At 40.2% G+C, this 121,896-nt stretch overlaps 1 protein-coding gene across 4 annotated transcripts; it reads left to right on the top strand.

Moving 5' to 3' along the window:
* Positions 1 to 40,972: 40,972 nt before the first annotated feature.
* On the top strand, positions 40,973 to 119,733 carry CPEB4 (cytoplasmic polyadenylation element binding protein 4). Of its 4 annotated transcripts, XM_033180325.1 has the most exons (10): positions 40,973 to 43,542; positions 63,196 to 63,277; positions 91,102 to 91,152; positions 101,881 to 101,904; positions 103,807 to 103,980; positions 108,567 to 108,656; positions 109,021 to 109,139; positions 111,201 to 111,315; positions 112,467 to 112,648; positions 115,310 to 119,733. In XM_033180325.1, exons 1-10 carry the CDS (start codon positions 42,418 to 42,420, stop codon positions 115,535 to 115,537), a joined length of 2,190 nt encoding a protein of 729 aa, XP_033036216.1. In that variant the 5' UTR covers positions 40,973 to 42,417; the 3' UTR covers positions 115,538 to 119,733. The 4 variants fall into 4 exon arrangements, with proteins under 4 accessions (XP_033036216.1, XP_033036217.1, XP_033036219.1 ...); XM_033180326.1 differs by lacking the exon at positions 101,881 to 101,904; XM_033180328.1 differs by lacking the exon at positions 91,102 to 91,152.
* The last annotated feature ends 2,163 nt before the right edge of the window (positions 119,734 to 121,896 follow it).

Here is a 121,896-nt window from a genome sequence, read left to right on the forward strand (position 1 = left end):
TCCTTGGCAATTTTATATTCTTCAGTCTCCGTATGTCCTCTGAGACTTGTAGTTGTAAAATGCCACCTGGGGACTAATTGTCCTCCAGCTTAAGTCACTACCAGAAGAAGGTGTGTATAAACTTTGCACCTATTTCTTTATCTTACTTTTCAACTCTGAAATGCTGGTCCCCTATGTTAGTTCATTTGCAATGCTATAAGGAAATACCTGAGGCTGGGTAATTTATAAAGAAAAGAGGTTTATTTGGCTCACAGTTCTGCAGTCTGAACAAGTAGCATGGTGCTGGCATCTGCTTCTGATGAGGCCTCAGGAAACTTACAATCCTGGTGGAAGATGAAGGGGGAGTAGGCATATCATGTGTCAAGAAAGGGGGCAAAAGAGGGAGAAAGAGGTGCTACACACTTTAAACCAACCAGTTCTCTCATGCCTGTAATCCCAACACTGTGGGAGACCAAGGTAGGAGGATCACTTGAACCCAGGAGTTTGAGACCAGCCAGGGCAACAAAGTGAGACCCCATCTCTACAAAAAAATAAAATTAGCCAGGCATGGCGCATGCCTGTGGTCCCAGATACTTGGGAGGCTGAGATGGGAGGCCTGAGCCTAGGAGGTCAAGGCTGCAGTAAGCTGAGATCGTGCCACTGCACTCCAGCATAGAGTGAGACCTTGCCTCGGAAAAACAAAAACGAAAACAAAAGACTATCAGCTCTCATGTGAACTGATTACCATGAGGAGGGCACCAGGCTGTTCATGAAGCATCTGACCATGACCCAAACACCTTCCCCTAGGCCCCACCTCCAATACTGGGGATTACATTTCAACATGAAATTAGGAGGGAATAAACATCCAGACCATATCATCCCCTCTTCCACTCTTTAAGTCCGTGTATAAATTCATCTGGACGGTATTGCCCCAGAAGCACGTCACTGCAAAGTAGAAGCAACAACAAGAAGAACAGTGCTGATAATACTATAGCTGAGAAGTGAAGTCATGCATGGGAAAAGCCCTATCCCAGCTCTGTGCCAGCTCTGAAGATCTAAACTCAGGGGACTCTCAGTCTGGCAGGGGAGCCATGAGAGAAACAGGTTATGACTGTGGAATCTGATCAGGGCAGGTCCGTAGTTAAACATAGGGTGTTTTTGGGTCTCGGAGGACTGGCACCTATCCTGAGATGGGGAAGTTTCTGGAGGAGGTGATGACTGAATCTTGAAATAAGAATCAACCAAACAAAGAAAAGAAGGGCAATCCAGGCAAAAGGAACAACGGGAGCAAAGACCTGGAAATAGGCAAGAACATGGTGTATGTGTGGACTGACATGTCCCTGGAACCAAAGAGGAAGGCTGTGGATGAGGCTGTGGGAGTAAGAAGCAAGTCAGTGAGGATGGTGGGCTTCATCCTGAAAGAATGGAGACACCGTGAAGGGCCTTAAGGAGAGATGTGACATGACCAGATGATTGGAGGGTGGATAGGAGCCCAGCGACTACTCTGTGCTATTGCCCACTAAGGAAAGAAGGAAACTCATATTTGCCCTCCTTCTCCAGGGTTTACGATCTCTGGAAATGACACTGCCATCTACCCAGTTGATCAAGTCAGGGACATCCTCCTTAACATCTGCCTCTCTCTTACCCTCAATATCACCAAGACTTACGGAGTCTGCATTCTCGGTATCTCTCCAACATGCTCATCCACCAACTTACCCGCCATCATAATCTCCAATGGCCTCCTAATGTTCCCCTGCCTCCAACTTCTTCCACTTCTAGCTATTCTCTGCATCACAGCCATGGTCTTCCTAAAGTGCAGACTTAATCTTGGCATTTCTTAGCAGAAAAAAAAATTTTTTAAAGCCCTTCAGTGTCTCCTGTGTCAGTCAGGATTCCTACTGCAATCAGAACTCTAACTATTTAAACAGAAAATAGATGTATAAAAAGGATATACAGCAGCACAGCAAATCATCAGAATTTTGTTTGTAAGCTCTAGTTTGGCAAATAATGTGCCTTATGTTTCAGTCATCTGTTGTGTCATCAACCATCTCAAAATTTAATGGCTTAAAACAACACCAATTGTATACCATGACTCAGGGCTGACTGGGCTCTGCTGGGCAGTTCTACTGGTCCTCACGGTTTTGGCAGGAGCTGTAGCCTCCTGGAGGCTCAACTCAGCTGAGACAGCTCATTCTCATGACTGGTGGTTGGTCCTAGCTGTCAGGTGGGAACTCAGCTGGGGCTGTCAACTGAGCTTTTCAGTTCTCCCTGTGGTCTTTCTATGTGGCATGTGCAGCTGGATTCTAAAAGGGAATATTCAAAGGGTGTGAAAATGAAAGCTGCAGATCTCCTATGGCCCTGCTTTGGGAGTTACATAGAAGCACTTCTGTTGCATTCTTTTAGTCAAAGCAAAGCAAGAGGGCCAGTTCAGATTCAAAATAGACTCAAGCAGCCATCTTTATATGAACCATCCCTTACTTGTATATCTTCCTAAATCACCTAGTAGGATTCATAATAGGTGCTCAATAAAAATTTGATGGGGATCAATTTATTCAATTATTTATTTATTTAGAGATGGTGGCTGGAGTGCAGTGATGCAATCTCAGCTCATTGCAACCTCCACCTCCCGGGTTCAAGCAATTCTCCTGTCTCAGCCTCCCTAGTAGCTAGAACTACAGGCACCTGCCACCATGCCCAGCTAATTTTTTTGTATTTTTAGTAGAGACAGGGTTTTGCCATGTTGGCCAGGTTGGTCTGGAACCCTGACCTCAAGTGATCCACCCACCTCAGCCTCCCAAAGTGCTGGGATAACAGGCATGAGCCACCGCGTCCAGCCTGATTTAATCATTTGTTTATTCATTTATTTGGGAATAATTGACCATGAAATAGACCAGTAGTCTTGGAAAACACTATAAGGCAGCTAAATGCGCTGAAAAGAGTCCCCCAGACCTATGGTCAGACTTTGTCTTGGGAAGTTGCTTAGTCTTTGGAACTCAGTTTCCTCATCAGTAAAATGGGGATAACTATGCCTACAGATGAGAGTGACAACACCCACCTCACAGAGTATTTCCAGATTTAATTGGTCATGTGTTCTAGCCCTACTTGTTCACTTTGAGGTGATATGACCCAGTAGAAGAAAAACTTACTCCCCAGAGAAACAAGTTTTATTTTGGTGGTGCCGGGGTGGGGGACCCTCTTGTGTTACTTTAGAGCATTTTCATTTGAAACAGTTACAACACTACAAACAAACAAGACGTAGACTCTTTGTTTTTTGAAGATAATTAATTGAAGAAAATGAGTAATAGAGATTGCCTCTGGGGAACCAGGAATCAGAGATGGAAGGGAAACGCCTGCTTTACTCTGTACTTGTTGGCACTCTGTGAAGATTTTTCTTAAATGTCTCTCTCTCCAAACAGAGATTTCTCTTACATGTCTCTCTCTCCAAAAAGAGAGAGAGACAGAATTTAAACATGAGGAATTCAAATACTGTTGAAACCATTTCTTCTGGATCATAGTAACTTCAGTGAGCACATAGCTGTTCATTAATGTAATTCACAGCCACAAAAAAAGATGTAAATCACGTTTTCCCTATAACAAGGAGCCTTGAAAAGAGCACCCGGAGGGGCACTCTGAGGCTTGTCTCTCCATCCGTGTGGCAGTTTCCTCTCGGATCCTTGGGGTGCTTCTGCATTTGTTCATTAAATGCCTGCTCAGACTGGAGATGGCTCAGGCAATGTCTTGTCATTGCTGGACATGACATGTTCCATATACTGTCACAGCCTCCTTGCCACATGCCCCCTCGGTGGCCTTCACTTCTGTTTGGCTCAATCATTTAATTTGCAGATTCCAGACAGCCTAATTCCTAATCTTTCTTTAGCAAGATCATGATATGGGATGCATTGGGAGTCAGTCAAGGACGGGAGGGGAAGTCTGGAAGAGGAATAGATGAAAGGAGGGCAGGGAGGGAGGAAAGAGGAAGGAAGAGGTGCTGATTCTTGCAATTTTCTAGAACCTCTCCAAAGTCTCTTTTCCTCCATGCCCCTTTCTCCCCTTGCCCTGGGATTCTCTTGTCCTCTCTACCCTTGCAGTCTCCTGCTCCTGTGTACTGTACAGGCTGGGGCAGACTGAGAAATGTTGCTCTGAAAGACAGAAAAGGAATTTTTTTTAAACATCTGCTTCATTCCCCAGCTCCCCACTGCCCAGCCACCAATACACACACACACACATTGAATGCCTCCACAGGTCCTCTCAGCTCTGGGAAAATGATGAACTATCCAATCATTCACTTCTCTAAGTCTCTACCACTCCATCCCTGTCACTCCAGATGAGAAATTCATATAAAGATGGCTTTGCACAGAAAACAATGTTGCCTGTGGCCATTAAGAAAAAAAGGTCTGCCCACCCTGAAATGTTTATCATAGCTCCTGAGTTTTCCTTTTCTTAAATCTTTTTCTTTTTTGACTTAGGGCAAGGAGGGTCTGATGGCCACTTGGAGACTGGTTTAGCTCCAAGTGACAGACAGACCCTCCTTGCCCCAAGTCAATACCGTTTTCATTGGTAGCTCTGTTGTGGGTAAAACTGTGTCACCCAACAAGATGTGTTGAAGCCCTGACCCCCATACCTTGGAGTGTGACTTTCTTTGACAGTAGGGCTGTTGAAGATGTCCTTAGTTAAGATGAGGTCATACTGGAGTAGGGTGGGCCCTTAATCGAATATGACTGGTGCCTTCCCAGAAGTGGAGAAGAGACACATCCATGCAGTCACATAAGGGAAGCACACCATATGACACCTGAGGAAGGGGCTGGAGTGATGCAGCTACAGGCCGGGGAACATCAAAGATCGCCAGCAAACCACCAGAAACGAGGAGAGGCAAGGAAGCATCTGCCCAGAGTTTCAGAGGAGCAGGGCCCTACTGGCACCATGATCTTCCAACCCTGGCCTCCAGAGCTGTGGGAGAATGCGTTGCCATTGTTTTCAGCCACCCAGTTTGTGGTACTTCGTTATGGCAGCCCTAACAGGTTGATATAGCTTTCCGCTGTTGCCTTTGAAGCTACAGCTGGACAACAGTCTTTCAAAAGGAACTAGGGGTTTGATTTCAATGGGATGAATTTGATTTGAGTTTTGGGAGTGAAACACATGTGCTCTCACTGAATTCTAAAAAAGCCTGATTTCCTCTAAGTGTCCTATCAAAACTATAAAGACATTTAAAGATAAAACACACCTTCCTTTTCCTTATCCAAGAAAACCCCAAGTTCTCAGGATAACAGACACGGGAGGGCAGAACTCAGGAGACGGTGGACTGGTGCAGAATGTGGAATCCTGGGCCCACCATGTGGCTATCAGCTGTGTGGTCTTGATGGAGTGTGTCAGTCAGGGTCCTGGAGGAAATGCCACTCACCGCAGATGGGTCAGGTGAAGAAAATTTAAGGAAGGGACCACATGCTGTGTGCTGTGGCTCCCACCTATCATCCCAGCTACTTGGGAGGCCAAGGTGGGAGGATCACATGAGCCCAGGAGTTCAAGGCTGCAGTGAGCTATGATCACACCACTGCACTCCAGCCCGGGTGACAGAGTGAAACCCTATCTCTACTCTAAAATAAAAATAAAAATAAAAATAAAAAAGAGGGAAGGGACCACACAGGTGCTGGGAGGATGAGGAAGCAAACCAGGAATGATGAAGCATTCAAAGAAGAGCAACAGGGAGGAGCTGTTACCTGCTCCACAGCAGAGGGGACAGAGGGAGGAAACAGTGGGATTGGCATCTATCAGGCATTGCACTCATGGAAGGACCCAATGACTGGCAGACAGGTGGCACCTAACTAGGTGGGGGAGGAAGAAAGACTTCAACTTCTCTCTCTCTTCTCCTGCTAGTGTCTTCTGGGCTTCCTGCTGGGTTCAGCGGGAAGCCCAGAGGACAAGGAGCCCAGCACAAAGAGAGGACAGAGAGAGCAGATTGAGAACTACTACAGCAAGCCATTCTCCATTCCGAACTAAGTATTTCCCTGACCAAATGGGAGTAAGAATACTGACTGCTAGGCTTGTGAGATGCCTATCGCTTGGTCATGAATTATAAGGGACCTAGCGCAATGCTGGGCAAAGAGGATTGTCCTGGAGAAACACCCAGTGAATAAACAATTAATGGGCTGAGTGGGTTTTCTTACAAGGCACACATATCATTCTTTTTTTCTAAAAAAAAAAAAAAAAAAAAAAAAAAAAAATTCTCCAGTGATAGATTTGGATAAATTATGCCTCAACTCCATGTCATAAAAGGTAGAGGGAATTGTACAGCATATTAGAGATAATTAACTCCAAGTTGAATCAGGGCTGCCAGAATTCAGGAAGGACTCTGCGAGTCAGTCTCACCCTAAAAAGACACTGAGGCACATGTACAGAAAGGAAAATAGAAACCAATTAATTCAAAACATTTGGTACCTTGTAGCCTCAAGAGGTTTAGATGGAAGCACTTAGCGAGTGTGACTGAAATAGCAAGTACGTCCGGCTGCATGTGATAGATTGGTGAAAGCTGATTCAGCCACCATGTAGAGTACTGCGAAGTTGTGTCCATTTCTAGGAACTGTTGACTCAAAGGCAAAATGCAAGATGGAGCTTCATTAGGGCAGGTGGGTTTTGAAGGAGAGTTGACACAAAGGTTATTTTTTTCTCGGGGGAGCTGTTTTCCAATCTCTCCCCACTTTCAAGGAAGGGAATGGATAGAGCATCTACTGTGTGTTGACTATGAGCTGGAAGGCTCCTGCACACCACTTCGGCAAATCCTCACAGCAACCAGGAGAGCGAGAAGAGGCAATAGGCTCAGGGAAGGCAGGAGCCTTGCCCAAAGTCCCAGCAAAGCTGGGGGGACCAAGAGGAATACAAACTTATGTTGTTTTCACACGATACCATGTGATTTTTTTCCTTTTCCTTTTCTTTTTTTCTTTTTGTAGACAGGGTTTCACTCCATCATCCAGACTAGAGGGTAGTGTACAATCATAGCTCACTGCTGCAGCCTCAACCTGCTGGGCTCAAACAATCCTCCTGCCTCAGCATCATGAGTAGCTGGGACTACAGGCACAAACCACCAAGCCAGGGTGACTTTTAATTGTTTTTGTACAGAGCAGGTCTCCTTATTTTGCCCAGGCTGATCTCAAATTCCTAGGCACAAGTGATCCTCCCACCTCTGCCTCCCAAAGTGCTGAGATCACCGGTGTGAACCACCGCAGCCAGCCCATGTGACTTTTTCCATCTCATCATGTGAGTCAAACCTCTTGGCTCCACTCTCAAGATATGGTCCTAACAAACTACAGAAACAATTTCACCATACTGGAAGAAAAACAAATATCAAACAACAATGGAATAACAGAAAGAGGGATCCTGCAGGGAAATTCCAGTTCTGCCTCTGCCCCGTAGTTTGCTACCACCAGATTTCAATGGTTCTACCACACACATTTTTTGTTTTCTTTTTCACATTTTAACATCTCAAAAATCAGAGTGTATTTTACAATTGACGGCATGTCAGAGTTTGATTGACAGTTGTTATTCTTTCTTGATGGCACATTACACAATGGTGAGCCTTATCAAGTATTGTTGGTACATTTATGAAATATATTATTATCAGCTTCATTTTTTACAGATGAGGAACGCAGCCTGTTCACAAGCAAATCAGTGCTTCCCTGCCCATCTCTCTGACCTCATCTCCTCCTAGGACACCTGATTCTTTATTTTCTTTCTTTCCTTCCTTTCTTCCTTCCTTCCTTCCTTCCTTCCTTCCTTCCTTCCTTCCTTCCTTCCATCCTTCCTTCTTCCTTTCTTTCTTTCTTTTTTCAGTCTCACTCTGTTGCCCAGGCTCTGGGCTCACTGCAGCCTCCATCTCCTGGATTCAAGCAATTCTCCTGCCTCAGTCTTCTGAGTAGCTGGGATTACACGCACCTGCCATCATGCCCAGCTAATTTTTGTATTTTTGCGGAGACAGGGTTTTGCCATGTTGGCCAAGCTGGTCTTGAACTCCTGACCTCAGGTGATGCCCCTGCCTCGGCCTCCCAAAGTGCTGGGATTACAGGCGTGAGCCAATGCATCTGGCCAACACCTGATTCTTTCTACATTTGCCCTCTCTTCCTCCCTCTAACCACCATCTTGTTCCTATTTGTACTGGGCCCTGTGGGCTGCCTTGTTAACACTCTTTCCTTTTTCCCTCCTGGCCAACAGGGCTCTGATTTGATAGAAGTGTCCACTGATCAAGATAGATTATCTTACCCCGTATCAATTAGATACCCAATGTAATCATGGAAAATACCATTTCTCTCACTTGTGTAGTTCGGGCTGGGCTTGTGAGTCACTTGCGGTCTAAGGAAAAGTGTGCTGGGGACTCCTGGGGAAAGCTTCTTCGCTTTTAGAAAAGATACAGAAGTTTTCTTTGTTCCGCTAGGCACTGTTATGTCTGGATGTGCCTGGCACTACAGGCACCATGAAGGGACCCAGTCTTGGGATGGGCAGAGACACAGAAGGAACCCAGGCCCTGATGACGTGGTGGAGCAGTGCTGTGTTCCCCATTTTCCACCCTTTTACTTGAGAACTCCCAGCTCAGTGAGATAAAAATGTGCTTATCGTAGAAGCCACCTTGAGTCCGCCTTTTCTGTGACTTTCAGCTGAAGGCCTCCCTCATTTACGGAAGGCCTCCTTATTTACGGGCAGCCTCAGGGCTTTCCACTCACTGTTTTTCTGCTCAACCCACTCCCCCTGGCTGGCTCCACCTCATTCTTTAAGTCCAACTCAGAGGTCACTCCTGTCACCTCCCTGTTGGATGTGCTCCCGCCAGTCACTCCATCTCATTCTGTTCTGTTTCCTGCAGAGTCCGTGGGACTCATTAAACTCATCCTGTTTAGGGACAGCACTTGACTCCCTCACACTAGAACATAGGCCCCAAGACAGCAGGGACACGTCTGTCTTATTCACTCCAGGACTCCAGGACTTAGCTTAGTGCCTGCCATGTAGTAGGCGCTCAGTAAATCATCTCTGAGTGATCAAGAAGTGGACAGCTGGCATTTTAAACCCAGACATTTTATATCTTGCTAGATACCACCTTTCAGAACTCTTTACCTCCCTGTTTTAGGATTCAGGCTCCTTGTTTCCCTAGCGAGGCCTTGCTCCTTAGCTCACAGATGCAACTTCCAGTGAATTCACCTCCCTGCCATTTCCCCATCAGCATCAGCATTCTCTCTTTGCAGGTGAACTCTTAAAAAAGAGACAACCACCACATAAGCAGCTGCCTGCCCTGCACTCCATTTCTCAGCTCAGGATTGATGGCTGTTTTCTCTAGACCAGAATCCTAGGCACAGAATTTGAATGGCCTTATCATCCCTCTACTCCACCTTCTCGCTTTCTCTGCCAGTAGCCCCCACCTAATCTGCTGTGGGATTGGGGGTGGGGGCAATAGTTATGATGTGATGGCACCATGGATCCCAAGAATTCCTCAGAAATTAGAAATTTAGGCTCAGACAGGGGAAGTGATCTGGTCATAGGCAGTAGTTGGAAGACATGGGAAGAGAACCCAACTTTCCTCTCTCTCCAGGATCCAGGATCTTTCCAGTAACCCGTTACTTCTTTTTAGATAGAGACACAGTAAACTGAAAGTTGTCATTACGTCCAAGGTGACCTACAGCATCTGCCCATGTTGCCCAGGCATGTCTTGAACTCCTGGGCTCAGTCCATCCTCCCACCTCTACTTCCCAAAGTGTTGGGATTACAGGCATGAGTCACCACGTCCAGCCCATGTGACTTCTCTCATCCCTTCATGTGAGTCAAACCTGTCAGCTGTTTCAATTCTGTAAGCCTCAACTTACTAATCTGCAGATTGAGGCACTCAGTCATTTTCCTCATGGGGTGTGTGTGTGTGTGTGTGTATGTTTCTTAGAAGATTGTGCAAGGGCTGATATAAAGGCCATAAAAACACTAAAGCAGGCTTTCCCCTAAGTCCAGGTTTGAGGGCCCATCTAAATCCAGCATTTTAAAATTTGACCCCTTATAAACACACAGCTTCATCCTTAACAAGATGCTTGGCCTGAGCATCTATCGTCTGCCGGCTTCCTCCTCCAGCCCATCTATCCCCATCCCCTGGACATCTGGTGCCTACAGCTGATCCATTAGCTGCCTTGCCTGCCCCAGAGCAGAGCGATCCAGGCCACCATGAAATATTTAAGCAGCGCTGACAGCAGATAACTTACTCTGACTGGATTCTGCTTTGGCTGTGGGTTGAGTTACAGATGAGAAGCCTGACCAGCTAAGGCAGAGAAGTTAAAGGCCTGGTGCAGGGCTGCCCTTAAAATGGAGAATGGATACTGGAAAATAAATTGCAGCTAAGGATGTCACTTTTTTTTTTTTTTTTTTTGAGATGGAGTCTCGCTCTGTCACCAGGCTGGAGGGCAGTGGCGCGATCTCGGTTCACTACAGCCTCCGCCTCCCTGGTTCAAGCGATTCTTCTACCTTAGCCTCCCAAGTAGCTGAGACTACAGTCACATGTCACCACGCCCAGCTAATTTTTGTATTTTTAGTAGAGATGGGGTTTCACCATGTTGGCCGGGACTAAGGATGCCACTTTTTAAACAAATACAAATTTTGCAAGCTCAAACTTGCTCCTGGCTTATAAAGAAGTAGCCAAGGCGTGAGAATCCATTCCTGACAGTAGAGAATTTCAGCCTTTAAAGGCATCAAGACATGAGTTCAAGTCAGCCTGGCTGCTTTCTAGCTATAGTCCTCTTGTGAGTAACTAAATTGTGCTGAGACTCAGTTTCTCTATCTGTAAGTTGAGGAAAACCGCCGTTCTCCTCCAGCTTGGCATGAGACTTAAATGCAATAAGGTGTTTGGAGGTAGCTGACAAGTGTTTACATTATGTGAGTTCTCTCCTTCCACTCAATCGGGAGTTTCTTATCTGGGTCAGCCTTAGGAATGAGAGATAACTAGGTATCTGGATGGATATAGGATGACAGTTTAAGGGTCACCTGCACTGGAACCAAATTCACTTCATCTGGGCTGTTAGAACACATTCCAGACTCCTAGAATTTCTTTAACAGTGACTTCATTCCAAAACAGGATCTGAGGCTCCAGAGTGCACTTATACATATCACTGTTAATAAAACAGGAGTCGGAGTAATAGCAGCTAATATTTATAGGGCTTACTCTATAGCAGGTACTGTGGAAAGTGCCCCACCTCACATTATTTTTCTTAAATACAGCACCCTGGCAAGCAGGCAGAAGGCTATCTGCTAAGCATTGATGCCCCTTTCTGGCTTTAATGCCAGAGGAACCCTGACTTCTAGGTCACGGTAGTAAAATAAATTGTTGCGACGGGACCGAAAAAAGGGGAAGTTTGTACTAGAGAATTCTATAGTCCCAATAACAAAAATAATTTTTCCTGTAGGAGTCCCAACAGTAAAGGTGTTTTTATAGCTAGGAGTTCATAACCACAAAACCTAAAGTCACCAGCTCCTGCAGTGTAGGATCACGTGGCACCTTCCTTATCACCACCAGCTCTGACATTGGTGCAAAGCATCTTACGCATATTCTAATCCTTTTTATCATCTTTTCCAGCCAGTGTTATGATAAACTCTCACAAACAAAGCAAATGTTACCACGGCAAAGCCATTTGACCTATTGTCCTTGTGGCTCTCTCAGCAGGGGGACCCTGTAAGGCCAATTGTATCCCATAATAATCCATCAGGTTATCCAGTTGGCATGATGGGCACTCCCACTGCAGAAGAAAAGCTTGTGGTTGAGTGTCCAAGGTCTCTCTGAGCTCCTTGGCAGTCCCTTCCCAAAGGGAAATACAGTGAAATTTAGAGGGAGCCCTCCTTCCCCGAAAGGAGGAAGAAAACACTCTGGGTGCTGTTGCTTTGGCTTGCTTCCTTTGAAGTGAGGTGCTGTCTAACCAAGCTCTTGGCTGGATGTTTGCTTTTCAGCCTCTTTGGCTGTGACTTCTGTGGGGTGAACATAGGATCTGTCTGTCCCACTTAGCACAAGAAGCTGGTGGGATTTGGCAGACCCCCAAATGTGCCAGATTCCATCTATGAGGATGGATTCCACATTCTTCATCTCATGGAATCTTGACAGCTCTTCTGCGAGGCAGGCAGTACGATCCTCATTTGACAGATGAGGAATAAAGGAGGCTCAGAGAGATAGGTTGAGCTGCCCAAGCTCACACAGCAGGGAAGTGGCAGAGTCTGACTAGACCCAAGATCCCCTGACTCCAGCTGTAAGTTTCAGAGAGTAATGATGATGAAGTGCCTCACTGCACATAGGGAATGGGTGACAGAGCTGGGGAACCAAGTCCAGCACTCACCCCACTCCGCCCAGCACTCACCCCACTCCGCCCAGCACTCACCCCACTCCACCACACAACCTCCCCGCTTGCATTTGCCCGACGAATAAATATTTGCTGCCCACCTGCCAGACACCAGGGGCTATTGGATGTCCTGAGGATGTAGCTATGAGCAAGTCAGGCAGGATCTGTGTGTCCCCAAGGAGCTCACCTTCTAGTGCGAGAGACAGACGATAAATAAGAAAGCTGGTAGGGTGACAAGGTTATTCTTGTTGGGATTATCTCATGGTGGAAATATGCAAGGGCTGGAGCAGGGGAAAAGGGTGGGCTATGTGGTCACTGCTTTAGACAGGAGGATCAGGAAAAGCTTCTATGAGGAGGTGACATTATCTGAGAATGCAGGATGTGTAGGAGCCAGTCATGGTAGGGAGAACAAGAAGGGCAAGGGCCTAGAGGTGAGATGTAGCTCACCCAGGACAGGGAATAACACAGGGCAATGTGGCCAGAAGGTCACAAATGAAGACCAGAAGGGCTCAAGATGAAGTTGGACAGAGGCTGGCAACAGATCTTGAGGATCACATAAAGGAGTTGAATATATTTTCCTAAGGCAACAACAGAGGCATTGAAGGGTTTAGGTATGGAGGTGACATGACCGGATTTGCATTTTAGAAAGATTATTCACTCTCTCTCTCTCTCTGTCTGTGTGTGTGTGTGTGTGTGTGGTGTGTGTGTGTGTTGTATGTGTTTTAGAAAGAGGGGAGTGGGGAAGGGTTGCAGGATGGGGACCTGGGAAGCCAGTGGGGTGCTGTAGAAGCCCAGACACAGCTGAATGAGGGCAGTGGCAATGGGAATGGAAGAATGGGGCAAATTTGGGACATGTTTAAAAGTAAAATAATGCAGACTTGTCAACAGCTTAAAAGTGAGTAGCAAGGGAGGGGAGGTGTTCAGAATGACTTCCAGGCTCCTGACTTGAGCAAACGGGGTGAAGAATAGGGCTAGTCTAAGGTCTACTGGAACAGGACTGTGTGGGAGGGCCTGGGTGAAGATTAAGAACGCTGTCCCAGGCTTGAGTCTTGAGTCCCACCCTCCAGCAGAAGCCCTGCCACCAGCAGCAAGATCCCTTCCCCCACAGAGCAGGCAGGACCAGCACCAAGATAACAATCCCCTCTGCCCAGAGCCTTCCGGGAACGCCAGCCAGCCAGGCCCTGCTGCAGCCAGGGCACTGCATGCTCTAGATTGGGTTCCTGGAAAAACTGTTCAATTATTGATAAGGAACTCTCCTGACATCACTGAAAGACAACAACCGTCTCTCCTCGCTGCCCTGCAGATCTGGGTTCCCGGCTTGGCAGCTGGAATATGACGGGGGCAGGGGCCAAAGCAACCCTTGAAATGCAGCCACAAGAAAACACTCAGCACACAAAAATAATAACAACGCTGTAATAACTTACATTTTCTGAACCCTTGCTATGTGCCAGGCAGGGTTCCAAGAAAGCTTGGAACCCCGGAATCTTGGAACTCTTCTTAAGAACTCTAAGATGGAGGTCCTATAATTATTCCCATGTTACACGTGGAAAAATTGAGGCAAAGGGAGGTTAAATAAATTGCCTCCTTAGGTCACCCAGCTTGGAAATGGTGCAGCAGTCTGGCTCCAAAGTCTGCAGTGTCCTCCGCTTCTCTGAACTGCTTCCAGGTAATAACCCAGGTGCGGAGGGGGAGCTAGTAGCAGAGAGGCCTATTTTACCTTTCTGCATTTGAAATAAATAAGTTAGATATTAGAATGCTGTGGGCAACATTGAACTAAACCCCTATTCAGTGCAAATATTCACCACTTTACTAACCCTCTGTGCAGTGAGGAATCTGCTCATACCTATTTTATAGAGGAGAAAACTAAGGTTAAGAGAGATGAGAGGTTTCACCAAAGACTGGGCAGCTTGGAAATAACTAACCTGAAATTTGAACCTTGGTCATTTAACACCGAAGGCAGTGAGTTCTGACTTTACTCCACATATAGGTGTATGCATATACTGTGTATATAAATTACGCACATTCCCTGAAACGAACACTGATGTTCCCACAGAGAGCACACATGCTACACGGTCCAACCTCATGTTATGATGACTGTGTGAGTATTTCCATCCTCACAGAAAGCCCAGTGAAGGATCCACTCTGTAGCTAACACTCCAGCTGCTGCCACCTGGCTTGTTTTCTGACCTTGGGTGGGTGCCCTTCTTTCTGTGACCTTAGAAGAGAGGAAGTTACACCCTAAACCCATTTCTCTAATCTTCCACCAATTTACTGCTTTGAAATATTCAATTACTTCCTTTTATTTTCTTGTCTTTGAAATTTGTTCAGTAGTTTGCCTTCTTCTCTTCCTTGCTGTCTTCCTTTTTCAGACAACCAACTTTTGCTGAGCACCTACTTAGCAGTACTGTGTTGCAGAAAGACCATCACAGTGGAGCAAAATAGGCCTATGATCAGATATCAGCTCTGTGGCCTTGGGCAAGTTCTTTCACTCCTCCCAGCCTCAGCATCCTCATCTGTAAAATGGGCAGATCCTACAATCTACTCCTCACGAGTTGCCACAAATAGAAAACAAAGCCACAGTTGTGCAAGTATCTGACCTGAAGCTTGGCGCATAATTGGTGCTCAGTACATGTTTGATGAACATTGAGACTTCAGGTGGGAAGAAAGAGCAGAAGAGTCAGACACAGGCCCTGCCCTTGAATAGGTTCCTGCCTACAAAGGGAGAGAGGCAGAAATACGTGAGGCAACCTGTGACAAAGTCATACAAAGGGGCATATAAAGAGTCGTGAGGACTAACAGGAAAGAGAAATCCTTGTCATGAAAGTACCTTAGGTTCTACAGAACAACCTAGAAACACATTCCTGTGTCTCTCCCTCTCTCTGAGGGGTCAGGAGGATGTTTTTCTAGGCCAGATCTGAATATGCCCTGAATCCTCAGCAAAATAGGGCACAAGGTGATGAGAAAAAGTGGAGATGACACTATCTGTGATTGAGGCCAGTGGCTTAGAAGCAGTAGAAAGCAACCCTTGGCTAGTTCCATCCATGGGCAAGAGCCAGACATTCGGGTCTGCCTTGCGTCCTGGCTTTGCCACTTCCAAGCTATGTAACTTTTAGAAAAATGTCCCCCAACACCCCGAAGCCTCAGGCCCATCACCTGTAAAATACAACTAAGGCCCGGTGCGGTGGCTCAGGCCTGTAATCCCAGCACTTTGGGAGGCCGAAGCGGGTGGATCACCTAAGGTCGGAGTTCGAGACCAGCCTGGCCAACATGGTGAAACCCTATCTCTACTGAAATACAAAACTCAGCAGGGTGTGGTGGCGGGTGCCTGTAATCCCAGCTACATGGGAGGCTGAGGCATGAGAATCGCATGAACCCAGGAGGCAGAGGTTGCAGTGAGCTGAGATTGCACCACTGTACTCCAGCCTGGGTGACAGAGTGAGACTGTCTCAAAAACAAACAAACAAACAAACAAAAACTCACAATAGCTTCTATCTTCAGAGCCGTTATGAGGATTGATGGAAAGCACCGTATGCAAGCTCAGGGCATATGGAATCTATGTAATAAGGACCAACTTTTAGCTTTTGTTCTCTTTTTGCTAAGTGGGTTGTGTTTGGGGCTCTTCTATGGCAGGTGCATTTTATTGGCCAATTAGAATTTTGGCAGCTCCATTTTAGAACAACGAAAGAGTAGGCCCTTGACAATTTTATGTTTTTACTGTTCAACAGAGGAAACTGTTTGAAATATATGTATTGAATTAATAGAGACAAGCATGAGCCAGATCCCTGCATCCAATTTAGACGTGAGTTCAGCACAGCATCCATCTGACCCCATCCCATATTGAACAATGGGTTTAACGTAGACTTGAAGGGAGAATATCCATGAGTACTTGGCAGCAACCATCAAAGTGGGACGAGCCCTATGAGCAGGCCAGCACCATCAATTGATAGGTTCAGAGATTCACAAAGCATACACACACATACAGAGGCTCTGCTGGGCTCATTCATGCAGCCAGTTCATGCATATGGATAAAGTAACTGTTCAGCGGCCAATCAAGGGACAGCTCCTGAGCAGAAAAGGAAAGAGCATTATACCAGGGAAGCAGAACTCTATTTCAAATTCTCATCTGCCTCTTTCATCTCTCTGAGCCTCAGTTTCCTCATTTGTAAAAATGAGTAAAACATAACCAGGGTTGTCAGGAATATTAAATGAGCAAATTGATATGAAAATGGCCTGATATAGTACTTGGAATTTAGCGGGGGCTTAATAAATGCCGGCTAAATTGTAATCTGCTAAGGACTACAGAGACATAAAGATTTAACAAATATTTATTGGTATTCTACAATATGTCAGGCTTGTGTCAGGTTCCGGGCATGTGGAAATGAGTAAAACATACCATTGTCGGGAGTCTATATCTTAGATCTGCATTTTCATTTTATTTGTGTATGTGGAACAGGCATACAGAAACATCAGGGAAGACACTACAGAAGAAATGAAGCAGGATTTGAAGGACGTGAAGGAATTTGCAATCAGAGTCACTCCTGATCTTGGAAGGTTCCCTTCGGCTATCTGTGGCATTTAAGAGTATAGCCATAGAGAAAACCTAGGTTGAGTACTAACTTCATTCTGAATAGGTAAAGAGCCCACATCCCTGGTATAGAGGGTTAGAGGTCATGCCAGCCTTCCAGCTCAGCCAGCACAAACCTAGTCTTAGCCCTGCCACCCGTCTCCACAATCCCAGAAACAGGTCACTATCACTGGGATTCCAAACTTGACTTTTCCTCTAAATCTGCAGTCCTGGGGGACAACAGCCTCTCTACGGTTCCAGTTGAGAAACAGGGTTTCAGAAATCTTCCCTTTGCCTCTCTAGACCCACAGTCTAGCCTCTTGCAAACTGCTCTGTGATTCTGGGAGCTCATTTCAGTGACCAGAATCAATGGTGCCCGTTTGCTCTCTGGTTCTTGGTTGGGCTCAAACAACAGGGGGTGGGGCAGGAGATAGAAAGTGAGGTTGGAGTATTTATTCCCCTGCCTCCACTTGCTGGGCCACTGTTGGTTGGCTGAGTCCCTCCACCAAAAGCTACAGGTCCTGCACACCGGGCTCTCTATCTCAGGGTCCAGGCCAGCACTCTGTCTCTTGTCCCCTCAGGCCTAGGAGACTTGACAGCACTCAGCTATTACCAGCCCCAGGAAACTGCACCGTATCTTGTGGGTTGCCCATACCTTTGTAAATAGCTCCTTTATTAAACATTCCTCAAATCGCCTAATTTGAGCATGCCATCTGTTTCCTCCCAGCCCCTGACTGACACCTCCAGGTTCTCAGCCTGGCGACTGCTTTGCACTGTGCATATATTTTTCTGGACCAGTGGAAAATAAGGCTGCAAATTTGGCTGTGACAAGGTTGTCCTTCCAAATCTTTGCACATCCTGTTTGCTCTTCAATTTGGGCTTGTTATAAGAGTCACTTTTCCTCCCAGTCCTTAGGAAAAGTGATTTTTCTGGAGTAATCTGAAATCAGGAAGCTCAGAGATATGTGTGGACAAAATTCACATTAACTAAAGGAACCTATTCATCTACCACACACCATGATCTCAGGATTAATTTGAATTACACAATGCCAATCTTCCAGGAGAAAGTCTGGCACAGAGTAGGTCCTTTTAACTTCATTAGATCGTATCATTGGCTTGACTTTACTCCCCAGTGATTCCCATGGATATTATCCCAAACATCCACTCTGCTCTGTAGCCTTCTTATTCATACACCTGCAATGTATAGAAATGTAATTCACATTTTTGGAACTCCTAATAGGTGCCAGGCACTTCAGGCAGTAAGGTAGAGGGTGGCAATTGGTACAGTGAATAGGCAGGCTTACCCTACCCACTTCTTCCTTTATTTACTTACTAGCTTGTAGCCTGAACCCTTTACTTAGCACCCTTGTTAATGTCTTAGTTTCCCTATGTGCAAAATACACATAATAATATTACCTACATCTTAGAGTCGCTGGGAGGATTAAGTGAATAAGGTGTGTAAAGTGCTTATATACATGTATTATGATTATACCCATTATTTCATTTAATTCTCATAAGCCTAGAGGTACGTGTGATTGTCACAAATGTGCAGATCTGTCTGACTACAAAGCCTGGTTTCAGCCCACTGTCATTATGGCCAGAAGCAGCTGCCGTTACCAAAGCCGATCACAGTGCCCATGAAACAGGAAGCAGGCAAGGACCCTGTCTGTCCGGGCCCTCCACAATCCCAGCTAGTGGGAGATTATGTTGGGGAGCAGAATTCAAGGAGGGCTGTAACAAGTATATTAACAATGGCTGCTGTGTGTTGGGTGGGTACTCTGTGCCAGGAATCATGGGAAGCATTTTGTGTATATTATCCCTATTTCAACTCACAATGATGCAGAGAGGAAACCATTATCAACTTCATTTTACGTGAGAAACTGGGACACCAAGGTTTAAGTTACATGCCTAGGGTCACACATACAGAAAGTGGCCCTGGCAGGATTGAATCTTGGTCTCTCCACTCAGAATTTCATACTCTTAACCACCAAGAAAAGAGAGAGTAGCCTGCTGCTCAACTGACAAAACAAGGATCCCACAGAAACCCGTCTAGGGATTCTGCACCGTGAACTCCATCCTAACATAAACCTGGTTTGCATCCTTGCTGCAGCAGTGAGGAGTGTAGCACAGTGCTGAGGCTGGCAAATGCAGCATCTGATGTAATCTATTGCATTACTGAATGTGCAGTAGTTCATGTTTTAAAAAGAGAAGAAAAAAGGAATGAAAAAAAGAAAAAAAAAACCTCTGTAGAAATGGTTGGAAGGCGGGGAGGCCCAGAACCTGGCCAATTGAAAAGCAGCAGCTGGCATTACCAACGGCGATGGCAGTGCCCATCAAACAGGAAGCAGGCGAGGACCCTGGCTGCCCAGGTCCTCGCCAATCCCAGCCAGCCGGACAAGGAAGGCTGAGGGCACTCTGACAAGGCCCTTTCAGCCAGCTCCCTCAGCCAGGCCCAGCTGTACAAAGCAGGGCCACTGCCTCAGAGGAGACCATCTGGGGGACAACAGTTCCGGGATAGTCTGTCCTCTCTCTGTGTGCTCTGTCACCCCCAGGCTCCGCCTCAGCTGCTGCCCACACCAAGCCAGTGGGAGACTTCCCCATTTCCTCCTTTAAAAGGCTCACTCAGGAAGGAAAGAAGAGCAAAAAGCAATGGGTAAAATAAGGTTTAGCTTCAGGCAACACAAAAGGGAGTGAAAGAAAAGACAATTGTGTGTCACACCCAGTATGAAAGATACTGGGGCAAGGCTAATGAGTGGTGGCTCACACGAGAGAGAATGTCAATAGGATCTAGCAGCCGGTCGCCACCACTGTTCAACGGCTTTTGCTAGGACCAACTGGACTGTGCCTGCAGTCTTCTGACAGTTTCAGGGACAAGCAGCCCAGGAAGCCAATCCCAGCTCAGTCCCAGGTACTGGCATGCAGCCACCTCTGCCATACCCTGTGGCCCCGGCCCTGGGCACGGATCATTGAGCTAGAAGAGGTCAGCTGACCAAGAAAGACCAATCAGAAACCCACTCTTCCAGTGGGAACACCCGCCTCTCAACACCTCGAGGGGAGGACTCTTTTGTTTTGGTGTTTGTTCCTCCCCGCCCTTTTTGTCTATTTTGTGCACTGCTATATCTTAAATGCCTAAAATAAAACCCAGAACCTAGTAGTTGCTCAGTATATATTTAACTGAATCATGCTCTACACTTCAAGTCAGGATTCAGCCAACTGGTCTCCCTCGAACTGGAACTGAAGTTCCCTTAACTGGGAAACTGGGGTAGTCCTGCTCTGCAAAATGGACTTCAGGGTGTGCAATGGGAAAAGAAGGAGGAGAATGAGCAAGAAGAATGGAGGCAGAGAGAGTGGTGACAGGCTTCCCGAATACATCCCAGTATCCTTATGATAATGTTCTTCTTCCTTAAGTTAGCTAGAGTGGGTCTTCATATTTAAAACCAAGTCATTCTAGCCCAAACAGCATGTCTCCCTGAAATCCTTTCCCAAAAGGATTGGTGAAAAGTCCCGTGAACTCCTGAAATATTTTTAGCTTAGTGCACTTGGAGGCATGAGGCCCAACTTTAGTCCTTCCTCAAATACTTTGTCTGATTTGCCAACTGAGACACCTCAGAGGGAAAGTGATAGGGTGGCCAGTTCTGGGGCCTCACTGCCTGACCTCAATGCTGGCTCCTGCCCATCCTCCCTGAAACCCAACTCAGGTTATCTAACCCTTCTGAATTTCTTCCTTTGCAAAATGAAATTAGAATAGCATCCATCTCCATGGCTTATTTTGAAAATATAAAGTGCTTTGTACAGTGTTTAGCACATGGTTAGTGCTAGATAAGTAATCATGTATCCAATACATTGAATAAGCAGGACTCATTAAAGCCACTTTATTTTTGTCTCCCATTTCACTTTAAAACTCTTCATTGTGTTCAGTCCATTCTTTGCCCTAGAATGAGAATATGGACAGATCCTTGAGTTTTCTAATCATTGTTAAGTAATAAAACATCCTGTGGTCACTTTAAATCAGGGACGTTGCTTCAATTCATTATTTACATTTTCTTCCCTCTTTCCCCTAAGGCCTGCTGCCAACAGAAACCTGTGGGTCTGGCTTTTCCGCTCCTCCACTAGCTTGCTAACCTATTTTCTGGTCCTTCCAAGAATCACATGGGGATAGAGAAGGGAGGCAAAGGGGATGGGGAAGTTCTTAACTGGATGGAACTATCAAGGACTGGCTTTGTCCTCTCTGAGTCTGATAGATGTTTTAAGTGGACAGTTCCCCTCCTGAATGCTCTATAGGTTATTTGGGGAGAGCCCTGCTGACCCACCAATGATTACAACTCCCTCGATGCAGGTGAGCTTTTTGTTTGCCCAGTAACTCGCCATTCCCCTTCTTGGCCTCTCCAGGTACTTCCTTCTGGACAGAATCCCTTTCACAATGACCCCAGCCTGACATTCCTACTAGGAATGTAACACCCCCTTCCCCTGCCCTCTGCCTCATCTACCGTTGCCCAACCATTGTAGGCCATGTCCCTACTTCCTCTCCTCTGCTGCCACCAACTACAGCTTCCTTAAGCCTGAGTCAGACCCCAGCCCACCACAATCCCCCAGTTACAAGGCACACAAAACAAGCTCTCTGGGAGTCACTAGGAACTAGGGCTAAGAGTGAAGGCACAAACTCCTTTTCCAAAGAAGTCTTCACAAAATCTTTCCAAAATTTCCACAACCCAACCCTTTTCTGTCTTCCAAAGAGGTGGCAAGCTTTGATAAATGTGCCACTGGTTTTTGCATTTTACTTCTGTAAATCCTGCACTCTTGGGCTGGCCTCAGCCCACCTGTGGCTTGCAGCAGCTGTCATACCTTGGTTCCCCAGCTAAAACTTCAATTTTAACTTCCCATTACATTAATAATAAATCAACATGTACACTTAACCTTTCAGAGCCCCAAATGTGGTCATATGCATTATCTTACCTATTCTGCACTGCAGCTCTATTGAGGTGGCAATTCTGCTCTCTCCATTTTTCAGATGAGGAAACTGAGGCATAGAGCGGTCAAGGAGCTTGTTCAAGATCACACATCTGGGAACTGAGAGTCAGATTTGCACCCATGTCTACCTGACTCCTTTTCACTGCCACAGGTAACCTCCCAAGGGGAAAGATATATAAGGGCCCTATGCCCTTGCTCTGTGAGGCCTGGCACTTGGGCCTTGAGACTTCCGTGGCCCCCAGGCCCTCCTGATTCAGGGGATGTTCCAGAAGACTCCCTGGAAAGGCAGCGGCCTCCTCAATACAGAGCTAAAATACAAACGTGAGACTTCCTTTAAGCGGATCGAGGCAGCCAGCCCTGTGACAGGCAGCTGAGTTCAGAGAACCAGCCAAAGAAAAGCCGTGTTTCCTTTGCACATAAAGCATCCATTCTCAGCCATGCACACTGGCACAGACACTCACAGACCAGAGCCTCAAAGGGCCGGACAAAGAAACAGACATAGGCAAGAGCAAAAGATTTTTTTTTTCTTTTCTAAATGCAAAGCCCAGATAATACTCAACACGCATATACAATTTTCATATGAGCTGAATTTTTTATAGAAAAGGCAGAGATTTCTTGTGCCAAAGTTTTGGGGGCAGATGGGTCGGGGGGGGTGTTTATAAAGACAGATTTATAGCCTGTGGCCACTTCTTCATGGGCTGAAAATACCCCAGCTCTGTTTCCCCCATATTTCTCATTTTCCACCCATCTTCTCCTTTTCCCCTTTTCGTTTTTGATACCTTGCGGTGGCCAGCCCTGGCCAGCTACCTTTCAGTAACCACAGAGATGAGCTATTCAAACCTGCCTCAGGGCCCTATGGTCAGGTAGGGGAGACAGACAAGAAAAGCCAACAACGAAAATACAGAAGAGGGCTGGGCATGATGGCTCACGCCTGTAATCCCAGCACTTTGGTAGGCTGAGGCAAGTGGATCACCTGAGTGATCAGGAGTTCGAGACCAGCCTGACCAACATGGTGAAATCCCGTCTCTACTAAAAATATAAAAATTAGCTGGACATGGTGGCAGACACTTGTAATCCCAGCTACTTGGGAGGCTGAAGTGGGAGAATCACTTGAACCCGGGAGGCGGAGGTTGCAGTGAGTGGAGATCACGTCATTGCACTTCAGCCTGGGCGACAGAGCAAGACTCTGTCTCAAAAAAAAAAAAAAAAAAAGAAAAGAAAAGAAAAAGAAAAAGACAAGACACGAATAGAGCAAAGGAAATATACATAGAGTGGGGAGGGGGCAGGTGGGATCACAGGGGATTTTCACAATATGTTACCACTGGTACTAACTGACCAGAGAGAACGATTGCCTGACCCATTGGAATGGACTCCAGCCTTTACATGGGATTTGGCGACTATCAGCTCATGGTAGAATAAGAGAAAGCTTCATGGAGGAGGTGAAGACTGAGCTGAGTTGCAAAGGACATGTCTGTGAGGCAGGCATATTTGAGATGTGGAAGTTTCAGGCCAAGGGAAGAGTAAAGGCAGAGAGGCAGGAGAGAAAGTCCATTAGGGGATCTATCAGGACCTCTCCATCTCTGATCCCTCGGAGGCCCAGAGTGGTCAGTAGATATCTGTTGAATTAATAAAAGAATAATGAGTGAATGAAGTGGAGAAAGTGTGGTTGGGAGGCATGGAGGGTGAGGCTGAAGGGCAGCAGGGAGGCAATAAGATAGCTACCATTTATTGCAGTCTGAGATGTGCCAGAACTTTACACAAATTATATTATTCCCTCCTTCCCATCGGGGCTAGCTAAATTGTTTATGTTGGATGAGTGAAGAACCTAGAGCAGTCCTAGGCACGGAGAGAGTGTTAGATAGGTATTAGTATTACTCCAGAGTTACAGATATGCGCGTTGAAACTCAGAGAAATAAGGTAACAGTTTGTACAGCCAGGTCTTTCTGACCCCAAATCTCATTCTCTTATCCCAAATCCTAGAGGAGAGTAGGGCCATTTAACTTATGTGAATTTCACTATACACACTTGGGGGGTTGGCTGGAAAGGAAATTTTAAGAACATGGGCCATTCTTCTCATCATGATTTATGCCATGGAGTAAATGTAGGGCAGAGTCTGAATCTAAAAAGGTTGCCTTCATTCCTTTCTGTTCCTTTGGGCTTCTCATGGCCAATGTGTGTAGGTGCCCACATGATTTCCATACAACAAGGTTCCTAAATGCAAGCCCACTACTTTACTGGGGCTCAGTGAAAGAAATAGTGATGTATCTTGGCCAACCATGGACATTAAACAATCACTCTTCCTATATCATGCACAGTGATAGACAAGTTAGGAAATTTTTGAAGGTGATTTTTACAATATCAATGCGGTCCATGTTGTCTTTGGAATGTACTGGCCCCAGTGCAATTATGCCCAGGGCAGCCTCCAGGTTAGGAATGGCCAGCTAGTCTGTGGGTTAAAGACACTTGCCTTGGCAGCCATCTTCGTGCTCTTTTGTGCTTGGAGTGCCAAGTGTCTTCTGATTCTCAACGGCCAAAGCATCCAGATTTTATCTGAAACCCAAGAGTGGTTTTCTCAGCTATGGGAACATGATGAAGACCAAATAGACCACACTCTGGTATTGTGGATGCCATCCCTTGGCTTTCCACCACCGTGGTCTTTCTGTAATTAATTTTTGGCTCCCAGAAATGAAGGCTCCATAACGGAGCTGGAAAGTTCTCTTCTGGGCAAGAAGGAGCTGCTGAGATGAGACCTTTCTCTTGACATCTGAACATCAGAACCTAATCAAGTATGAGGACCGCTGCTTGGACCCATATTTCTAAGGCGACTCAGCCTGACAAGGCGCTAAATAACATCCAAATATTATCCCACAGAGAGAGAAAGAAAGAAAAATAAAATCAGGCTACTTCATCATTTGTCTCTCATGAATGCATCTTATGAATATTTTCCTTTAAAAGACTAATCTGCTGAGGACTTGGAGGAACGTATTTGTGTGCATTCATTAAGTCTCCAACTTAGAGGCACATTCTGGGACTAATTATTTTTTAACTAACTAATCAGCATGTTTCATTCATAAATTGGGATTTATCAGTATAGCACATGAAAGGAGAGAACATATTATTATTTTAATTTGGTTAATATGCAAAAACGTGCTGTGTTTGTAATGACCTGCTTTCACTGAATAGACACAGCCTGGAAATAGTAGCAGCTTCCTCTAATGAGGGTTCTGGCTCCTGGCCCCAGCTGCTCGGCACTAGAAACTCAGTTTGCTCGCTGACCCGTCAGCGTTTGCGCTTCTCTGGTGAGGAGGCAGGAGTGATTTCCTCACAAGCAGAAAAACCAAAGGCCTTGTGTTTGTTCTGCTGATAGAACCAGTTACACCCGCTTTGTTAGTGGGAAGAAAAAGCATGGGGGTGGGGCGGAGAGTGGTGGTTGGAAGGGGTTATCACACACACACACCACACACACACACACACACACGCTCCCAGAGGCCCAACTCCATTAATGAGAGATTCCACCATAATCTAGTGATTCTTGTGTCTTCTTACTCTATTGCGCCCATCATCCATGTACAGCTTGTCTACCATGCAAATAAGTCCTCTGTTCTGAAGTCCCTTGATAAAGGGATTTATTTACCAGCCTAAACTGGTTATCCCATTTGCTCCTGCAAATGTGTGGTTCCTTCTTGCCTCTGAGCTGTCACACACACTGGTTTAGGGCCACCAAGCCAGGGCCTTAGGTTCACTCAGCCTGTAGGAAGCCTGTGTTATCTCTCAGACCCCTGCAAACATTCGGCCCAGCTTTGAACCTGAATCATCTTGCCCCCTGGCCGATGGCATTGCTCTGGCCTCACCTAGAAGGGCAATGTGGGGCAGAAGTCGCTGCTGGCCTTTCTGTGACACACTGGAGCAGGGTCCAGCTGTATGTTTTCTGTCCAGCCCTGGTGCCAGCCTGCTGAGGTCTCCACCCAGATACATCCTGATGTGGCACATTTTAGAGCCAGGCACTGCTTTTGTGTTTTAAAGGAGGACATTTCCTCTTCTGTTTTTGTTTTGTTTTGGTTTGGTTTGGTGTGGTTTTTTTCACTGTAGAAGCTCTTTTTACATTCTGAAAGAAATACACATGCTCATTGTAGAAGATTTAGAAAAAGCAGAAAGCTATCCATTAAAATTAAATCTACAATACCACTAGCAAGAGACTACCTGCATGCACACTGACATTTGGGGTGTTTGCTTCTGGCCCCTTGTGCCTGCAGCAGAACAGGTCTTCTCCAAGAGGGACAGTGACCTGGGATTCCTCTATTTGTGAATCTCTGGGTGTGACGCAATGCTAAAACTGAATGAAAACCATTGTGCTGTATTTTAAATGTGTATACTCTTGATATATTGTGCACAGATATACTCTTGCCATTTATCATGTGACTCTTACAACAGTATATCTGTGACTGTGTGAAACAGTGTTTAGAGTATTCCTGTGATTATTGTATAACTGCATTTACAGGTCACATCCAAAGTCTCAATTAGTGAACATGAGACCTGGTCAAATGGCTCTCCTGGATCCCTTCCCATAATCCCATGGGCATTTGTACTTACATCATATTGGAGATCATACTGCCTTCATATTTTTATATTCTCACTTAATATTATTTTGTTAACCTTTTTACAAGTTAATAAAAATTCTTCCACAACAAACTTTTAGTGGGTACTCAGCATTCTACTATATAAACTTATTACCTGAGCTTTCACCCATTATTGAACATTTCAAATGGCTCCATTTTTTCACCATTATAAATAATACTGCATTAAACATCTTTCTGTGAAAATCTTTGCAACCTCTGGGGTTATTTCCTTTGGATGGACTCCTAAAAGGACAACTAATGGACCACAGGGTAGGAACATCTAAGAGTATCTTGTTTCATGTTGCTCGATTTGTTTCCAAATAGGTGCTACTGATTTATCCTGAAAGTTAGAACATTTACACTGTTTTACTTAGTCTCTAATTGCACAAGCAATTCACAGGAATACACTCTCCTTGTACAAAATTTAAGAAAGTAAGGCCTAAGTCTCTTTTAACCACCCCCTCCAATCCCTGAGGTAGCCACGGTTTTCAGCTTCGCAAAAGTCCTCTAACAATGCATTTATTTAGTTATCTGTGTTCTTATATAAAATTGCATTATCTATAAAGTATTAAAAACTTGCATACTTCTATAACCATAGAAAACAGTATTTTGTTATGACACACATAAATGGTGTCATAATGTATAAGCATTATGTGATTTGTTTATTGCCTTCTGCTCTCTGTCTTGGAGCTCTTCCTTTGTACATATAAATCTACCTCATGCTGTCTAACTTTCCATACGTTTCCATGGACTACATATAGCCTATATATTTGGATCCTCCCAATTTTTTCATGTTTACAAACAGTGATGCAATATTTACACTTTTACACAAGCGATTTGAATACGATTTTTCTCTACTTGAAACCAAATGGTAGAATTTCTGGGTCATGGGATATGCACACTTTTAATTTTAATAGATGCCAAATTAGGCTGGGCATGGTGGCTCACACCTGTAATCCCAGCACTTTGGGAGGCTGAGGCGGGCAGATCACTTCAGGTCAGGAGTTCGAGACCTGCCTGGCCAACATGGCGAAACCCCACCTCTACTAAAAATGCAAAAATTAGCCAGGCATGGTGGTGCGCACCTGTAATCCCAGCTGCTCAGGAGGCTGAGGCAAGAGGATCGCTTGAACCCAGGAGAAGGAGATTGCAGTGAGCCGAGATCGCGCCACTGCAGCCTGGGCGACAGAGCAAAATTCCATCAAAAAAAAAAAAAAGAAAAAACCATAGAGGCCACGTCATAGAGGACATTTTAAATTACTTTTATTAGGAATATTCTAGAATGAGGTGGATTTGGACCTAATTATCAAGGGTGTAGTTCTAAAGTGTTCTATTATGTAGGACGTCACCCAAAGATCTTTTCATGTCTTCATTTATTCCCTCCATCTCCATCTGCTCCAGGCCCAGGGTGGCCACTTACCTGGAGTACACAGTCAATGAATGTGGGTTAGGCACTTTCCCCTTCACCCAGCCCCACCCTTTCAGAGCCCCAACCTGACATCTGATTCCCTTCAGCACCTGCCAAGACCCTGCTCATCTTTCTAGATAGAGCTCACATGTCCCATCTTCTTGGAAGCCCTCCCTAGAGTGTAGGCTGTGTAAAGCAACCTCTCTTCAGTGTCCCCATGGCACCCTTATTTATTGGCTTGTCATGCTTATTGCAATTTGGAATTTAGTCATCTCTATTCTGTTAAAATGGACAGTCTTGGGCTTTTAATGGTGCAGCATTCGGGTGTCAACCGATGAATGTGGACCACTGACTAAAAATGACAAATGTGCTCGAATGGCAGTCTGTCGGTTTCCAAAGGGAAGGGACCGAGCACATGCAGCTTTTTTCGTAGAGAGCTTAACAGAAAAAAAGTCTGCAAAAACATTAGATGGCTAATAATGGACACTTCATGGTGACCATGATCTTAATAAAAATGATAAACAGTTTGTGAGTAAAGTAAATCACAAACTCTCACACGTACAAAAATTGAGAACCATATTCTCCTCTCTGGAAAGTGTTTATACCACTTCTTGCTTCAATATTTCTTCATGAAATCTAGAAGCTTTTTATGCAACTTATTTTTTAAAATGCATCACAGGGAATGATAAACAGCAGCAAGAAAGCCACTCAAATAGTTGGAATATGGTGATTGTATTGTCATAAATATCTGGGTAGTATCTCAATTATGAAAGCAAATGTTTGAAAAAAAGACTGGAAATAAATATAACAAAATATTAATAATGGTTGCTCCAGTGGGACTGGGTTGCTGTGCAAATTTCTTTTCTTCTTTTTATTTTTTTAAACTTTTGTGATTATTTTACCATGAACATAAATTCATTTTGTATTAATTTTCTATTTTTTGGAGACAAGGTGTCACTGTGTCACTCAGGCTGGAGTGCAGGGGTGTAATCATGGCTCACTGCAGACTCAACCTCCAGGGTGCAAATGATCCTCCCACTTCAGCCACCTGAGTAGCTGGAACTACAGGCACACCACCATGCCCAGCTAATTTTTGTATTTTTCGTAGAGACTGGGTTTTGTTGTGTTGCTCAAGCTGGTCTCGAACTCCTGGGCTCAAGCGATTCACCTGCCTCGGCCTCCCAAAGTGCTAGGATTTATAGGCTCAAGCTACCATGCCCAGCCATAAATAGAAATAGCCAAAAAATTTTTCAGCAATTAATCAAGCTTCTAAGGAGAAAAGTTTACATACTCTGATTTGCATACATATATGACAGGATAAAATAATTCTAAGAGAACTAGTCAAAAATATCAACTCTCAGATTAGATAGTCACTCATTTAGGATTTGCTGGGTACCCTGTGATGTGCCAGGGACTATACTGGGGGAAGGGGATATAGCGCTAAACAAGTCAAGTGCTCTTCTCACCCTCAGGAAGCTCATAATGTAGTAAAAGCCACAAACTCAAATATCAACAGATGCCAGGCAGCAAGGGGAAAGCAGTGAAATCCACCAACAGGCCCATTCTCAATATTTCCTAATATTTGCAGGTCCAGGGAAAGAATATAAATGGAAGCCCACTCAACATAGTCTAAATACTTACAAGTTCTAAATCAAGTTACCAATTTAATTTAATTTAATTTTTTTTTTTTTTTTTTTTGAGATGGAGTTTTGCTCTTGTTGCCCAGGCTGGAGTGCAATGGCGTGATTTCGGCTGACTGCAACCTCCGCCTCCCGGGTTCAAGTGATTCTCCTGCCTCAGCCTCCCAAGTAGCTGGGATTACAGGCATGCACCACCATGCCCAGCTAGTTTTATATTTTCAGTAGAGACAGGGTTTCTCCATGTGGGTCAGGCTGGTCTCGAACTCCCGACCTCAGGTGATCTGCCCACCTCGGCCTCTAAAAGTGCTGGGATTACAGGTTTGTGAGCCATTGTGCCTGGTCAAATTTAAGTAATCTCTTATCTTGACAAATATACCTTTATAACCACCCGGAAGGTCAAGTTCAAATTTAGAATTCTCCCTTGCCTGAAGATGATGACTTAGGAAAAACTGGTCCCCAGTCTAGGGTCCTCCCTCTTCAACACACCATCTGCTCTTCTTCTCTTCTCATGTTTGACTCCATTTCACACAGGAGGGGGCTTTGCGCAGTTGGGTGGACACTCTGGCCCGCACATCCAAGCATCATCCTCTTCCTCACCAAATAATAATAATAATAAAACAGCTTTTCATTGCCACCCCTTGGGTCCCAGAGTGTGCACCCTGGCAGTGCTGGGTGAATTAACCAAGAAAATAGTTCTCTGCAGGCTCCAGAAGCAGGCTCGGCTACTTTGAGCTGGGCATTCAGGGTCTCTTGGTACCTGCAGTATAGTGTAGAGAGGCAATGCAGGCCTCTATTGGCTCCGCAGACTTCTTGCAGCATGGAGAAGGTCCAGGGTGGACCCTCTAAAGCAGGCCAAGGGCAGGCGCCCCACTTCTCTGGGCCTTTGGTCAACACCAAAGACTGGATAGAGACTATGGAGAATTGGAGAGCAAACGCCGCATCTTACAACAGCAGCAGCTGCTCAACTCCAGACCCAAATTATCATATGTAGGAACATGTATCCAGATGGTCACATCTTATACTTTTTGAAGAAAAGACACAAATCTGGGTTTTCTTATGAAATTGCATAATTTTTATATGTTAGCAGGTAATAAGAATAAAAATGTAAATTACTCTGCAGGCCAAACTAAAAATATCTGTGAACCACCTGTCTGTGACTTCTATGGAAGGAAAGCAAATCAAAATTCTGTTTACATGTTGCTTGACCACCAGTTAGTTTTGAAAATGATATTCTCCAACTCATTAATGTCATTTGAGCCCATAAGTAAATGATGATGTCTCCATGGCTGTATATAGGTTTGAATTTCATGCATATCTTGTTTCCTAGCAGAAATCCAATTTACCTGGCACCTTCCAGTACTGATGTATGTCCCCATGAGCCATCAGAAAAGATCTGATGTATGGATCTACACATTTTTCTTCCCTGATGCTGACTTTGATCATGCTCTCCTCTCTAACCTTCCATGTTAACCTGCACACAAAGCTCTCACTGCACTGCACGTATCTCTTTACATGGCTGCTTTAAATACCATTATCTCCTTACATGGCTGTTACTTTGAAAATTATCTCCATGTCCCCAGGGCCTACCACAGAGCCTGTCATGTGGTAGACACCTAGTACATTTTGTTTGTTCTGGAACTGAATTCATTGGTGTTTTGTTCTCCACGATGACCCACATCTCCCCAATCACAAATGAATAATAATTATAACTGATAGTTCTTGGACATTTGTTGTAGGCTAGGTGCTATGCTAAGAGCTTTATACGTATTACCTCATATAATCCTTTCAACTAACTGCTCAAAAAATTTTATCCTCATTTTCCAGATGCTGAATCTGAGGTTCAGAAAGACAAAAAGACCTGCTCACAAGTCTCTCAGCTGGCAAATGGGAGAGGTGGGACTTGAGCCAACCCTGCCTGCTCTGAAAGGTCTGTGTTCTTAACCAGGAAGTCAATGCTTCCCTAAATGTCCTTGAGCTCTTTTGGATAGTACACAGAGGAACTGTCTCTTATTTTGATTTCTAGACATTTGTTCCACTCAATATGCATTTATTTCAGTGTATATTAGGAAAAACAAATAACAGTAACTTCTTATGGCATATATTGATTTTTCATTTACATTAGTAATACAGAATTTTCCTCTTAACATTTACTTAAGTTCTAAAATATTGAGTCCATTTATAAACAATGTTGAATGAATAATAAATATGATATGTAGTACAATAATACAATACAAATCATGTATCTAAGCATATACAAAGGACTAGGATTTGAAAAATACTGCCTCAGAAACCACCATATATGGGGTTAAAAGAAACACACATACAATGAAAATAATATTTAAACTCTCACCACTCTCACCTGGAACTTGCATTTCCAAGTTTGCAGAATGTTGCTTAAAAAAAATATTCCAGACCCTGCCTAATGAAGACTCCAAGCAGTCTCTAAATTTCTAACTTTGAAGCGTGTTTATTTCTTTTTCCTGTTTCTATTTCTGGAACTTAAATGGCTGAATGGATTTTTAAAAATTGCCTCTAAATAAAAAATGAGCCAGGGGCCTGGAGCTCTCTTCTGTCTCATTTGAACTCTGAGCAAATGGTGAATTACAACACCCCTGGTCATAGTGGTTTCTAACTACCAAGCTGCCAGCCTTTTAAATAACAGCAGCACAGAATTGTGGCCATAATGCTACCTATTTCCCTTGCTAAATTATTTATGCATTTATTATATTTTACATGGACTGCTGAACCTGAAGGTACTTCTTCGGGGGCCAGGTCATTTCAAGAAGCCCATTACTAAGAATCAACTCAACAACATTAGAAACTAGCACATCCAATTGTACGTGATATTGCTCATTAATATTCTATCATTACTGCCTCAGCAGTTGTTTTGGGTGGTGATAACTTTATGTGTGTGTATGTGCATGCACTATACAAAAGCTTCAAGGCAATCCACTTCATTAAGAAGCTGTTTAACATTGAGGGTACATCAATAAAAACTAGCTTAATGCAATCGTGGAACTGTACCTAAGATGACTCGGCCAAATGAAGCTATTACCCGTATAATGTGTTTTACACAAGATGGAAATGGTTTACTAAGTTTATAAAATCACTCTCCAGGATTTACAGTGACTGATTTGCTGTAAGATCAGCAGTGTGGTAGAAGTTTTATTTTAACAGTAACTTCACATGTGCTCTTAGGAAATTGCTATATTTTCTTCCAAAACAACACAAAACAGCAATGAAATAGACAGCACTGTTTATCAAATGTTCCAAAGCATGCTTGTAATTCAACCTAACATTTAGTATTTGGACTTTTTTTGTGACTCGCATAGAAGAAGAAACACATTAATTAATTCAGCCTTAATTCAACAAACACTCATTAAAGACTTACTATGTGCTGGACACAATGCTGGGCCCAGGGAACACCAAATAGAAAAGAAAAGAGCTCCTGACCTGGTGGAGGTGCAACTCCAGTAGGTAGGAGCTAAATGGTCAATTCCATAATTGCCAATTATGCAGCTAAGTGTCCATGCCAACCTAGGAGAACCTTCTGTTCGAAAGGCAGAGAAGGCCATGCATGCTTAAGTAGGAGCTCCCTGGGCAAACAAAGCAGGTGAGACCTACGGTAATTTTATGGTGGGCACACGATACACTTGTTGATTCCTCCAGAGCCTTTCCCTCCTCCTTTGCTAGCTGAGTCCTGATTTCGTTTATGTTTTAGGTGGAACTCCTTTGGTCTCAGGGAAGGTGGGTCCATGTCTGATCTAGATCAAGGAATGTGACCCAGCTCTGACCAAAAAGATGTAACAGGGAGTGAGCAAGTGGAAAAGGCCTTTCCTATCTCATCAGAGGAATGTTCATGATGAGAAACTCTAGGCTCTTTGCAGCCCTTTCCCTCTAGCTTCTGAATGCCTGTATGATGACAGGGACTGTGGCAGATTTCTTAAGACCTTGGAGGGAAGACCAAAAACGTCTACAGATTCCAACCCAGATCCCTGACATCACTGGCCTGCCAGCACCAGCAACCACCCACCTCCAGCCTTCTTGGTGTGTGAGAGAAGTAACCTCCCATTGTTTAAGGCACTGTGTTACTTGCTGCAAATAGCATTCATGACTTATTGCAAGTTTGTGGAAATGCACGTTTTTCAGTGTGCTTGGAGCAATACTCTTAAAGGGTTGCAAAAGATGATGCTGAGACGTCAAGCAGGTGCCAGGCCGTTGAGGGCCCTGAGGCCACATTAAAGGAGTTTAGCAGTGCTTTCCAGGCAATGGGTCCTTTCCCAGTGGGATACATGAGATGACTGGAGGCAGCACACATATAAGGCAATGCATAATCTTGAATCATACAACCAGACATTTAGCTCTGTCCCCATTCTCTTTCAGTCCTTCTAATTACATAAAGAAGATCTTTCAAAATTGGCCTAGGGTCTGGCCACGGTGGCTCACGTCTTAATCCCAACAGTTTGGGAGGCCAAGGTGGAAGGATCACTTGAGCCCAGGAGTTGAAGACCAGCCTGCGCAATATGGTGAGACTCTGCCTCTACAAAAAATTTAAAAAATTATTAGCCGGGCATGGTGATGCACACCTGTGGTTCCAGCTACTCAGGAGGTTGAGGTGAGAGGATGGCTTGAGCCTAGGAAGGGGAGGCTGCAGTGAGACAAGGTGGGAGAGCCGTTGTACTCTCTGTGGGTGACAGAGACCCTGTCTGTTAAAAAACAGAAAAAAAAAAAATTGACTTAGGAAGTCTTTACTCTCTCCAACCTTATTAATCTTCCTTTTCAACAAAGAGAAATAATTTTGATAATTACCTTTTGGTTACAGCAAGTGGTAGTTGTTTTTCATTTTGGTTGGTGAATTAAGTTTCCTTGAATGTATACTTATTCAAATTTTTAAAAAAGTGAGTCAACTTACTGAAAAATATTCAATAGGTGATAGTGTAGGAGGTACACCTACATGGCAAAAATGGCAACGCTGTAATGAAAAACACTGAAGTTTGAAAAATACAGTTGAGTACATCAGGGAGCCACTCAAAGTGTTTAAGCAGCGGAGTGATGTAATTAGACTCCCCATTTACAAAGATTCAGTGGACGAGGCCAGACATGAAGCCTGAAAATGACTTTTGAAAAAAAAAAAACAAAACAAATTTCAAATGAGAAATGACCAGACTTGAAGCAAAGCACGAGACAGGGAGAAAAGGAGATGCTAAGGCGGGAAAAGGAGGAAAACTTAGGGACCAACGGTAAAAGGATGGAGAGGGAGAGGGAGGAGTTTGGGATGATTCCACAGTTTGGCTTAGGTAATCGAAAGAATGAATCATGGCACCATTAAATGAGCTAGAGAAAATGGGAGGAGGACTGGGGCTGGAGGGAGGGTGATGGGTGCAGTGGGCCACATTGAATTGATGGCCTCTCATTAAACCCAGATGGTGCTGTAGACCAATGGTTCTCAAAGTGTGTTCACCAAACCATCAGCATAGCCTGGAAACTTGCTAGAAATGCAAATTCTTGGCGCGACCCATACTTATTGAATGAGAAATTCTAGTCTGGTTTCACTAACTCTCTAGGTGATTCTGATGCATGATTAAATTCAAGGACCACTGAGCAGGAGACAGAATTCTGAATCAAGACACCTGGGCAAAAAAAACCTGGATTATTTCAGACAAGGCCTTTCCTTGGGCCTCAGTTTCCTCAGTTGCAAAATGAGGGATTGACTGCGCTATAAGATCTCTAGTAAGTCACCAAACCTCACTGGGTCTCAGTACTTTACACCTAAATTACCATCTCCCCCTTCTTCTTTAGTAATAGAACCCCAATTTTTAACTAAGTACTTGGGAGTCCAGAATAAAGACCATACTTTCCAATCTCTTTTGCCGTCAGGTATGTGACTAAGTTATGACCGATGTGCAGAGAATGGAAGTAATGTGTGTGTCATCTGAAACGTTTCCTCAAAGAGAAGAGTTCTGTCCTTTTTCATCTTTTCCTCTGTCCTTTGGTCTGGAATGCAGACATGATGGCTGGAGCTTGATCAGCCATCTTGTATCATGAGGGAGAAATCATACTTGGAGGAGAGAAGAACAATGAGTTAGAAGGAAGCTGGGTTTCTGATGACTCATTGAAACCACCCACTGGCTCTATGTTAACTCTTCTAAACTTCTTTAAAGTGAGAAAGGAAACATTTTACTCTAGCCATTTTTATTTTTGACTTTCTGTGCTCTTACATTATTACTAGAAAATCCCTTGTGCCTTACACTTTTATTAAAAAATACTATGAGAAAGCTGAATCAGAATATTTGGGGGCAGGGCCTAGGAATCTGCATTTGATGACTTCCCTTGGGAACTGATGAACTCTATAAAGTTTGAGGTTGGGTGCCTAGGAATTAACTCATATTATTGTTTTATAGTAATATATATATACTCCAAGAACAAGGGAGTAAGAAATTTGGATATTAAAAAGATTATTTTGGTTTTTGTTTTTGCACATATTGATGACTTTCTTTGCACTTCTTTTGCTTAGGGGTTCAGAATTGAAACTCTTTGTAGTACAAATTCTGGCCATAAGGAAACCATCAGACAAACTGGACCAGTGCCTGTGAGCTTATGGCTACGTTAGGGCTAGAATTTTGATCCCTGACTCCCAGCTATCCGACCTCTGGACCCTGCAGCTTCCCTGCAATCTCTGAAAAGTTACTTTTTTCCCAGCATTGCAGGTGAAAATCCTCCAGCCTAGCCACAAACTGTTACAGGGCAGCTGTTCAGCACCATGGCTACAGTTTTGATAGAGAAAGCGAAGTGTGTCCAGTCAAAACAGCAAAGGGTAATCTAAGCCCGCAGCCTGGCCACATAGGTGGCTGGAGCCACAAAAGAATCCAACTCATCCCAAAGTGATGTGTGTCACAATCTGGAAGGTCAACTCCCTGCTCTAGCTCACCTAAATCTTTGCCAGCATACGACAATTTCAAGTGAAGCATATCTGTGTCCTGGACCTTTCCAAACCATTTATTCAATAACAATGCATTGGAGGGACTGGCTTCACAACTCACTATCAAAATGGCTTGTTAACTATTCACTCTGTGTTCATGATAATACCTCAAATGGGAAGGTAGGAAGAAAATCACGTTTAAAAGGCAGAGGGCTTAAACAGGTTGCAAAACAAACAGAAGAAAACATGACCCAGCATTAGTTGTAAAAAAAAAAAATTTGGTTATTTCTAAGTAAATATGCACCCTTTCCAATACTGAAAGAGAGTGAAGATCGGAAGTGGGGTTTAATAGAACCTGCTTTCACGACTTGCTTTTGTTTCTATCAAGCTTGCCTTATGGTAGTGAGCTCCCAGGTACTCTTGGAGAAGAGGATATTCCAAAGGTAATTTCACCTTTCTTTCTTCCCCTACCTTCAGAGGCCCTGCCTTTGAATATTATTATTATTTTTCTTAGTTTCATTAAAACATATATTCCACCACTACATCAGAATGCTTATTAACGTTGCCAGGCAAAGTAACTGCTGGGTATTAATCTCTTGGAGGCCTGGACTATATGCTTGTCCAGACTTGTCTTCTCAGTACAGCTCACTAACCAAAACCAACACCAAGGACACAGTGTCCTTCAATTCAATTACAGAAAGTTCCTGGGCCGCTAACTCTAAAAGGATCAAGTGCTTTAAATATTTCTGTGTGCAATAAGCAGGGCTCATGTAATGAGCCTTTTTTGTATGTGTGTCATATTTGTATAATGTGCCCCTGTGTCTGATGTAAAGGAACTAAACAGGGCCACTGCCTTGTACAACTCCACTGGATGCATACACATACTAGTCTGTGGTGCCTTACGGAGTTGTACAATGCACAACCAGGGCAGCCTTGGGTAGTGGTTCTGATTGTTGGTCATTAGACAGGTCTTTGGGGAGTTTGGGTGTGGGCTATTGGGAGAAGGCTGACAATGTATGCTTCAAGGAAAGTAGGGGGGACATTAGAGCTGGATTGGGGCAGAGTTCACCCTGTGTGATGATGGGGTGAGATTTATACTGCTTGCCAAGTTTAAAAAAGGCTGGTGAAGGAGATATTAATGCCCTGCTTCCTGGGAGGCTGTAGGTTCTGGGTGTGGTTGACCTCAAACCCCAGAGGGGGCTGGGCAGTAGCCAGCAGGTTACAGGCATTCCCCAGCCTACAATTTCTCTGAAGGTGTGTTAGCCCTCACTATACTAGATAGGGATGGAGCTGTTTATATATATATATATATATATATATATATATATATATATATATATTTTTTTTTTAACTAGTAGCACCTTAATGTTTGGGCAGAACTTGCTTTCCCTGCAACCCAAAAACTTTCTGGTGAGCACACCTCATGAGAAGGGCTCTCTTCTGCCAGCAGAGTGCTCAAGCCAGCACTCACCTACATCTATAGATCCTTTTGGAGATCCTAAATGGAGCTGCTGAATTGTTGTCATAGTTACCATGGGAAGTTTCTGAGGTTAGAATGTTTAAAAGGAGTGCAGCCCTGGGCTCTGGGTATCCTGGGTTCCTGAGTAGGCAACTGATGCAAAAAAAAAAAAAAAGAAAAAAGAAAATAATAGGTTTCCCCTTCCTTCTTCCATATTTCCAGTCCCTAAGCAAAAGTCTGATGTCTCAGTGGTCATCCTAGCTCCAAACCATCCCAAATCTACTGCCCACACCTGACTTAGCCTTAAAAGATTAGCCTGACCTGGCAGCACCTGACTGTGGCCCTGGGTGTCTCCACCTTTTATCAACCAAGACAAGTTCCTGGATTCCCTTGTGCAGGCAGCTGCTTCTAGGCAAAAGACACTTGCGAAGGAATTCCCTGCATTTAATGTGTTACAAAGGAAGTGACATTTTTGAACACCTCTGATATGGTTTGGCTCTGTGTCCCCACCCAAATCTTATCTCAAATTGTAATCCCTACATGTAGAGAAAGGGAAGTGATTGGATCCAGGGGGCAGTTTCCCCATGCTGTTCTCTTGATAGTGAGTTCTCATGAGATCTGATGGTTTTACAAGTGTTTGACAGTTCTTCTTTCATTCTGGTCTCTCCTGCCGCCTTGTGAAGAAAGTGCTTGCTTCCCCTTCGCCTTCCGGCATGATTGTAAGTTTCCTGAGGCTTCCCCAGTCATGTGGAACTGTGGGTGAATTAAACCTCTTTCCTTTATAAATTACCCAGTCTTCAGTATTTCTTTATAGCAGCGTGAAAATGGACTAAGAAAACTTTTTAGGAGTCCAGCACTTCACATGTATCTCACGTAATTTACAAACTTAGCAAGAGAGGAAATATCATTCACATTTTATCTAGGAGGAACAAAGGGCTTATAGAGGTGATGCCCAGGTCTGCACAGCTAGGAAGCAGCAGAGCTGGGATTCAAATTCAGGGCTGTTTGGTACCAAAGGTGCTCTTTTTTCCAAGTCATGGCTGCCATTTTAGCCACTGATAATTAGTAGCTCTGAGGGACCCTCAGCCATCTACTGGGCATGGAACATTCATTTGTTCATTCGATAAATGTGTTTTGAGCCTGCTCTGTGCCAGACCCTCTTCTGGCCACTGGGGACATAAAGATAAATCAGACACAACCTCTGCCCTTAAGAAACTAACCCACTGACAACCAACAGTAATTAAAAGAGAGGAATCTACAAGATATTAGAGAGAGGGCCAGTCAAGGAAACCATTCTGGAGGAAATGACACCTGACGGAACCAGATAATTTTCCAGGCATGTCCAGTTGTAGGGAATAAACAGCAGGTAAGACCCAATCTCTATGCTCAAAGAATCCATAGAAGAGTTACAGAGACAAGACTCATGCTCATGACACAATGAAACAGAATAAAATCACCAATTGAAGGCCCTCAGGTGTTCTACATGGAAGTGATGGAGGATTGACAGACTGAGGCAGAAGTTGAGACCATTAGAGGAAGGCTATGGAAATGAAATGGAAGCCGCCTTTGTTCACACTATTCTTCATTAATCTTGGTATCTTATTTTTCCCTCTAGTTTTGCCAGTTACTTCTGGCTCTACCCTGATTTCTTTGTTCATTTTCCTTCCTGCTAAAGGAAAATACTCACTTATTTAACATCTTTAAAGCTGTGCTGAAAGGAAAGCATTATCCTAAGCCCTGATGGTGGTCATAGCATTGGAAATGTACAAAGATAAACAAGACATTAAAGCCCTTGAGTAGCAAACAAATAATGAAAAGTCTGATATGTGAGCTCCAAACCAAATGGCAAAAGGAAGAAAATAATTAATTCAGACTTGGAAACAGGGGTGAGGGGTGGGGGATGGGGGATGGGTGGAAGGCATGGTGGTGGGGTGGGAGACTGTCACCAGGAAAGACTTCATTGTTGCTGGTTTGTTCATTCACATTTTCAGGATTCATTCACTGATGTCTCCTATCTACAGTGTCTGCTCCTCAAAGAGCCCACAGTCCAGCACAGGTCTGGAAGACATAAACCATCACAATATAGTGTGAGAAATAAGCACGAGACCTAAACAGGGCCATGGACGCTTATAAGAGAGAATTCAGAAGATACTGTTGGTGGCTTTTGAATTGATTCCTAAAAATAAATGGAAATTACCAAAGGAGAAGAGTGGAAAAGGCATGTAAAAAGGCATTGAGAGTGTGTTTGGAGGGGGCTGAGGCACTAAGATATATTACCCATTAGGTAGAAAGACTTGAATACCAGACTAACAAGTTTGGCCTTTATCTTCGAAATAATGGGCAACCATAGAAGAAATCGGAGCATGTGAGGGCCAAGATAAAATTTTTGTTTTGGAATTTTCCCTTTGGTATTGCGTGTAAGGTGTACTAGAACGGGACGGTACGGGGGCTTAGCCACAGACGCCTCAGCTGCATCTCTATGCCTGTGAGACTGCACCACATGTGAGCCTAGCTGAATGGGAGAGTGGGAGGTGCGGGTGAGTGCTTGGAAGGTTAAGGGAGAGTCCCCTCGTGAGGTCTACATTCTGGGCAAGGGCAAACGCAGTTCTAGGCACCGCACAGCTGCTGGGAAGACCCGCCTCCCCTTCCAGATCCCTCTGGGGCGGAGCTCGGGCCAGAGCACGTGATGCTTGGAGCACCACCTTTACTGTGGGCACTCTTCTCATTCATCCGCGGTTTCACGGGCCACCACTTCGATCTCTAACACCTTGATCGTATGCCTTCGTGAGCGAGGAATCCGTTCTCCTTGACACATCCCTATTGCTCCTCCTGCAAAGCCCAGTTAGGGAAGAGAAATATCAAAGGAGTCCCTTGCCCACACAAAAGATGGCGACTTGCTGCGCTCACTCTGAGTGGGGAGAGCGGGTTCCAGGAGTCCGGCCTCACTGGGCGAGGCGCAGACGGAAGAGGCGTCTCTGGAGGTAACTTTTCGACCTTCCTGGGAGTAGCTCTGACGCGAGGGGGCGTGGTCTAGTCTGAGTTCTAACAGATGATTGGTCTTCCGGCAGGTAGGTGGGGTATGCGCGCTACCCCCACCCCTCTCTCTTCGAACCGGAAGTGTCTCTGGGTCTTTCCAGCTGGTTGTCATTTCACTCGGCTCGGTCCTGAGGAGAAGGACTCAGCCGCGGCTGCGGGACCCGGGCACCGGGAGGCGGTGGCGGCGGCGGCGGCGGTAGCAGCAGCGGCGACAGCAGAGGAGGAAGAGAAGGAAGAAGGAAAGAAAAAGAAGAACCAGGAGGAGTCCTCAACAACGACAGCGGGGACTGCGGGACCAGGGTAAATTGGCGACGGCGGCGACGGCCCAGCAACCGTGAGGAGAAACAAAAGCCTTCTAAATTATAGTTTAAAAAAAATTCTGGGAGAAAGAGAGAGAAAGCCGAGGGGGGAGGCCCTTCTCCTTTAAAATAACTACGGTAGTGGGTTTTTCCTTTTTTTCCTCTTTTTTCCCTCTCTGCGGAGAATCGAACTGAGGGAACTGAACAAACCGCCCCTGGGTCCCATGAGGGAAAAAATCCCCGGAGCCGCAGAGAGGGGAAGAGGCAGAAACCGCAGGACCTTCCAGGTCGCCCCCTCGGTCCCCGCACCCCCGGGCCGCCCGCTCACCCTCGTCGAGTCTCGCTAACCCCTCCTGATCGCGACCCCCAAAAGAGGGGGAAACGGGTGTTTCCAACCCCTTTCATGGGGGAGAGGAAGCCGCGGGGAGCCCAGGAACAGCGACCGCAGCAAGATCTGCACCCGGAGCCTCAGGAACAGCCCCAGAGGCCAAAACTGCACCCTGCGAAAGAGCAGAAAACAGGACCAGGAACAGCAGAAACCTCCCTGCAATCATCTTTCCATTAGTCAATGCTGATTTCCTCTCCCGAAACCAGGAATTCACTTCCCACCCCAGATAACCTAATATAATCTATATATATAAATATATAATATATAATGTTCTTAAATTATTCCTGATTTTTTTTAACCAAGCTGCCAAGAAAAGAACGTATTCCCCTCTTAGCCCTATTCTAATTTTTATGTGAGTGAATCTAAACTGCTGAGGAAAACCATATGTGATTGTTAAATTATATATATCTATATTTTTACTCCGCGCAAGGCTTATTCTTCTACATCCATAGATGCTTGAGAAGCTCTGTTTTTGTCATTCATGTACATTTTCCTTTGGAAAAAGAAAGCGCCTATTTTACTAACCAAAGACTTGATTTTTACCCTCTTCATTTTTATTCCCTCCTAAAAATAAGCCCAATTGGATCCATGTCAATGTTTTAAGAGATTTTTTTAAGAGTTGTTTTTTTCTGTCAGAGACCAGAATTCCAAATCAGAACAATTTAAGGTGATAAGCTGCGATCTTTGAGCTAGCTATAAATAAGACATTTCAAGCAGGCAAGCAAACAACTTAAATTTTGGGTAGAGGAAGAAAAGGCGTGAGGCATCAGGTTGTCATTTTTTATTGTGAGATTCTGCTCCTAAAAATAATAAATGGGGGATTACGGGTTTGGAGTGCTAGTGCAAAGCAATACTGGGAATAAATCTGCTTTTCCAGTCAGATTCCATCCACATCTGCAGCCTCCACACCATCACCAAAATGCCACCCCCAGCCCTGCTGCTTTTATAAATAATAACACAGCTGCCAATGGCAGCAGTGCTGGGTCAGCTTGGCTTTTTCCTGCTCCAGCTACGCATAACATTCAGGATGAGATCTTGGGGTCAGAAAAAGCAAAAAGTCAGCAACAGGAACAGCAAGACCCTTTAGAAAAGCAGCAGCTTTCCCCAAGTCCAGGTCAGGAAGCTGGAATACTGCCTGAAACCGAGAAGGCAAAATCAGAAGAAAATCAAGGGGACAATTCTTCGGAAAATGGCAATGGGAAGGAGAAAATAAGAATCGAATCTCCAGTGTTGACAGGGTTTGACTATCAAGAAGCCACTGGGCTGGGTACTTCAACCCAACCCTTGACATCTAGTGCATCCTCTCTTACTGGTTTCAGTAACTGGTCAGCAGCGATAGCGCCTTCCTCCTCTACAATAATCAATGAAGATGCAAGTTTCTTTCACCAGGGAGGGGTCCCTGCTGCTTCGGCTAATAACGGTGCTCTGTTGTTTCAAAATTTTCCCCATCATGTCAGCCCTGGCTTTGGAGGCAGCTTCTCTCCTCAGATCGGGCCTCTCTCACAGCACCACCCACATCACCCTCATTTCCAGCATCATCACAGCCAGCATCAGCAGCAAAGGAGGTCTCCTGCCAGTCCCCATCCCCCACCCTTCACACATAGAAATGCTGCTTTTAACCAGCTGCCTCATTTGGCGAATAATCTTAACAAACCCCCCTCTCCATGGAGCAGCTACCAGAGTCCGTCACCAACACCCTCCTCTTCCTGGAGCCCAGGCGGTGGTGGATATGGTGGCTGGGGAGGTTCCCAAGGCCGAGATCACCGCAGAGGGCTGAATGGTGGAATAACGCCCCTGAACTCCATCTCGCCTTTGAAGAAAAATTTTGCAAGCAATCATATTCAGCTCCAGAAGTATGCTCGCCCCAGCTCTGCCTTTGCACCTAAATCCTGGATGGAAGATAGCTTGAACAGGGCTGACAACATTTTTCCTTTTCCGGTAAGATTATGTTCCATTAATAGATTAGGATGAATAAGGAAATAGCATGGTGTGATATCTGTGTAACTAGAGTTTGAAGTGCCCGTATTCACATCAGAGCTTTTCTTAGATTGAAAATGATTCAATAACTAGACTTTATTTTAGCAGGAGCATAATTGGAACAAAATATTCAGCTGTTTCTTTGGCAGTTTTCTAAATTGTAGCCTTAATCTTGTCATAGATAATTATGAATACCTAGTAGCTGGTGATGTAATAATTATTAACTCTAATACCTTTCTTGCCTGACATGAGAATCAGGGTCAGTTTTTTCCCTACTTATTTAGATGAGAATAAATAATATATAGATATAAATATATTTCATTGCAGAAACTAATGAATGTTTTCTGAAGTAACTATATAACTAAACAAATTTATTTTGACACTGTAAGGTAGTGACTCACTGACAACCAGCTATTGAATTACAGTTTTCTCTCTGGTTGGTTGCATTTTAAAACTGGAAACTCTCTGAACCTTGTAGGTCTGAACAGCCTGAATTGATGGATTTGCCAATTCCTCTTAAACCTCTTCAAATTTTGGCCTACCTTGCATGAGTAAGGACTGTCTAGTGAGAGAAATGATCTAAATGTTTTCTTCATCCCCATTTATTTTTGAACACTGTGAAACTGTTCATCTCAGAGTGACTCTTTATGCCTTTCACCCATTTGCTTATTTTCCAGTGTTAACATTGGAGGTATAGATAATTAAACCATTCCTAAAAATAGATCCAGGCAAAGATCATTTGTCTTTCTTGCTACCAGAATATCTTTATTGTGGCAAGAGTCATTGATGTTTTTGAATTAATGAGCAGCAAGTTAGGTTGATATGAACAAGATAAAGGGAATTTCATAGGTGGTTGAACATCAGATGCTCCACTAAATGTGTATACTTTGAGGGTATGATTGTATGTGTTTAGGAAATTTATAAGGGGTAAGAATCTAGCATTGAATCTAGTTTTCCCAGCAACCTCACAGGGTGAATTCTGTTATTATCTCGATTTTACAGATGCAGAAATTGAATATGAGAAATATATAATAACTTAGCCAAGGGTACACAGCTGGTCAGAGTACAAATTCTAAGTTAAAAAAAAAAAGACAAGGATTGAAAATATGTATACATACATGTGTGCACATACACATGTGCTATAGCTAGAGGGTTACTTTAGAAATATTTCTGCAAAGGCTAAAACAGATTACAGAATCATTGCACTGTTCCCAAATATGATGTTAGCCCTAGCAGAATTATTTGTTTTAATTAGTAATTGGCTGAGAGAGAGGGGAAGTTTGCTAAGAGAACCCTATGTCATTCCTCCCCTGAGGATTCAGGTGCAGTGCATCTTAAAATACGTGGGTATATTTAGTTTTTGACTTTTAAAAATGATTTTTTTTTCCTATCAAAAAGCTGTTGGCATTTGCTTTAAAGGGTTTCAGTTGTTAAAACCAAAGATCAATTACTGTGGTTTAGTGGTCCGGTAAAAAGGCTGTTTAAGACATTGACAATCCCATGAAGTCCGTTTTTAAAAAGTTGCCTTTGATATTCCTTTGAACATCAATTTAAAGAAAATTTAATGCAAAGATAAGTTTTATGAATTATTCTTATATTTGCTAATTTTAAAAAATGTAAGTTAACATTCAATACATTTTAACTGGATTAAGATTTGACTCAAAATCAAAATAAGAAAAAATACACCTTTTTTTCTTATTTTGCTGCCATATGCTGGCACAATGAATTGATGTGGCCTCATGGTTTGGTTCCCATTCTCAGCTTACTGACTTTTGATAAAGATTGCTTTAGGAAAAATGAAAAGTTCAGACAATGAATAAAATATACATATATGCACATTAATATTTTTTGCTGTTGGGCTAATAGAATGTGTGTTATGTGTGAAATCTTTTTGAACAGTTTCTTTGGATATTAAGTTGATTTATGAAATAATAGTTAGACTAAGGTTGATACTAAATATATTGTTAGAAACTAACTTTTCCCTTGGAATTGCTGTCTTTTATATTGATTATGGGAAAAGGATGGGTCAGTGTACCTGACTTTCAAATATGGTAAGATTCAAAAATAAATTGTTAATTCTGCTCCCCATCCCCACCATTTGTAGCTCTGTGTGTGTGTGTGTGTGTGTGTGTGTGTGTGTGTGTGTGTGTGTGTGTGTGAGAGAGAGAGAGAGAGAGAGAGAGAGCACGCACACATGTTTGAGGAGAGAGAGCTAGCAGTGGGGTGATCTGAAAGTCACAAGAGAAATAAGTAGTTTGAAAAAAATATGACAAGAAACTCCTAAATGGGTTTTGAAAAAGTCTAAAGAAGTAAGTAAACTGACTACTGTGATTCTTACTTAAATGAATGCTGTTCTTTTTGCTTTTTAAAAACCAATAATTCTTGTGAATTAGTTATTTTTGAGAAAAAGTTTCATTTTAAATTGGTATAAGTAACTTGGTTAAATTTGTCTTATTTAAATTTATGACTTATAGGCACATGCCTGTAAGTAATCCCAGCTACTTGGGAGGCTGAGGCAGGAGGATTGCATGAGCCCAGGAGTTTGAGACCAACCTGGGCAACATAGTGAGACCCCCGTCTCAAAAAAATAAATAGTTTATAACTTAAACACTACTAATTTTAGGAAAGAAATTTTATAGATATTACCACTTCAATTTAATTACTATTAAAAAGAATTCCTTTCTTCTGCAATATTTCTCATAGGGACAAAAAAGAATAAAAAGAATTCCTTAGGTGTGATAGAGAGATCTTGAAACTTACCACAGACATTAAAGGATAGTGCTTACGTGAGTACATTATAATGATGGTATTCAATCAGAGACCAGCACATTATTGTTACATTAAAAGGAAATAATTTACCCGAAGTGTAACTGATAGTAGGCAATGTTTATTTTAATTTGAAATAAACCAGAATGATTTTTACATTTGTTTACTGCAGGTTTGGGTATATATAATGAATTAAAATTAATAACTTTTTAAATTCATAATCCCCCCTCCCAATAACTGATAGGGGAAGACATTTTATTTGGAAGATTTTTGTATATTAAAATGTGTTTCTAAGTTATTTTTGCTTAGCTTAAAGCTTCATTACGTGAATTCAGAGGGCATCCCTCAAATCCTGATTTTGTTTGTTTGTTTTTTTGAGACAGGATCTCACTTTGTCACTCAGGCTAGAGTGCAGTGGCATAATCACAGCTCACTGCAGCCTTGACCTCCCTGGGCTCAAGAGATCCTCTCACCTCAGCTTCCCCAGTAGCTGGGACTATAGGCACACACTACTATGTCCGGCTAATTTTTGTATTTAGAGACAGGGTTTCACCATGTTGTCCAGGCTGGTTTCAAACTCCTGGGCTCAAGCAATCCACTTGCCATGCTGAGATTACAGGTGTGAGCCACTGTGCCTGGCCAAAATCCTGTTTTTAGACACAGCTAAAGTAATATGTATATAATAATAGCTAACATGTGGCCGGGTGTGGTAGCTTACGCCTGTAATCCCAGCACTTTGGGAGGCTGAGGTGGGCAGACCACTTGAGGTCAAGAGTTCAAGACCGGCTTGGCCAACATGGTGAAACCCTGTCTCTACTGAAAATACAAAAGTTAGCCGGGCGTCGTGGTGGGTGCCTGTAATCCCAGCTACTCCAGAGGCTGAGGCAGAATGTCTTGATTCCCGGAGGCAGAGGTTGCAGTGAGCTGAGATCATGCCACTGCTCCCTAGCCTGGGGGACAGAGACTCTGTCTCAAAAAAAAAAAAGAAAAAAGAAAAATCTAACATGCCTCCTGTGTTCTAAATGTTTTACGTGTATTGATTCATTTAATTCGTTCAACAATCCTATGAAGCAGAAATTATTATTTTTATTCACAGACAAGATTTGGCTGTTAATCGTTAGACTACAGTGCCTCTTCACGTAATGATAATATGTCAGGGGGATAGTGGGTGCAGGTGGGACCGGAAGGGAGAGTGCCTCCCAGACGCATGTAAGATGAGAGGAAAAATTTTACAGTAATACATGATGATCAAAGGCTGATTGTAGATAGAGTATTGAAAGGGGAAAATAATTGAGTATACTTGTTTATCAACTTTAAATGTTAAACTTAGATAATATTTAGATCGATGCTTTTGTTTTACATTTTGAGCACATGTTATATACCAGGCACTGGGCTAGGTGCTTTCAAATATGTTATTTTGCTTCATATGTAGGGTTTCTCAGCCCTGTGACATGTGGTTTTATTGTCCCAATTTCAAAATGAAGGTCCATATTCACGTGACTACAGGTATGATTTGACCCTTACTGTAAGCGGAAAAAAAAATCCTGTCTTACCAAACATGTCTTGGAATTCTGACGTCCAAAGCAGATAATATATTGGGGCGCCTGCCAGTAATTATATTTGAATATAGCATTTCTTTGGAGGAGTGCCTAGATCTTCTGTCCTTACAGGAAAGTAAAGGAGAATTACTTAGTATATGTGCTGACATCCTCTTAACTGCAGCTCAATTATGTTGCCACTTTCATTAGCTAAGCGTCAGGTAGGAAGGAAAAAGACAAAATCTGTATGTCACAAAGACTATCCTAAAACTTGTTTGATAGGGAAACAAGTGTATAGATCCTCAAACTTATATACTGCATCTTATATTTGCAAACGGAACACCGCTGCAGTGCTTCAGTTCTGAAAGTCATGGTGGATTATTAAAATTGTCTAATGTGCAACCTCATTACATTTTCTTGTTTCTTAATACAGTATCGTTCCAAGAGGGATCTTTGCATAGGAAACATTTTCTTTGACTTAGAAAGGGAGAAACCAGTTTTTTCACAGTAAATTATGGGTCGGATGTTCTAGGTCTAGCAGAACTGACATATTGGAAAAATCTTCCTCTCTGTAGAAGGCTGTTTAACTAGGTTAGATAGCTTTTCTGATGAAATTAAAACTAATTCCAGGGTAGAGTTTTTAAATTTTTTTTATGTTCAGAGAAACATGGCATATGATCAGCACATTGTTCCAGCACCTTTCAGGAAAAACCTGTTTATTGCAGGCCTAATGAATGTGGTTGTTGCTAATTGCAACTAGAAAGATGCTACTTACTTCATGAGTTTAAGTTTTTGAAAGTCATCCTTGTTGGTGTTCCTAAGAAAGAAATGGGGAACGTAGTTTTTAAATTAATATATGCCTTGGTTTGGATTTGACAGTCTCAGTTTATTTTCCTTATGACTTTTTCTCTGTTTTGCTAGGAGGAAAATAAGCTTGATAATTCACTGTCATATTTTTTCAGTGCTGTATTGTACCTCAGTTTTTGGTCTCATCACACATAAGATAATGTGAATAATGTGTTTCTCTTTAAGGCAGAGAACTTATAATGTGAGCATTTTAACTTTTTGTGACAAAATTCATTTTATTTTATGTTTAATTGTTCAAAACTGCCTTGCAGAAATTAAAAGTACATTTTACCATGATAAATTTAGAGCAGTATATTTTTTAAAATTTGATTTTATTATAGATTCCCATCCATTTTTTTCCATCACATTTTATCTTATTGAAACAGAATGAGTTCCACCTTTAAGTTTTACAAAATACTTAGTAGATAGAAAGATAAAGGTCAACACCTTTATCTTTTCAGTCAATTCCTGAAGGTGAAAAGTGAATAATTATTGAGAAAGGCAATTTTGTGAGCCCAAAAATGTCGAGTGAAGCATAGGCTGTGGACTCAGACTTAAGTTTGACTCTGAATTTGAATATAATTATTTACTATATGAAGCTGTTGTAAAAATAAACAAAATGCATATATAAAGCTTTAAAAATTTGTCTCTGAACTCTAATGAGCAGTGTGACCTTGAGTAAATCTTTTAAATTCCAGAAGAAAATATGGTATCAAGAAAATAATACCTGACCAGGCATGGTGGCTCACACCTGTAATCCTAGCACTTTGGGAGGCTGAGGTGGGCGGATCACTTGAGCCCAGGAATTTGAGACCAGGCCTGGGCAACATGGTCAGACCCCGTCTCTACAGAAAATACAAAAACTTTTTCTGAAATATAATAATACCTAACAGTGAAGGGTAATGTGAGGCCCCTTATATATGTGGCCATATTAGGTTGGTTAACTTTTTACATTTAAAATATGGCTTTCTAATATTGAATAAAGTTATGAAATTAGTTACAAATATAGCTGTGTTACTGTGAAATATTTTAGTCATGCTTATCTTGCTGTATATGCTTTATTGAATAAGCTATAGATGCAACCCCAGACAGATAAAATATTTAGCAGAATTGTCAACTTTCTTGAAGAGAAAGAGAAGTTTTCTAACTCAATATAAGCTTAAACTTTGATTAGCATTGACGGCCTGTTTCTTTCAGTATTTTGAAAGATTTTGGCTACAGTTGTTTTATGAAGAACTTTAGAACATGTGATTGCTTTTGCGTACGTTAGAGGAGACTACATTTTAATGGAGAATTTATGATTTTTCAGTAAGAGATATGAAAGGGTGCCATAGATTTGAATCGAGAATAGTTTGGCTTTTATCCTGGAATCAAGAGTTTTTAAAAAAAATATTGTAATATATTTAGCACACATTTATTGGAGTACCTACTATGTTATAGACTAGGCACAGGACTGTCATAAAAAATAAATCAGTAACATGGTTTGTAATGTATTTTTGACCTGTGCTAATCTTTGAGTAAGACTGAACATGCATGTTTTTCTCTTAAACATTATAAACAAATTATCAACTAGCCCAATAGTTTCATTTTAATCTATAAATTGTTTAATCTTTAAGGCAGACTAACAGATTCAATTTTATCTATAACAAAAAATTGTATAAATGGCATTTCCAAACACTTTTATTAACGTAGTCATTAATGTGTTTATAAATGTATGCTTATATTTGGAAATTTTAAATTTTTAGAAAATTTGTAATTTTTTTGGGAAAATATTTGGAAAATGTAATTATCAATTATAAATACACACTTGTATGAGTTACTTGTATATTTATATATAACATGTGCTTATTTACATTCTATGACAAAATGGTACCACAAAAGGCAAACTTTAACTTGGATAGCAGAATTCTGGTCCCGTTACATGCCAAAGAAAAACTCTATCAGCTATCTATAGGTGCTTATTCATGTTTACAAATGGAATTATTCAAGTTCAAAGCTCTAGGCTGTACAAGCACATTTTATATTGTAGGTATTTTGGTTGGGCAATTTCTATTTGCTGAAGATTTATCAGATATATTCCAATCATTTTTTTGTAGACCAAAACTAAGTTATAATTAGTTCCTCAGTATTATATATTTTAAGTCTATATTTATTTAAAAATACCATGTAACAATTTAAATAATAATTCTTCCAGGTATTCTTGAGGAATGCATCTAGTCAATAGGATCATGGTACTAGTCAGTAAAATAGTTGCTGCCATTTTATTGTCTATGAGACCTTAAAAAAATAAAACTCAATATAAGAACGTGACTCAGAATGTTCATATACTCTGAAAAAATGTTGTTAGAAAAATATCTTAGTTAATGGAAGTCAGATCTGGGTTCCAGATATGGCTCGGCCACTCATTAGCTATGTGACCTAGGCAAGCTACACCACCTTCCGGGTCCTTTATTTTCTCATTTCTTTTGTCTGGTATTTTTGAGGATAAAATGAGATATGTCTAATGTTTGACTTCTAGAAGATTCTATTTTAAGAAAGCAAGTCGTCAAACAGAAATATTAAGTCACAGTTTTATTCAAAGTATAGCACAATTTCTTAAAATCTGAAAACCCATATATAACTGGTGTGTGATAATTTGAACTTAATTTTATTTTTTGAGACAAGGTCTCACTCTGTCACTCAGACTGGAGTGCAGTAGCGCGATCTTGGTTCACTGCAACCACCACCTCCCAGGTTCAAGCAATTCTCGTTCCTCAGCCTCTCCAGTAGCTGGAACTACAGGCGTGTGCCATAAGGCCCATCTAAATTTTGTACTTTTTAGTTCACCATGTTGGCCAGGCTGGTCTCGAACTCTTGACCTTAGGTGATCCACTCACTTTGGCCTCCGGAAGTGCTGGGATTATAGGCGTGAGCCACTGCACCTGGACTGAACTTAATTTTAAAAAAATAAAATACAATTCCTAAAGTCACTATACTTAAATAATGGTGGGACTGAGGCTAGATGACACACTGATTTTCTTGAACACTGCTGAAAGTGACCAACTGGTGATATCTTTTTTTCTCTGTTGGTAAAGCACCCCCTGACCCATGTCTTCTTAAATTTTTATTATGGAAAAATTTAAACATATTCCATGGTAGACAGAATAGTCTAGTGAACTCCCATGTACATGTCACCTGGCTTCAACAATTATCAGCTCCTGGACAATCCTGTTTCATCTATACCCTTAACCTTCTCTCTCCCCTTTTGTATTATTTTGAAGCAGTTGCCTCATATATTATTTCATCTGTAAATGATTTAGTATGTGTCTCCAGAAGGAGTCTTTAAAAGAAAACATTAACAATTTTTTCAAGTTGTTTTTTTAAAGAAGGGTAGTGAGAAAATGAAGCAAGGCCCACGTTTCTGTTGTACCTGCTCAGCCTGTTTCACAGCTCAACCTGCTGCCAACAGTGGTGGATCACTATTGGCTTCATCTCCTCCTTCTGTAACATAGAAAAATAAGAGATCCAGTTAAAGCACCCAAATACCAGCTGGTGATTTGAAATTTGGGAGGAGAGTATACTGTTTTCCTCCCTTCATCTTACCCTTTCTCTAGGTTCACACTTCTGTGGACGTGGGTAAGACCTCTGAAAGGAAAGATGAGAGAGATAACAGGACAGGACTGAGCTTTTATGGTTGTTGTCTTTTTTGTTTTTCTGTTTTTTAAGAGGAATGTAGAGGTTTGGGGTCCCTTGCAGACTTTTAGACTGAGTCAACTTTTTAAATTTCTTATTTGCTTTCAGTGCACAAATGTTTGATGCTTTTGAAGGGCCATGGGCTGAGGATGCTTAACTATGGCAAATGTGATCCTTCTGCTCCTGAAGTGTACTGGCTGGTGACCTCCTCTTTGTGCCTGAGTGTTGGGGAGTGCCTTCTGCCCAGGAGATTCTGGAGAGCTATGGATGGGGGTCAGGAGGAGTTGTGAGAGTCTGGAAATGTGGAGGCTGGGCACAGGCTGCTTTTTGAGATCACTGTCAAGGCTCACAAAAGAGAAGAGATGCCGAGGGTTACAAGACATAAGCTTCAGTTTAGGAATACAGATTGTGCATTGGCCAGGTGTGGCTCATGCCTGTCATCCCAGCACTTCAAGAGGCCAGGGTGGGTGGATCACCTGAGGTCGGGAGTTAGAGACCAGCCTGACCAAAATGGAGAAACCCCGTCTCTACTAAAAATACAAAATTAGCCTGGTGTGGTGGCGGGCACCTGTAGTTCCAGCTACTCGGGAGGCTGAGGCAGAAGAATCACTTGAACCCGGGAGACAGAGGTTGCGGTGAGCCAAGACTGCGCCACTGCACTCCAGCCTTGACAACAACAGCAAAACTCTGTCTCAAAAAAAAAAAAAAAAAAAAAAAGGTTGTGCATTAGGGTGGACTCCTCTGCCTGCTGACTCTGTACCTTGCTCAGGCCTAGCAGACATGGAGAAGAGGAACTCTAACAGCCAGTCGAGGTCAAATGACTTCATTCCTCAAGGCTGAGTGTTAATATCGTTTACCTGCTTGCCTGCTTTCCTTGAACTAATGACTTCTTGCCCTGAATAGCTTATTAGAGAGAAGAAGTCTTATACTGATAGTTTTGGGGTCATAGGTTTGAACTTATTTTGATTATCTCTATGAAAACAGGTTATAGAAAATAGCACAGAATGGCTGACTTATTCAGATACAACTGATATCTAATTTAAAATGTGAGTTTCATGCTTTTTTCATTACACCATAGAGAGAAGGGGCAGAGAAATGTTTATTGAATGAGTTCACTGACTGCCATGCCTTGTGCTCCTGCTGCCCATATACCTTATCTCATTGGCTTTTCACCACAGTTTTATAAGGGAGGTGCTGTTATCCTCATTTTGCTGATGAAATTAAGGTTCCATGATGTTGCAGCATCAAGATCACTTGCTTAGTATGTTTGATACTTAGTATCACAAGTATCAAAGCTTGTGATAGATTTTAATTATTTCTCTCTGCTAGGCAAGATTAGTATGAACAAATTGTCAAGAAGAAGAAAAGGTCTATTGATTCAGGAACTGACTAATCAAGCCTAGAATGATCATTTGGTTTTTTAATAAAATTAGTGATGACAAGAAATGTTTATCATTTTAAGGATTTATAATGCTCAAAATGAATGTGATTTATTTAGTGAAGGTGCAATAAAAAATGTTCTCAGAGGCTTTCTGGAGAGAGCTTATTTGTCAATTCACATGGCACCCAAATGGAGCTGTTGATCCAAGGTAATACACTGAAGACATTCATTCATTTAGTTATAGATTATAATTCTATTAGGGAACATGTGGTAACCTAAGATCTGTTAGACTCTACCTTCATTACAGGAGTCATAATGAAAAAGTACTGATTGAAGAGGGAACTTGCTAAGAAATGTGAGATGCTGTTAAATGTGGTCCCTCCTGCTTCAGATAATTACTGCTTTAACTTAATCTCTGATGCTCGTTGTCTTCATTCAGGCCACGTATATATAGTGAAGGATTTCATGCCTTGGAGGTAACAATAGAGCAAAAATTCTAGGCCCAAACAAAACTTCACTTAAACCACTTTTCCTGAGCATCTGCTCTGAAGTCAGACTCTACCAGTTACTGTGTGACTTTGTAGGGCAATTGGTTAACTTCTCCTACCTTCATTTGCCTACAATGGGGATAATAAATGACAGTACTGACTTCACATGATGGTTGTGAGGAATCAATATATGTAAATGTTATGTAATTCATGTAAGATGCACAACACAGAGCTAGGAGGAACATGTTAGCCGCTTTCTATATCGGTGGTGATGGCTTTACGGCATGCTACAAGCTGTGGATATGAAAATGAGTGAAGCTCATGGTGCATGGTGATACTGATAAGCTCTGTATAACATAGCTTATCACTATCTTGTGGGATGTCAGAATGCTAGGGAGACATAAGGGAAAAGGGATTTGCTGCCTGCGTAGGGATGTGAGGGTCATTTGGAAGTGGAAACTTGAAAGTTGACTGGATAGTCCACTCTTGATAGTCTGTGAATTTACATATTATTTAATTCAAGAGGAATATTTACATTTTGGCAAATCTTGAATTGAAACTCCCATAGTTACCTTTGATTAATTATGGGCTCTACTGGCATCTCAAAATTTCTATTTATTTTGGCAGTTGACATACTGGCGTACACTTTCCTTTCAAACCAAAATATTTTCCCTCCCTTCTTTACCAGGGAAAGTTTAAGCCAGAAAGAGAAACTTCATAGCCTGGTACAGATATGTAGCAGTCTGAGAAGTGATGATCACAGTAATAGATGTTTTTATAGAAATAGAATGAGTCAAGGGATAGCTGAATTTTGGCTTCAGTTCTTAATAATGTGGTTACATTCAGTTAATTACATTTTGTGTTTTAGACTCAGTCTAGTAATGCCAAAACATACTAGCTCAAGTATAAAAAGAAGCAATAATAGGGTGGTGGTGGTGGTGGTGGGTAGCATGGGTTATATTTAGATGAGAACATTTAAGCTCAGTACAGTTATTGCCTCTGAGCACATAACCTAACTGTGAACATCCCAGCATCCAAGAGAAAAATGTAACATGATGGGTGATGTAAATCTCATTCTCTCATGAAAATAAGCATACTTTTAAACAAGAGTGAAATAGTTTTGAGAGAAATTTGCCTTGCAGGTTTCTAATCATGGGGCATTGACAGACAATTAATTTTTCCATTGCTGACAAATTTTACAAGAAAATTCATAGATGTTTAACAAATGGCAGTTACTAATATTTATCAGCTTATTAAAATCTGAGATCATGCTGTTAAGCCATAGTTCTATAAAAGCAAGTCAAAAGGGACCAGTATATACTGTGTATTTTCTGACGATGTGACTTGATAAATAGTTTGAATCTGAAGGAATGAGTAATTAGCATATCCTTTGTTTACACTGTTTATCTTGGCTTATAGGGCATTTGACCAGTTGTGAGAGAGAGAAGACACGTCAGTACTAAATACCTGAAGGGCACGTATTCCATGTCGCTGAATGAAAAATAAAAAGGCTATATTCTTAAGATATGGGGTATATGAATGCCAGATACCCCATTATTGTGAAAATTCAAGCACCGAATTTGTATTTTGTTTGTTCTTTAATGGTGAGCCACTCACCTCTTGATGCTTTTTCTCAAGGAATTTTGTTTTGGTGAAAGTGAACTTTATTTTAATCTTTCCAAAGGTATGGACCTCAGAACTTGAAAGACAGAGCTGTTTCAGGTTTTGAGAGCAAAGCCCTTCTCTTCATAAGGAGATCTTAAAATAGTTCCTGTAGAATATTTAAACTGGACTACATCATAGCTGGCCAACTAGGATATAAGCTATAAAGCACACCCCTAAGGATCTAATGAAGTTAACCTGTTGAATGGATTTGCTTAACTCAGTGGTTCTCAAAGATTAATCCCTGGTGTCATTTGGAAACTTGTCAGAAATGCGAATCCTTGAACCCGACCCATGCTGAATGAGACTGCTGAATTGAGACCCAGTAATCTGTATTTTAACAAGACCTCCAGGTGATTCTGACGTACTCTCAAGTCTGAGAAACGCTGGCTTTGATCAACCATCTGGATGTTAAAAAAAAAAGGGGGGGGTCACAAATGATTATTTTGGTCTGTGGTATAATTACAATTTAGTTGTTTTTCCTGATAGGACAGACCAGCAGGTTCACGTGCTGCTTGTGGCAGCTTCTGGAATGTTATGAAAAGTGTTGTCATTAGCTATATACTGATGTAGGTCTTCCCATTTTGCCCTGGCAGGTGGTATTATTCAGGTGTATACTAAAAACAAGGGTCCTCTCTGAAACGTTCATTTTGTTTTGTCAGAAGTTTATTTTTATTAACTTTGATTTTCATAGTGGTATCATAAGGCTTTTCTTTTAGAAATTGTCCTGTGAAGTAGGGATGACAGAAACTGGAACTAACCAGTTACTGACATTCAACTCAGTATATTAAATATAATAATTAAGACTACAAAATAAGATAAGGTTTAAGCATTGTGATAAAGTTTGCTTTGCTTAGCTTTGAAAATCATTGGTGATCTTATATTTTCCTTCATGATTACTAAGCTCACGTTCTAGAGTCAGAAGGCCTGGGTGCACATTCTGCCTCCACTTACCTGACATTGATGGAGTTATTTAATTACTCGAAGCTTCAGTTTCTTCATCTGTGAAGTGGGATAATAACTGAACATACCTAATTGTATCAGGGTTTTGTAAGGAATAAATGAGCTTATGAATGTAACCCATAATGTTAGCTGCTGATAGCAATCCTATTATTACTGTTACCAGTAATACCACTACCACCAGTACTCCTGTGGTTAATAGATAACCCAGAGATGCATTTATGATAGATTTCTAATTTGTGTGCCACTCTGTCATCTCAGTGGGGAGAAGGAAGATAAGGTTTCTCTTTCTCTTCTTATGGTTTTAGTACCTCTGATATATATCATTTGTATAGGTAAAATATGAAAGGTAACATTTGTATAAGTAAAATATAAGTAACATTTGAGTGCCTACTGTTTGCCAGGCACTAGCCAGCATGTTCATACCCTCAGAACCCTTAGAGTGCCTCCTTTATTCAAATGTATGTCTTAATTAGTGTGGTTCTTTGACTGCCATGATCATTACCCTACCCAAGGAAGGATCACTTGGTTTATAGTAAGACTTGGGTTTGAATCCCGACTGTGCCACTAAACTATGCAGTAACCAATCTGTGTAGTAAATTATGTGAGTTTTCTTTAGTCTCAGTTTTTATTATTAAAATAGGAATAATAGGCTGGGTGCAGTAGCTCACGCCTGTCGTGCCAGCTACTTGGGAGGCTGAGGCCAGAGGATCACCAGAGCCCAGGAGTTTGATGCTGTGGTGAGCTGTGATTGTGCCACTGCACTCAAGCTTGGGCGAAAGAGTGAGACCCTGTCTCAAAAAAAAAAAAAAAAAGGAATAATAATAAAATGTAACTTAGGTGGTTTGAGGATTAATTAAGACAGTATTTAAAAAGTGCTTAGTAGGTGCTCAATAAAAGGTGGATCTGCTTTTCTAATTTCTCCCTTTAGGGTGCCAAGGGAAACTGGCAGTGGGGTTGAAGCAAACTGAGTTGTCAGTATCTTTTGTTTTATAAGAGGTTCTTTAATCATCTATCTGAAACCACACTTAACTTTCCCCCAGCAAATTTTTTAAGCAGATTTTTTTGAGAGAAGCTTATTTTATGTTTTGTGTAGCATAATTAAAATGCCATGATTGTCCTTTTTTTTTGAGACAAAGTCTTGCTCTGTCACCAGGCTGGAGTGCAACGGTGCGATCTCAGCTCACTACAACCTCCGCCTCCCGGGTTCAAATGATTCTCCTGCCTCAGCCTCCCAAGTAGCTGGGATTACAGGCACCTGCCACCAAGCCCGGCTAATTTTTGTAGTTTTTTACCATGTTAGGCAGGCTGGTCTCGAACTCCAGACCTCATGATCTGCCCGCCTCGGCCTCCCAAAGTGCTGGGATTACAGGTGTGAGCCACCGTGCCTGGCCATGATTGTCCTTTTAAGACTCTAAGTGATCATTTTCTTGCTAATTGATCACTGACCCTTGCCTTTTTGTAGACAAAAGTGATGGACTTTGATTAATAAATTCCCATCCTTATTTTTGGTTCCTGCCATAATTGTCATAATTTAAACTGTAAATCTTGAAAGAGCAAGATACGTTAGGATATCAAAAAGCTAGAATACAAATGTATTTTGGAGTTAGGACAGGGACATTAGAGATCCAATCAAACCACTCCTTTTATGGACCAGGAAAGAGGTCTAAAGGACGACAGTGCCCAAGCTCGTATAATACGACAGGCAGAGTTGAAGCTTCCTAGTGTCCAATGCCCATTCCACTCATTTATGCTAATGTTCATGTTTTGGTCATTAGCTCAAGTTCAATCAAGAAGAGCATCACCTAGCAAGGTTTCTATTTTACAGTTAGTTTAATCTTTGGGAAATGGAGCCTAGAAAATAGGTCAGTGGTTATATTTGATCCAATTAACAATTAAAAAAGGCAAAATTGAAGAATGAAATATGGAAATCAAAGCACTCTTACACTTTTGATTTGACTCTTTCATTGTTATGTAGGAAAACCAGCATTGTTTGTACTGTTCTTATACTTTGGGTTTATTTATCTGTGTCCCCCTTACCTATTTCCTAATGGTACAGACACATTTTAGGATTTTTAAAATTAGATGTTAAAAATGGACAGAAAAGATCAGTGAGGGAGTAAATCAAGAATGACAACCTTAAAACCTGCTCTGAGAACAGAATGCTTACTTGACAAAATATGTGGCTTTTGAACTCTTTGAATTACCAAAGCGTCATAAACAAAATGTTTATAGTAACTATACTTGCTAATAAGTTTGGGTCGTGGGGAAGAATACATATTAGACTAGATTTGGCAAGAATGAAGTACTTGTGCCATTGGACCTTCTACCTTGTAGCAGTCTGTGGAGGCAGTTTCCTTCTGAGTCCCTGTGGAGTCTGAGAATCCTTCTCAAAACACCTTGCATCTAATAGTCAGTACCAATTGAACAAACTTTATGTATTTGTATTTACTTGTCATCCCTGTATTGTAACAAATTATAGGAAAAAATTAGTATCATTACTAAAAGTTAGTGTAAAAAGGGTGAATAAATTTTTTTTCATTTCATAAAACATTACTGAAAATTTAAAATTTAGGATTTTAGTTTTAATGTACTTTACCAGTTAGAGGTCAGCAAAAATCTTTGTTTCCCGCAATATGCTTGGGGTGCCCATGGGGCAGGCTAGTGGGAGGAAGGTGTGGAATAGTTTACTAAATTCCATTCATAATACCACGTTTAAAAACCTGTAGGTTGCCAGGTGCGGTGACTTACGCCTGTAATCCCAGCACTTTGGGAGGCCAAGGTGGGTGGATCACGAGGTCAAGAGATCAAGACCATGCTGGCCAACATAGTGAAACCCCATCTCTACTAAAAAATACAGAAATTAGCTGAACATGGTGGCACACACCTTTAGTCCCAGCTACTCAGGAGGCTGAGGCAGGAGAATCGCTTGAACCCGGGAGACGGAGGTTGCAGTGAGCGAGATCATGTCACTGCACTCCAGCCTGGCGACAGAGCAAGACGCTGTCTCAAAAAAAAAAAAAAAAAAAATCAATAGGTAAAAAAACAAAAACAAAAACTTATAGGTAAAAAGGAGGCTTCTTGACTTATTGGAAATAGTTTTTATAAAGCAAATCAAACAAAAACAGTCTGTGTTTTTTTTTTTATCAATTGCTTCTTTTCAGTGCTCTCGTCATTCAGTGATTGACAAAATGCATGTTCCAGAAATTCGTAAGGTTGCTTACTCTGTTAGTTGCATGAAAAACAACACTAAACTTAATTCCTCCCCTCACCCAAAAGAAAACATACAGCTCTTTAGAGGGAAAGGAGGAAATATAAAGATAAACCTTAAGGAAGTAGCAGAGAATAAAGATTTTAAATGTTTAGAAATTACATGAAGGAATACATCCATTCATTGATTTAGCGAACATTTGCGTGCTTTCTACCTGCCAAGACCTATGTGAGGCAGAGTGACACAGAAATACAGGACAGTGCTTTTTAACCTGTTTTACAGCATGACACACATAGAAAATGATAATTTTTAAACAGAGATCATCTGCCAGGAAGCTCCTGCCACCTCAGGATCTTTTGGATAGTCTCGTGGGCTCAGGACATGACTGACTTGGCACACCATCACCCCGCTGTGGTAGGCACACTGGAAATATTTGATGTGAGACATAGTTCCTGTTCTTGGGAAGCTCACAGTTAGTGAACAGACACCAGGAATTATTGCCTCCAAGACTGGTTTGTATTGGAGATGCAAATGGATGGCCCTTTTAAAGGTGTGGTTCATTGCTGAAAGAGAACATATCCAGCAACTACAGAATGAGATAGTGTAATTTTTTTTTTTTTTTGAGACGGAGTCTAGCTCTGTCGCCCAGGCTGGAGTGCAGTGGCGCGCTTTATATTAACTTCTAAACCTCAAATTATGCCTCAAGTCTACTTGGCTTCTGAAAGAATATGCAGGTTTTGATTTAATTTAGTGCTTGAGATGAGGAAGTATAAACACAGAACAGCTTCTCTCTTTTGGGAATACTAACCCTTAGTCTGATCCTGGCCATGTGTACTCCTGCCTCTCGTTAGATAGATCTTGTTCAGGAGATGAGGATAATGAGGAAGGAATCTGGTGGAAGAGGTGAGGCAAAGATGTTCTGGAGGGAGTCATACCAGTTTAGAGCAGTATAGAATGGTAAGGCACCTGTTCACTCTTCCCCATCCTCATCCTCACCCTAACCTTCCAACCCCTAGGGGAGAACTTGAAATACTGTCTCTTACCTGTAATATTGGATTCTACCTAAATATACTGTCCTTGACTCCTCAAGTTGCAGTGGTATTATAAAACCACTCAGTGCACATTACTGAATATCTGCATGATGAGATGGGGTCAGGAGGATTGGTCCCTACTTCAGGGAAGCAGAATAATCCTGTGGGTAAGATGTGTTATAAAAGCACAGAGGAGAAATGTTAGGTCCATCCAAAAAGAATAAAAATGCTCTCAAGTGGAGGACATCCTCTGTCAGCTTAGAGGTTCTAAAAGTTAGCTAGGAAAGTAGAAAAATGAAAGGGATACAATTAGGAGGTGATTAAAAAAAAAAAAGTCAAAGCTTTGAATTTAAATAGTAATGTAAAAGGAAACATAATTGAATAGAAGGTTTTAGAAATCTCCTTGCAGATTCCTTTGGGATCCCCTTTTTCTTTAATATTCTTGCAGTGGCCTTTGTGTGTTTATGTACAGTATCCTTAAGGTGGGTCAGAACATGTATTATTGCTTCGTCTCAGTTTAATTTTAAAACCTTTTCATCTCCTACTTCTAATTTATCAAGCTAAACCTTAATTTTAGTTGTCTCTAGTACTCTTCATCCTGAGGAATGTCAGAGCACTTGGGATGTTGTATATTTTAGGATTCCGTACCCACTCTCGAAATGCACTTGGTTAAGCCAGGGGTTTAGGTCAGCAATGTACCCCGCACTCTTCCTTCCTTTTAATTTTAATGGCAACAAAATCAAGCCTAATTTTGCAAGTTGAGAGTAAATAAGAATTGAGATTTTGTTTTGTTTTGTTTTGCTTTCTCATCTAGATTCTAACTCTTATTCTAACTCTGATCCTTTTATCCTTTATTTACCAGAAGTAATGACTGGGTTGTTTGGGGACCTAATAACATGTTGCATTGGGGGCAGGGAGGGACAGAACATGCTTCAGCAGTTCTCTATTGCTATTCTCATCCTTCTCCTTAGAGAAAGCCTCGTGACAGTAATGAGAGCAGTTTCTATGCTTCATTATTGCAGATTTATTTTTATGTTGGGGGAAGGGAGAGTCTACCAAAAATTTTTTTTACATGTTTTTTAGAAGGAAGGAGTTTTTTTCAACTCTCTATATACATTATTAGTTTTAAAAACAAATCTTTAGAGAAGGCAAATCATTAACAGTCAAGAACAACTTTGATAATACATAGAGATGGATAAATCAATATTTTTATTTTCATAAAATAAGTATATAATTTATCTTGGCTCGATCCAGTGGCTCATGCCTGTAATCCTAGCACTTTGGGAGGCTGAGGCAGGTGGATCCCTTGAGGTCAGGAGTTCAAGACCAGCCTGACCAACATGGTGAAACCCTATCTCTACTAAAAATATAAAAAATTAGCTGGGCATGGTGGCAGGTGCCGGTAATCCCAGCTGCTCTGGAGGATGAGGCACAAGAATCACTTGAACCTGGGAGGCAGAGGTTGTAGTGAGCTGAGATCGCACCACAATACTCCAGCGCAGAACAGTGTGAAACTCTGTCTCAAAAAAAAAAAAAAAAGAAAAAGATTTCTCTCATTTGTTTTTGTATACTTTATCATTTAGTAGTCTTACAATCATTTGATGACTATTTTTAAACCTTGCCTTATAAGAAAATATAGCTATTTTGACGGCGCATATAGATACCAGTCTAGCAGATAACTAATGGGACAAGTTTGAAAAGCTTTGCCACGTTTTTGCAATCTTAAGTGATGGGAAAGAATAATAATTTTTTTTTTTACGTTTATGTAGTGTTCTTAACTAATACAGAAAATAGTTTTAATGGTTTTGGCTTTCTGAATAAACGTGATGCTTTTGTTGAAATTATTGTTAGAAATCAAATCACTCTTTGCTGAGCCCTGTGCATGCACTTTTGTGGTTTTTGATGTTTGGTGTTAATAATAACATTTAGTAATAATGTGCCTTATATAGAGAGTAAAATTGCTACTTTGTGATCTGTGTCCCATCTAATGAAACTTACTGTCCTCTTTTATATTTAAATGCTATTTTAAAAAGTGGTTTGTGGCTGTTTGTGTCTACAGGATCGCCCCAGGACATTCGACATGCACTCACTGGAGAGTTCACTCATTGACATAATGAGAGCTGAAAATGATACCATTAAAGGTAAGTTTAGAAATATACCCAATTGATTTTAGACAATAGTTTTAAATGTGTATTAACTATTTAATCTGATACACAGTATGGCAAATATTATGGAGTCACTTTGTATGCAGTAAGTTCTATCAATTTTACACATATACCTCTTTTTGTTAAAATATTCAACATATTTGATGAACCTCTACAGTGGAGCCATCGTGATACCAGTTAAGAGTACTACATGCGTGCTAATTGCCAAGAATGGGCAATTAGCTCAAAGATGCCAACCACATCCCTTATTATTATTATTTTTTTAATATCTGAGGCAATAACTTCTCAGTGCCTCAATTGTTTATGTCTACCTACTTATGACAATGATTATGTCCCAGGAAGAGTTCACATGTTGGTAGAATTTTTGCCTAGTTTCATATTTTAAAAAATAACCAATAGTTTCAAAGTTAAAATGAAGTTTCGTAGTTCTCAGAATTTTTTTCTATGTATTATGTTAAAAAAAGTACTATTTCTGCGTGGATTCTGGTCTCATGTTACTGACAAGTTGTGTTACCTTGAATAAGACATTCTGTTTGACTAGGCCTCAATTTCTTCATCTTTATAAAGACATAGAGTTACCTGGGGTACTTTAAAAATAAAATGTAGATGTCTGGACCCCATTCCATACATGGGGTGTGGGCTTGGCATGGTATTTTTTTAATATCTTAGGTGATGCTAACGTGTAGCCAGGAATGAAAATTACAAGACTAGATATTTCCTAAGGGCCTTTCCTCTGACTTTGGGGAAAGTATCTCACAAAATAAAACATTTTTCTGGATAAAAATATGTTTATTAGAAAGAGGTGTTTTTGGTTTTTTTTTAAGAAACTGAGAATGTTTGGTTTATTTGGTCATCCCACTTAAGTTGTTGGCTCGCTCATTCATTCATTCATTCAGTGATTCAATATTTATGACACTGCTTTGTGCCAGACATAGAACTTTGCACTGAGGTCAAAGGTGACAAGGCAGCCTGTTGTTTCAACTGGTGACCCGCTTAGCCTAGTTTCCCTTTGAGTTTGGCTTGTCATGTTACTGATGCAGAAAAACATTTTATGTATTTTTCAGTAGACCAATAGTGACAATTTTTTTTTTTAATGAGGAAACTTCTAGGTGTCTGGAGAGAGGGAAAAAATAATGTATAAAAAATAGGCATCTATCTGATGTGATTGAAATAAGAATATTTGGAAGGTCTTTACTGAATTTCTCATGGAATTCTGGTGGATGACTCTAGTGCAGCTGCATGCTAAATAGCTGTGGAAAGACGATCTCTCACTCAGAATTGGCTTTATTTTTGCTACTTTTTAGCACTCTGACTTTGGGTAGTCTTCAGCCTCTTGGACCCTTTGTTTTCTCTTCAGAAAAATGGAGAATCTAAGGTGCTATTTCTAGCACCAGAAAAATTGTACACTCTTAAAAAATAGCTAAAGAAAAAATATGAATAAGGTCTGTGGGTTGTACCAATGTCAATTTCCTGGTTTTGTATTATAGTTATGTAAAATGTTACAATTTGAGAACACTGGATAAAGGGTACATGAGGCTCTGTACTACTTTTCCAACTTGCTGTGAATCTATAATTAGCACTTTGGGAGGAAAAGGAGGGAGAATCACTTGAGCCCAGGAGTTCGAGACCAGCCTGGGCAACATGACAAGACCCTGTCTCTATATAATAAAGTAATTTGAAAAAGGAGAAAACACGGTGAGACCCTGTCTTTATATAATAAAGTAACTTTTTTTTAAAAAAGTTAAGGTCTGGTGTGGTGGCACACACTTGTAATCCCAGCACTTTGGGAGGCCAAGGTGGAGGGTGGCTGGAGCCCAGGAGTTCAAGACAAGCCTGGGCAAGATGGTGAGACCTGGTTGCTACAAACATTAAAAAAAAAAAAAAAATTAGCCAGTTGTGGCAACCCACATCTATGTTCCCAGTTACATGGGATGCTGAGGCAAGAGGATCACTTGGGCCCAGAAGGTTGAGGCTGCAGTGAACTGTGTTCCTGCTCTTCAAGACCCTGTCTCAAAAAAAAAAAAAAAAAAAAAGTATGGAAAAAGTGGTTAAAGAACATTTGTATATTCTTAATGTGTTTAATTCTTTCAGCAAATTTTCAAAGAGCTTCCCATACACTAGATACTACAGGTAATAAGTAATTAGAAATCATTTTCTAAGTGCCTATGGTTTTTATCACAGAAGACGTAGGCTACAAACAGCAGTGGATAGAAACAGCTTATTATGTGACATTTTAAGAAGCAAGCCTCTAACTAATACTTAGGTTAGATAAAAGAGTTGGCACACATTATAATTATTATTATTATTATTTTATTTTATTTTATTTTTTGAGACAGAGTCTTGGTCTGTTGCGCAGGCTGGAGTGCAGTGGCACGATCTCAGCTCACTGCAACCTCTGCCTCCTGGGTTTAAGCAATTCTCCTGTCTCAGCCTCCTGAGTAGCTGGGACTACAGGTGCCTGCCACCACGCCTGGCTAATTTTTGTATTTTTAGTAGAGACGGGGTTTCACCTTGTTGGTTGGGCTGGTCTTGAACTCCTAACTTCAGGTGATCCACCCGCCTTGGCCTCCCAAAGTGCTGGGATTACAGGCGTGAGCCACTGTGCCCGACCAGCACACAGTATTCTGATACGATTGACAATAGAATTTCCTTGGCCATCAGTTTTAGCCAAGACATCTCTATCAGATTTTTTTTCTTCTAGTTTGCTCAACGGGTAATTGTTTAAAGTTCTGCCTTTATTCTATATTCTCTTTTTAAGTTCTCCTTACCAGTTTTTACTAAATTAAGTTTATTTAAGCTGATATTATAGTGATAATCAAAAGTTAGGTCTGATGACAGAATAAATTAAGTCTGATTGATCTAATCTGGGAACATACAGATTTTGTAAAATAGTGATTTATAGACTGCAGCATGACGGAATAGAAAGACAGTGGGTTTTGGAATCAGATCTGGTTAAACTGCCACTCTGTCACTATAGTCTCTGGTGGCTGTGAGGATGACATGATATGATGCAGCTATAGATTTCAGCATATTGCCTAGTTCATAGAAGACACTAAAGAAATTACATGTATTATTACTAAACATCTAAGTCTGCTTTCATGTTCATCAAAAAAGCCAGCTTCAGTTTAAGTTTAGGTACCAGTCTGACTTGAGTATATTACAGGAGCCTTTTGTGTTTTTTCCTACAAAGAGCAGTGAAGAATTCACAGATGAGTGCATGGACCTAAAATGCCAGATTATAGTTATGCTTGTTTTCTTTTTGAAACAAGATCATGACCTTTGTATCACCGTAGCCTATCACTGCCAAGACATTGTTTTTGCTCAGGGCAGCATTTCATTTCTTGTCAAACTACCTTCTGATTTAGATAGCTATTTTAGGAATATTATGCTTGATTTTAACAGTGGTTCATTCTATTGTGAAATTTTGTTTAAAGGTAATAAAAATAATAAAATTTGAATAACAAAAAAATTGTCATTTTGAAATAGGTGTCTAACACCTACCAATTCATTTTGAAAATAAATAAAATACTTTTCCAGTGGTCTGCTTCCTTAGAAACAGAAAATAGAAAATTGACTTTAGCCAGGTGTGGTAGCGCACACCTGTAACCCTAGCACTTTGGGAGGCTGAGGTAGGTGGATCACCTGAGGTCAGGAGTTCGAGACCAGCCTGGCCAATATGGCAAAACCCCATCTCTACTAAAAATAGAAAAATTATCCGGGTGTAGTGGTGTCTACCCATAGTCTCAGCTACTCCAGAGGCTGAGGCAGGAGAATTGCTTGAATCTGGCAGGCGGAGGTTGCAATGAGTCGAGATCGGGCCACTGCACTCCAACCTGAGTGACAGAAGAGAGAGACTCTGTCACGGCCCCCCCAAAAGAAAAGAAAAGAAAATTCGTATTAATTCTGAGATTAGTAAAGAACAATATACCTCTCAGAAAAAAAAAAAAAAAGATTTGATTGTTTTAAAGACTTCACAATTCAAAGACAATTTTAATAATCTTAAAAATAATTTCATAAATTATGAATGACCTCATTTGTTTTTCTCTTTCATTTCTAGTTCCTCATAGGTATGCAGTTTGTGTGTGTGTGTTTAAATAATAACGCCTAAAATTGCTACGGGAACTACAAGTTGAATCTATTGGTGTGGCTATTATTAACTTAAATTTTCAAAAGAGCTAGAAAACTTAATTTGTATTTTTCATTTGGGAACAAAAAATCTCCCTTGCTGTAATGGAGTTAAAAAATTTTGTTTTTTCTATCAACAAAATGCTTAATAGGCCTAGGAACCTTCAAGTACAGCTTTTGAATTTCTTTATGAATGTGTTATTGATTCCAACTGCTTTGTTGGAAAACTTATGTTTTTTTAAACAAATGTTCAAAGGAGTACCTAGCTTTCATAATTCAATTAGATTTTCTTATAATTTATTTTTAATTGCTTTTCTAAGAATTTTGAGGCTACTACAATTTTTTCTATGTACAGGGATTTAGCTCTTTGTGCTGGGGGAAAGGGTTCTCCTCATTCCTTATCTCCCTGTTCTTTCTCTGGTCAGCTGGCAAGTCTGGATGTTATTTTTATCCACGAAATTGTGTATTGCCTTCTCTATAACCAACACCAGTGACAATCCTCTTCCCTAGAGATCGAATTCATTTTCTTTGCTGCACACCTAGTCTCATAAGCCTAGAGCCTGAGCTACAGGCTGACTTTGATTTTTGATCCCCCAGGTGGCAGCTTGTGCATTGCTACAGTATTATTAGGCTTATCAAGTTTTTTCTTCACCTGGACAGAAAAACTTTTTACTACTGTAGATGCCTAGATGATTATTTGGGGAATATTGTATCTTATTGTTCTTCGTGTTTTTTCTCGCTTGTGAAATTGGTACTTGTTACTTAGAAATGGAGCAGCATGAAACAGATTAAAACCACATGCGAGTACATCTGTTTTCAGCCTTCTGAAGCATAGGTTGGATATAGTGAAATAAAGATTCACGAGGCAGTGTTACATTCAGTGTATAGAGAGACCTCTGAAAATTAGGGAGCCTTTTTTTCTTTTCTGTGTGTGAAGGGAATAAAGAGACAAAAATAGTGCTTTAAAATTATCAGATGTCACACAGAATATAACAATCCACAGTTTCATGATAGTGGTTGAGTATTTTACATCCAATATATGAAAACAACATAATATTCAATTTACTTCATTTCACTAGAAAGCCAAAACGAGACAGCAAAATTATTGAGAGAACAAAGGCAATCTACAGACTGTCAAAACATTATAGTTGTTCTTCTCATATTAAATTATGACTTAGATATTATATTATTCCTTTGAATAGTGTGAATATGCAGTCTTTTTCTCTTCATATTGTTGTAGAATGTATCTTGCTTTCTGTTTTTGAAAGGGAAGGTTCAACATATCCACTGCAATTCCTCTGAGTTTCAGACATTTCAAGTACTTCATTTGAATGTAAGCAGTAATGATTGCATTCAGAAATGCAAGTTGTTTAAAGTGCCAGTCTTTTACATATCCCCTTGGTGCCCAGGAAACCTATTGCATATGTAGAGTAAGTAGTGGAAGCATGTTATCCATCACTGCCTCATGTGTTTCATGCATTGCTTTAAGAGCTGTGGATCTACTCCAGAAATGCTATGTATTTAATTCCTGACTGCCAAAGGTGTTGTGACCTTGCATTTTAAAACACTTTCATATTTTTTCTTGCTTTATCTACATGTTAAATTTAGAGACCCTTCCCTGACTATTTTTCATTGCTGTAAATTTGTTTGAAACAAATGCTTAAATGAGTGGGCAAGTGATGATTCCATCTGTGCTTCTTTTCTTTGTTGCTAAGCAAAAGAATTTATAATAGCCTTTCTAGAAGAAGATCATGAAACTCAAGTTGAAAGTTTAGTACACAAAGCTTGTTTCATCAGTTTTATAAAAGTTTTTTTTTCTATCATTGTAAGAGAGTGGCTGTTGGGATTATTTAAGTTCTGTATCTTTACAGTTGGGGTAGAATTAATTTAGTGCTACTTAAAAAATGTAATAAATAATAGGAAACCTTAACTTTTCTTTTGATACACCATTTTACTAATATTCCTATATTCCAAATTGCAGTCACTTAGTTGACTTAGAGAACACATGTTGTACACTGGTACAGAGACATTAGAACAAGTATTTTATACAGATACTGACTCGACGCGGGCTGAAATAGCTCTAGAAACCTGCTATGAGAGTTGCTAAATGTTGTCACTTATTTATTTCATATGTTATAAATTTGAAGTAATTTGGGAATAAGTACAATTTTTTCAAAACGAAAAGTCCTACTAAAATAGGTTCTGTTGCTTTAATATTAGAGTGATTTATTTCAGGTAGGAATGGTGGGGAGGGTCTATAATTTCTTACAGTATTTAACCTTTTTCTATTTAAATTGGTTTGCCTATGGCAAAATAAGAACAGATTACTGGTACCCTAACCTCCAACTTTTTTAAAGGATTAGATGGACATTTTCCTTTAAGGGACATTTAATGGGGCATGATTCAAAGTACCATAAGGAAGAAATGGATAGGCCAGGCATGGTGGCTTACATCTGTAATCCCAGGGCTTTGGGAGGCCAAGGCAGGTGGATCACCTGAGGTCAGGAGCTCAAGACCAGCCTGGCCAACATGGTGAAGCCCGTCTCTACTAAAAACGTAAAAATTAGCTGGGCGCAGTGGCAGGCGCCTGTAATCCCAGCTACTTGGGAGGCTGAGGCAGGAGAACCGCTTGAACCTGGCAGGCGGAGGTTGCAGTGAGCCAAGATCAAGCCATTGCACTCCAGCCTGGGCGACAAGAGTGAAACTCCATCTCAAAGAAATGAAGAAATGGATAATGCAAACCGGTTAATTTTACTTGGATTTATAATCAAATTTCTCCTTCCAAGTAAATTATTAGTATGTGGTACCAAATGTGTCTGGCGAATCGAGGGATCTTTAAATATCATTAAGCCTTTAGGATTCAGAGTTGGCCGGCAGCTGCCAGCGTGTCTGGCTGAAGCCTTCCTGAACCAGGCTGGCTCTTTCTTGCTCGGTTTGGATGATACCAAGTAATTCAAAGTAGCGTAACAGGGGAGTGACTTAAGTCTCCTGAGAATTAAAAAGTTGCCTTACTTCTCAAAGCCTCATAAGTAATGTAGGACGTTAAATAGCAAAGAGTATAATTTACACTGGGCTACAATTAATTGCACGTGTGGCTATATAGGAATGAAGTGTGTTTCCTCTCCTCCTGTACTCTCCCTCTCTTGACTGCGGAAATGGAACATCCTAAACAGTCTTTCTCTTGCCTTGGCTTAGCTGTGCTGTAGGATGGGACCTGGGCTTCTGTGTTGAGGTAACTTCTATTGTGAGGAAGAAGAGGGCGAAGTTGTGTGGCATGATTTTTTTGTAGGAAAAGTGAAGGGTCTATGCTTAATTTTGAACAACTGCCTGCTTTCTGTTTTACTTTTGATCCGGATTTGTTGGATTCCTCACTGTACTGTGTAGGTTGATCTTACAAAGATGTGGATTTTGAGCAGTGTGATTACCCCCTTTCAGATTTGAGGTTGCTGTTGTTTTTGTCTTTGGGGTTTTTATAAGCGGGGGAGGGGAAGGGGAAATGCCTAGGAAAGAAAATCATGTGATGTATGTGAATGCCGACATGGTCATAGGATCGGACTGCAGTCTTCCTCGCTGTAGCCTCTGAATGGAAACCAACTCAGTTCAAACTAAATGCATCTTGTGTGTGTGGGCCAGATCCTCATCTGCCCTGTTTACATAAATAACACATACTAGTCCATCGAAAATAGTGATCCTCTGCCCTCTACCTGCTACACATTTGTGACTGAATATTTAGCCCTTGTTTTTGTTTGGTCTGAAAATCAAATAAGCAGTTGCCACAAAGGGGGAGTTTGTCTTATGTCATCCATGATGTGGGTCCGTAATTACTTAAGCAGCCCCTTTATCTTAATCCTGAACATTGAACATAAGGAATCCTATCTTGAGGCCGTGACAATTGGTTATCGTTTTATTCTTTGTTACCTGAGTGAGAGGTGAGGGTAACGGTGGGTGGGTGGGGGAAGTATTATAGTAAACTTTTTATGTTATTAGAAGGTTAAACACACATTTAAAAGATTGTTTAACCCATTAACATCATTTTTTCTTTTCAGTTGTAGTAAAGCTCTTTTATTCTATGGTTATTATGACTTAATGTTGTTTGACATCCATTCAGGGCAGAGATTTTGCGTGGTAGTTAAAAACTTAGAGATAAATCAGAAAACAAGCAACAATCAGGTAACAAATTAACAAGTACTTTTCTTTAATGTTTTACTTTGTCATGTTAAGTTTTGTGTACAATTTAAGCGTATGTTTTACCATCTGGACAGGCAAAAATAGTAATCTCCACTCAGAAATGAAATCAGAATTACAATTAAGTAGTAAGATTTTCAGACTTTGTCCACAGTTTGTCAATGATAAATATTAGGGATCTTCCTACTGTAAAAAAGAGAAGGGGGCCCACAACATTTATGGGGATCCATGTCATTCATGTGCTACATCTCAATTAATAGAGTGTATTGTGCACCTTTAATAATGTCACTTTGTTTTTCTATGTTTTCCTTCTATAGTAAAATTCTATAGAGGTGACTCTTGCTGTCTCATTTCCTGACAGCTACAAAAACAGCCCAAATATCTGCTTAATAAAAAGGCCCTTCGTTTTCTATGAAGGTCTTAAGGCTTTCCTTGATCCTGTTATATAATCCATGACTATGTTATTTGCTGACTTTGGGGGAGGGGAAGAAATGCCGCCTGATTCATAGTTGTCATAAAAATATCCAAGATTCTCTGCATTTAGTTTAGCAACAGGAAGGAGGGAACAGTTCACAATTGTGCCACAGAATTATTACTTCCCAAAACTCCTGCATGGACTTTCTACCTGAATATTGTATGCAGTTGATTCATTTATCAGCTACATGTGCCTGAATTGTGAATTTCTTGTTTTCCCCCTCACATTCCCATTATCCTCACTACCAAAACTAAAGAGGGGGAGAGAGAAAACTCTGAAATTGTTCTTGCTAGCCCTGTACAATTAGTCATACAATTTGTAAAAGGAATACTTTTTAAGAAGGTTTAAACTAGTTACTACTTTTCGAATCAGACATTGAGATGGTCAGGCTGCCTCTGGGCTTCATTATTTTGTCTAAGTCGCTGATTCTAAATTCAGTCCTACACCAGTGCACTCAGTTCTAAAAGCAAGGCTTTGTTTTATTCTGGGTATTACCTGGTAACCAGTCAATTAAGAACATTAGTGGAACTCTGAAGGGAAAGCAGTTCCATAATCTCTTTGGAATCCAGTTGGGCTGATGCCAGTTGCTGTATATTGGAAAAGAGAAGGAGGAATCAACCAATTAGGGCCCCCTTTTAGTGCCTTGAGAAACCAACGATAAAGAGCAAGTCTTAATTCTGAAGAGCAGCCGTGATTAATTGAAATATAAATAACTTTTTAAAAATCTAACTTCTGCCGGCTGTAATATTCCAAATAATAAATGTCTGGCATGGTTGACTAAATAGAGGTATTTAAACCAGCTGCCTGATTTCTTTATGGTAAGGATCCGAAGTTGTTAGCATATAACAGACTTTTCCAAATGTTAGGAAATAAAAGGAGAAGTGTTTAGGGTTGTATTCAAACCTGGTTTGGCCACTAGTAGTGCCTTAGGTTGGTCACTTCTCTCTAGACCTCAATTTCCTCACCTGTAAACGGAGGGGTTGAACTTAATGATCTTTACATTACCATCAGCAATTCAGTCTTACATTACAAAACTGAAGGTACAGTTTTACATTTTAAAACTGAAGGTTTTTATGGTGTAATGACTGAAAGCAGCCCATGAATATCATGTGAGTCTGGGTGTGGCAGTATTTCATATGGAGTAGTTTGTGTAAGGGATATAATCAGAAATCAGATTTAGTTGGTTGTGTGAAGGCTTTGGGTCTAAACTACATCTTTTCTTTTTGAGATAGGCCTCAAAATATTATGTTTAGAAAACAGTTGTTTAAACTTGGCCTCATGAAATGTTTTTGTTCTCCATTTGTGAACCATGGGCCTCTTCAGCCATGGGAATTATTTGATAGAGCCTGTAAACCCATTAGTGGACCAGGCATTCTAGTTAGATGATAGATGTCACTTGTATATGCCTGATTATCTTCCAAAAGCATGTGGATGCTGATGTAATGCAATTAAAATACATTTAAAGGTGTTGCTGAATTCATAGTAGCCTTCTGATATTAAGATTTTTGTTGTTGTTCTGTTTTACTTGTAGCATTCATTAGGGTAGAGGTAGGGGTAGGAGTCTTCAGTTATTATTATGGAGGAAAGCTTCTCTGAAATATTTTGATCAAAGTAGATCTTAATAGTTATTATAACAGATTATGAAATACTGCTCTAGAGAACTTCCCTAATTTTTCTGCTTTATACTCCTGCCATTAGAATGCTCCTTTTTACAAAAAAGAACATAACATAAAAAAGGAATTTAACAGAGGAAATGGTGAGGAGGAGGACAGGGAGGAGTGAGGAAGCTACTTACCCGCTCCCAGATTGTCCTCTCCACCAAGTAGCATTTTGGAGCTTCCTGACATCTGAAGCCATCTTTATTCCTTTGTGGCAGGGTTAAGAATATGGGCTGCTGAGGCTATATCCTCCATGATGCCGGGGGTAGAGGGAGCCATCTGACGAGATGGGTGCCCTTCACGTAATGTAACATGGCAGCTCTTGTTAGGCGGGGAAAGCAGGTGCTCCTAAAGCCTCTTTAAGCCACATGGTTTGGAAGAGTCTTATATTTTAGCTTCTGCTTATACTCCGCCTGCACAAATATTTGAACATATTCGATGTGCCAGGTGGACTGAAGGATAGTTTTGATGCTGGGCTGCGTTTTTCCTTTTCAAGGTAGACCTGGACCTTCTGTATGGGAAGCAACGTTAACAACCAGTATCAAGTGAAAGGCTGCTTACCTCTGATACCATTTCTCTTTTATTCAGTGTCCCTTCTGAGAATGATTTCTTACCCAGATCCTTATAGTAAACTTTTATGTGAGTTTTGTGGTCTTCATTTTATAGTTGAAAAAAATTGGAGATCCCAGAGATGCAACAGCTTCTGTAAAGTCACTCAGATTCCTGGTACCTCCAAGGGGTCAATATAGAAGGAACACACAGCTTCTGGCTCCTGGTTCAATGGCCTGAGTATTTATTGTGTAGCCTCTGAGAAGGAAACAAACATAAGAAAACGTAAACATTTTTGTCTAGTATGCTTTGACAGAAGGTAGGCATTCAATTTTTTTTTTCCTCTTTTTCTTTCTCTCTTTCTTTCTTTTTTGAGACAGGGTCTAGCTCTGTTGTCCATCCTGGAGTGCAGCGGCACAATCTTGGCTCACTGCAGCCTCCGCCTCCTGGCTCAAATGCTCCTCCCACTTCAGCCTCCCAAGTAGCTGGTACTACAGGTGCCTGCCAGCACCTGGATAATTTTTGTATTTTTTGCAGAAATGGGGCTTTGCCATGTTGCCTAGGCTGGTCTCAAACTCCTGGGCTCAAGCAATTCACCCACCTTGGCCTCCCAAAGTGCTGGGATTACAGACATGAGCCATCATGCCTGGCCAAGATTTCTTAATTTCAATTTAGGAGATTGTACAAAATTTAAAAATCTGTATTTTATCATAATCTATGAAAGATTCAGACTTCACATTTGGCTGGTTTCATACTGAAGTGCACCTTATTGGGAGTGGAAATTTTTCCAAGTTGACTTGTTCTCTTCCCTGATTCTGATTCACCAGATTTGCCATGGGACTTAAGCATGTGTGTTCTTCATGTGATTCAGATACACTTCTTCCCTTCCCACCCTCACTTTTGCGACGCTTTAGATGTATACGTAATGTCAAAAGCTGTCTGAGGTCATTCGTATAACAAATATACATCAGGCATCTACTGTGCACCAGGCACTATGGTTGTTGGGATATATCAGGGACTAACTAAAAACAAAGGTTCCTGGCTTATGCAGCTTGTTTTCCAATTAATTACCAGACATCTTTGAATATCCTGTTTATTATTTAATTTAGAAGATTAATAAGAGGAAAAGTAAGAACCCTGAGTATTGATAGGACAAAATAGGTAGTGGGCCTTCTGAGAAATAACAAAAGGTGAAATTCTTGTATCAAATATAAAATGCAAGTCCACTCTTCATTAAGATTCAGAAAAGTTGTCAGAATTCCTGTTAAGTAAGTGACTAGAGTTAATGATAGATAGGTCTGTATGCAAAAAGCCAACTGGTGACTTTACAGATTGCTTTTTGGGGTTTGGACTTCAGTAAGCAGTTTTAAGGCAGCTTTTTATCAGTATAGTAGTATTCTATTTTATAAAATAATGGTTAAATAAGAAACTCAGTCTTAATTCTTTTTAGTTTCTGTAGTCAGATAAAAGTCTAATTAGGCTGGGCGCGGTGGCTCAAGCCTGTAATCCCAGCACTTTGGGAGGCCGAGACGGGCGGATCACGAGGTCAGGAGATCGAGACCATCCTGGCTAACACGGTGAAACCCCGTCTCTACTAAAAATACAAAAAATTAGCCGGGCGAGGTGGCGGGCGCCTGTAGTCCCAGCTACTCGGGAGGCTGAGGCAGGAGAATGGCGTGAACCCGGGAGGCGGAGCTTGCAGTGAGCTGAGATCTGGCCACTGCACTCCAGCCTGGGTGACAGAGCAAGACTCCGTCTCAAAAAAAAAAAAAAAAAAAAAAGTCTAATTAGATTTCTTGTGGCTTCTCTCTTTTTTTTTTTTTCATTATACTTTAAGTTCTAGGGTACATGTGCATAACGTGCAGGTTTGTTACATATGTATACTTGTGCCATGTTGGTGTGCTGCACCCATCAACTCGTCAGCACCCATCAATTCATCATTTATATCATGTATAACTCCCCAATGCAATCCCTCCCCCCTCCCCCCTCCCCATGATAGGCCCCAGTGTGTGATGTTCCCCTTCCCGAGTCCAAGTGATCTCATTGTTCAGTTCCCCCCATGACTGAGAACATGCGGTGTTTGGTTTTCTGTTCTTGTGATAGTTTGCTAAGAATGATGGTTTCCAGCTGCATCCATGTCCCTACAAAGGACTCAAAGTCATTCTTTTTTATGGCTGCATAGTATTCCATGGTGTATATGTGCCACATTTTCTTAATCCAGTCTGTCACAGATGGACATTTGGGTTGATTCCAAGTCTTTGCTATTGTGAATAGTGCCGCAATAAACATACGTGTGCATGTGTCTTTGTAGTAGAATAATTTATAATCCTTTGGGTATATACCCAGTAGTGGGATGGCTGGGTCATATGGTACATCTAGTTCTAGATCCTTGAGGAATCGCCATACTGTTTTCCATAATGGTTGAACTAGTTTACAATCCCACCAAGAGTGTAAAAGTGTTCCTATTTCTCCACATCCTCTCCAACACCTGTTGTTTCCTGACTTTTAATGATTGCCATTCTAACTGGTGTGAGATGGTATCTCATTGTGGTTTTGATTTGCATTTCTCTGATGGCGAGTGATGATGAGCATTTTTTCATGTGTCTGTTGGCTGTATGAATGTCTTCTTTTGAGAAATGTCTGTTCATATCCTTTGCCCACTTTTTGATGGGGTTGTTTGTTTTTTTCTTGTATATTTGTTTGAGTTCTTTGTAGATTCTGGATGTTAGCCCTTTGTCAGATGAGTAGATTGCAAACATTTTCTCCCATTCTGTAGGTTGCCTGTTCACTCTGCTGGTAGTTTCTTTTGCTGTGCAGAAGCTCTTTAGTTTAATTAGATCCCATTTGTCAATTTTGACTTTTGCTGCCGTTGCTTTTGGTGTTTTAGACATGAAGTCCTTACCCATGCCTATGTCCTGAATGGTACTACCTAGATTTTCTTCTAGGGATTTTATGGTATTAGGTCTAACATTTAAGTCTCTAATCCATCTTGAATTAATCTTCGTATAAGGAGTAAGGAAAGGATCCAGTTTCAGCTTTCTACTTATGGCTAGCCAATTTTCCCAGCACCATTTATTAAATAGGGAATCCTTTCCCCATTTCTTGTTTCTCTCAGGTTTGTCAAAGATCAGATGGCTGTAGATGTGTGGTATTATTTCTGAGGACTCTGTTCTGTTCCATTGGTCTATATCTCTGTTTTGATACCAGTACCATGCTGTTTTGGTTACTGTAGCCTTGTAGTATAGTTGAAGTCAGGTAGCGTGACGCCTCCAGCTTTGTCCTTTTGACTTAGGATTGTCTTGGCAATGCGGGCTCTTTTTTGGTTCCATATGAACTTTAAAGCAGTTTTTTCCAATTCTGTGAAGAAACTCATTGGTAGCTTGATGGGGATGGCATTGAATCTATAAATAACCTTGGGCAGTATGGCCATTTTCACGATATTGATTCTTCCTATCCATGAGCATGGTATGTTCTTCCATTTGTTTGTGTCCTCTTTGATTTCACTGAGCAGTGGTTTGTAGTTCTCCTTGAAGAGGTCCTTTACATCCCTTGTAAGTTGGATTCCTAGGTATTTTATTTTCTTTGAAGCAATTGTGAATGGAAGTTCATTCCTGATTTGGCTCTCTGTTTGTCTGTTACTGGTGTATAAGAATGCTTGTGATTTTTGCACATTAATTTTGTATCCTGAGACTTTGCTGAAGTTGCTTATCAGCTTAAGGAGATTTTGGGCTGAGACGATGGGGTTTTCTAAATATACAATCATGTCATCTGCAAACAGGGACAATTTGACTTCTTCTTTTCCTAACTGAATACCCTTGATTTCTTTCTCTTGCCTGATTGCCCTAGCCAGAACTTGCAACACTATGTTGAATAGGAGTGGTGAGAGAGGGCATCCCTGTCTTGTGCCAGTTTTCAAAGGGAATTTTTCCAGTTTTTGCCCATTCAGTATGATATTAGCTGTGGGTTTGTCATAAATAGCTCTTATTATTTTGAGGTACGTTCCATCAATACCGAATTTCTTGAGCGTTTTTAGCATGAAGGGCTGTTGAATTTTGTCAAAAGCCTTTTCTGCATCTATTGACATAATCATGTGGTTCTTGTCTTTGGTTCTGTTTATATGCTGGATTACGTTTATTGATTTGCGAATGTTGAACCAGCCTTGCATCCCAGGGATGAAGCCCACTTGATCATGGTGGATAAGCTTTTTGATGTGCTGCTGAATCCGGTTTGCCAGTATTTTATTGAGGATTTTTGCATCGATGTTCATCAGGGATATTGGTCTAAAATTCTCTTTTTTTGTTGTGTCTCTGCCAGGCTTTGGTATCAAGATGATGTTGGCCTCATAAAATGAGTTAGGGAGGATTCCCTCTTTTTCTATTGATTGGAATAGTTTCAGAAGGAATGGTACCAGCTCCTCCTTGTACCTCTGGTAGAATTCAGCTGTGAATCCATCTGGTCCTGGACTTTTTTTGGTGGTAGGCTATTAATTGTTGCCTCAATTTCAGAGCCTGCTATTGGTCTATTCAGGGATTCAACTTCTTCCTGGTTTAGTCTTGGGAGAGTGTAAGTGTCCAGGAAATTATCCATTTCTTCTAGATTTTCTAGTTGATTTGCGTAGAGGTGTTTATAGTATTCTCTGATGGTAGTTTGTATTTCTGTGGGGTCGATGGTGATATCCCCTTTATCATTTTTTATTGCGTCTATTTGATTCCTCTCTCTTTTCTTCTTTATTAGTCTTGCTAGCGGTCTGTCAATTTTGTTGATCTTTTCAAAAAACCAACTCCTGGATTCATTGATTTTTTGGAGGGTTTTTTGTGTCTCTATCTCCTTCAGTTCTGCTCTGATCTTAGTTATTTCTTGCCTTCTGCTAGCTTTTGAATGTGTTTGCACTTGCCTCTCTAGTTGTTTTAATTGTGATGTTAGAATGTCAACTTTAGATCTTTCCTGCTTTCTCTTGTGGGCATTTAGTGCTATAAATTTCCCTCTACACACTGCCTTAAATGTGTCCCAGAGATTCTGGTATGTTGTATCTTTGTTCTCATTGGTTTCAAAGAACATCTTTATTTCTGCCTTCATTTCGTTATGTACCCAGTAGTCATTCAGGAGCACGTTGTTCAGTTTCCATGTAGTTGAGCGGTTTTGATTGAGTTTCTTAGTACTGAGTTCTAGTTTGATTGCACTGTGGTCTGAGAGACAGTTTGTTATAATTTCTGTTCTTTTACATTTGCTGAGGAGTGCTTTACTTCCAATTATGTGGTCAATTTTGGAATAAGTGCGATGTGGTGCTGAGAAGAATGTATATTCTGTTGATTTGGGGTGGAGAGTTCTATAGATATCTATTAGGTCTGCTTGGTGCAGAGATGAGTTCAATTCCTGGATATCCTTGTTAACTTTCTGTCTCGTTGATCTGTCTAATGTTGACAGTGGAGTGTTGAAGTCTCCCATTATTATTGTATGGGAGTCTAAGTCTCTTTGTAAGTCTCTAAGGACTTGCTTTATGAATCTGGGTGCTCCCGTATTGGGTGCATATATATTTAGGAGAGTTAGCTCTTCCTGTTGAATTGATCCCTTTACCATTATGTAATGGCCTTCTTTGTCTCTTTTGATCTTTGATGGTTTAAAGTCTGTTTTATCAGAGACTAGGATTGCAACTCCTCCTTTTTTTTGTTCTCCATTTGCTTGGTAGATCTTCCTCCATCCCTTTATTTTGAGCCTATGTATGTCTCTGCATATGAGATGGGTCTCCTGAATACAGCAGACTGATGGGTCTTGACTCTTTATCCAGTTTGCCAGTCTGTGTCTTTTAAGTGGAGCATTTAGTCCATTAACATTTAAGGTTAATATTGTTATGTGTGAACTTGATCCTGCCATTATGATATTAACTGGTTATTTTGCTCGTTAGTTGATGCAGTTTCTTCCTAGCCTCGATGGTCTTTACATTTTGGCATGTTTTTGCAATGGCTGGTACGGTTGTTCCTTTCCATGTTTAGGGCTTCCTTCAGGGTCTCTTGTAAGGCAGGCCTGGTGGTGACAAAATCTCTAAGCATTTGCTTATCTGTAAAGGATTTTATTTCTCCTTCACTTATGAAACTTAGTTTGGCTGGATATGAAATTCTAGGTTTAAAATTCTTTTCTTTAAGAACATTGAATATTGGCCCCCACTCTCTTCTGGCTTATAGAGTTTCTGCCAAGAGATCTGCTGTTAGTCTGATGGGCTTCCCTTTGTGGGTAACCCGACCTTTCTCTCTGGCTGCCCTTAAGATTTTTTCCTTCATTTCAACTTTGGTGAATCTGGCAATTATGTGTCTTGGAGTTGCTCTTCTGGAGGAGTATCTTTGTGGCATTCTCTGTATTTCCTGAATTTGAATGTTGGCCTGCCCTACTAGGTTGGGGAATTTCTCCTGGATGATATCCTGAAGAGTGTTTTCCAACTTGGTTCCATTTTCCCCCTCACTTTCAGGCACCCCAATCAGACGTTGATTTGGTCTTTTTACATAATCCCATACTTCTTGCAGGCTTTGTTCATTTCTTTTTCTTCTTTTTTCTTTTGGTTTCTCTTCTCGCTTCATTTCATTCATTTGATCCTCAATCGCTGATACTCTTTCTTCCAGTTGATCGAGTCGGTTACTGAAGCTTGTGGATTTGTCACGTATTTCTCGTGTCATGGTTTTCATCTCTGTCATTTCGTTTATGACCTTCTCTGCATTAATTAGTCTAGCTGTCAATTCTTCCACTCTGTTTTCAAGATTTTTAGTTTCTTTGCGCTGGGTACGTAATTCTTCCTTTAGCTCTGAGAAGTTTGATGGACTGAAGCCTTCTTCTCTCATCTCGTCAAAGTCATTCTCTGACCAGCTTTGATCCGTTGCTGGCGATGGGCTGCGCTCCTTTGCAGGGGGAGATGCGTTCTTATTTTTTGAATTTCCAGCTTTTCTGCCCTGCTTTTTCCCCATCTTTGTGGTTTTATCTGTCTCTGGTCTTTGATGATGGTGACGTACTGATTGGGTTTTGGTATAGGTGTCCTTCCTGTTTGATAGTTTTCCTTCTGACAGTCAGGACCCTCAGCTGTAGGTCTGTTGGAGATTGCTTGAGGTCCACTCCAGACCCTGTTTACCTGGGTATCAGCAGCAGAGGTTGCAGAAGATAGAATATTGCTGAACAGCGAGTATACCTGTCTGATTCTTCCTTTGGAAGCTTCCTCTCAGGGGTGTACTCCACCCTGTGAGGTGTGGGGTGTCAGACTGCCCCTAGTGGGGGATGTCTCCCAGTTAGGCTACTCAGGGGTCAGGGACCCACTTGAGCAGGCAGTCTGTCCCTTCTCAGATCTCAACCTCCGTGTTGGGAGATCCACTGCTCTCTGCAAAGCTGTCAGACAGAGTCGTTTGCGTCTGCAGAGGTTCTGTTGCTTTTTTGTTGTTGTTATTTATCTGTGCCCTGTCCCCAGAGGTGGAGTCTACAGAGACAGGCAGGTTTCCTTGAGCTGCTGTGAGCTCCACCCAGTTCGAGCTTCCCAGTGGCTTTGTTTACCTACTTAAGCCTCAGCAATGGCGGGCACCCCTCCCCCAGCCTCGCTGCTGCCTTGCGGTTAGATTGCTGCAGATTGCTGTATTAGCAATGAGGGAGGCTCCGTGGGCGTGGGACCCTCCCGGCCAGGTGTGGGATATATTCTCCTGGTGTGCCCGTTTGCTTAAAGCACAGTATTGGGGTGGGAGTTACCGGATTTTCCAGGTATTGTGTGTCTCAGTTCCCTTGGCTAGGAAAAGGGATTCCCTTCCCCCTTGCGCTTCCCAGGTGAGGCGATGCCTCGCCCTGCTTCAGCTCTCGCTGTTCGGGCTACAGCAGCTGACCAGCACCGATTGTCCGGCACTCCCTAGTGAGATGACCCCAGTACCTCAGTTGAAAATACAGAAATCACCGGTCTTCTGTGTCGCTCGCGCTGGGAGTTGGAGACTGGAGCTGTTCCTATTCGGCCATCTTGCTCCGCCCATCGGCTTCTCTCTCTTATCTCTAAAGTTCTCAGTCATTTACACTGACTTAGCTTGTGGTCCCTAGAGACTTCGTAAGTTTATCTTGGTGTTTTTTTATGTTCATGTCAGTACAGAGAGCCATTTGTTAAAATTATTTTCACCTTGGGGCCAGTTCTTTATGTTTATTCATTGGTTCTTTTAATATATGTATCTGGTAACATGTGCTTCTTTTAATCAAACTTTTTGCAAGGTAGAATTTTAATTTACTGCCTTGGCTTTTTTTGTGGATTGCTTTAATTTTTTCTACTACTCTGTCTGTTTTTCCACTTTTCTTTCCATTATATTTTTTTCACCCTTTTTTTCCAACTGACTTTGGCTGGCTTAGTTTGGACAAAAACTACACCTAGTTTTGCTGAGTTTTTTAGAGCTTAAAAAATTGCCATTAATCACTGGTATCATAACATCCTCTTAAGGCAAGTTATCTTGTTGCTCTGTCCTCTAAATGTAGCATCTAGAGTCAGAAGGCTTCTGGCAAGGATAAAAATAGCCTTCCTGCTTGCTGGTTTGTTGTTAGCTTTACTGGCAGTAGGAAATCTTTTGAATTCCTTAATTGGATCAGCTTCTTACTAGTTTCTCTCTAGACATTCCCTTCTGCCTGAAATTCTTAGATGCTTTTAGATCTTGCAGCTTCATACCTGCCCCGGGTTGTAGTCAAAGCAGTCCTTCCTTCACATGAAACCTTCCTCCCATCTGTAGAAACATACTCCATTGACCTCACCCATCTTACACGTAAGTGTTAATTTATTTTGCCACTATTACAATAATCATATCACAACTGAAACATTAAATTTGGGGTTTTGGTTCAAAATGAAGATCCTTCCTGGTTTTATTGAAAAGAAAAAATTTAGGTTGAATTTTTGAAGTTTTTATTAACATTCTTTTGTATCTTTGCCAGTTTGGCTTTGATAAAAGTAAGAGGTTAGTTTTTGTTCTTTTCTCTCTTCCTGAGAAGACTTATATCCCTGTTTTTAACCAAGGATACTAGCAACTTCTCATTTTTCTGAAGCTGAAATATCCCATAGATTTGCCACTCCCTTCTCCAAGGTTCCAGTTTGGAACTTTTTGGCCAAAAGAAATCCTCCCTGTCCTTTCTCTTACAAGTGGAAAACTGTTGGTTATCTTCGGCTTATTACTGGGGAAGGGAAAGGAATTAATTTGGTTAAGTACCTACCGCATATTGAGAGACTTTTCTTGGCATTCTGCAAACATTATGTCAAGACTGTCTCACAACAGCTTTGTGAAGTCGATGCAATTATCTCTGTTTTCCTGAGGTTCAACAAAGCTAAATAATTTGAGCTCGGTCACAAGATGATACAGCTTGACTCTATCCATTACACTGCATCTTCCATGGCAGAGAGACCATCAACTGCTGACTTTGCTTCATTCATTTTCTATAGCTGTTTATTGAGCACCTTTCTCTGCTCCAGGCTCTGGGATATCGGACCCAAAATCCATAAAGATCTCATTGCCCGACAGCAAGAGATTAAAACAAGTAATGTAAATACAGTGTAATAAGTGTAAAGAATACTGAATGGAGTACAGAGTGTTATCTGAATCACAGCAAGGATGATGTAGGGCAGGTAAGGCTTCTCATAAGATGTGAGGCCTAATAGGGGAACTGCCTGGACAAAACTGTGGAGGCTTTGAGTGGTAAGACATTGAGGGGCAGAGAGAGAGAGGAGGGCATTCTAGGTAGAGGGAGTAACCCGGAAGTTGAAGTTACAGGCCAGCAGTTCTGAATGGCTGGAGTGCCTAATGTGAGAAGCGAAATGGCAGTGTGGAGAGTTAGGAAAGCCATTAATTCAAAGATTTTTGTAAGCACTGGCTTTTGAGCTGAAAGCCAAATCTGTAGCAGAGAAGGGTTTTGTTTAGCCTAAACTCTGTGTGTGTTTAGTGAATTTTAAGTGGCTCTTTGGGAGGGGACAAGACTTCAGTTGATAACAGTTTCAGCCAGTTCTTTCTTTGTGATTTTGCATGGGAATGTCTTTGTTGAAGTTGGTTGTAGCACAAATAGATAAGGGGGTAGAATAAGCTTACTGATTTTGATTTGGGAAGTTATTTTTGTGTCAATAGACTAAATTATTAAAAATTAAATTTATACCATTAAATTATGGAACATATTGAATGCTGTTTTGTTCATATTGATATGTCTTTTGCATTTGTGTAAGTATAAAGTTGGCATTCATAACCAGTGGATTTATTACACATTTCTTGAGCTTTGCTGTCCAGTGTCCAGGTCCCCATAGCGCCATCTTGCTTCAAGCCTCAAGTGGGGTTTGTAAAAACAGAAGATGTGCAGGGCTAGGAGGACTACCTCCTTTAAAATATTACTTATGACAGTATAGTTTTGATTCACTTAGATGTGAGCTAAACAAAAGTAGCAGGAGCAGAGGTGGGAGCATCACTTCTAGTTAGGTAATCAACAACAACACATGTATGTGTGTGTATATCTGTGTGTGTATTAGAAATTTTTAATGGTGCTCACTGAAGACTCCTCTGCAAACACCCTGCTTTTCTTTGAAGTATCCACATTTTTATAGAGTGAATCAATCAAAAGTTGATCCTTAAAATTTTTATGCTACTTGTCACTTTATAGGACTGTCTGTATGTTTTGGAGAACCTTGCAGAGTTATTTCCTATTATCATTCCTTGGCCTGTACCATATTGTCAACATTGTTGTCATGACTGTGGAAAAGAAAAGGTTATAGATAGCATGAGATCTAATTGTGCTGCAGATACATTTGATACTTTTCGGTGTTTATGTGTTTGAAATGGCAGCATTTATTCTATCATTTCCTGTTGAATTATCGGTAGTAGTAATATCTGGATTATTCTTTAGAAAATAACTTATTTTACCTAATTAATTAAAGTAATACTTATATATACTGCTAATGTAAAGGAGGATTTCCTTTAGTCTTTTCTCTTTTTATTTTTTGACTTGGTTACTTTAGTTAGTGTCTTAAAAGGGTGTGATACTACATACTGTTCTTTTTAGCACCTCCTCCCCCCACCTGTTCTCAGTCAGTCTGTTGGTAAATATTGGTTCTTCCAACTGGCAAATGCTTAGCATAGAATTGCCTAGTTGACGTATGGATCTTTCTAGGTTGTAGGATTTGGTAGTGTAGATCCCCAGAGTCACTCTGTATCTGTTGCCTATATTTGGCTAGGTTGAGTCATGTCACCAAATATAGCCTATGCCTTCGGCATGATGTATGCCAGGCTTCTGGTTCCAAATTCTGCAGCTGGCCTCCAGAGACTACTACTTTCCCTGTCATAGTGTTCCTTAAGATTAGGGCTGCTGACCAGGTGGTATTTTTTATATTTATAACACAGTCAATACCAAGAGCCTTCAAAGATTGAATTTTGCCCATCAAATAGGTTCACATACTGAAATCCGAATGCTTTCCTTCTCCCTTGAGAAATTAATTCTGAATGTGCCCAAACCTGGATAATGATTAAAGATAGATGAGTTCTTGGCCAGGCACCATGGCTCATGCCTGTAATCCCAGCGCTTTGGGAGGCCGAGGCAGGGGCATCACCTGAGGTCAGAAGTTCAAGATCAGCCTGGCCAACATGGTGAAATCCTGTCTCTACAAAAATACAAAAAAAATTACCCGGGCATGATGGCGGGTGCCAGTAATCCCAGCTACTCAGGAGGCTGAGGTGGGAGAATCACTTGAACCTGGGAGGCGGAGGTTGCAGTGAGCCAAGATCGCGCCATTGCATTGTAGCCTGGGAGACAGAGCGAGACTCCGTCTGAAAAAATGAAATAAAGATGAGTTCTCAAAAATCCAACCAAACAAAACAGCAGGCAGGTACTGGGTTATATTAATGTTCAGACATCTCAATTTTTATTTTATTATATTTTATTTATGAAATACTGATGTTTTGAGTTCAGTGGAATTAACTCATCAAATGCTCACCTGGTACCGAAACAGGAAACTCAAGATGCCTAGGTATTAAAAGCTCTAATTCCAAAGGGGGCTTTAATGTAAAAGAGGTAAGAAGGTTAGCCAGAAGCTGAAATGATTAGGTAAGAAAGTTAGTTGTTGCTTTGTAGCTACAAATAAAATTTGGTGAGTTCGTTAAGAATATGTTTCCGGCCAGGCATGGTGGCTCATACCTGTAATCCTAGCACTTTGGGAGGCCGAGGCGGGAGGATCACAAGGTCAGGAGTTCAAGACCAGCCTGGCCAATATGGTGAAACCCTATCTCTACTGAAAATACAAAAATTAGCTGGGTGTGGTGGTGCGTGCCTGTAGTCCCAGCTACTCAGGAGGCTGAGGCAGAAGAATCGCTTGAACCCAGGAGGCAGAGGTTGCAGTAAGCCAAGATTGCGCTACTGCACTGCAGCCTAGGCAACAGAGTGAGACTCTGTCTCAAAAAAAAAAAAAAAAAAAAAAAGGATGTTTCCTCCTTGGGAAAGGTGTTTTGGAAAAAGGTGAATCTGAAAAAAAAAAATACATTTGAAAAAATCCTTGAGAAAATTTATGCTTACGCAAAAGCCCGCATGCCCATAGATGTTTATGGAAGCTTTATTCATAGTTGTGAAAACTTGGAAAAACCAAGATACCCTTCAGTAGGTGCATATAGATTAGTAAACTGTGATCCATCCAAACAATGGACTGTTATCAAGCACTAAAAAGAAATGAGCTATGAAACCATGAAAAGATGTGGAAGAACCTTCAATGCATATGACTAAGTGAAAGATGGCAATCTGGAAGGCTGCATACTTTATGATTCCAACTGCATGATAGTCTGGAAAAGGCAAGTCTGTGAGACAATAAAAAGGCCAGGGGTTGGGGGCTGGCAAAGAGGGATGAAACTACATTGTGTGATACCATAGTGGGTGGACACATGTCATTATACATTTGTCCAAACCCACAGAATGAACACCAAGAGTGAACCCTCATGTAAACTATGAACTTTGGGTGTAACAAATGTATAGGTTGGTGCAAAAGTAATTGCAGTTTTTGCCATCAACCTATACCACTCTGGTGGGGATGTTGATAATGGGGTAAAGCTATGCATATGTGGGGGCAGGGGGATATCAGAAATCTCTGTGTCTTCCTCTCCATTCTTCTGTGAACCTAAAATGCTCTAAAAAATAACATTTATATATTTATTTATAAGTATGCAAATATGCTTATATATAAGCACACATTTATATATCAACATAAAAATATATATTTATATATAAACTACACACACACCCTTCATTGGGAACATGGAGTGAGGGCCACTGTCTCAGGCATGGGAGGGGATTATCAACTAGCTAGCCGTGGAATAGAAAATCTATAGAAATTTACACCAATGCAGCAGAAAGGATATTAGAACAGAAATAAAGGAAAGAGTACAAGGAGAGTGCAAAAAGGTTGTAGATAACCAAATTCCCGTGGCACTTTTAATAGGAGCTTTTGGAAGATATCCAGAAAGGAAATGATATGTGTTATCCATAATAGATTATGGACAGCTCTGTAGATATTTTAGTTGTGGAGAGAATTTACAGAAGAGTAGGGTACGCAGGTTAGGGAAGCATTATGAAAGTTAAAAAAAGAAACAATTTCTTAATGTCACTGCCTATATGTTAAAATTTAAGTGGAAAGAATAGCTGATTGTTTAACAGAATGTCACAGGTCTGTTTGCTACTAGAGACCACAATTGATTCTAACCTGACAACAGAAATCATATCACAAGGCCGGATCAAAAAAATTAAAAACAAGTATCACTTTCCGAGTTCAGCTATGAACTTTGCCAGTAATTCTTCATTGTTGCATTGTGTCTTAGCTGGAGGGTAGAATGACTGTAACTTATAAGGCCGAGGGACAGTGAAAGTGTTAAAGGTCACTACTTTGGTTGCAGGAGGTCTCTCCAGGAGATATGTGATGAGTTAATCTCATAATTGAGTTAAAGGACCATTTTGTTACTGTCAAGTTGAAATTTTCTCTTTAAAAGGTACCCAAAACATGAGTTTGTGATAAAGTGGAACTTCATTTGTGAAACTTCATTGTGAAACCAGCCTGTTTAGTAATTGTCTTTTGGATTCTCATTGTTCATTATCCTCCCTATCCTCATTTACAGGTTCATTCCTGTAAACCCAGCACTTTAAGAGGCTGAGGTGGGAGGATTGCTTGAGCCCAAAAGTTCAAGACCAGCCTGGGTAACATAGGGAGACCCCCATCATTACAAAAAATAAAAAATTAGCCAGGCATGGTGGCATGCATCTGTCGTCCCAGTTACTTGGGAGACTCGAGATGGTAGGATCACTTGAGCCTGGAGGTCAAGGCTGGAACTGAGATAGCACCACTCTGCACTCCAGCCTGGGCGACAGAGTAAGACCCTGTCTCAAAAATTAAAATAATAATAATAATAATCCTTTCTTGGCATCAAATAAGAGGCATTATCGTTCATATAGAACAGCCGTGGTTTCTATTGCAATGTTAGCATTAAATAATTAGAATTATCTTCTTGGAGATAATAGGACATTTCCTCTTAATATTTCAACTAATGTTATCAAATATTTTTGTCTCTATATTGATTTAGTCTTTCTTCTGAAAATGATTTATGATAAATGAAAGTGTGTGATAGCTCTTACTCATTTACTAGAGAGTTTTAGAAGTATAAAATCTGTATATATGTTCCATTACAGAAAATCAGCTGCTACTTTTAGTTGTAATTCAGAAACAGTACTCTGTTCCCACCTCGTAAGTTTTTTGTTTGTTTGTTTTGAGACGGAGTTTTGTCTTTGTCACCCAGGCTGGAGAGCAATAGCAAGATCTCGGCTCACTGCAACCCCCACCTCCCGGGTTCAAGCAATTCTCCTGCCTCAGCCTCCCCAGTAGCTGGGAATGATTACAAACGTGCACCACCATGCCTGGCTAATTTTTGTATTTTTAGTAGAGATGGGGTTTCACCACATTGACCAGGCTGGTCTCGAACTCCTGACCTCAGGTGATCTGCTCACCTTGGCCTCTCAGAGTACTGGGATTACAGGCATGAGCCACTTCACCTGGCCCTCCATCCTCCAAGTTTTTAACAGGGTCATGTTCTTGCTCCTAGCATCTCAAGTTTATCCTTTTAAAAATATATACTTGTGACAGGCCATAGATCCAGGCTTTAGTTAAAAAGCAGTCTAGATAGAATTCAGTAGATTTGGGTGCTTGGCTATGTACATTAGCATTAAAGAATGAAACCAATTTTTAGGAATAAATTGAAATATCAAAATTAATTTTTACCCTTTTTTCTTCCGTCTCCATTCCTACCTCCACTCCCTATATAGGAACAAGCTGAAATTTAAATGGAACAATTACCAACTTAATTTCTTTTAAATCCTTTCATTTGGTTTTAAGATTGTAGGAAAATTATAAAGTTCAGAGTTTATCCAGACTTCAAATTCTGGATATGGATTAATTAAAGCTGTTGGCAATAGAGAATGGTTTCCTCTTTTCACTACATGAATTCATTACTGTGGAGACTATTTCAAAAAAGCATCATTTTAAAACATTGAAGACCTTAAGTTCCTTTCTAAAGAGTTGTTAATATGTAGCTGTTGGATTGATGGGACCCCATGTTAGCTCTGGTTCTGAGTGTTCAGTGGAACTAGGTGGAGTCCTTGTAGGCATCCTGGAAGGTCTGCCCCAGCCGCAAGCCATCGGAGAACCTATGTTTATCCGTTTTTCCTTAGCCTTTGAGAGTCATGGTTCTGTGGGGTCAAAATTCAGACTGCTGTTTCCTAAAGGAATGTTTGTAGTTCTGAGTCACTTTAAAATTCCTATTCTAAATCCTGATTTATAGAGGGCGGGACTATTGTAGAGAACTACCAACCAGGTTCCCCTATCCATTCCTTAGATGAGGAAGACCTGGTGAGGGTTCTTCAGTCATTCTTCTCAAGGTGGGTGCAGATGGCACGTGGGGTTTGGACACTTAAAAGTGTTACATGATGATTCTTATTTTATAACTTATAGTTTAGAACTAGGTCCATATGTGTACTCAGTAAGGCTTTGTAGTGTAGATAACTCAACTTACATGTTGAAACTCTTCCAAAACAGAAATGTAATTCTTTCAAGATAGAGAAATCCCAGTGCCATTCCCCCTCATGTGTTATTTGTGGCTACCAATTTGGAAGACAGTTCATCCAACAAAAATTTTAGTACCTTCACAAATTCTTTTTTGAGGGATATCTTGGGTGCCCATTTTAGTTTCAAAAGTAGATTTTGACACACTTCAAAAATCAGAGGAAGGTAACCCAGCATTTAGTGAGTGCCTACTGTGCCCTGGGCTTTTGATGTTTTTCATCATATGTAAGTTCAGTGAAATGTTCTTCTTCCCTCTGGGAATATTTCGCCAAACCTGAAATTAAACCCATTAGCCTGTCTCTACATGTAGGCATAAGCGTGGCACTTTTCTTGTGAGTCACATAGGAAAATATTACTGCCAATTACATACTTTCAAAAGTAACAAAACACTACACAAACGAAAAATTTTCACATTTATTGTGGCAGAAATGTGAAGATTGTCATAATGAGTTGCTATTACATAATGGTATAAAGAAAATTACCTTGGATGGGATTTGCAAATTAGAAGGACCTAGTTAAATATGAGAAATATTTTCTTTTCCTACTTTCAAACTTTTCCTTTTTGAATATTGATGAACATGCTGATCGATATATCCTCTGATTCAAATACCTTGCCTATTTGAAAGCAAGTCAATTAGCTCTGTTATTGAATAAGTTTAAACCATCTATGAAAACAGTAAATTTAGTAACGGCCTTCTTTTACCTTCAGGTCGTCTAAACTATTCATATCCAGGATCCGATAGCTCTCTGCTTATTAATGGTAAGTGATAATTGATTTACCCTAGTGAAGTGCACAAAGCTGATACAGTAGTTGTGCTTCAGCAGTGGAGAAATCACATTAGTTTGTTCCGTAATGATAACTGTAAGTTGCTATTAAACTATCAGCTATTTTAAGAGTAATTCTTTTACCTCAAAATTGTGGCAGAAACTTTTCTTTTTAATTTGAGGGCCAACTGATTCCCTGTCCTGAACTTGGTGACAATCAGAATAAATGAAAATCCCATAATGATACCTAAAGACTGGCTTTATCTAATGTTAGCTTCTGTAGAGTGTCCTTTGAAATGTTAACATAAAAGCCATTTCCACGTGGCTGGAAAAATGTCCCAGCAGGAAAGGCTAAGCAGAGATCTAAAACCAGAAAAAGGCAGCCTAAAACCACAGTACTTGACATTGCATAAGACAAGGTCATTTGCTGTTTGCTGTCTAACAAAAACAAGAAAAATGAAGTTTTGTTGGCTTTCCATTGCCTTCATTAGATTCTCCTTTCCTGTGCTAATGTTCTGTTGAGTTCTCTTTTTATGTGCATAGTGAAGCAAGCTAAGTTTCACCAGGAGGAGGGAACATCCACTCACAAGAATTTTAGTGTCTGTTTTTTTAGTATCATGGTCTAAAACAATTGGATGAAATACAGAGGTCTTGTTTACTTACTTTCTACTAATTTACTTTGGAATGTGGATTTCAAATTTCTGTGTGTAGAAAATGCCTTCCATTTGTCAAAGCTCATTTTAAGTTCCACAACCCCTAACAAGTGTTATGGACTAAATAGCTGTATTCTCATCATTCCCAAAACAAATAAAAATAAAAATTCTTCCATTCCTTGATTTTAGTATGTTGTGAATAAGGAGTTAAAAAATATTTTTATCACTGGATCTCCTTTTTGACTAGTGTTTGAAATCAATATGTTGTAGAACTTAGAAATTCCTGGGTACATCAGATCTTCTGGAGACTAAATAGCTTATAAAATCTTACTTGGTCATCAGATGTAGGTCTTTTCATGCTACAGTGCCAGAAATAATATCATAATATAGTGTTCTAGCATAAATGTATTAGGCCAAAAACCAAACCCAGTGGCGACAGTGGCATCAGGATAAGGAGAACATAAGGGATATATATACATGTAGAAGAGTTTACCTTTTCCTTTGGAACTAGTTCGAGTCAGTTCCAGGTACTGGAAATTGTAGTGAAACAAGATTTGGGATATTGCTGTGTCATCTTAGGCAAAGTGATCAACTCTTCTTTGTCCCAGTTTCCTTATGAAGGTGTTCCTGTTGGATTAGTTGCCTCTGGGGCCCATCTTTGTTGAGGGTTGTCAAGAAAAATAAGCTCTCTCTAGTGGGTTTTCCTTAAAGCTAAATTCACTTAACTAGGAAAAAAAGTCACCTGTAATCCCAGCACTTTGGGAGGCTGAAGCAGGAGGATTCTTTGAGCCCAGGAATTCAAGAGCAACCTGGGCAACATGGCGAAACCTTGTCTCTACAAAAGATTTTTAAAAACTCGCGAGGTGTGTTGGCACATGCTTGTAGTCCCAACTACTTGGGAGGCTGAGGTGGGAGGATTGCTTGGGATGGGGAGGTCAAGGGTGCAGTGAGCCATGATTGTACCACTGCACTCCAGCCAGGGTGACAGAGTGACACCCTGTCTCAAAAAAAGAAAAAAAGTGTACTATTACGTGATTGCCTTTCCTTTTTTCTTCATTACTATCCTTTCTTTCTGAAATAGATTATTTTTAGTGATCTTACTTGTCAATGAAAAAATAAAAGTAACTTTTTCCCAGAATATTTATGTTTTCAAATTTTACTGGTCTATGAACTCTAAGAGAAGACTAAATAGTTTTTAATGTTGCATACATGGAAATTTTGTTTATATAAAGACATACTGACTTGGGTTAACATTGCCTCAAACTGAAAGACATAAAGATAAAGGACAAAGAGAGATGTCTTTCTTTTAAGAAATATCTCTTGCTGGCTCCTTAAGCAAGACCCAGGAGCGTGGGGTTACGATTGCCACGGTCTCGGGTCTAGTATTGAGCTTCATGAGGCCCCAAAACTTGATTTTGTCAGATTTGATGAAGGATTAGTTTTTTAGTAACCAACCAGTTAGGACCAGATGCCAATTTAGTCATTTATAATGAAGCATAAGACTTCCAGGTAGACCAGATGCCGGGGATGACTGCTCGACTGACGTATTCTCTCTACAGTAGCAATGTCCAGATTAGAGCAGAAGATTGCTTGAAAGTCATGAAATTAGATCTAGGTAGGGAGGAGAGGTGTTGAGACAATTTTTTAGTGACCTTGATCAAGATATGCACATTGTCCATTCTGTCAGTCATGTTTGTAAAATATCTTCTAGAGTGGATCACATCTGTAGACAAATTAATCTCATTGATATATTCATTCTTAGTAGCTTTGCTCTCACTTTAGCTCAGGTTTTGGGGGTACCTGTATTGCAAATCTGGCATAATGAATTATGCTTAGTGAAGATTAATTAAAGAATTACAAATACTACCCATCACATTTTGTTGTGGTGAAGATGTGTGGAAGTCACTTAGCATAGCACCTGGCACATAGTAAGTCAAAATAAGAGAATTAGAATAAGCAATATTTTTGGTTAGGAATTAATCTCATTCATGTGTTGATTCTTAATAGCTGAAAATATATAAGGAAAAATATAGAACAAAGGATTAATATGAGTTTGTAAAAACTCTTGAAAGTTGAACATGCTTTCGTTGTCTGTCGTTAAGGTAGATAATCTAAAACTATGCACTTCCAAATGCATTCCCTTCATATCTTGTGTCCATACAGCCTTTTCTTAAAACTGAAAATAAAAGCCTAATACATTACATCACTTTATAGTCATTGTTTAATTTTAAGACTGAAAGGTGCTGTAAGGAGCTGTTCTTCCTTGTCCATTATTATCTATTCAGGCTTCTAAAAACCTTTAATAAGGTGATTATATAGCCACTCTGCTTTGTTTCAATGGTAACTCTCAGAGCTTTTTCTTCCAGGTATCTGTTGAAAGCCCTTTCTTGTTTTGTTTCAATAAAAATGTAGAGCAGCTGTTTATTCTCTTTCTCACATGAACGTTTGAATTTTGACTATCTGATTTTTATTTTATGCTTTATTTTGAAATTTTCAAGCAACCTCAACGCTTTTAGAAAGAGGTTTAAATCCTCAATAAATAAAAAGAAAATCCCCTAACTAGCCTCTTATTGGAAAAATAATAACAATAATTAAAAGAAAAAAAGTCAGTGTCACCAACCAGTTTTCAGTGGCTTATATTGGACTAAGGTTATAATTTGCCTTTACAAAGATAAATAGGTTGTATTCATCCATGGATCAAATTATTTTTTTGCCTTGCTCGATCATCAATTTCCTACAGTTTCATACAGTGACTTTCATATACCACTCATGTTAAAAGGCAGTGCCAATATAATTCAACAATGATTGGTAATTGTGTTAAGAATGTTACAGTTCACGCTCTAGGGAATTTCTCAATTTATTGCTGTGTTAATAGTTGCAGAGATTTTTTTGAGGGGCAATCTTGGGGAGAGTTCTTGGATTTTCAGTGTGTTTTTAAAACCAAACTCCCTAAAGCTACTTTTTGGGTGCTGCATTAGTTTGCTAGGGCTGCTGTAATAAGTACTGCTGACTACTGGCTTAAACAGAAATTTATTTCGTCACGGTTCTGGAGGCTAAAGTACCAAAGCAAGGTGTCATCAGGGTTCATTTCTTCTGAGGCATCTCTCTGTGGGTTATAGATAGCTGTGTCACCACATGGTTTTCCCTCTGTGCACGTCTGTGTTCTAAGCTCTCCTTATAAAGACACCAGTCATATTGGATTAGGGCCCACCCCACTGACCTCATTTAACCTTAATTACCTTTGTAAAGACCCTGTCTCCAGATATAGTCACATTCTCAGGTACTGGAGGTTAGGACTTCAACAGATGAATGTGGACAGGAGGGTGGGGGTAGAGGGTGACCACACAATTCCGCCCATAATAGATGCCTTTTACTGGTAAATTTCATGTAGTAGGGATACAGTTAAAATGCCCATTTTATGGTTATGAGAAAGCAAGCCTAAAACTTAGTTTCCCAGTTAAGTGACAAGAAGTGCTCAACATAGGCCAGTTACCTCAAATTCCTCTGGAGTATCTTGGCTTAGCTCTGAGATAGACATTGGATTAAAAGATTAATTTTCCTCTTACCCAGCTTGAAGTTTTATTTTACCCAAGAAACCACCACCACCTCTGTATAAAAATGCTTGTGCGTTATACTTTTTTTTTTTCTCTAACCTTTCATTCCACTGCTTTAGCCCTCAGGATTAGCTACTTCAAAAATGAACCTTGTGGTAGGAGAAAGTTATAGAGCAAAAAAAACCTGTTAAGTTTTAACAACTCATGTATTTTCTTTCCTTTGAGGAAGAGATTAATAAGGAAATCTATTAAGGGTGACACAGAACAACACTTCTTTCTTTTTTTTTTTTTTTTTTCTTTTAAGATGAAGTCTGCTCTGTCATCCAGACTGGAGTGCAGTGGCTCCATCTCGGCTCACTGTAGCCTCCACCTCCCAGGTTCAAGCGATTCTCCTGCCTCACCTTCCCAAGTAGCTGAGATTACAGGCACCTGCCACCATGCCCAGCTAATTTTAGTATTTTTAGCAGAGATGGGGTTTCACTATATTGGCCAGGCTGGTCTCGAACTCCTGACGTCAAGTGATCGGCCTGCCTCGGCCTCCCAAAGTGCTGGGATTACAGGCGTGAGCCACCGCACCTGGCCCAACATCTCTTAATTATAGTTTTTTGGAATGAAAGGAGGAAGATTGTTTGCTTGGGAGGGGGAAGAAATCTATCAAAAAGGAAGGTATAATTTACTCAAGAGAAATGTAGATGATGATCACTTAGCGAAAATGTATGTAATATGGTTCTAATTGCTATAATAATAAGCATGTTGAAAGATCCCTTCATTGAAAATATGAAAACAAATTGTAAACTCTAAAGTGCTCTACAATTGTTAACCTTAAAATGCTAATGAAAAGCTAATTGTTGAAGAGACCATACCATATGACTTTACTTTTGGGAAAGGGAGGAGATTATTTATTGAGTATGTGACTGACCACTATATATACACATTGTGTTTTTCATTATTCTCTCATTTGCTCCCCATTTTTATAAATAAAGAAACTGAGGGTTAGGGACATAAGGAAACTAGAGTTGCATTCTCTGCTCTTTTCTAAGGTAGGCCTTACAAAGAATAGTGTCTTTATCATGTCTTAGGAACATTCTTTGAATGTTGTTGTGCCAACAAACTAATGTAGACATAAGCCAAAGTGATAGGAATTTCTAACTATAAAGCAAATGTAAATTAATTTTGTAGCAGTGAGCCTATTAAATTAGGTATTAATTTATAAAATCATTTAAAATGTTTCTTTGCATCTTTGTTGAATTGTATACTTTGATCTTTGTAATGATTGTGTCTGCTCTTTGGTTCTACCATCTTTATTCTTTTGTTGACAGATGAATTCCTTTTAGCTTCAAGCCTTTGATTTATATATTTTCAACTGCTTTACTAATTTGGCTAATTTCCCAACCCCTCTCCCCATATATTTTCTTTTAGTCCTCCTGGAAAAGTCAGGTTGTTTTGTTTTGTTTTGTATTGTTTGGAGACTGAGTCTCACTCTGTTGCCCAGGCTGGAGTGCAGTGGTGCAATCTCAGCTCACTGCAACCTTTACCTCCCGGGTTGAAGCAGTTCTCCTGCCTTAGCCTACCAAGTAGCCACGATTACAGGCATGCATCACCACACCCAGCTAATTTTTATATTTTTAGTAGAGATGGAGTTTTACCATATTGGCCAGGCTGGTCTTAAACTCCTGACCTCAAATGATCCACCCACCTCAACCTCCCAAAGTGCTGGGGTTATAGGTGTGAGCCACCGTTCCTAGCCAAAAGTCAGTTATTTGGTAACATCTTATCATCTGAGTTACACCCCTCCCCTTTTTTTCCAAATAGCATTGCTATTTGTCTTCTCACCGTGGGGCGTTGAGAGGTGCACAGATGGAGAGCCTAACCCAGATAGGATCCATTGTTTCATTGTCCACTAAAACATAGTAATATCTTATCCTTCATGGCCTAAAGTCCTATTCGTGACAGGATTGATTAGGTGCTCTCATGTAGCAAAGTATGCTTTTGTATGAAAGCAATAATGTCATTTGTTCATTTTTAATATTAATACCAAGGAGAAAACCAAAAAGGGTTCATTAACAAATATAGCGATATAGCATATGCAATAATAATAAATTCAAATGGTACAGAAAGGGATAAAACAAGAAGTGAACGCCTTCTTTCCTCTTTCTAGAAGTTTCTGTCTCCAAAGGTTCTTGTGGTTATTTCTAGAAAAAATATTTCATGGCCAGTCACAATGGCTCATGCCTGCAATCCTAGCACTTAAGGAGACCCAGGTGGGTGGATTGCTTGAGCCCAGGTGTTGAGACCAGCCTCGGCAACATGGTAAAACCCCATCTCTATAAAAATAAAAATAAAATAAAAAGTAAAAATTTTATGCATATTCCTACATATCTATTTATATTTTCTTTATTTTTAAATGTACACAATAAGGATTCTACAATACACACTTAGACACTGCACGCAGGCCGACATCTTAGAGAGCTTTAGGTACATGAACATGAGCCACATTTAAAAATGCCACATGCTCAGTTAATAGGGTTGCTCCTTTGAAATAAATGCGTACATACATATGTACATACATAAAATTAAAAATGCCACATACTAGGTGTTTCTTCTTTTGAATGTGTGGGTACTTTGTTTCTTTTTGATTATTACAAATGTTGCAACAAATGAGAAAAAAGTACTTTTTATGGGATAAATAATAATTTATTTTTATAATAAAGTGTGTGGGGAGGGAGAAGGTCGGGGGAGCCCTGACAAGTCTTTCTGTACCTTCTTCGTAAATCTGGCATTACAGATTAATGGAATATTTTGCTAGAGGGAATTTGATTCTGTATATAAGGATAATAACAAAGAAAGGAAGCATTTGTAAGCAATCCCGTAAAGGTGTTTTAGAAATAAAGTATATCAACAGATCTAATAGCAGGTATCCAGAAGTTATAAAAATTTATGGCCATAATATTTTGAGCTTTTTCTTTCTTTTTTTTTTTTAACATTCTTGAATCCTGTTAGTTCTGAACATTAAATTATTGAGGACTTTATAAATCAAAACTAGACTGGGCATGGTGGCTCATGCCTGTAATCCTAGCACTTTGGGAGGCTGAAGTGGGCAGATTGCCTGAGCTCAGGAGTTTGAGACCAGCCTGTTCAACAGGGTGAAACCACGTCTCTACTAAAATACAAAAAAAAAAAAAAAAAACGCTGGGTGTGGTGACATACACTTGTAGTCCCAGGGAGACTGAGGCAGAAGAATTGCTTGAATCTAGGAGGCAGAGGTTGCAGTGAGCCAAGATCGCACCACTGCACTCCAGCCTGGGCGAGACTCCATCTCCAAAAATAAAAATAAAATAAATCAAAACTAAGAAATAATAAAAGTGGATAAACATACAAATAGAATTCATTAAAACTTTGGTGGGACCGGGAGATTTTTATTCAGTGGTAATGACATGCATCTAAAAAATCTTTTAAGAGTCTACTTTTTGGTAACTAACAGAGTTAGTTTTGCTGACTTAGAAGTTTTCCAAAATGTAGATTTCTTTGAACATAATTAAAGTCATTTCTTAACTTACACTTCCTCGGACATTTGAGAAGCATCAAATAACGAGCAACACTTGCTGGTCATGAAATTGGAAATCTGTCTGACATTTTCCTCAGGAAAGCAGAGAGGTTCTATGTTGCAAGAATTTCATCATAAAGTGTGTGCCAATATACTTTGAAATAAGTGAGGAAAAGTGCTTAGTACATCTTTTTTATGTAAGATAAAGTGGCATTATTTAGCATTATATTAATGTCTGGGTTCCGGTTACATAGATCTGTTCAATTTGTAGAAAATTCATTGAACTTATTATGGTTTGTTTATTTTTGTGTATGTATCTTATGTCAAAATTTACATGAAAAATAATGTATAAGTACACATGCTCGTTTTGAATGTTCCAGAATGTCATTGTTTTTATTTCTTCAGTATTAATTTACATTAATTTCCTGATTTGATTGGGCAACTTTTATAGTTGTAAACATTGTTCACTTATAACCTGTTTTCTCTTAATATGAGAAAATGTCTACATAGCTTTCAGAATTTAATCTCAGAATTTAACCATGAATTATTTTATATTGACCAGTTTAATTTTACAGTAGATAATCAAAGTGTGAGAGTATACATTGGAACATTTCGAGAGTATTTGATTGTAACTTTTGATCCACAGCCCTTACTATTCTGGCAATTATTTATTTTCGAAATAATGGAAGCCATGAGAGTTTTCATGTTAATTTTGTAGCTATATTATAAAAGCTTATTCTTTTCAAATATCTGTTTTCTCTGAAATCCAAGCAGCATCAATCAACTTTTTAAGATTGACAGCACTAAGATTTTCAAATCATTACTTTGTTTCCCCAGACTCCCTTATCTTTGAAGCAGTTGTATGAATAGAATGTTTGTTTTTTTTTTTTTTGAGACGGAGTCTCGCTCTGTCTCCCAGGCTGGAGTGCAGTGGCGAGATCTTGGCTCACTGCAAGTTCCGCCTCCTGGGTTCATGCCATTCTCCTGCCTCAGACTCCCAAGTGGCTGGGACTACAGGTGCCTGTCACCACACCCAGCTAATTTTTTTGTATTTTTAGTAGAGACGGGGTCTCACCGTGTTAGCCAGGATGGTCTCGATCTCCTGACCTCGTGATCCACCCGCCTTGGCCTCCCAAAGTGCTGGGATTATAGGCATGAACCACCGCGCCCGGCCGAATAGAATGTTCTTAAACAAGCATCTGCTTTTTTGATGCTGTTTGTCTTTCCAACCTCTGTCTGATTAAGTCAGAAAATACCTACCTCTCCCCAACCCCCTAAACTTAAGACCTATTAAAGTATAAGCACTACTGCTTGTGGGAGATTGTATGTTGTGTGAATCCATTTGCTCAAATACTTTGGTGAAATCCAGGGCTATCTAAGTGTGGCAGAAATGTATTTTGGTTTGAGATATAATTTCACTTTGGAAGATAATCACATAATATTTCTGAGTTATACTTATTTAGCATTTATCTAGAAGAATAAGAATAAAAACCTTGACCAGTTTGTGAGTCTGGGTAGTGATTTCTTAAAGGAGCTGTACCTTCTAACTAAAAAACCTATCCCAGGCTATAACCCCAGGACTTTGGGAGGCTGAGGTGGGCAGATCACTTAAGATCAGGAGTTCGAGACCAATCTTGCCAACATGGTGAAACCCCATCTCTGCCGAAAAAATACAAAAATCAGTTGGGCGTGGTGGCACGTCCCTGTGGTCCCAGGTACTGGGGAGGCTGAGGCACGAGAATCGCTTGAACCCAGGAGGCAGAGGCTGAAGTGAGCTAAAATCACACCATTCCAGCCTGGGTGAGACAGCTAGATTCTGGCTCCAAAAAGAAAAAAACCCATCCCAGTTTCCTGTTGAAACCTCATCCCCAGCCAAGTCCCCACTTGTTCTACATGCTTCTGTTCTGGCCACCTTTCCCTGAATGCTACAGCAGCACCCCTGCCTGTAACCCTGCTGAGCCTGGAATGCCCTTCCTCTGTTTTTCCTTTAAGGACCACCTCAGATTCCCTACCCCCACCCCCAACTTTTTCATCAGAGCCAGTTCCTCCTCTATTCCTGTTATGCCTACCACGTAACTAGTATAACAATAGGCATGCTACACTGTTGTTTGCTTATGTGGCCTTCTGGCATTAAAAGCTGCTAGTTCTGGAGGTCAGGGACATGCTCTATTTACTATTTATCCACAAGATCGGGCATTCAAGAAATGTTTGTTGGATAGGATTGAGGTGTTTGGACAGGCTGAGCTTATAAGTGCCAATTTGTTTCAGGGAAGACATTTTCTCTAAGGTTTTCTGATTTAAAGTTTATACTGTCGTTTCCTGTGTTCCAGTGGATTATTAATTACCTTTACTTTGCCACTTGGCTACAACCTGCTTGGCAATAAAGATACCAAACCTTTTACTTTTCAACATTTAGGACTTGGTAGAAGACTTAATCAGACATAGGGAACTGTTGGCTAAAAGGAAGTTGATGAATTGCTTAAAGATTTCATTTGTTATGATTTTCTCTTATAAAGGATTAACTGAGGAATACTGTAAAATTGTTATTTCTTTTCTGGTGGTGAAAAAGTCATGAATTAAATATGGGTGTATCTACTAAATTGCTAGTTAGCAGGGAATTCTGAGAGAAAACGTTATTAATATGGTAATAGTTGGTTCTGATCATGTTGTATACTGCCTTCGTTTCATAATAGTTTGAACCTTGGGCAACAATTACAGCAAAAAGCTTCCCCTAAAACAAATAAGATTCAATAAAGTTTTACAGTGTCCCTGAAGAAATTTTAAAAATGCACAAAATTGACCTCTTACCATCCAGTTCCTTGTTTTTTCAGACATTTACCGGGAAATGAAGAATGTAGTCACAGTTTTTCATTTTCAAAAGCTGGTAGATGAAATCACAGTTGATTCTTTTGACAATGTTTGAAAGGTTGTTTTGTTTTTTTGTTTTTGTTTTTTTCTCATTTGACATGCAGCAAGGACATATGGGCGAAGGAGAGGTAACATTGTTTTTAACTTTTAAATGTATCACTTGTATTTGGAGACAACCCAAGCTTGTTTAATTTCTAACCTTTGTGGGGAAGGGGAGAGGGGAAATTAAGCATAGCTTTGATCCTTATATAATTTTTGTGTTACAGTTAACATTTGAGACATAATTTGAAGGAGTTAAGGAGCTCTAAAGAAATTTATCAGAATGGTGGGATTTGGATTTGAATCAAAATGATTTCCCTGTGGTATATTAGAAACTCAACTTATATCTAAAGATTTGCTTTTTTTCCTTTCTAAAAGGAATTTCGTAGAAAAAAATTAAGAATCTTTGAAAAGAAAAATATAGTCACACTAGTCCCAAAATACCTCATTATCTTGGAGGTTTAATTATACTTACATGCCTTATGTCGACTTTTTTCTTTTTTACTAAGTAAACAATACATGTGGTTTAAAATGAGATGAGCTCAATACATGACTAATCCTATAAATTTCAAACATTTGGGGGAAAAGCTCTAGAAATTTTAGGTAATTCTAAAGAATCATTTCCTAGAGGTACCTGAATAACTTATTCTTAGCACCTATATTTTGTCTTTTTATAAGAAAGTAAGACAGTTAAATAGCTTAGATTTAAAGGATAAGTGATTTTTTAAGATCGTTCACGAAATAAGCTCCAGTTTTATAATCAGCTCGTGTCTTCACTTGACATATGCTATTATAGGATAAATTTATAAAAAATATACTGTTATTATTTGTGTTTAGTAATAGAAATTGAAGACATGTATGGCAAAACCTGGAATGTTTCTATTAAAGTAAGAGCACTTGGGATACATTTCTAGAGGATCCATTAACAAATTCCTCAAGTAGTACCTAGAAGTAAATTGGCAGCCAGAAAAGTGATAAAACAGTGCTTGGGAGATTGTGCAACTGTTTGTAGCTCTGTGTTTTCCTTATGATTTAAAAGTTTATATTTTGCTGTCAGGTAAATATGGAAGGACTGTTACACATATTGGCATCTCTGGTGTTTCCTGCATATATTCTGGATGATAAGATTTTCAAATAGCAAATTTAATGACTAGTTTTTAGAAATAGATAATACCCTTAGCAAGCTGATAATAACCCAGCTAATAATAAATACATCTTTAGCATGCCTAATAATCTGAAATTCCATAAGACTACACAATGAAGTTGGAATATAACGTTAAGTGGGTTTTGATTATATCCCATTAGTTAAGGTAAACAAAAATGAGTGGTCACTTTAAAAATCTACCTGTTATGTTAGCCACATGTCATGGCATGTGCCTCTAGCCCCAGCTACTTGGGAGGTTGAGGTGGGAGGATCACTTGAGTACAAGAGTTTGAGGCTGCAGTGAGCTATGATTATGCCACTGTACTCCAGCCTGGGTAAAAGAGCGAGACGCTGTCTCAGAAAAAAAAAAAAAAAATCTACCCGTTCATTTTAAGCACATTCATAGAGGAAATCATGCAGGCTAAATTGTTTGATTTTTTAAAGAAATGTAAGTGATTCAATGTCTTATAACCAAATTTAATACTTAGTGTACATGTCTAGGTTGCCAATAGCCATGGGGCCCTGCCAAGGGAGTACAGTCTGCTGCCGACTGCTTGCTAAAGCATGCTCTCTCCTCCTGTACTTCAGTTCACCTCACTGAAGTTTCTGGATCCCAGTGGGATACTTGAGTCACCCTCTATTAATATTTAACCATGTGCTTTCTCTCTGACTCAGTTGGGACTTTAAGTTGGTGGGAATTCAAGAGTGTAGCTAAGTGTTTCTATTATTCAGTGAGAAAAAAAAAGCAGCAGTTTTATTGAATCTGCTGTTTCCTTGTTTCTTGTGCATTATAATCAGTGACAAGGAACATTTTCTGTTACCGTTTTTTCCCTGCTTTCTATTCCAGGTCAGTCTTCACTGTTTCCAATGGAAGATGGATTCTTGGATGATGGCCGTGGGGATCAACCTCTTCATAGTGGCCTGGGTTCACCTCACTGTTTCAGTCACCAGAATGGGGAAAGAGTGGAACGATATTCTCGCAAGGTGTTTGTAGGCGGATTGCCTCCAGACATTGATGAAGGTATATTTCGAACTGTTTATAGCAGGGTGCCCAGACGGTGGCACATAGTAGGAAACTCATAGATAGTGTTACAATAACAGTCTTATCTGGTTCCAGTCGTTAGCCCTGATTGCGTTATTCTCTTGTCCTATCCTCCTATCATGGCATATAAGATTAATTCATAGAAGGAAGGGGAACAGAGCTGTGCAAACCAACTAAAGCAAGGGATTGGACTATATGAAAAGGAGTAAACATCAATGGGAAAGCTTCCAAGGGATTTGATTGTTGGGTGCATACATGGGTGCTAACTCCCTTTTTGTCTGTGTGTGCTAACTTTGGACAAATTCAGTGGTGTATTTTCCTTTGTTTTCCCCACCTTTTATGAGTGCTCCACAAATGTATAGCTCATTGTTTAAAATCTTAGACTAAGCATGAACTTTTGAAAAATAGAGGCTACAGTTGTACTACAAAGATAATCTTATTTGAGGTAGCATACAAGATGGAAGGTCCCTGCTTACATAGAGGTTACATTTTATTGGGGGAAGGCCCATAAACAATGTATAAATATGCCAGAAAATACTAGAGAGCAAATGTTGAAAAGCACACAGCAGGATGATGTAAAATAGTGACACAGGGAGTTTTTTTTAAATTAGGTGGGTAAGAAAAGCCTCTTTGAGAAATTGATATTTAAGCTGAGACCTGAATAAGGAGCCAGCCATGCAAAGACTTAGAGGGACTTGTTCAGGAATATGCTATTCATCCATGGGTCTGAGTGACCCCGATAAAAATCAAAGTAGCAGACCTTATACCAATCACATATTCTTGGTTGCTTTCCTAATTTCTTTTGTCTTCATTTCCTGAGTGAAAATGGAAATACACTAAATCATGTTATGGAAAATAGAATAGATTTCTTTACACATGTATAAGATCTAATAAATAATAAGGTTTAATATCTTCACATTTAGATTGGGATCAAACTTATCAAGTCACTTCATTTTCTTTAAGATGATTTATCCTTTGGAAGGTTGAGACAGAAGTGGTTCTAAAAAGCTAAAGATCGAAATAAACTGAGGTTTTTGCTTTTTCTTTTTGTCTACAATAAAATGTCTTGGTGGAAGCTATGCTAAAATTTCAGAGTTATCTGAATCAGTCTCCATCCTGCTCTCAGCATAGCTTGAAAAATATTGTGTTCTGCAGAATTGTGCACTAAAAATTACAGGGTTTATGGGGGAAAATAAGGTTAAAGACAAATCATTTAAAACCTAATGAACTTTATACCTGAAGCACTAACAAGAAGAGAATTAGTACCTTGGAGATAACTTGGACAATTCAGGCAGGTAGCTCAACATGCTTGGGGCTGCTTCAGGGAATATTGAAAATATACAAAACCAATAAAGCAGAAATGTTGGCTTGCAAGCATGGAGACAATGCAGATGGAAACCGACCTTTGAACACCTGAGGAAGCGCAAACTAAACTGTCAGGAGATAAGAGCCCTGCAAGGTTAGGGGCATAGCTCTCTGACAAGAGAATTCTGGTTGCTGCACTTATTTTTAATTTTCTTGCAACAGAGCTGGGAGGGTTTGTACCTGTACATCAGACAAGTTGGGGGGCTTTTTCCTTTCCTGATGAAGTTTATAGTTCTTTCCTCAAACTATACTAGCTCACCTTGCCTAGGAAAAATCATTTATGAACCAGTACAACTTTATGTTATACTGACATTGTTCCCTGTTTACTAGACTCACACAAACTAAACTTACCATAGAAACAGGTATCGTAGCAGAGCAGATTAGAGTGTTTCACAGTCTGGGGAAGATGAAAACAGCTCTATCAGACTGGAATTTAGACATACACCTCATCTTTCTTTTCTGTTCCTTTACCCTGCCCTATTATCAGGTCTTATCTACACATGCTTACCCACTCTTTCTAGAAGTCTTTTTGAGTGTATCTTTCCGTAATCTCATTAGTGTCCAAATATATAATGTAGCATAATTTGTATAATTTAAATTAATAGCAAAATATGGTCAGGCCTTCCTTGTCTATCATTTTTTTCCCATTCATCCCTTTTTCCTCTCCCCTCCTCTAAGGCTGAGATATTGCTGTCAAGGAAGTGGATTGGTGACAGGAAAGAGGTCTCAAGAGGAGGGATGTATATACATGTATGTGGAGGAGGCTTGCTCAGAGGCCTGAGCAGCAGCACGTATGGTATCCAAGAAATAAGGGTGAGAAGACCCAAAGCACAAAGGTAGAAGGTAGAGGAGGCTAGCAGGGTAGGGGAAAGATTGGTTACATTGAGCAAATTAATAAATGTCTTTGGGCCGGGCGTGGTGGCTCAAGCCTGTAATCTCAGCACTTTGGGAAGCCGAGATGGGCGGATCACGAGGTTAGGAGATCGAGACCATCCTGGCTAACATGGTGAAACCCCGTCTCTACTAAAAAAAAAAAAAATCCAAAAAAAAAAAACTAGCCGGGCAAGGTGGCGGGCGCCTGTAGTCCCAGCTACTCGGGAGGCTGAGACAGGAGAATGGCATAAACCTGGGAGGCGGAGCTTGCAGTGAGCTGAGATCCGGCCACTGCACTCCAGCCTGGGTGACAGAGCGAGACTCCGTCTCAAAAAAAAAAAAAAAAAAAATTAAAAAAAAAAATGTCTTTACAGGTATTGGGAGCTAGGTTTCTCCCTACAAAAAGAGAATATAAAAATAGAAAGGCGGAAGGCTCGAAAAAGCCATGAGATGTTGGAGTCATATTGAAAATATCAGTATGAACTCATTAGTTTTTGTAAGTACGTACACAGATACGGAAATAGTTATAAATGCATGTTTGTGTGTGGTTTTATTTATTTCCTAGCTTCATTCACTGTGGACTTAGAAATAATGAATACTCACTAACAGTGAGCATATAGAGCACCTGTATCTTAGTTTCTAAATATCTTTTGCCACTAAGATGATCAATACATCTTGAAAAAAAAAGACTGATTCTTGGGCTGGGACAGGGAAAGAATAATATGAGCCTGGAGTATCTTCTTAGGCCAAAAAGCATGAAAGTGCTTAAGAATGGTGGCAAGAAGTACGAAGGACATAGGAGCCTCCCACGCCTATGGGACAAGCGGGGACAAATTGTCCCTGACAGTTTGACAATTAGAGCCAAATCAGGGACAACTTTTGGGACAAATTGAGCATCAAAATAAATGAGTGAATTGGATCACAACCCATTGAATAAAATAGACCCAAACTGATATCAATAAATGAATAAATCAATGGAACAGATGGAAAACTCTTCCCTACTGCACAATACTAACTAATACATGTAGAAGGAATGATGGAAACAGATAATCATTATTTGGCAACCATTATTGTGGTAGTTAATATAGGCAGGAGTCTTCAATGGATGCCAAGGCTCATGAAGGAACAGGATATTGGTGAGCAACACTATATACTCTTGTAAAACATGAATTGAATACAAAAGGAGAAAAGGTTTCCTTGTGGTAGAGAAACCAGGCGATCAAGATTAACACGCCCTCCAGGTGTGATGGTATGCACCTGTAGTCCCAGCTACTTGGGAAGTTGAGGCGGCAGGATCACTTAAGTGCAAGACCAGCCTGGGCAACATAGTGAGCCCTCATCTTGGGGGGAAAAAAGATTAACATGCACATGGTAGGACAGGACGACATTGCACCATTAGGGTGATATTCCAGTTTGGAATACATAGCATGCTATAGGAGGCAGAGCACAGACCCAGGTTGAGGGTCACTATCTTAAATCTGTTCAGGTTGCTATAAAAAAATACCATAGACTTAGTGGTTTATAAACAACTGAAATTTATTTCTTACCATTCTGGAGGCTGGGAATTCAAAGATCAAGGCGCCAGCAAATTCAGTGTCTGCTGAGGGCCTGCTTCCTAATAGAGAATAATCTTCTCATTGTACCCTCACATGGCAGAAGGATTAAAGGGTCTCTCCGGAGCCTCTTTTATAAGGGCACTAACCCCACTGAAAGATGCCACCCCCGTGACCTAATCACCTACCAAAGACCCCAGCTCCAAATACCCTCACATTGGGGAACAGATTTCAACATATGAATTTTGAGGGAACATAAATGTTTAGACCATAGCAGTCATTCTATAGAATGACTATGAAAGATAAGAAAGCACATGGAGCTGTTCCAAATTGGAAAAAGACTGATGCTCTGAGGATATGATAATTAAGTACAACCTATGTTCTGGATAGCAGTGTGGATCAAAAAGAATTTTGAAATTTAAATGAAGTCTATGAATCACTAATAGTGTGATATCCAAATCGTTATATAAGGGAGTGGCCTTGCTTTGAACAGATACCAGTAGTTATGTTTGGGATTGCAGGGCACCATTTCAGAAAAAGATGCTGGCTGGATGGCAAGATTGATTTATATGTACAGATAGAGGGAGAAAGAGGAAGAGAGAAGAAAGAGGGTGAAGGCAGATGTGCAAATTATTAACAGTTGGGGAATCTAGATGAAGGGGATAAAGGAGTTCTTTTTACTGTTCTTGTAAATAGTAGATTTGAAACTTAAAAAAAAACTTTCAAAAAATGATCATAAAAACATTTAAATCTACTGTTTTGCTTTGTTGTTAGATGAGATCACAGCTAGTTTTCGTCGCTTTGGCCCTTTGATTGTGGATTGGCCTCATAAAGCCGAGAGCAAATCGTATTTTCCTCCTAAAGGTAATTCTCAAGATTCATTATACTTATGTAATTTATTCTTACATTGTTTAATGTGTAGCCTTTTCATAAATGTTCACCTTCACTGTGAAATGTTTCATTGTTAAACTTGCATTTTCCCAAATGCTCTTTAAAATTTCAACTTAATATTCTTTTAATTCAAATTTAATTTTACTCTAAAAGATGTTTCAAGATACTACCAAAAGGAACTGTATGTTGATGTTATCAGAATTTTGGTATAAATATTGTTTTAATTTTTTTTCCTATTCCCTTTTCCTTTCTTTAGTTTTAGTGCATGATTCCTTTCCCCTGAAGAATTACCAGAAAATAGGAAAACATATAAGCCTTCTTTCCCCCTTTTTTTCAGGCTATGCATTTCTGCTTTTTCAAGATGAAAGCTCTGTGCAAGCTCTCATTGATGCATGCATTGAAGAAGATGGAAAACTCTACCTTTGTGTATCAAGTCCCACTATCAAGGATAAGCCAGTAAGTATAGTTTAGCATAAAATAGCTTCTTGTTTTTGCCTCCATTCATCTATTCTGTTTGAAAAACCCATAGACAACTTGATGTGCTTTGGGTACTTAATTGACACGTTTGTAAGCAGACTAAGTAAAGTCTTGTTGTGAAATTCTTAACATTGACATTGTATATATTTGCACGTATCAATTTGACATTTAATTTTTGGTTAGTTGAAATATAATTGGTAAATCTTTATTTATTTATTTTTTTTTTTGAGACGGAGTCTCGCTCCGTCGCCCAGGCTGGAGTGCAGTGGCCGGATCTCAGCTCACTGCAAGCTCCGCCTCCCAGGTTTACGCCATTCTCCTACCTCAGCCTCCCGAGTAGCTGGGACTACAGGCGCCCGCCACCTCGCCCGGCTAGTTTTTTGTATTTTTTAGTAGAGACGGGGTTTCACCATGTTAGCCAGGATGGTCTCGATCTCCTGACCTCGTGATCCGCCCGTCTCGGCCTCCCAAAGTGCTGGGATTACAGGCTTGAGCCACCGCGCCCGGCCTATTTTTAAAATACTTCACGGCTGGGCGTGGTGGCTCACACCTGTTATCCCAGCACTTTGGGAGGCCGAAGCAGGTGGATCACATGAGGTCAGGAGTTCAAGACCAGCCTGGCCAATGTGGTGAAATGCAGTCTCCACTGAAAATACAAAAATTAGCCAGACTTGGTGGTGCGCACCTGTAGTCCCAGCTACCTGGGAGGCTGAGGCACGACAATCACCTGAACCCAGGAGGCGGAGATTGCAGTGAGCAGAGATCACACCGCTGCACTCCAGCCTGAGTGAAGAGTGAGACTCTTTCTCAAAAAAAATAAAATAAAATACAATAAAATAAAATAAAGACTTCACTTGATAATGCATTTAATAAAATAGCTGAATTGCCTCTGAATAACAGAACTCAAATCACAAATACTATATGTGTGTCTTTCTAGCTTTTTCGTCACTTTGATAAAGATTTTACCCAATATTGTCCTTAACTTTATATATGGTACTCTCCAAAGTAGAGTGAATCGTGTATATACGTGTACAGGTACATTGCATAGCATACTGTTTTTTCTTTTTGGGAAAGTTTATCATAAAATTTAGCCTTTAGGAAGAGGAGCAACTGGCATGTTTTGATGAATCTGGCAAAGCAGCAGATTATTATCACTCAGCCAGCACCCAATGAATGATGCGATATAGTGCAGAAAGGAGTTGTCAGTGGTCCCAGCTTAAGCAAATAACATTTGTGGAGCTTCTCTTGATGTCTTGTGGTTGTCTAGGTCAGAAACTTTCTAAGAGTTCCTGTGGCCTGGACTCCTGATGCTTGACTTGTTTATGTTCCCTGCCAATCCCCATCCGTATTTGAATTTGGGACGTTTGACCTAGGACTCTATTGGTGTGTGTATTTGGGTACACACCGCTGTCAACCCATAGCCGTTGGCGTGGGCATTTGTGATAGTTAGAAAATGTGAACAGTTTTAAATGAGGTACATGATTCTTGATTGACCAATCTAATAGATACACTGAAGTATTTGTCATATAAAAAAAATATTGCAAATATCATCAGTATGTTTACTTTCAAACCCATTTTGAAATAATGCATCAGATTTGATAGTATCAGGAGTAGTTTGCATTTCCTGGACATACACTGATTGGACACACAATTCTAGTTTACTTAGCATTGTATATTGATTGGCATTGGATACCATGCTAAACATTTAAATTATGTAGATATTGGGGCACTGGACAGACTAAAGGCCCAAATAAGCTGAAAAACAGTGATTTAACTTACAAATAATTATGGACATGTTAAGTAATTTGGCTTATAATAGAGAATCAAGTTGAACTTTCCACCTTGGTTTAGTTTACTCCTAAAAATAAAATGATGGGTTGGGATACACGATTTTTAAATCTTCTAGTTTCCCAGCTTTATTGACTTGTAATGATAGGATTATTGCTTTTAGAAATAAAATACTTTGTAATAATTTTTAACTTTTTTGCCCATGAATTGTCTGTATTGAGAATGAGACGTTTTGGTTTGCACGTTCCCTAGGTCCAGATTCGGCCTTGGAATCTCAGTGACAGTGACTTTGTGATGGATGGTTCACAGCCACTTGACCCACGAAAAACTATATTTGTTGGTGGTGTTCCTCGGCCATTACGAGCTGGTATGATGAAACAGACAACAAACTCCCTATCCCATAGCACAGAAATATAAAGATCTTCAGGAGAAATTTTTCCTAAGAATTTGAGTTAACATCCAAAAGTGAGAGTTCTAGAATCAAAGTATCTGGGTTTGAATTCATGTGCTCTAATAGTTAAGTGACCTTGGACAAATTCCATGACTTTTCTAATTCCCAATTTCCCCATCTATCAAGTAGGGATGAAACACTTTTCATCCCCAGGATGAAATAACACTAGGAAAAGTATTTCCTAGTGTTTTTTTGAGGGTTGAATGAGATGACCAGTGCAAAGTACTTAGTCTAGTGCTGCATAATGCTAATTATTACTCTCATCATTGTCTGAAAAGAAAAAAAGCCCTTCAAGAATAGACTCTGTATTGAGATTGTCAGTATTTGTTTCCCACATCCTCATTTGCTCAGTAGCCACTGACTGAGCTCTGGGATATAATAGACTTCTCAGCAATGCATCGTATTTTTAGAGTAGTACTTACAGAACAAATTAAATTCCTAACTTCAAGTAATTTGAGGTTTAATAGCATAAATGAGATTAAAAGACATAACATGAGCAGGAATGTAGCTGCACGATTTTAACACTTCATAAAGAAGAAAATGCAGTCATTACTTCAAGGTTTTTTTAAATGAAAAATTGGTGAACCGACTGTGGGGAAAAGGGTTTTGATGGAAATAAGCCAGGAGGGCTCCCAAGGAATCTACCAGTTAGTTTTCTCGTGTTCAAGTAATTATTACATTAATCAATCCATTATTAACTGGTAAATCTATGGCAGCAACATGGCATAGAGCAGGCAAACATGGGAGTACTATCACTTAATGACCTGTGACCTTGGACAGATGGATCGCCCCTCAGCGCCTCAATTTCCTTGGGAAATTACTGCCTACTTCATAGAGTTGTGAGAATAATAAAGAGAACATACTAGAAAACACCTAGCAACCCCTTGCCCACAATTAAAAGATTAAGGCTTAACACAATGAATGACTGGTTGTAGTAATGTTTCATTTTAATAATTATTATAATGATGTGAGCTGAGAGTACAGATGAATTGCTTTTGATGAAACCATTGGTGAGCCAGATGAATTTTCCTGATTTTAAATATCCTCTTTGCTCCTTTCTTAATTAGTGGAGCTTGCGATGATAATGGATCGGCTATATGGAGGTGTGTGCTACGCTGGGATTGATACTGACCCTGAGCTAAAATACCCAAAAGGAGCTGGGAGAGTTGCGTTCTCTAATCAACAGAGTTACATAGCTGCTATCAGTGCCCGCTTTGTTCAGCTGCAGCATGGAGAGATAGATAAACGGGTAAGCCTTACACTACATTTTGGAAAATTCTAGAAATGGTCCTCTAAATGTGCGATTACCAATATTAGAATGAGAGAGTTTTATGACAATAAAGTGACAGCTGACAATTTTGCCTATAGAGTTAGTTATGCTCTATAATACATGAAAGAATTTCCTATGAATTTCTTTTATCTTTTAGTTTTTTGAGTAGCCTAATCAGAACACTGTAATTTACCTGAGTTAATTTAATCTTCTCTAAACTGTAGCTTCCATTCAGTCTCAATCCATGCATCCATTCATTCACTTAGTTTGTCATTCATTCAATAAATATTTCGGGAATCCTTTGTACTGTGTTATATCAGGTATACAAACAGGAATGCCCTTGAGGTTTCCTGCCCTTTTTTTGTTTGTTTTTTAATCCTGGGACATAGCGAAGACCTCAGCAAGCCCCTATTTCTCAATGAATTGCACTCACAGATTTCTCTCTTTTTTTTTTTTTTCTTTTTTCCACAGCCGCCACCTCTCACTGATTTATTTCTTAGCTTGGTGTTTCATGCATTCAACAAATGTTTTAGTGCTTAGGGCAAGAAGTTCCTGTCCTCATGAGTTTATTTCCTAGAGGATAGAACTATATCACTTGCCCTTACTACTCAAAGTGTGGCCTGTGGACTGAACGCCAGTCTGCAAACTTAGTTTGTAGTGAGATAGGAATTTAGACCAGAATGTGTAATCAGCTACATTACTGGGCACAATGTTTGGTCCAGCTGGCAATTTTTTTTCATAGAAAGCCTTTATTGATGAGGGAAGCAATATATTGCTTTATATTTTGGTGTCTCCTTTTTATTTCATGGCACACTGGCACTTTCATGCGCACTGACTTTGATATCCAACACTCTGAGGCATTGTGCTAAAATAGATTGATTTGATTGTGTTGTTCTCAATTCAAGATGTAAAAATGATCAAGTCAGTAGTGGTGTCTGCTTTTTATGTTTCATGTCATGTACAATCTACTTCATTGGCAGTAAAAAAATTTAAGATAGTGGTGGTCATCCTAAAAACTGTGAATATATTAAAGAGAAAAGTACCTATTTTATTATAAGCATGGGGAGGGACAAGATTAGTATGTTAACATACCAACTTTGTTTGTTTGTTTGTTTTTTGAGATGGAGTCTCTCTCCGTCACCCAGGCTGGAGTGGAGTGGTATAGTCTTGGCTCACTCCAGCCTCTGCCTCCCAGGTTCAAGTGATTCTCCTGTCTTAGCCTTCTGAGTAGATGGGATTACAGGCACACGCCACCATGCCCACCAAATTTTTGTATTTTTAGTAGAGACAGGGTTTCACCATGTTGGTCAGGCTGGTTTCGAACTCCTGACCTCAGTGGATCTGCCTGCCTCGGTTTCCCAAAGTGCTGGGATTACAGGCATGAGCCACCCACCACTCCCAGCCTACTTGGTTTTTTATGCTTACTAAAAAATACCTACATCTCACTGCCTCATTCCAACATAAGTTTCAGAGCTGTGGGGGTGGTCATTAGAAATTCAGACTGAATTTGTGTTCCCCTGCAATGAAATCCTTTGCCCAGGATTCTTGTCACTCTGTAGACATCATGGAGCAGCCTGGAGGCCAGAAGCCCAGTGCTGTCCTTATGCCTGCTCTTCCTGGACTTCATGGCACTCTTCTTCTCCTTTTGTACTTTTATTTTTTTAGTTAAAAATATTTTTTTAGAGGCAGGGTCTCACTCTGTCACCCAGGCTGGAGCACAGAGGCACACTCGTGACTCACTGCATGTTCTTCTCCTTTTGTTCGTGGCTAATCTTGGTCGGGATTCCTTGTCAGAGCTGGATGCCACCAGTGGTGGTGACAGCCTGCTGTAAGGGAGTTTCAGCCATGAATCTCTCCAGACTAAAAATAACCAGCTCTTTTCTAGCTGATGAATTAATAACCAGGTGACTGTTAATGCTTGAAAGGTTCACATGACAGGTTGGCCGACAGAACGCTGGAACAGGCCCAGTTTTAGAAATTGACCTCTGACTTTTAGACTCAGGTGAACCATATTCTTACTGAGAAAGAACAAAGCAGGGTTTTAGACTGTGAATCCTATGGCTGCATCTTTTTTTTTTTTTTTTTTAACAGAGTTCCAGGTTTGTGATTATAACCCAACATGTGTACACTATAAATAGAAACCACGAGCCAGGCTTTACGACAGCTCAGAATCTTGTGACGCAGTAGTCAGGCATCTTCCCACCAACTTGAATATTGAAGTGCAATTGTGTGGAACTTGGATCCTCTTAGTTGATTTTGTTTAAATTATGATTTCACATATGACAAAAATCCAGATCCACTAATTAAAATGAGGGTTTGTGTCTATGAAAAATCTCCTGTGGGTTTAATCTCATAACGTTCTAGTCTCAACAGTTGGCTTCACTTCATGATGTCTGCTGAAATCCTTTTTCCTTTGAAGGATGTTTATTTAATAAGAAAAAAATATAAAATGATAGATAATAAAAGCCTTACTAGGTTCTTAAAAGATGAACTATCCGTATTTCAGTAAATGGATAATTGGTCCTTCCTCTTTGGGCACCTTGCAACAGACTCATTCAAATAGTGGGTGGAAATGTACATGTGTGGTAAGCATTGCTGGTTTCGTCACTGAAAAATGTAAACTCCTATTTTTGATTGCAGGTGGAAGTTAAGCCATATGTCTTGGATGATCAGCTGTGTGATGAATGTCAGGGGGCCCGTTGTGGGGGAAAATTTGCTCCATTTTTCTGTGCTAATGTTACCTGTCTGCAGTATTACTGTGAATATTGCTGGGCTGCTATCCATTCTCGCGCTGGCAGGGAATTCCACAAGCCCCTGGTGAAGGAAGGAGGTGACCGCCCTCGGCATATTTCATTCCGCTGGAACTAAAGGATAACTACAGTGCTCATTTTCAGGCCTCAGAATAAGTGCACTCTTCTGTTAATTCTGACCCCTTCCTCAACCTCTTCACGCTGGCATGTCCTTTTGTAGCAGTCTGTAACTTAACTATAGTATAATGAAAAGAATGACCTATAATATAGGTGTTTTGTAGATTCTTGTGTCACTGCAAACAATATGAACTCCTTTTTCGTATTGCCATCGGGTTGCATGGAAGTTTTATTCTCTTGTTTTGCTGGAGACCAAGAGGATCCAAACTTCCTGCAACATTTTCTTAGAGGAGAGAGAGAAATATTAAAAGAGAAATGAAACAATAGAGTATTTTGGGTTTTTAATTAAATTATTGTTAATAATATAACATATAAGAATACTTTTATTAAAATAACCTTGCAACAATAACACTATCGGTCTATCTGACAGTTTTTCCCCCAGGGAAGTGCTTTTGCCTTTTTCTTTCTTTTTTTTCTTTTTTCCATCTTTTTTGTCTCTCTCTTTTTTCCATCCCTTTTTAATTTTTTTAACAGCAATGGAGGAAGTTAACAATTTTTAATGGAAAGAGCATGTTAGAGCAAACAAATGCATAAGCAAGATTGAGCAGCATTATAATTAATTTTCAGGGTTTTGAGGCTGAACATAATTTCATTATCCCTCAAAAAATTACCACCACATCAGAAAAAATAAAAAACAACAACAACAACAAAAAGTAAAGTAGGCAGAGCTAGGTTTATTTTCTCTTAAACAATTTTTAAAATTCAGAATGTAAAAATTGGGTAAATTTACTACTGAGGGGAGTGCACTTATTTATTTAATTTACTTATCTGGTCAAAGCCCCAGGAAACCTACCAAAGCTAGAATTAATGACAACTGGTGGGAAACCTAGCATTTCCTCTCCTAAAGAACAAATGTATAAATTTTATTTTTGATGTTTATATATAAACTCTATATCCTAATTTACTAACACTCATCAGGTGTCAGCCTTTGCTCTCCATTTTGACGTTAAAAAACAACAGATCTAGAGATACCTCAAGGACATAATTTTTGATTTTGTGTTACAGTACACTTGTAGCCAAAACTGGAAGACAAAACCAATATATAATTTGGCTGCTGATTGGCTTACTTTTAGATTTAAAGTTACTTTGGGTATCCTGTAATTTAGTTGTAACATAGAAAATGAAAAAAAAAAAAGTTAAAAAAAAGTAGTTGCAAAGTGTTTTGCACTGTTGAACTAAGTAACTGTGTAAATCTGTGCAAAGGTACGTATGTTTATCTTACTCTTCCTATAAACTAAAATAACATTACAGTTTCAGAATTTAGCATGGGACATAGTCAGTGTTTGAAGTGCCAACTTCATCAAGTAATGCATGCTTTATTATAAATAAAATTCTAGCTTTGAAAGGCGTTATGTGTTGAACAGTATGCTTCAGGGGTAAATTTAAAATAGTCTCTTGAAGCCCTAGTCATGGAAGTAACTTTTATTTTAATTGACATTCTTTTATTAAATGCCCTATCCATCATTAAAAGGATTATTATCAGTGGGCAAAACATGAAATAAAATGATCGAATGGCAATCTTGCTAGTTGTGCTACCTAACAGTACCATCTTGGATCCTTCAAAACCAAAGACTTGCCCCAGCACTGCTGTGGAACCACCTGGCTTATGACCCCTATGGACGATCTTTAGGAAAAGCAGCCCTTTATTTTTAACACAGGCTTTAATGAACTATACCTGTTAAGTTCCAAAGGTCAAAATGGAGGCATTTGCTGTCTAATATTCAAACATAGAAAGGGAGCTGCTTTTAAAGAATTCCCTGCAAATATTGAAAGCAGTCATGCGAATGGAGGGTGCTCTTGTGTAGCTGGTCAGGGACTTTTTTTTCTTTTCTCCTGAACTACATGATTCTAATTGGAATGTTCATTTGCCTCTTTTTACTCTTTTAAATGCTTGTAGGTGGCTTGGGGTGTGCTTTCGTGCTGTTCCTACTCAGTAAACAGGTGTGATGAGTTAACAAGAAATAACACTGTTTGAGAACTAGCTTTGAATAATAATTTTTCCCTTTGTACATGACCTGCTGAATTTCGGTACAGTGTTTTTGTAGCTAACTTATTTTGTCATGCACATAATGTATATTTGTTATGCACTACTTTTGTATATCTTGTTTTTCCAACAGTGAACATTTTTAGGCACACTTTTCACTGACGGGATATCTCTTTATGCAATACCTCAATTTTTCATATTGCAAAGAGTAGCTTTTTGTACTTTTATTACTGAGAGATCTTCATATACTTCATTTTTTAATATAAATAATTTTAATAAATTTTATTTTCTTATATTCTGCTTTTTATACATTTCAGTGCTCTGCATACATTTTAAATTATGAATGTCGTGCACTGGCAATGCTATTTTAGAGTCTGCAGAGAAGAGAAAGCATGTTGCTTAAACATCCTTCCCCAGCACCAGCTATTGGTGTACCTATAATTTAAGAAATAGTCTATGTAAAGTCACAAATTAATGAAAAAAAATTCGCATGAAAATGACAGATAACACTGTAGTTCCTAAAAAAAAAAAAAAAAAACTAAATGCATAAGCATAGGGTAGAAATTTAAAATAACAAAATTGTCTACAGCTTCTTACTAAGTTTTTAAAATTATTCATAAAACGCAGACATTTTTGGTGAATGTTTAGCCATTTTTAATATTAATAAATTGATGTTAAGTGTTTGATTCAGAGATGTCTGCTCTTTTAAATTACATATAAGGAAAAAAAAAATAGCCTGCCTTGGGACAGGTCTGTAATGTTAGTATGCATGATTAATGTAAGAAATTGTTATTCTACTAATATTTACTTGTGATTGTGTGACAAGTGTGTTTACAGATTATTTGGTTACACTTCAATTTACAGGGCATAAACAATGATTATCTATTACTCTGAACTTTATTGATTACATGTTCTTCAGATTACATGGGATTGTAGTTGGGAGTTACCATGTAACTCAAACATAATTAACATGTAATTAGTTTACAGATTTTAGGGCATCACTTCAATTCACCAAGCATGTAGTTCTAGCGCACTAGCATGGCACCAGCCATGTACTTACAATGTAGTTACAGAGTAATTACATGGTTATTTTTGCAATGTAAAATAAAGTGTTTCTGATTATTTTCTATGTAAAGGAACCCTCTCCTTTCCCCTCTGGTCCCCGCGCTTTGGTATAATATATATACTTCTCCATACACAGACCTCTGCAGAATGCAAAATAAAACTTGCAGTGAATGAATTTAGCATTTTATGAGAGTGCTGTTGGAAAGACTTGATAATTCACCCCTTTTGTTTTGAAGAGTTGAATCTTCTGTTAAAAGGTGATTTAAAACTTGAATGTGATGAATTGTGGCAAGTTAACTTCAAGTTATGTGCAATACTTATTTCAAACTTTTGAAAGATCTTTGCAGTGTAATTCTTTGTTTTTAATTGCAGACATTTAAAAATGTCATTTTCTACTGTTAAGAGTAATCCTCTTTCTTGCTGGTGTTTCTAAAGAAAAGAATCAGAAATCAATCTTTCTACTAATGTAAATTTGAGATTATTTTTAAAAATGGAATAAAAGAGGTTTTGGTCATTTGCTTTATTTTATTATTTTAAAGCTACTGTGATTGATAGCATTGTAAGAATCGGGACAATATTGTATTCAACTGTTTTATTTTTTATATTTTTAAAATTTAAAGTATAATTAGTTTTTATAATTTTCATCAGATTTTTGTTATATTTTTTGGAAGTGAAACTTTTAGCAAGTGGTTGTCTAGTTTTTACTAATCCCTAATTTTTTTCCCCAGTGTATTGCTCATATTATCAGAAGGAAAAGTTATTTAAGTATGTCAGTTAATTGTACTACTTGGCTGAATTTCCATATAGTTTTTACTGTGTATGGGGAGGTTGTAGTATTTATTATAGCATTTTAAATAAGGGTAATTCATTTTTTATTAAAGTCATTTTCACGTTAAGTTCCTATTTTTGTATGTTCTACTCTTAAGTTATATAACACAGTTCCTTTTTTAAAAGAATTCATTTGTTGAAGTGCTAGTGGAAAATTAATGTTATTAAATAGTTTGCAAATGACTATTTATACCAGTATGCATATAATTTTTAAATATTTGTAATGTGAGATGTTGAATGAATAAAACTTTTAACTCAGATTTCTTTTAATATACTTATTTCTTTTTAACACAAGTAGATTATGCTTTCTTGATTGGGAATATTAACATTTTAAAATATTAGGACTATACTGTTGAGCTAATGCAGCACAAACCAATATGAAAAAATCTTCAGTCATATAAGTACTGTGGCCACTGTGCATTCTTATGTAAGCCTGTAAGTGTCGGTGGATGGTTGTGTCTTTGGCCTGTACTGTTAGTGCACCTGCTGCCTGCCCTGCAGAGTTCTTTTTATTTGTAGCCTTCAATATGTATATAGGCTATAAGCCCAGGATCTAAGCATTCAGTCGTCAGTTGAAGGCCAAATGCCCAACAAAAGTGAAAAACCCAATGTTTAGTTAATAACGAAAGTCCGTATACAGGAGGTTCAGTTTTGAGTCTTTGTCAGTGAATCTTGATTTGTGGCCAGACTACCAAAGGGCTTGAAAACACGTCTCTTTTGACTTCTAATTCCCAGTTCCTCCATAGACCTTAGTGTCATAGGATACGGTGTGTGGGATTATAATCTCTATGGCATGTCAATTGAAAATATTATCTTTGATTTGACCCATTAATCATGTGGACTACCAAGTACTGTAATGTGTTAGTGTTTATATTTTAAACTGCATTCTCAAACTTTTAGCATAAGGATTTATTGTAACAAAATATAACACTGAGAATATCCTGTTTTGTCAGATTTGGTATCTGTTCTTTCTTGAGTACAGTATTCATAGGACTAGAAGAGGTTCTTGTCCTGAGAGAAATGGACTATGAGATCTTTTGCTTCTAAATTGTTTTCCCCAACATGCAGCTCTTCTAACTATAGAGATTACTGAGGGAAAGGGCAGGCTGGACAACTTCCTCTTTCTCTTATCCGGCAATTCCCAAACCTTATGTTGAGCATTCAATGAAGGGCCTTGAGGAAACCCCAGGGATGGGACACTGGAGATGTGGGTGGCATTTGGTTACCACGTCTATAATATTCCTAGGCATTCTGGGATGGTTTCACTATTTTAAGAAAAAAAAAAGCCCAAGCATATTTATTTTAGGAAATGTTTATTTCAGGTAAGTGAGATATCAATGATGCTTGATATAACAACTCTATCTTGAAATTATATAGGTGCATTGCGTTGGGTGTTTTAAATCACAGAATGGTGCATCTGGAAAGGGTGTAAGAGGCTTCCTGGGTTATATTTCTTCATTCACTGATTGCCTAAACCTACCCAACAAGGAAAATTATTTTTATTTTTACCTTTTGTTTTTACTATCTAACCAGATGAATAAACAATGGAAATTCTCTACCACACTCTTAACAATCAAGTTATTTCATAACCCCTTTTGGTAATGGGTTTGTGTCCATAGCTAGGTCAGAAAGTAATTTTTCTAGGGATTTTTTTTTTTTTTAAGTTTGGGAAATAGTTTGATCAAAAGTCGTGGGGAAAGTAATCTCTGATTTTAAAAATTGATGAATATTGAAGGTGTCAATGAAGTGAGTTAGAAATTTTTAAGGAGTAATTATTTTCTGAAATGTGTAATAACCAAATAATAAACAAGATGAAACTCTAATATTTCAGACTGTGATCTTCAGAGGACTAGGATAGGCCTTGCCACAAGAAAAAGACAAAAAATAAGAAGTTTTACCATTAAATACACTTAGAAAATGGTCACCTTGTTTCTTGCAAAGTCAAAATAATGCACATTTGCACATTAGCTTATTAAGACTTCAAGAAGTTCTACAATGAAGAAACCTTTTTTGTTTGTTTGTTTTTGTTTTTGAGATGGAGTTTCGCTCTTGTTGCCCAGGCTGGAGTTCAATGGTGCGATCTTGGCTCACTGCAACCTCTGCTTCCCGGGTTCAAGCCATTCACTTGCCTCAGCCTCCCAAGTGGCTGGAATTACAGGCATACACCACCATGCCCAGCTAATTATTATTGTACTTGTAGTAAAGACGGGGTTTCTCCATGTTGGTCAGGCGGGTCTCAAACTCCCGACCTCAGGTGATCCGCCCGCCTTGGCCTCCCAAAGTGCTGGGATTACAGGCGTGAGCCACTGCGCCCAACCAGAAACCTATTTGTTAAAAGCGTCCTCCTTACCCCAATTTCTCTGACTACAGATTCTGTTTACAGGTAACACAGGATCCCATGGAACATACTTTGGGATATACCA

This window comes from Trachypithecus francoisi, unplaced genomic scaffold (assembly GCF_009764315.1).
Source record: "Trachypithecus francoisi isolate TF-2019V2 unplaced genomic scaffold, Tfra_2.0 Lachesis_group2, whole genome shotgun sequence".
NCBI lineage: Eukaryota > Metazoa > Chordata > Mammalia > Primates > Cercopithecidae > Trachypithecus > Trachypithecus francoisi.

What these genes read in the sequence shown, in the direction of transcription:
- CPEB4 (XM_033180325.1), top strand. Translation starts at nt 42,418, where the DNA reads ATGGGGGATTACGGGTTTGGAGTGCTAGTGCAAAGCAATACTGGGAAT. An exon ending in GACATATGGGCGAAGGAGAG is followed by an intron (nt 101,905 to 103,806) that starts GTAACATTGTTT and finishes TTTCTATTCCAG; the next exon opens with GTCAGTCTTCACTGTTTCCA. An exon ending in ATGGAGAGATAGATAAACGG is followed by an intron (nt 112,649 to 115,309) that starts GTAAGCCTTACA and finishes TTTTGATTGCAG; the next exon opens with GTGGAAGTTAAGCCATATGT.